Source organism: Aotus nancymaae, unplaced genomic scaffold, assembly GCF_030222135.1.
Source record: "Aotus nancymaae isolate 86718 unplaced genomic scaffold, 86718_ANA_hifiasm-v0.15.2.pri h1tg000040l, whole genome shotgun sequence".
Lineage (NCBI taxonomy): Eukaryota > Metazoa > Chordata > Mammalia > Primates > Aotidae > Aotus > Aotus nancymaae.
In genome coordinates, this window is record NW_026988454.1 from 34,728,195 (window position 1) to 34,853,890 (window position 125,696).

The window sequence follows — 125,696 nt, forward strand, 5'->3', positions numbered from 1 at the left end:
AGAATATAAACCATTCCTCATACCAATATGGGATCAGCTCCTTGACCTCTGAGGGGCAGGAGTGCTTCCTGCTGTGTTTCCAAATCCCTCCCCACCTTGTTTTGTGGCAGTGAAATGCCTCTTGGTCCTGTCCAAGTGTCTCACTGATTTCTGAATCACGTTCTAGTTGCTTGGCTCTGCCACATGGGTCCAGTGTTCCCTTGAGCATAATTGTACTAAATCCTTTTTCCAGATCAGTGTAATAAAGGAGTGATGTGCAATTAAAAAAAAAAAAAAAAAAAAAAAAAAGAATATAGTTTGGAAATCACTGTGTTTTATGGTTACAAGATCTAATGTAATCTCAGTAAACACAGTAGAGCATAGCATAGCATGTTTTTGTGGAAGGCTACTATTCTGGGCCTGAAGCTTCTTGTCCACAGAAACTGTTTTTTACTGTTAGGCACTTAGCGCAGTGCAAGGCACTTAGCCATCTCTCAGTAAATGTTTGTTACATTTTTAAATATCAAAATAGAACTTATTTTTTCCATGAGAAAAGGCTTCTCTACACCAACAGGACAAACAAAGTCCTTAAAGGGGTTTTGTGTAGTGAATATATATATATATATTCACTATATAATTATATATAATAGATATACACATTCTTTTTTTGTGTAGTGAATATATATATATATAAATATTCTTTATTTTTTGATACAAGGTCTCACTCTGTCACCCCAGGCTGGCTGCACTGCAATGGTGCAATCTCAGCTCTCTACAGCCTTGGCCTCCCCAGGCTCAAGTGATCCTCCTACCTCAGGCTCTCAAATAGCTGGGACTACAGGCACATGTCACCACATCTGGCTAATTTTTTTGTATTTTTGTAAATATGATGTCTCATCACATTGCCCAGGCTGATCTTGAACTTCTGGAGTCAAGCAATCCTCCCACCTCAGCCTTCCAAAATGGATCTATATATTCAAAAAACTTATTTGAGCTGAGTATTTGCTACCATAAGTAATAAATAGGGAAAGGCAACCCTAAAAAAAATTATGCATAAGAATACTGTCAACTTAGTCTTCTCCTGTATCACAGTTCCTAAACATTTGGAAAATATCATGTTTCAGTATTTCTAAAGAACCAGAAATTACTTTTTTTTAAAGGGAAAAGCCAGTGTTGTTCTCTATAAAACAGTGTAGAAGTTGAATTGTGAACAGAACAGTCTATAGGGAATTGGATTCAGTATTCAAAGTTTATAGTCCTTAGTTATCAAACTGCTGGCAAAGTAGAAAAATACTCAATTGTTCTAAATCATGGCTGTTTGGCACCATGTCCCTGGCCTCTACACTGTGTCCTGAGAGGCATTTCGAATCTGTAAAGCTACCAGAAAACAGGAAGCGGGGGTGAATGGGGAGGAGAAATGCACCTTCTAAACTAAAAACGGAAACACGGATGCTGACGTTAACAAAGTTTCTTCAAGGAGAGAGCCCTAGGTAAGCAAGCGTAACTTTGAAGTGACCCACAGACATCACCCTTTAAAGAATGTTCTCCATCTCACCCAGATTGTATTTCCCATAATGGGAAATAAAAGCCCTTTGGGTTCTGCTCAAGTGAGTGATCTGCCATAGTCACAAGACCAAGTGTCTAAATATTCCTAGCAAGCTCATGTATTTATTGAATACTGCTTTTCAAGCTTTTTTAAAACCTTGGTCTTGGAAGAATGAAAGAAATATAAACTGGAAGTAAAAGTCCAGGTTTTCTTGGGCTCAGGAAGGGATTTAACATAAATTGCTCTATTAACAAAATGCTGTTTGTTACAGCCCCAAGGAAAAACGAAGTCGCCAGGGACAAAGAGTTTTCTAAAATACTGTCCCAAGAATCCCATTGGTGTCTCACTAAATCTCAAGGACTGCTATTCCATTTTTACCCCTCCCCCTCCCATTTGTTTAACTTTTTACTATGTTATTTTCAAACGCTCCCATGATGCTACTAATAAATGTACAATATTATCTTAAGTCTCCAGTTCCAATTTAGTATATTCTTATTGTCTTTACATACGACATCAGACTTTATACACTGTATTTAGGAAAGCATTTATATAGAGATATTACACACACAAACATACACATTTACATAAAATCTTTCAACAATGGCAATTAACACTAGCTTTGGATTTATAGATATTGTTATTATCACTGTATTATTCATTTAGGACAAGTACCAACTAATGAGGCAAAAATCCAAAAGAGCCTCCATAACACAGGCAAAGAGCATTCAGATCTGGGAAAGATAGTTAATCACTTGAAACTTTTGTTTCCTCAGCCACAAAGTGGAGATAATACTAGAACCTATAGCACAGAGAGGTGTAAGAATTACAAGAGGATGTATTTAAAATACTTGGCCTGCTGGGCAGGGTGGCTCACACCTGTAATCCCAGCACTTTGGGAAGTCGAGGTGGGTGGATCACTTGAGGTCAGGAGTTCGAAACCAGCCTGACCAACATGTTGAACCCCTGCCTCTACTAAAAATACAAAAAATTAGCCAGGCATGGTGGTGTGTGCCTATAATTCCAGCTACTCAGGAGGCTGAGGTGGGAGGATTGCTTGAGCCCAGGAGACAGAGGTTACAGTGAGCTGAGATCATGTGTCACTGTACTCCAGCCTGGGTGACAGAGTGAGACTCCATCTCTAAAACTAAATATAATAAATAAAATAAAAACTTGGCCTATAAATGCTAACTACTATTATCTATGTCACTGTTGTTTTTATACCTTTATTATTATTAAAGCCCTTAAAATTGAAATGATTTTTAGTGTATCCCTGAAGATTGCTATTCAATAGACATTTTACCAATGCTAAATATGGTGAAACAATGGAACACAGCTAATGTCACAGCCTAAATTAGAAGTAGGAACAAGGTTTTCTGAGTTCTCAGCCTATTCCTTTCTAATCTCTTCTTAGAACTTTGCCAGCACTGAAAAATCAGCACTTCCAAATGAAGAAGATAAAGGAATCTACCAACAAATAGGTTACACAAGTTTCCTAGGAACCAAAATTATATGAGTCGTTCATATATGAATTGGATTCATCCAATCCATTCAGTTTAAATTTGAGTATTTATATTAAAATTCATGAAAAATACAAAAGCATTATATATATTGCAAAGTTACATTCACCATACATTGTTGTTAACTCTCAAGCAGGAACAAAAGAAAAAGAAAAAAAAGTGTAAAGGAAAAATGTGTATATTTTCCCCATAAGTAATTTTTGCTTCATTCTGCTTTGTGCTTGAAAAATCATATAAAAATATCAACAACATTCCTATTTTTAAAGTCTCTCATTTTGTTTCGTTGTTATGCAGTATTTATAGATTCTGGAATATGGGGAAAGTTTACACAATTATTTTGGTAAAATAAACACACATAACTTTCTAAGAGGCTCTCACTTTCATATTTTATATTTGATGGATGTTCCCCAAGATTTTAGGCCAAATATCAAATCTTCCATATAGTACACAAACCTGGCACATAATAGGTTTTCAAGATACATATATTTGTCAAATTAAAGAATAGCAATTTATTGTGAAAGTGCCTATTCCTACACACAATAGGCCCTTAATAATAAATGATTTTTGAATCTGAATGTTATTCCTTGTCTACCAAAATGACAACAGAATTGTAACGAAAGGATTGTAACATGGTTGACCATCGGTCAAGTGGAAAACCTTCTAGACTCCATCTAATTCTCTGTTGTAATGGTAAGGTTCCTAAGTACTCTAGGCTCTTGAAGGGCAAATCAGATGAAGTGGCTAACAGTGCTTCCTTAGTGTGGGATGGTGCATAAAGACTTCTTTGAAACTTCACTTTGAAATATGCTGCCCCACCATCCTCATGATAACTTTGTATTGATCAGTCCTTGAGCCATAGGCTGAAGTACAGTATAAAGAGCAGATACTTCTTACCCCCTATTACATATGACTTAATATCTTTTGGCTAGAGATAAAAGTTGTATCAGTTATATTTAAAGAAAATGTATGTAATGAGAGTGATAATGTATCACGACTTATAAATATCATGCCTAATATATTTATTAGCTATCTTTACATGTTTTTGAAAGTTCTAATGTTGGATGAACAATAAACTGACCAAAAGTTAAACACTAATGTGAAAACTGAGCAGTGCTGGATATAGCCAGAGGGCAGGGAGTTGTGAAAGACTAAAGAAAAGATGGACGAGGCCGGGTACGGTGGCTCACACTTGTAATCCCAGAACTTTGGGAGGCTGAGGCAGGCAGATCATAAGGTCAGGAGTTCAAGACTGGCCTGGCCAACATGGGGAAACCCTGTCTCTACTTAAAAAATACAAAAATTAGCCAGGCATAATGGTGTGCACCTGTAATCTCAGCTATCCAGGAGACTGAGGCAGGAGAACTGCTTGAACTCAAGAAACAGAGGTTGTAGTGAACCGAACTCGGAGACAGAGGTTGCAGTGAACCAAGATTGTGCCATTGCCCTCCAGCCTGGGCAACAGAGCAGGACAAGAAAAGAAAGGAAGAGAGAGAGAGAAATAGAGAGAGAGAGAGAGAGAGAAAGAGAGAGAGAAAGAAAGAGAAAGAAAGAGAGAGAAAGAGAGGAAGGAAGGAAGGAAGGGAGGGAGGGAGGGAGGGAGGAAATATTAATACAAATAAGTTATTAGATAACATGGATAGAAATGCCAGATATAGGTGATGGGGAGGAAGGCAGCAAACCACATTGCCATGTATGTATCTATGCAACAATCCTGCATGTTCTTCACATGTACCCCAAAACCTAAAACGCAATAAAATATATTTAAAAAAAAAGAGAGAGAGAGCGAGAAATGGATCATACCCAGAAGAGAGGATGGTAAAAGTCAGAGGAATTCCTAACTAAGAAATCAGAGTATCAGAAAGCTTCAGTTACGCTGAACTTGAGACTTAACATACAAACTATGCCTGTCTATACAGGCCTGAAACTATCCCAAATCAGTAGGCATAGTGGGCCTTGATTATAGCAAAACTCTTGATGAAGTCTTTAAAGATAAATTTGTAGATGAAATAAATATCACAGAGCGTAATCTTTTTCTAAGACTTATCCTATTGCCTTACATATATATAGCAGGCACTTATATGGAAAGAATGAGAACTGTGATCTGGGGAATACCACATTAAATGAATTCATAGCTGGCTGATAACATATTTATTAATCAATGCTTTACTGTCATCTCTATCGAGAGTTATTGGAAGACAGAGATCATGTAATATTATCTTTGCAATTCTAGCCTAAGCAAAGGGCCTAAATACCCAATAAATATCTGCAGATCAACTATACCTGGAGAGAGATATCCAGCAGCTTATCCCAGAACATAGATGTTCAACTTTTTAATCTGTGATTTGAATGAATACCTAAGAGGTTTAAGCAAATTAAATGTGTGGATAACACAAAAGTTAAAGGATAAGATGATTTAAATACTTGATTGATCAGGAGAGCACTACCACTCATCTTAAATAAAGCAGTTAATGGGAACTACAGCAGCAATAGTAATCGAGCATTTATATGAAGTCAGCACCATTAGAAACAAATAGATGCAAAGGTAAGCTGAGGGAAAACCATGTTGTCTGCCCTCAAATGAGATAATTTCATTTTTTTCCACTGAATGTCATTTAAATACGTAATAAAAATGTAAAATGTAGTCTAAGTCCTTGGAAATACATAATATATGTAATTAACTCTGATTTAAATTTCAGGTGAATTTTATCCAATGTTGAGAAAAGGTTTGAAACTTTAGTTTAAAAAGCAGGAGCACTTCTCAGAAGAAGACATTTATGCGGCCATCAAACATATGGAAAAAAAACTCATCATCACTAGTCATCAGAGAAATGCAAATCAAAAACATATTGAGAAACCATCTCATGCCAGTTAGAATGGCAATCATTAAAAAGTCAAGAAACAATAGATACTGGAGAAGATGTGGAGAAATAGGAACACTTTTACACTATTGGTGGGAGTGTAAATTAGTTCAACCAGTGTGGCAATTCCTCAAGGATCTAGAACTAGCAATACCATTTGACCTAGCAATCCCATTACTGGGTATATGCCCAAAGGATTATAAATCATTCTACTATACTATAAAGACACATACACACATATGTTTATTGCCGCACTGTTAACAATAGCAAAGACTTGGAATCAACCCAAATGCCCATCAAAGATAGACTGGATAAAGAAACTGTGGCACATATACACCACAGAATACTATGCAGCCATAAAAAAAGGATGAGTTCATGTCCTTTGCAGGGACATGGATGAAGCTGGAAACCATCGTTCTCAGTAAAGTAACACAAGAACAGAAAACCAAACACCGCCTGTTCTCACTCACAAGTGGGAGTTGAACAATGAGAACACATGGACACAGGGAGGGGAATATCACACACTGGGGCCTGTCGAGGGGGTGGGGAGGTTTGGGAGGGACAGCTTTAGGAGAAATATCTAATGCATATGATGAATTAATGGGGTGCAGCAAACCACCATGGCACATACATACTTACATAACAAACAGGCACGTTCTGCACATGTACCCTGGAACTTTAATAATATTTTTTTAAAAAGCAGGAGCATGAAAATTTAATTTAAAAAGGAGCAGTTTCATGGCAGTGCCCAAAAAATAGTATTTTTTGAGTGGCCACCAGACAAAAGTGTGGAGTGACCATCTAATTTGAAAAACGGATTGTTCCCCAGTGTTGTTAGAAAAAAATTATAGCATTAATAGGTTTTGAAATAGGCCCTTGCCTGGACAAAAATTTGGCCCAAATAGGATACAGGGTCTTTCTGGCACACTTTGAGCTTGGGATAGAGCCATGGAAACTGAGAGACACTACCTAACATTTGGAAGCAGTTCTACTTTCTTAGCAAGAGGATCACGGGAAACTTCTGTACCTGGAGGGCAATGGAGATCAAGATGTGGGAGGATGGGTTTCTGACTGGCCTTTCAGCAAAGGGTACCCATTTCACAATGGTAAAGATGACGACCTCAGCTTCCCCTTCCTTTGATTTCAAAGGTTTATTTCCTGCCATCTCCCACAAAATGAAAAGACCAATTCAGAGGTAAATTTCTATATTAGAAATGGAAATTTCTGACATAAACAGAAATGTGCAGAGAGTCATATTTCTATGTCATTTTATCCTCTGTTTTCAGTAAGAAATTTAGAATTTTATTCTCCAAATAATAATTTTCCTAGGATACTGTCATCTCAATGTGACAGCAACCTGAAGGAATAAAAAATTTGAGGGAAGGAAAATTAAAACATCACTTTCAAAGAGTACAGATTGCCATGGAGTAGTTCTGAGGAGTTCAGAAAAGTGGTCCAATGACTAGCGTGTTGCCAGATCATTTGCCAAAATGTTGACATGAGAGTTCCCTGAAAACTCTGTCTTATATTTCCAAAAATTTCAGTGAGGAAATTGCTAAAAGAATAAACAATCAGTTCAATTGCGTACAGTGAAGAATAAGGTCTATGTCCAATGTGCATGTTCTCTGTTTATGGCTGGAAATAATTTAAATCACTTTCCTAGCATTCCTTTTCTCTTTTCAAGTATAAACTAACTCAAAAATTAAGTAAAAATTGATGATCTAGCAATGTTTCTCTGGCTGCCATACAGTATGGGCAATGAGTTCTAGACTCCAATTTATTGGTTTGTCAGAAAGTTTGGTTATTTTCATCAATTTAGCTTTACATTTAACATTCCTCTGCTTAATTGAAACCATGCGGTCACATTTGGTTAGCATTGACATTCCTACAAAAGTAAAAAGGGCACTTTGTTTCAAATTCTAGCAGTTTACCAGTAAGTTATATTTTTCTTGCAGTAACAATTAAACACACAGTTCGCACTTTATAGCAAGTCCTTCATAATTCCTATTATCAATGGGTACAACTCAGTTTTGACAAATATCCAGTCAGCCTGGTGGGGGAAAGAGCATTATCCATAACTTAGTTTTAATAATTGAATAAATGGTTTTCCGAGGACTAATCCCAGGGTTTTAAAACATGGCCTTTGGAAAATTATGACCATTTTAGGAGTTCATTTAATCCCCTTTCTCTATTTCTTGTCCTCCTGTGATCCTGCTTCTAAGTGCTGGCACAAGGTTGAGATCTGAGGGGTAAACTAGTAAGTGCTACAATTGATTACTGCCTGTTCTTCTTCTTTCTTTTTCAATCCTATTGTGGAAAATGACTCTGGATGGGTTTATGAAGTGAGTTTAGTGAGAAACAGGTTTCTAGAATTTGTACTTTCTCTGCTTTGGCAGAGATAGCTTGTATAGCTAAAATACAATATTTTGAGATTGACTAACACTTAAAAAAATGTTCAGTGCCCTTTTCCTGTTAAAAAAATGCAAAGAATAAAGTAGAAACACGAGAGGAAGTATGATCAAAAGGATGGATAAAAAGAACCTCTCATCAACAATAAGTGAGTCATTACAGTCACTCTGTACTATCTGCAGAAGTTGGAATTGCCCTCTGATATCTACCGTAGGCCCTCTGCTGGAGATAGAGCCCTCATTCTTTAGCAGATATGTACTGAGCGCTTACTCCACACTACTGTACCCCTAGACACTTGTGCTACACCTTTGTAGCCACAGGGAGATGAAGAAGCCAGATAGGGTGTTGCTTTCCTCTGCTTACATTCTAGTCCTCCACCTGCTTCCTCTGCATTGTTGGTTGCCAGTGTGACCATGTACTGAAACCAGAGCACAGTCACTATGACCATCATGTCAGAAGCTGGAGCAGGGGGGCCACACCAGCCATGAAGGAAGACAGTTGTCCAGAGTGGCTGACCAGGTCCAGAGAGGGCCAGACGTCAGTAAGGAGGGAAAGAGTCAGGAAAAGTACCAAGGGCAATAGTAAGGATTGGTGGCAGGCCACCAAGTCAGCTGTTCTCACCAGGGAGCTTCATAGGCTGCCTGCTGCTCCTGGCTTGTTTGCCCTCATCCTTTTGCACAAAACCAGAGATCTTCCAGTGCGTAAACATGATCCTGCACCCTATTCGTAAAACACATTAAATGAGTTCCCATTCATTACATTGAAAGTAAAATTAAAATCCACTGTTTACAATATCTTTATAATGGGTTTTTTTTATCTTTCGCTGCCATCCACCCTGGACTTAATACTCCAGCCATTCTGAATGTTTCTCCTGTAACTTCTGTGCCTTTGCCCATGCTATTCTCTTTGAGAAGAATAATTCCCTACTCCATCCTGCTCTCTCCACCTCCCTGCCTAAAGCTGTTAGAATTCCAGGTCTTGGTTAAATGTTACTTCTTCCAGATAACCTCCCCTGTCCCTCTAAATCAGAGCTTTTAGGAGGCCAGGCTTGCAATCAATGCATGTTAAAAATACTTCTGGGCCCACTCCACATTAACTGAATCATAATCTCTGGGGCTGGGGCCCAAGAAATTGCACTTTTAGCAAGGATTCCATTTATTCTGAGGCACGTGTAGTGTTTCAGGACCACTGACTTAAACTCTGAGATGATATAAAAAATATTAAACAGGCCAGGCATGGTGGCTCACGCCTGTAATCCAAGCACTTTAGAGGCCAAGGCGGGTGGATCACCTCAGGTTGGGAGTTCAAGACCAGCCTGACCAACATGGTGAAACCCCGTCTTAAAAAATAAACAAATTAATTAATTAATTAATTAAATATTAAACAAACCCATACAGTACAGTCATCAACCAATCAAAATGGACCCAGTGACCAATCAGGACAGATGCCATAACCAATCAAAATACACTCTGGCTGCTGATCTCCAATACGTGCTAGTATGTACTAACAGCAGCCAGCTGCTCCTATGCCATGTTTCATTCCACCCTGCCCTTTCTCTGGGCTGGAATATACTGACTGACTTTTACTTAGCACTTCTTTTCTGCATCACCTCAATTAACTTTCAAGATAATCCTGCTATTATTATTTTCGCTTTATAGAGGGCAAAACTGGCACAAACATGTTAAGTAAGTTGCCCAAGGTGACACAGCCAGTGTGTGCAGTACAGTTCAAATGCAGCCTGACTCCAAAAGCCTATCCTACACTTCATCTAGCATGGTATGTCTGAGACTGCATTTTAATTGCCAGTCCACATGTTTGACTTCTCTAGTTCACTGTCACCTTCCTGAGGGTAAAACCTAGTACTTAATAGGTGGTTAGTAAATATTTGGAGAGTGAATGAGATCATACTAATTCCGTTTAGGATCAAGAGGAGCAGAGGAGTAGGAGGCTGACTGACTTCTTGGACTACCTCCTAGGGTTCTGAAGCTATCTGTTAAAGGATTTCAAGGATAAGGAGTTTTGGAGGTTGCAGGAATTAAGATACAGCAACTATCTGAGGCCGCTGAAATCCCTGCACCTAAAAAGCACAAGCTGTAGAATAAGCTTTTCTGCCCCAAACATTTTTACCCAGAGTGATAAAAAAAATGAAACTGACATACATACCACTGGCCTGTAAAACCATGCCAGAAAGGTTAGAATCAAGAGAGAGGCACTATGGCCTCAACGGCCCATGAAATTAATTCTTGGAAAAATGTCTCCAGAACGCCTGTTAGGGGAGCCAGATAGAGCTCACAGCCTCAGTTTCAACACCAGCTGCATCATGTAGATCCACCACACACAAACACTGGACATCTTCCTCCAAAATATAAAGTCAGTTCCTTGCCTCGGGTTGGAGCACTGTGATTGTCACTTACACAGCCATATCCTTTTGAAATGTGGCCCCATCACAAAGTTTCCATAACTGCTGCAACACAGCGCTCCCTCCTTCTGGCCTTCATACCTTCACCAGGTCTTTGTCAGTCTCCCCTGCATTTCTCCCCAAAGTCTCCCCAACTCCAGTTTTGCTACTTTCCAGGCCAAATGGCATGTCTGCTAGACAAACAATCTTCCTAAAACCCTCTAGAAGGGAGGCAACACTTTACCTCTACCCTCCTAGGGCTTCTGGTGGGCCCTGAGAAGTAAGTCAACGTAAGACAGATTCACAGGAGAAAAGCATACAGATTTTTGACATGTACCTGGAGCCCCCCCTAGGAAAATGAAGACCCGCAGAGGTGGCAGAACCTAAGTGCTTGCATACTAGCATGGTGCTTGGACACAGAGAAGTAGTTGTAGAAAAGCCACTAAAATATGTGGGGTGTCTTTGTCCATTTGTGATGCTACAAAGGAATACCTGAGGCTGGGTAATTTATAAAGAAAAGATGTGTATTTGGCTCACCGCTGTACAAGAAGCACAGCATCAGTATCTGTTTCTGGTGAGGGCTTCGGGCTGCTTGCTCTCATGGTGGAAGGTGAAGGGGAGCCCACGTGAGCAGATGAAAGAGCAGAAACAAGAGTGAGAGACAGAGAGAGAGGAGGAGAAGGTGCTAGGCTTTTTTCAACAAGCAGTTCTCCCCGAAACTAATAGAGTAAAAACTGACCCTCCCACCATACCCCCACCCAGGGACAGCATTGATCTATTCATGAGGGATCTGCCTCCATCCATGACTTCAAACACCTCCCTTTAGGCCCCACTTCCAACACTGGGAATCTTCAAGTTTCTATATGAAATTTGGAGGACTGTATATCCAAACTAGATCATGGGAGGACCAAAGAAAGATAAGAATTGCTCTAACAAGATCTGTATGTGCAGAATTCTCTTAGTCTTGACTCCCTGTCTCTGGTGATAAGAACGTTTCTTACTTCCAATTATAGAATGAGCACCTTTCACATGAGAGATTTATCTCCTGCTTTTAGGAAGAAAAGGGGAAGTTGCTGCACCCTTCTTGCACCTTCTGTTCTTCAAATTCCTTTAGTTCAAAATCATCTTTATGCTAAGTTGTGTATTTGGGAATGGCATATTCTGCTACCCTTCACCTCCTTTCATCAAAATGCTATACTTTATACATCAATCCTAAAATCAATAGTTCACCATTACCCTCAAATAAAAGCTTATACTCATCACACTGACTTTCAAAGTTCTTACATTATTTCTACCTCCCACCAAACACATCTGTTCAAAGCTACCCCTGAGACTTCCCAACATAAGCCAAAGTCTCTGACCCTCTCCCTTAATGTAACTTTTCTGACATCAGGGAACACAAAATCATCTCTCTGAACATCTATTTCTTCTTCCTGAAGAAGATCCAGTTAGTGATGCCTCTTCCACAGAAGCCCCTTGACCACTCAAATCCATGTAATTTTCTCCCTGATCTGAAATCATGTAATACTCATCTTTTGAACTTGACACTGATTATATATTGCATTGATTTGTAACTGAGCTGCCCACACTCAGCACAGCACAGTCCAGTGCTGCTCAGGAGCCATGATACTTGGTGAGTGCACTTTAACTTATAATGGGGCCAAGTCCTTTGTCTTAGTGACTCCTTGCTACTTTAAAAAGTATTCAGATATTTGGCCAGGCATGGTGGCTCACGCCTGTAATCCCAGAACTTTGGGAGGCCAAGGCAGGCAGATCACAAGATCGGGAGTTCAAGACCAGCCTGGCCAACATGATGAAACCCTGTCTCTACTAAAGATACAAAAAATTAGCTGGGTGTGGTGGCACATGCCTATAGTCCCAGCTACTTGGAAGGCTGAGGCAGGAGAATTGCTTGAACCTAGGAGGCGGAGGTTGCAGTGAGCTGAGATCACACCATTGCACTCCAGCCTGGGCAACAGGGCAAGACTCCTTCTAAAAAAAGAAAGAAAGAAAGAAAGAAAAGGTATTCAGATATTTGGAGAAATCTGACAATATTTACATACTAAAATTCTTGGCATCCCACTCAAGAAAGAAGTCCAGAAATCAGTGCACAGAATGATGCTCTGGTAGATCTCCAGGAATGCAGTGGGACATGGAAAGAGAGGCACTACTAATGGACCAAAACCAGGAGTATTGATAATATTTAAAAGTCATTGTACATTCTTCCAACTACCCTCAGAAAGTCACATTCTTTCCTTTTACATCCAAACATCCAGTGGTTCCCACATTGTTAGCAAAGCTGCAAATCTTTCGGAATAGTCCCTCCTCTCTTCATTTACCTCATTTTCCTAAAGAAATGCTTGAAGGATCCAGCATTAATCCTGGACAGCTCCCATCTTAGTCTCAAGAGATTTTCCATTGTTTTCCATGCCTACACTGGACATGAACTATATCTTATCTCTGTTTAGACTTGGTGTCTTATAGTTGGCCCTCTCCTAGGGCGAGCGAACAACTAGGAAAAGGCAAGGTTGGGGAAAATAAAAGTTAGGATTCCTAGGATTCCCTAACTGCACTTTAACCTGACGGCATATCAACTTCTGGCTATCCCATTTCTGAGCCTCCCTCACACACTATCGGGTGCAAGCCCCACCATTTGCTCCCACCAATCTTTGGTCTAATTCCGTGATAGAAGGGAGCACAGCTGATCTAACTATCTAACTATAGAAACTAATAATTGAAATTAGTGCATGAAACTGATATAAGCCAATATCAAAATTATAGAACTTTTGTTTTTAAGAATAGGTTATGATGCTTTCAGAACTAGGAAGAGCAAAAGTGTAGAGTTCCAAGTGAATAATCTAATTGGATGAAAAGAGTGAAGTCTTGTAAGTAGTCCTGTACACTGACTATCTGAAAAGGCTCACTTAGCTGCAAGTTTTTTGGTCTGATTCTAAAGTACACATTTCCATTACAGTCCTGGTCACTATTTTTAATCAGTTATTTTTCCATAGGTAGAGCAAAAGTCAACAAATTTGGCCTGTGCTTGAATTGCCATAATTCTTCTATCCCTGACCTAAATAAAAAACTATATTACCCAGTGAATCAGAAAAACAAACAAACAAAAAATAGCTTGAGGGACAGTGAACAAGAATCCCAAATGACACTTTAGCTCTCGGTGACTGCCCTTCCCTGTAATGTCTTCTGCCATCCAGGGCCTATATATCAAGATCTTCCCTGGTCCACACTTTACTATTTGGTTATCTCTTTCCAGAAGACAGTTCTATTTCCCGTATACATTTAATATAGATATGCCATTTTAAAAGCAAATAATTACAATAAAAAATATATACATTCAGGGAGTGCTTATACAACTCAAATTTCACTCAGCTAGGGGGGTTGCTGACAATGATAAACCACTAGACTTTTGCTTTTTTAGTTTACCAGGTCATTAGGCAAGCTGAGAGGAACTACAGTCCACATGTGCAGTGGGGCACATTTGAAGACCCTTATAATTTGTCAAGAATTAGACTCTTCCAAAGAAATATTTTACATTTATTAAGGATTTGATTCCCCCAAAGTCTCTCTGATTATATTACTCACTATAAGACTAAAATCCGAACAGTTTATCATTGTCAGTAGGTTTTCCCAAGAGAATAATTTCTTTTTTTTCTTTTGAGACAGGGTCTTACTCTATCGCCCAGGCTAGAGTGCAGAGTACAGTGGTGTGATACCCACTCACTGCTGCCTCAACCTCCCCCCGTCAGGTGATCCTCTCACCTCAGCCACCTGAGTAGCTGGGACTACAGGCACACCACCACATCCAGCTTAATTTTTGTGTGTTTGTAGAGACAGAGTTTTATCCTGTTGGCCAGGCTGATCTCAAACTCCTGGGCTCAGGCCATCCACCTGCCTCCTCCCCCCAGAGTGCTAGGATTACAGGCCTGAGCCACTGTGCCAGGCCCCAAGAGAACAATGTTTTTCGTTTGTTTGTTTGTTTGTTTGTTTTGAGATGGAGTCTCACTCTGTCTCGTGGGCTGGAGTGTAGTGGCATGATCTCGACTCACTGCAACCTCCACCTCCCAGGCTTAAGTGATTCTCCTGCTTCAGCCTCCCCAGTAGCTGGGATTACAGGTGCCCACCACCATGCCCGGCTAATTTTTGTACTTTTTTTTAGTAGAGGCGAGGTTTCACCATGTTGGCCAGGCTAGTCTTGAGCTCCTGACCTCAGATGATCTGCCTGAATCGGCCTGCCAAAGTGCTGGGATTACAGGGGTGCACCACATCATCCGGCCCCAAGAGAATATCATGCATTCATGTTGTAACTTGGTTCTATTATCAAGATATCAGATGGACTGGAATTTTTAATTTCTAGGTTACCTATATTAGACAAAAGTGCAATTAAGTTTTAATGAGTTTGAAAATCCTAGATGGAGGAAAGAGGTTGGATTAAAAGATAAAAAGTAAGACTGTTTAAAGTAGAAAATAAATACCTAATTAATTTATGAAAAATATGCCATTTCTGGGTGTGGTGGCTTACGCCTGTAATCCCAGCACTTTGGGAGGCCGAGGTAAGTGTATTACATGAATTTAGGAGTTTGAAACCAGCTTGGCTAACGTGGTGAATCTCCTTCTCTACTAGAAATGCAAAAATTAGCTGGACCTGGTGGCGCACACCTGTAATCCCAGCTACTTGGGAGAATAATGCCACTGCACTCCGGCCTGGGTGACAGAGCAAGACTCCATCTCGAAAAAGGAAAAAGAAAACTATGCCATATACATCATTGCCACATCCAGTGTGGATTGATACTTAGGTGAAAATTTTGCAAAAAAAAAAAAAAAAGCTACATTTTTATTTGTGTTTTCACTCCCTCTAGTCAACTATCAGTTATAACATTTAAAAGGCTCATGCATAATACATTTAAAAGTTTACTATCTTGAAAATGTAACTCCCTTTGGGGAATCTGACATGGTGTTCTTGGATTCTTGACTTCATTGGTATTTCATTAGGGTTATATCCATGAGTGAGGTCTTGGAAATCTGGTAACCAATTATTCATGACATAATGTAACTAACTCCCTTAGCAATATGGTGCTAAGACCAAGAAAGTGAAATTTCCTCCATTGTCTTTGGCTATAGCTAAGAATTTCCTTTCAAAAAGACCACAAAGCAGGACCCAATCCGTTTAATAATCCCGATGAAAACAGAGTGAGTAAAAGTAATGAGCATAGACAGAGAGACTGGGATAACCAGAATAGTAAAGGAAGGAAGCAGACACACAGAGGCAAAGACAATCAGTCACCAGCATCGACTTCACGCGGGGTTATGAACCAGGATATTGGGGAAAGGGAGTGGGGGTTGAAAATAGGAGCTGGGAGGAGGGTTTGTTTTTAATATAGTGTTTTTCCTTTTGGTTTTTTCTTTTAATCCTGTGGTGTTGAAAGCACAGCTTTCTCAAAGATGATCTGACCTATAGTCAACTTTATAAATCACTCTCCTAACCTCATAAGCTGAAGGTCTGCAAGGGAGATCTGTAATCAGCATGTAACCCATTCTCTAAACCACATACTTTGAAAAAATAACATAACACAAACTAAAGTAAAAATGTCTAATATCCTTACGGTCAACTCTAGAAAACAAGTTCCAAGATGTGGTCTCTCCAAGACAAGCTCTTGCCTGAAAAAAAACAAAAAAACAAAATGTGGTGCTTTGTCTTTTTCTCAGAAAACTTCATATACATCAACACTACTTGAAGCTATTTACTTGTTAATTCAGGGATCAATATCGTGAACACGAATCTCCACTGACATTTTCTAAAATCAATAGATGTAGGGTGCAAACAAGGAGAATATTGTTAATAGTAGGGTTAACAATTCAGTTACCTCCTCAAAATTTAAAACCATGAAAATTCTGCTTTTAAAATTTTAGTCAATGTAATCAGAGGTTTTCCCGTTATTTTGAACCATTCCTGTGTGTAACTGTCACATCAACCTACCAATTGACTAGTAAACAGGCTGGCTTCTGCATATCACTTATACAACCAAACATGAATCTGTAGGACAAGATGTAAAAAGCTAAACTCCAGAGTAGGTCATGTGAGGTCCCACAAAAGTGCCAAAGGCTGGTAACAGCATAAAATAGTAAACAAGGAAATACATAACAGGATTGCAAAAATAACAGCATGGTTCCAGATTCAGGAAACTTTTAGTGTCACTATGCTCTATGTTGGTCATAACTCTCCTAGATTGCTGTGGCTGCATCTGGGTATTATATTTTCAAATGGACAAAACAAAATAAGACAATGTCCAATGGAGGGAAATTGGTTTAGAAGCCATGAACTATGAAGAAAAGTGCCGAAAGATTTGTCACAAAAGCATTTCTGTGACAACTTGGGAAAGAAAAAGCAAGGGTAGAATATAACAGTATATGTTAAAGGTTGAAGGAGTAGTCTCTACAGCTTCAGAAAACACAAGCACATAGTTTTGCTAATACAATATTTTACTCAATAGGGAGCAAAAATGGAATGGTAAAAATAAATAGATACAGCCAATTATTATCTTGAGCATCGAGCAGGGACTGTGTGATCATGTGCTAAGGGGGATGATAAAAAGATTCATGGCCAAGTGCAGTGGCTCATGCTTGTAATCCCAGCACTTTGGGAGGTCATGGTCAGGAGTTCAAGACCACCCTGGTCAACATGGTGAAACCCCACCTATACTAAAAACAGAAAAATTAGCTGGCCGTAGTGGTAGGCACCTGTAATCCCAGCTACTCAGGAAGCGGAAGCAAGAGAATCGCTTGAACCCGGGAAGCAAAGGTTGCAGTGAGCCAAGATCGTGCCACTACACTCCAGCCTGGGCAACAGAGTGAGACTCCATCCCAAAAAAATAAAAAAAAAGATTATTTTCACCCAAAACCATGATTTCATAAATATCAATGCATAACTCTTTGCCAAACAACTTTTCATTTAAAACTTTTAGAGATCAAATAGGCAGAAATCACTTAAAAGTTTTAATTTAGCTTTTGACAAAGATGCATAATCATCCTTTAATATTCACTAAATTTATCTTGGGCTTATGACAGTTTAGTGCACATTAAATATTGTTATAAATTACATATTCAAGATGAAATAATAAGAAAAGGCAGAAGAGTCAGACACTACTTATATTACTAAACATGTTAATAATAGTTTAGTAATAATATTCTCTAGCAAGTGAAGACCATTACATGCAGTATAACATGAGAAAAATGTTAAACATAAACAGTGGCACCAGAATTTGAAGTTGGCAGCCTGATGATATCACTAACATTTCATAGATTTCCATATGTCATTTTTGCATATTAAAAAGACCATAAGTGTGCCTAGGTTGGGCCACACACACACACACACACACACAGAGACATGCACGTGCACACACACTGGGATAACTCAGATTCCCCTGCCCCTCGGACTCTCTTCTCCATGTAACTGATTACTCCATTTAGTCATCAATTATCTAAATATATATTTATATCTCCATGATAGAAGGGTATAACTCCTTCCTTTTAAATCAATTTCCTTGAATTCTACATACTTTACAAGCGTTCACATCTTACTATATCAGGCTATAATTTTAATACATTTTTCTATTATATTTAAGGAATTGACCCTCACCCTCATCCTAACCCTCACTCTCACCCTAGCCTGTTAAAAAAAAAAGGAATTACTTGGTAGGAACTGATTAGAAGACTTTACCTTAAGTTCCTCTTGAAAGATTTTTTTGTTTTGCCAAATTCCTTCTGTCTTCTATAAATGATTGAATTTCTTCATGCCCACAAGTTAGTGATTGCTCCTAGAGTTGGATGCATGCTGAGTAGACCCATAACAATCATTCATGTTTAGGATCTATATAGCATTTTCCATTTTTATCCATCCCCTTACCTTGATTAATTTTTCTTCATAGCACTTAGCACTCCCTGACATTTTATAACAGGTCCACATCTCATATCGAAAACCCTAAGGACCAGTTGTGTTTCAGAATCCAATTTTTTAAAAAAAAATTTATAAAGGCTTTATGGCATACTCTCATCAGGCTCTGTCACAGTTCTCCATAATCAAACATTAGTATTTCTTCAATGCAGTGCATGGATATTCCTACTAAGAGAGATAAATAAAGACTACAAATAGCTTCACCTTTTTTCAGGTCAAGTTTTGCCGCTAGATGAGTTCAAGTCAGGTCAGATTTTGCTGCCAAATGAGTTAGGAAATACCGTTTAGTTTGAAGAGCTTTTTGAATTTCAGAATCACAGATAAGAGATTGTGGGTCTGTAAATATTTATTCTATTTTCTGTTCATCCCTCCAACTAGGATTTAAGAGCAATGGAAACCTGAATATTTTGTTTAACTTCTTCTTCACTGTGTCTCCAAGGTCTAGAATAATGAAAGACACAGTCTCAATAAATCGCTGTTGAATGAATGAATACAAAGATCTGATATCAGAGTTCTGCCTAATAAGGGAGCTCCCTTACTTTGGCATATTTTATGCCAGATCTTCTCTCTTAGGGAACTTGAATAGTGGGATACAGACTATGGTCTGATGCTAAAACTGAAAAGCAAGACAAAACAAAATAACCCACGGACAGAAAAAGCATTAAGCAAAAGCAGTGAGGCAGTAAAAGATGTAAGTAAGCAGAAACCATGTGGTATAAGCAGAGAAGAGGTAATTAGTCAAGAGGCAGGGTTCTCAAACATTAATATACAGAATTACCAAGAGGGATTGTTAAAACTGATTGCTGAACCCCACTCCCTAAGTTTTTAATTCAAGACTGAGGGTGCTTGAGAATTTACCTTTCTAAGGTGAAGCTGATTGTATTCGTATGTTAGAGATCTCCAGAGAAACAGAACCAAGATGTGTGTGCGCGCGTGCGTGCTTGCGTGCGTGCTTGCGAGCGTGCTTGCGAGCGTGCTTGCGAGCGTGCTTGCGTGCATGCGCGTGCGCGCACATACAGAGCAAAAGAGAAAATCCCAAGGCTTGAAGTCTGCAGGCCTGAGGACCAGGAGAGCCAATGGTAAGTTCCAGTCTGAGTCCAAAAGCAAAAGACTGATGTCCCAGATTTTTTGTTTGTTTTTTGTTTTTATGATGTTGTTTTGAGATGGAGTCTCACTCTGTCGCCCAGGCTGGAGTGCAGTGGTGCAATCTCGGCTCACTGCAACCTCTGCCTCCCAGGTTGAAGCAATTCTCCTGCCTCAGCCTCCCGAGTAGCTGGGACTACAGGTACGTACCACCATGCCCAGCTAATTTTTGTATTTTGAGTAGAGACAGGGATTCACCATGTTGGCTAGGCTGGCCTTGAACTCCTGACCTTAGGTGATCCACTGGCCTTGGCCTCCCAAAGTGCTGGGATTACAGGTATAAGCCACCGCCCCCAGCCTGACTTCAAAGTCCCAGATTTGAAGACTGTCAGGCAGAGACTGTGAATTCTCCCTTACCTCTAACAGAGGTTCATGCCTCTAACAGACTAGATGAGGCCCACTCACACTGGGGTGGGCAATCTGCCTTAGTGAATCTACTGATTAAAATCTCATCTAGAAACACCCTCACAGTCATACCCATAATAATATTTAACCAAATATCTGGGCACCCCATGACTCATTCAGATTGACACATAAAATTACACTGATGCTTGCTGATGTGGAGACCACAGTTTGAGAACTGCTGGTACACTTCATAAGCAATATTTATTTTATAAAACACATGTGAGTAATTATTCAAATTCCAGTGCCCTTTAAAAATAATTTGAGTTTGCCCATCTGCAAAAGCAGGTCAATGTTCCTATCCACTCTTGATAATCAATTTGATTTCCAATCCTAAAATGCACTTTCTTCTAGAGAAAAATAGTAAGAGATCTCTTCTCACTACAAAGCTGATTTTAACCATGAAGCTAACTTTTTTGAAATTAAGTGAAACTCATGTTTATTATTGTCTCAGAGACATCCAGGGATGGGTCTCCACAGAAAAAAAAAAAATTCAGTATTCCCGTTTCCTCTGGATTTACTTGTGGCACCTGCTTATTTTCTGGTAGCCAAAAGTCTTGAATTTCAAATGGCACAGCATAGACAATCTAAGTCCATCTGAGCTCAAGGATCTAGCAAAGTTGCTCACTGTCCTGGCAGTAAATCTTTATGCACCAAAAACTTCATAGAATAATTTTGATTGCTCTCACCAGTGCAAAAAGGGAGCTATAGAGCTTGATTTTTTTAACACTCAGATCAAAATTATCATTATAAAAAATATTTCAAATGTGGAAGGTTTAAATGTAAAGTTTCAGAAATCCATATCCACCAAATTAATAGAATTCCTTATTTGGGCATAATTATACTTCAAAGAAAGTAAATGCCATTGTTCACTTCCAAAGACAAGAAAATAAGTGTAAATCACTGTAAGTGCTTGTAGCTCTCTGGGAAACTTCTAGAAAAAAAGTATTTTATTAGCATATGACACCTAGGCAAAGCTACCTGCACAGCTTTCCTGTGGGAGGAAAATCATGGTGGAAGCAGAGGTAGCCTAGGGCATTATTTTAGGTGATTGATCCATGGGTGATTAATTATCATATACAAATATGGGTGTGACAAAGTATATAAAAGGCATTCAAAGTACATATCTGGGTCACCTGATGCTCTTGTAGAAATGAGTGATGGATCCCTAAAGACTGAAGTATGTGTAATACCATAGTCAGAAAAAAGAAGATGGAAAAGGAAGGATTAAAAGGTTGATGGCAGGATTTTTTTTTTTTTCTGAAGTCAATTTATTTTTCTTTGAGCTAAAAGGACTCTGCCTGGAGGCTGGTGTAAAACAGTCTTGCCAGGAAGCCACATTTATCACACCAATGAAAAGCACCACAAAGGAGACAGCATGATAAATACCTGGTTTGGGGATCCCAGGATAGAGTGTCCAGAAATGAGGATAAAAATGTAATCTCTTTGAAGCCTGGGCTCAAGCACAAATAATATTCTCAGCAAAGTTTGTTTCAAAATACTCAATCAATTCATTAGTTTAAGACATTAAATATATTAATTACATGTTGCTTCATCATATTCTAAAAAGGCTGATAGAGTTGCTCACTGATGTAGGACACACATGCAAGCTATTTGTTATGGTGATTGCTTACTTTGCAGAGTCTGTGCCCTTGACCCAGCCCCATAGATCAATGTCAGGCCAAGTAAGATCTCCAGCAAGGACAACATGAACCCTCTCCTCAAGGTTAGATTTTCGAAGTTAAAAGCTTATAGTGAATTCTAGGATCAGACTGATCTAGGTTTCAATTTTATCTTCAAACTTAAAGTTGTGTGACCTTAAGTGACTTAACCTTTGGAAACATTAATTTCCTTATATATCAAATTAAGCTAATTATAAACCAGGCCTCAAAGGATGTTTGCAAGTCGAATGTGAGTTATTACATATGAAGTGACTGTTTCTGCAACATATTAAATGTTCAATAAATAATAATTAGTATTGTTACATTATTGTTTTTTATTGTAGAGCTTCAATTAATGACCTTCCATGAATTGATTCATCAGATTAATTTATCATGTTGTCCATTCCTTCCATTAAACATGTTAGACTGATGCCTGTGACATTCTAAGTGCTCGCAATAACAGACTACTATACATCTTACAAGGCAGTACAATATTGCTCCTGACAGTTTCGTGCTCTACAAAAGTCAAGTTTATTCCCAAACCTTCTTATGATGATTGTGTTATTGAGCTTTTGCAATTTAATAAATAAGATGTAAACTTATGAAACAGAAAAGCAAAACCAAAAAGTATCTCTGTGAAAACTAAGTTAAATCCTTTGGAAAAATAAGAAGAAAAGTGAATTTCTGTCAAATTAAATGATGGAATTATAAAAAGTTAGAAAAAGTCACAATAATCTAGAAAGTGGCTGGATACAGTGGCTCACACCTGTAATACCAGCACTTTGGGAGGCCAAGGCAGGTGGATCACGAGGTCAAGGGATCAAGACCATCCTGGCCAACATGGTGAAACCCTGTCTGTACTAAAAATACAAAAATTAGCTATGCATAGTGTTGAGCACCTGTAGTCTCAGCTACTTGGGAGGCTGAGGCAGGAGAGTTACTTGAACCCAGGAGGTGGAGTTTGCAGTGAGCCAAGATTGTGCCACTGCACTCCAGCCTGGCTACAGAGCGAGACTCCATCTCAAAAAAAAAAGAAAAAGGTAAATGACCATTGCTCCTCCAAACTGAATCAAAAGAGAGAATTTCTACAGCATTATGCAAATACCTTTAGTCATTAAGCTAATTCTTAAAGAGTTCTACATTTTATTAAGGGAGATGTTGGTCAAAGGACACAATATTTCTGTTAGATGTGAGGGATAAGTTCAAGGGACCTATTGTACATTATGGTGACTACAGTGGATATATTGTATACTTGAAAATTGCTAACAGAGTAGATTTTAAGTGTTTTTTCCATTAAAAAAAGTATGCAAGGTAATACATAGCTGAATTAGCTTGATCTAGCCATTCCACAGTGTACAAATATATCAAAACACCAGATTGTACAGCATAAATATAGACAATGTTTACCTGTTCATTAAAAATTAACATGTATAAAAATAAATTTAAATAGGTTAAGGGAATACAACTACTTCAGGAAGCAGGTAATCCCTTGGGGTTTTTCTGTGATTTACCCACAACCGTATTCAGTCACATGAAAGAGTACTTCCTGCAGCATATGGGATCCCAAAATAAAAAGTGCTGTCATGAGGTGGGAAAACAGGGCAGATAGAGCAGAAGTTCTCAAACGTTGTTCTCCTGAGTGCCTCAAAACCACCTGGAGAGCCTTCCAAAAATACAGATTCCTACGACTCATTCCAGCATCCTGATTTAGTGGGTCTGTGGTAGGGACCAGGAAACTGGGTTTTTTGCTTTGTTTTGTTTTCTTTTTCTTTCTTTCTTTCTTTTTTTTTTTTTTTTTTTTTGAGATGGAGTCTCTCACTCTGTCGCCCAGGCTGAAGTATAGTGGCGTGATCTCAGCTTACTGCAACCTCTGTCTCCAGGCTTCAAGCAATTCTCCTGCCTCAGCCTGCTGAGTAGCTGGGACTACTGGTGTGCACCACACCTGCTAATTTTTGTATTTTTAGTATAGACAGGGTTTCACCATGTTGGCCAGGCTGGTCTCGAACTCCTGAGCTCAGGTGATCTGTCCACTGCCTCAGCCTCCCAAAGTGCAGGGACTATAGGCGTGAGCCACCATACTCAGCCATGTTTTGTTTTCTTTCTTAGACGCTTCTGATGGATAACTAGATTTGAGAAAGACCAATAGTGAGCTGTACTCTTGAATTGAAACATAATGTGAGCCACATTTTCTAGTAGCCTCATGTTTAAAAGATAAAAGAAAGAAAACTTTTTAGTAAAACATTTTAATTTCTTTCTTTTTTTCTTTTTTTTCTTGAGACAAGAGTTTCACTCTTGTCACCTAGGCTGGAATGCAATGACATGGTGTCCTCTCACTGCAACCTCTGCCTCCTGGATTGAAGCAATTCTCCTGCCTCAGCCTCCCCAGTAGCTAGGGTTACAGGCATGAGCCACCACGCCCGGCTAATTTTGTATTTTTAGTAGAGACAGGGTTTCACCATGTTGGCCAGACTGGTCCCAAACTCCTCACCTCAGGTAATACACCTGCCTTCGCTCCCCAAAGTGCTGGGATTACAGGTGTGAGCCACCATCCCCAGCCTCATTTTAATTTCTTAATAATATATTTTATTTATACTAACAAGTGCCAAATATTATTATTTCAACACAATATTCAATATAAAATTATGAATAAGCTATTTTAGATCCTTTTCACTTGTAGTAAGTCTTGGAAATCCAGCACGTATTTTATACTTAACAGTGCATCTCAATCTGGACTAGCCCCACTGCAAGTATTCAACAGTTGCATGTGGCTACTGACTACTTTATTGGGAAAGGTATATATAGAGTATAAAGGGCAGACTGTCTCAGTGATGTAGGCTGTCTTGATAATGGTTCTGTAGTTTGAAGGGTCACAACCACTAAGTTCATTCAGGTCAGTCTCCCCACAAAGTTGAAGAATGGATTTAGAGACAACCACTAAGTGCTTAAGAAAAGGGGATGATTAGAAAGGTCAAAAAGGGAAATTAAAGAACGTGAAGAATCCAAGAGGAATATCTCACCTAACTGGAAGGGTTATGTGCTGTGAGTTTAGGAAGTGTGCATAACTATAAGGGGAAACAAGTGAAACTGATGTCCACACTCAAGAAGGGAGAAGGTTTGAAAACTCTAACGAGGTAAGAGTAAAAACCTGAAACCAAGCGCAGTGGCTCACGCTTGTAATCCCAACGCTTTGGGAGTCCAAGGTGGGTGGATCACCTGAGGTTGGGAGTTTGAGACCAGCCTGACCAACATGAAGAAACCCAGTCTCTACTAAAAGTACAAAGAGCTGTGCAGTGGTGGTGCATGCCTATAATCCCAGCTACTTGGGAGGCTGAGGTAGGAGAATCACTTGAACCTGGGAGCCAGAGGTTGCGGTGAGCCAAGATCGCGCCATTGCACTCTAGCCTGGGCAACAAGAATGAAACTCCATCTAAAAAAAAAGAGAGAGAGAGAGAGAGAGTAAAAAACTGTATACCATGCAACTCCAGTTTTAAAATCCAAAAATAGAATTCCCACAAAGTTCATGCTCACCTTTCAGAAACTCATGGGACAGTAGAGTGTGGAATAGAAATACCTTTACAGAGAAAGTAAACTGCCAGCATAAAGTCACATAGTGGAAGCATTTCCAAATATTTTAAGCTGTGCACACACTTCTTGCATTTATCACACTATTAGATTAGTCAAAACACATTTTGGAAGCTGAAATAATAAGTTTGAACAAAGAGCTTAACATAGGACTGATGCACATTCTCCTGTGGGAATTCAACTAATGTTTTTCACTTAAAGACTTCAACAGAAAAATATTCTAACCAGGAATATCACAGCCCCTAATGCTGTAAATCAAATAAAACATTTGGGAAGGAAAGTTCCTGAATTCCTCGCCAAACACTTGTATCAATGAAAAACAATGAGAATAGAAAAAATTCAATGTTAGAAGTTAACGGAGATGTGCAAGGTATCAGATTGCAGACTTTTATTATATAGTATGTAAAAATTCTATAGGAGCCCAGTTTTATTTTTAAATCTAAAGCCTAAAGTTGCACCCAAATTTACATATCTATCATATGTCTTCAGTATATGTTTCCATTCTCTTCCTCTGCTCACAAATGGCATAAAATTGACTTTCAAGGCAACTATAGAGGCATTGATAAAATTCTAATAATTCTACCTAAAATGGAATTCTCTGATATGCAGATTTACAAATACAAAGATTATGGCAAAGATGCCCCATCTGGGGCTACATCTGGTACTTGTCCATCCAATAGAGGCACCGGATTTTCACTGTTCTGTTGTCTACACTTTTGTCCAGGTTACTGTGGCCAAGGAAACGCAGGACCAAATTAGAAACAAGCAATAACTTGAGAACATGAGCATCTAATTTGCATATTAACATACACATGTCCAATGGCTGCATATTAATGATTAACAAATTAATAGATTTGTCTGTAATTCCTATAGCGATAGATTCAAAAGGTGTTTGAATTCACACCAGTTAACTTTTAGCAATGTAAACAGATGCTAAACGTATATCTTTAATAGGCCCAATAAATACTATTATCAATTAATAAAGCCCAATTAAAACAACAATAAGTTAAATAAGCAAAACATTACACTGAGAACAAAAGTGCTGATGGTCAGTGCTCATTTTCCAGTAAATTATTATTTTTCATTCAACTAATGCTTGCATTTTCGATATGCAAAGCCCTTTGCTATGTACAGTACTGTTAACACATTATAGTAATTTCTTCTTTATGTTCGATCCATAAGCATTGCAAATACTTGCAAATACAACTGCAAGACTAATACACACTTATTTAAAAAACTTTGCTATGCTTTAAAGACTGTATTGATTTCCTGAGTAACCAGCCTGCTCTCTTCATCATAGATGAATGTCAACATTTCTCCCAAAAGTTCCTCTGCCATCGCAGAGTTGGTATATAAATTGCTTCCCAAATGCTGCGATATCTCAGGTTTATTTTTTTTTCCTTCTGTTTATTTTGGGTTGCTCTGGTCACCTAAGTGTCCTCTGATTTATCCTCCACAGATGTCTTCCTCTTTAGAGCTATTTCCTGATACAGGTGAACCAGTGGTGGCCCATTTGTTAATCCTACTTTACAAATAAATATTGTGCAATAATCGCAGCACTTGCTAAATAAATGTAACAGTGAAAGAGATTTTTGGGTCTGGAGAGTGTACATACCAAGGAGATAGAAAAAGTGACTCCTTATCATCACCTTTCTGTGAACCTTTGACTGGCTGGAACTTAATTTTGCAGAAAGGGTATCATCAGTGTGTAAACTTCCCCAAAAATGTATCCTAATTCATCTTTCCATCTTTATGATCAGCATAGATCAGCATGGATTTGGACCACTTGAAATCCATTGTGCTTTCTTCTCTACTTGCAGATGTCTAGTTTCAGTAAGTATACACACTTTGGGCATTTTGCATTAGAACCTCAGTCTCCTCTGATTGGTCCCTGCAGTTTGTTTTATAGAATTTGTACAAAATAACATTCTCTTTTATCTTCTTTAGTTTTCCCAAATTGTTCCTTTAGAGTATCCTGTATTTTTATATCAATCTGTATCCAAACAGGAAATGAATGGCATATTTAAACTAAATAATTAAGCACATTTAAACAAAAAAATTGTTTACAAAAAGAGTAAGCAGGGTTTGAAGATACAGTAGGATGGTATAGGATTCCGGGACTAGCAACAGCAAAAAAAAAAAACTGTTACTACCCTTGAAGAGTATAGGGGCTGCCCTACAGTCCCACAGGACTCGGTTGAACCAGCAGGAAGGCTGGAAACTAAATTCCCTGGCATCACCCACTTTCCACCCTGAGAGTGCCTCTAACTGGTAGAACACAAGAGATACTCATGAGCAGTTCATTCAGGTCAGTCTCCCCACAAAGTTGGAGAATGGATTTAGAGACGCAAGAAAAAAAACATACCAAGGACAAGCCTGAGATGATGTTGAGGTTTTTTTGTTTTTGGTTTTTTGGGTTTTTTTTTCAGACATGGTCTCAATCTGCCTCCCAGGTTAGAGTCCAGTGGTGCAATCATGGCTCACTACAGCCTCAACCTCACTTAATTGCTCAAGCAATCCTCCTACCTCAGTCTCCTGAGTAGGTGGGACTACAGGTCCACACCACTACATCCAGCTACTTTTTGCATTTTTTGTAGATGGGGTTTTACCATGTTGGCCAGGCTGGTCTCCAACTTTTGAGCTCCAGAGATCCACGGGCCTCAGTCTCCCAAAGTGCTGGGATTACAGGAATGAGCCACTGCATCTGGCCTGATGTTGAGATTTTTGAAGGAAAACGTGGTGCTAACATTTTCACATTTTCCTGATGACTGCCTATCACCTTTCCCCAACTCTGAAAAATTCTGACTCCCACTTCAATTTGCAATCACTGTACATTTTTTAACAACTGCTCCTGTAAGATTTCTTTCAAACCCCCTCTCATCCCATTTTGCGAATTCCATCAGGTCATATTAACATTTATTTTTTTTTAAGAGACATTATCTTGCTCCTTTGCCCAGGCTGGAGTGCAGTGGTGTGATCATAGCTAAGTGCAGCCTAGAACTCCTGGCCTCAAGCAGTCCCCCTGCCCTGGCCTCCCAAAGCGCTGGAATTATAGGTGTGAGCCATCAGGCCTGGTCTAATACAGCTTTTGATGCGAAAACTTTCCCTGAAATTTGTACAGGGTATTTACTACCCTCAGCAGAAATCAAATTCAAACTGAAATATCATTGTTCTTAATTTCTTTGGAGGCCTTTTCTACACAAGCTTCAGCATGATATCACTTCCTTGCTTCCCTGAAGAATATGTCTCCAACCTCCTGATTCTTACATCCCAGTTTTTTTGGAGGGAAATGTATCTTTCCACCAGTTAACATGAAGCTTGAGGGGTAGCTGCCATCTTTTTGTAGCCTCCACCTTCCTGGCCACAGGGATCTGTCTAAGAAGTGAAGAAGTGGCACAAGCTGGACCAGACTTACTGCTCCACTCCTCCAATTAGTCTCTTAACTCAAGAGGGCTCATCAAAATCCTTCTCTGGAGTTTTTGAACATAGGACTGGAGAGACTAACGCTGAGTTACTTTCTGGTCATGAGTGTGATGAGCTGAGCCTGAGAGCTCCTGGTGGTCATAACTTTAGCCATCATGGAGGAGTCCAGTGTGAGGGAGTGAGGCCTTATCTAGTTTTTTCTCTTCACCCTGCTTCCTCCCACAAAAGGAAGCCTACACATATGTATTTCTCTTTGCCTGGAAGAATCTTCTCTGGGCCTATTTAATTTCTCCTCTTTGATATTTCAATTCAAGAGTCACTTCTTCAGGAAGCCCTTATTTACCTCTCTATCTATAAAAATAAAAATTATGTTTTAACAGAGGAAGATATATAATACACAAGTAAGTAATTTAAATACAAAGTGTCAAATGGTGATGAATGGTACCGAGACAACTTAAGAAAAAGTGGAGGCTGGATGCAGTGGCTCATGCCTGTAATCCCAGCATTTTAGGAGGCCAAGGCGGATGGATCACCTGAGGTCAGGAGTTGAAGACCAGCCTGGTCAACATGGTGAAACCCCAACTCTACTAAAAGTACAAAAATTAGCCAGCCATAGTGGCATGTGCCTGTAATCCCAGCTACTCAGAATGCTGAGGCAGGAGAATCACTTGAACCTGGGAGGCAGAGGTTGCAGAGAGCCGTGATGACACCACTGCACTCCAGCCTGGGCAACAGAGCAAGACTCTGTCTCAAACACACACACACACACACACACACACACACACACACACATGCGCACGCGTGAAAGAAAGAAAGTGAGGAAGGAAGAAAGGAGCCTTAAGACTATTCTTTCAGGAATCATTTCTATAGTTAGTTACTAGAATAGAAAGGAGTCAGTGCAAAGAGGGGCTGCTATTTTCAACAAGATGATCGAGAGAATGCATTCATAAAGTGTCATCTGAGCAGAAATCTGAGGGGTATGGAGGAGTAAGGCATGCAGAAACTCAGGGGAAGACCACTCTGTGCAGAGGAGACAGCAAGTCCTGAGGTTCTGAGGTGGGACTATGGTTGGTACTATCAAAGATTAGCAAGGCGGCCAGCGTTGCTAAGTAAAGTGAGGGAGGGAGGGAGGAAAGGGGAAAAGTTATAGAGGCAACAGTCAGATTGTATAGGGCCTGGTAGGTGACTATAAAGACTGCCTTTTTCTCAGCATGAAATGGAGATCCACTAGAGGATTTGAGCAGAGGAGTAAAATAATCAAATTTAGATTTTCAAAAGACTCCTATGGCTGCTATTTGGGAGAACAGACTGTCAGGGTCAAAGATGGAGAGGGATTAAAAAGCTATTGCTGTTATCCAAGGGAGAGATGACAGGGATCTGGACTAGAATGGAAGCAGTAACGGTGGTAAGAAATCACCACATGTTGACTGAATGTTGAAGGCAAAGCCAACGAGATTTACTGACAGAGATGAATATGGAGTATAAGAGAAAGAAAGGATATAGGAGTGACTCTAAATTTTTTGGCCCGAGCAATTAAGAAGGTAGAGTTGGCCTGGCGCAGTGGCTCACATCTGTAATCTCAGCACTTTGGGACACTGACGCAGATGGATCACCTGAGGTCAGAAGTTTGAGACCAGCCTGGCCGACATGGCAAAACCCCGTCTCTACTAAAAATACAAAAAAAATAATAATAATAGCTGAGCATGGTGGTGTGTGCCTGTAATCCCAGCTACTCAGAAGGCTGAGGCAAGAGGATCTTTTGAACCCGGGAGGCGGAGGCTGCAGTGAGCCAAGATAGCACCACTGCACTCCAGTCTAGGTGACAGAGCAGGACTACGTCTCAAAAAATAAAGAAAGAAAAAGAAGGTAGAATTGTCCTTAGATTAATAAGGAAGAATTAGGAGTAGAGTAAGTTTTTTGAGGAAAGATCAGAAGTTTGATTAAAGAAGCCTGTTAGACATCCAAGTAGAAATGTCAAGTGAGCAGTTAAGTACATGCACCTGGAGATCGGGGGAAAGGTCTGGAATGGAGATGTAAATTGGAAGCCCTCCACATAAGAAGGATAAAATCACCATGAGAGTGAGTGTGGATAGAAAAAAGAGATCCAGGAAGGAAACCTGAGTTTGCAATATTTAGGACAGAGACAGGAGGAGGAATTGGTAATGTGACTGGGAAGGAGAAACAAATGAAGCAGGAAAAAAAACAGAAGGGTAGAAGATTCTAGAAGACAAGTAAAGTTTCTCAAGAGGAGGGAGTGATCAACTGTCAAATGCTGCCAAGATGTCAAGAAAGCTAAAAGACTGAGAATGAACCATTAAGTTTAGGAACATGGAAATAACCAGTGACCTTGAGAAGACAAGTTTCAGAGAAATGTTGACAGCAAATACCTTATTGAAGTGAGTTCAAGATCAACTGGAAGTGGAACTAACAACGGGGAGAACAGACAACTCTTTTGAGGAGTTTTGATATAAACAGGAATCAAGAAATGGGGACCACAGCTTAAGGGGATATAGGATGACATGCTTTGTCTATTTACTCTGTCATCCTCCTCTCACCTCGAATCTCCACCACCTCCTCCCCCCTCATCCTCTTTTTGGCTAATGAACTTACTTCCTTATTCCATTGAGAGAAAATAGAAACAATCAGAAAGTAACATTCCCTAAGTTGCTGCCACCACATCTATCCTTCTACCTGCATCCTTATATACTCAGAGGAAACAAGTTGGCTTGGTTGTGTGCTTTTCTGCAATAATGTTCAGGTGTGTGGTGCAGGAATAAATGAGAAGTATGGTATGAACCAAGATAGGGGTTTTATTAGGTAAGGATGACGAAGGGTGATGGAGACAAAGACAAAATAATTTTAGAATTAAAACTGCAATTCTATTCTCTATTACTCCTGAAAGCATAACAACAGCCCTATGGTCAAAGCCAGGGTCCTACCAGTCCAGTAGGATGGCTCAATCTTGGCAGAGATCCCAAGATGGCAGCGGCTGACATTGGCCTTAAAGTATAGAGATACATTCAAAATATGCAGCTTCCTTTGATTATTCATTCTACAACGTTCCTCTATACTTACTCAAATCTTTGTCTTTTCAGCACATATCATCTCTTGGAGTAATGTGTTGTCTATCCCATATGTAAATGAGCTTTTTGTTTTATTTAATTCTTTGATGGATTAACCTAAATAGTAATGGGAAAAAGACTGTTTTTTCAATTTATACTATTCATCATCTCTGTCACAGTATTCAATTATCATCTTTCCAGAATGAAGAGCCCCTGTTTGAGCTTAATCATATTTGGCAGTGCAAATAGTATTTGGCATCCTAACACAGCAAATATGATCATCGATCATATTAACGTCCTCATTTTTAGTACTTTTGAACAAAGTATCTTATTAGCCATTGAGGAAAGCACATAAGAAGTGTGTTCCCTACCTTGGAGAAATTCTGAACCAAAGATGCAATCTATAGGCTAATTTGGGCTGTACAAACAAAGGCCCGGAAGAGATAAGAAAGGGCATGGGAAGAAGAGCAAGGAACAAGATTATCTGACCTCATTGCTCAAAGACCTGAAGTGTAATTGAAAGACAACACGAAGCACTGAATGTCAAAGAACTTCCAAGGCAGAAGGCCGAGACTTTGGAAATATTTAAACGAAATATTTAAACTCGTTTTGTTTCTTAGGTGACAAAGAATTCTACATAAATAAAAAGTGAAACATTGTGTTAAACACTCAGTAAATAGTGTGCAAAAATGAATGTTCTGTTTGGGCAGTGCTCTTCAGAGCAGCAACAGCCCTAAATGGCTACAACCAATGCACTTAACAAGCATGCCATCTCCAGGGGCACAAAGCCACAGTTGAGAGCTGAAGCCAAGAGCAAGGGTCTGAACAGACATAAACACCCATTGGACCGAACGGTTTTCTATAATCTTTAGACAGGCTTCTATAGACCCCTTAGGACTGGGACCCTAATAAAGTCCATGGCCTATGAAAGCTATTTGTAAAACTTTTCGGAGAAGGTTACACAAATATATTGTCTCAAGCACTGTGTAACTAAAAGTTATAACCTATTCCATAGGGAATATCTGAGTTTTAACAGATCTTAAAACTATCTTTATATAGGTTAGGGTTTTGAGAAGAAAAAGTAATCAAACAGTATTCTTTAAAAATATTATATACATCTAAACTTGTTCTGATCATTCCGTATTATAATGACAACCACCATTACTTATGTTTGAGACACTAGACAAAAGCACTTCATACATATCATCTCATCCTCACAAAAACATTATATGACAGGTATTATCAAACCTATTTTAGAGAAAAAAACAGTTGAGGTTCATACAAATGAAATGACTTCTCTGTTGTCTCACAATCAGTAACTGATAAAGCAGTATTCACATCCAAGCTCCCCTGACTATAAAACCAGTGCATGTCGACCAACCACAAAATGAAAGAGAGAGAGAGAGAGAGATACAGAGATACAGACATCTTAAAATCCCTTATTCACCTCTCTGAGTCATCACTTTTCAAAGGCCTTAGTATGAACACCATAAGAATCTCCAATCTGATGCTACGTGGTTGGCCCTACAAATAGACCAAGACTCTGTCAAATATCACATTTTAAAGCCCTTAGCATGTAAAAGAGGATAAAAATTAGTACCAGTGTCTTTGTTCACAATTACTTAATGAAAAGACAGAATATATTGAAAGAGAAAAGTAGAATAGGTTTCAAGATCAGTTACGCCCTCCCCAGTATTTATGGAGCCCAGGATAAACCTCTGACTGCATCATGATTAAACATCTATGGTTTTCATTTATTCAAACTCACACTCAAGTCATTATTTCTGATATAGTAACCCTGCCAGTTACATAAGCTGCCAAGTGGTAGACTAAATTTCAGGTTCACGTTTGGATCTCTGGTGAACCCATAAATGCTATATTTATGTATGTGATAGCCTTGGATTTTAATGGAAAACGGTTAGCATATTAATAAAATGTTCTGCGTAGTACATACAAGTCAAATTTATGCCAATATGGAAAGGTTGCTTTCTCAAAAGAGGAAAAAAAGCAATCATAGCCTAAAGCAGATTATGTGCAGATATGAGGAAATTAAAACTCAGACATTAGTTAAAATGAGCAACAGAAATCCATATTTTAAAAATAGGGCTTGGGGAAATATCTCCTAAACAAGGCTTCTAAGAATATAGAATTTAAAATGAAGATAAAAACTGGAATGCAAGTCTCCCAATTTAAAACAATTCTTTCGTTCTTTTCTTCCTTAACCAGGGTAAAGATCTAACATCTTCATCAAGAAAACTTCTATTTAGGACTTCATTTTCTCTTCTTTTACTTAAAGTTAATAAACTTTTTGGCTGGGCTCAGTGGCTCACGCCTGTAATCCCAAGACTTTGGGAGGCCAAGGTGGGCAGATCACAAGGTCAGGAGACTGAGACCATCCTGGCCAACATGGTGAAACCCCGTCACTACGCAAAATACAAAAATTATCTGGGCGTGTTGGCACGTGCCTGTAGTCTCAGCTACTCGGGAGGCTGGGGCCAGAGAATCACTTGAACCTAGAGGGCGGAGGTTGCAATGAGCCAAGATTGTGCCACCTCACTCCAGACTGGCGAAAGAGCAAGACTCCGTCTCAAAAAATAAAAAAATAAACTTTTTGATTTCCAAGTACTCTTCCAATAGCTGGTTAGATTTCCTGAAGGAAGCTAAGAACAAAACAAAAGTAAATTTATTTACAGATATATTTTAAAGTCAGAAATGTATCCAGTTTGCACATTACAGATCTGTATTCCTTAGAAGTTGCTTCCTCAAAGAGAGGTATCAAATTAGATATGAAAAAGGAGCTGAGGCCTTGAGGCCTGTGGATTTCCCAATCTAATATTTTATCTCCTGCATTAATAGTTGTAACAGATATTAATAGTTTGGATCATGTATGTATTTTTTGACCTGAGACCCAAGTTCCATACTAATATCTGCTTAGAAATTTAAGAAGAAATAAAGAAGAGTATCTAGTGTTCTTAGAAAATTACTACTTCATTAAAAAAATAGAGATTAAAAATCCTACAGCTGTAGAGCCAAGCTCTTTGTTATGTATGCACAGCTTTGTAAATGCCATAAAAATCTCAACATCTGACCTATTTCACTTTTACAAGGGAAGGGCCTATTACACTGGAAAATATGCGTAAAAATCTGCAGCATTCAGAGGCATTAAACAGTTTTATTTCACATTTGTTTCCTATGTATTCTACATAGGAAACATACATTCCTCTGTTCTGTGTACATTGTAGCACCTGCTGCTAAATCTCTACTCTCCGTCAGCTCCCAAACTTTTTTTAGAAGGGATTGTCTTTTTGAACGGCTGAAGTAATGCTGCCATCTCCTGTTAGCTGAATAGAATGTAATGAAATTACCCTTAAAAAAAATGAAAAGTAAAATTGGATAAAACCACAAACTAGAGACTGTTGGCCCTTTTTTATAATATTTTTCTAGCATAGATTAAAAACCAATCTTATTCAAATTGACAATGTCATAATAATGTTTTAAATTTGATGTCTTTAATTAAAAGTTATTCTAAAGAAATTTTAGTCTTTATCCAAACATGAAATTGGTACTTTACCTCATTTTTCAGACTATTACTCTCCTCATATTACCTAAGTTTTAGTCATTTATTTTTTACAATGTAAACATAAAAAAAATTTAAACCTAAAACAAAACCATATATATTAAGTTTTAATACTAGCTAAAGTGTTCTCAGGAAATTGACTTATCACCAACAATCCCAAATTTAGAATACTCACAGAAAGTAGGAGGAAGGCAAAAGTTCCCAACAACCAAAACAATAGAAATTACTGTCTTATTTTGGAATTTTACCAGATACAAATAATAAAATAATTTTTTAAAAAAACCTTAAAAAACTATTTTTACCTCTAACTCTTAGAATCTGAAAACATATCCACTAGAAAAGTCCATGTCTTCAAAAATACATAGATTTCCTTTTGCTCTTATTCTTGCTATAAATCTATTGGGCATTAATGTGATCATGTTCCCCAGGTTTTGTGAATAGGAATTCCATTCCAGTTGAGGATGAGAATCTGTGTCTTAGGCTGACTTGTTAAAGAGATCCTTAAGAGGCATTCTCTCTTCCAATTACAAACAGCAGCATTCCGCCAACAGGTCTCAGAAGAATGTGTGCTTAACCCAGTATTATATTTAAATGTCCAAAAACAAAAAACAAAAAAAGAAGTCCAATTCCGCTTACGATCAACTCTAGGTAGCAACACTCCTCATTTAAAGATATTATAACCGCTTCTAAAAGTTAATTCTTATTTGTTTCTTTCATGGCAAGGCAAAGCAGCTAGCTGTAATCTTTTATAAAATATACCCTCATCATACCCCTCCAGACTGCTTTTCTTCAAATCACTATGTTCTGGACAAATAGCTACCTTCTCTTCCCTTGTCTTTAAAGATGTTTCCTTGGCCCTATTAATTCACCTGTGTTGCTCCCCTGCTGAAGACTCAAGTGTTGTAGCTCTTCTTTCTAGAGACTTCACCATGCTGAACCACTGTTGTTGGTCTGGATAATATGGACTAAGTAGAGATCAGGAAAATATTGCAGTTTTTGCACAGCAAAACTCAAAGTGCAAAGCACTGCAAATGAATGGCTTATGGAAGACTGTACATTTGAGTTTTAGCTTTGTATAAACAGTTTTCTTCCAAATCTCTACATGCCTCTTGTGGAAGCTACCTACCAATTCGTAAAATATAATCCTTCTACATATATTAAATAAAGAAAGGGAATATTCTAATATTCAACAAAAAGTCAAATCCTATGATCAGTTTACCCAAATGTTCAAAGGCTTCTTGGGTCATGTCCTGGAACTTGGGGTTCTATCTTCTCATTTAGAAAATGAAGGAATCAAACTAGACCATTTCTCATGTCTCTTCCATCTTAAAAACTCAGACTTGGCCAGGCACAGTGGTTCACACCTGCAATCCCAGCACTTTGGAAGGCCAAGGCAGGCGGATCACCTGAGGTCAGGAGTTCGAGACCAACCTGGTCAAACCCCGTCTTTATTAAAAATACAAACAAAATTAGCTGAGCATGGTGGTGCGTGCCTGTAGTCCCAGCTATTTGGGAGGCTGAGGCAGGAGAATCACTTGAACCTAGGAGGTGGAGGTTGCACTGAGCCAAGATCGCACCGCTGCACTCCAGCCTGGGTGGCAGAATGAAACTCCGTCTCAAGAAAAATATAAAAAACAAAAAAACTCAGGCTCCAATTTCAGTAGAGTCTGCAGTGGAAAAATGTCACATCAGGCTTAAATTCTCTAGAGGCAAGAGAAAGCATCTTCTTCAGAAATACAGGAAAGAAAGTAGGAAGGTCACATTTTGGTCAGGCCATATAATTACTTCTAGAAAATAACAAAACCAATAATGATAATAGAGATAAGGCGGCTGCTGACACTCAGGAAAATAACTTACCACAAGCCCATTAATATTTATTTACCTTTGGTGACAGTACTAAAGAAGATCACTTATGTCATTAGGAAGAGTACTATAATAGTTTGCTTTAATTCCCTAAATTTTGCATCATTTAACAATAAGCTAACTTTGAGATATGATCATCATGATAAATATGATATATACCTTTTTGTTTTACACCAAATGGTTAGTCTTAAATAGACCCCTTGTATCATGTAAGAGTCCCTCCACCATGGTAGACACTCTTCAAGACTAAAATGAAAAATGAAGCAATTTGGGAATCACAGAAGATAACAAGATGTTATTATAAAATAAATTCCCATTATTTATTTGTACAATGATTTAACTCTTGTTATCAAGTCATTGAAGTAGAAATCAAAGAATCTATAGAATTCCGGAATCACAGAACAAGGTTAAAAGGAGACAGTTTACATGCTCTCCCACTCAATTCTATTGAGTTTTATTATTGTTTACATATTATTTATATGTTGGGGATGGGTGCAGTGGCTCACGCCTGTAATTTCAGCACTTTGGGAGGCCAAGATGGGTGGATCGCCGGAGGTCAGGAGTTTGAGACCAGCCTGACCAACATGGTGAAACCGTGTCTCTACTAAAAATACAAAAATTAGCTGGACGTGGTGGCTCATGCCTGTAATCCAGCCACTCAGGAGGCTGAGGCCTGAAAATTGCTTGAATCCAGGAGGCAGAGGCTGCAGTGAGCTGAGACCATGCCACTGCACTCCAGCCTGGGTGACAGAGAGAGACACCATCTCAAAATAAATAAATAAAATTATATATACATATATATTTTTTGGTTGTTTGCCAATTTAGATAAGGCAATATAAATATTATTAAACATACTGTTTTTCTTAAATAGAAGTTTGCATCTCTCACCCAAACTAGCTGTTAATTTTCAAATTTGAATGTCTTAGTAGAATAGACTTAAAGCGCACAGGTAGGGAAACATTTTATTTGCTGCCTTAAGAAAGATTTTCAGCACAAGTACAAATCTGTGAACTGACAGTTATTATAAGTTCTTTTCACTTCAATAAAATGCTATTTCACTTGAGTCTTGAGTCTTTTTGTGATCTCCAGAGAAAACAACTACCAAGTTCTATCCAATGCAATGAAAGTGGAATCGGTCAGATAATATTCAGTTTATTTACATTTATTTTCAACTAATGATTGCATCAAGCTTAATTTCCAAAATCAAAAGTGAATGCTGGCATTTTGTTTTCATTTTTTAACTTGAGAAAATAACCAGCGTGGGAGAAAAAAAGAAAAAAAAAAAAACAAGAATCCTCTATACTAGTTTATAGTGACCTGATCATTTTTCTCTCCTTCCGTCTCCCTATCTCTCCATCCCTCCCTTGCTTTCTTTGTCTCTTTTTCCCATCACCTCCTCCCCACCACCAAGAAATATTGCTTGCTTTTTTTTTTTTTAAGATGGAGTCTCACTCTGTTGCTCAGGCTGCAGTGCAGTGGCTGATCTCTTCTCACTGCAACCTCCGCCTGCCTCGGCCCCCCAAAGTGCTGGGATTGCAGGCGTGAGCCACCGCGCCTGGCCACAAGCTGCATTTTGAAATAAAATTATCCTTTTTAAAATACTGTATTCCAAATTTCTATCATGTGAAGACTCTAGAAAGTTTACTCTAATGAAAATGATAACATAATGTGAACAACGCTAAAGTGCAAAAGCAGAATTGAGAGTTGTATGTGAAGAGGAAATGATATACAATAAATGTTAGATATTTGTATCTAACCAGCCTGACCAAAATGAAGAAACCCCATCTCTACTAAAAATACAAAATTAGCTGGGCAAGGTGGTACATACCTGGAATCCTAGCTACTTGGGAGGCTGAGGGAGGAGAATCACTTGAACCCAGGAGGCGGAGGTTGTGAGCTAAGATCGTGCCATTGCACTCCAGCCTGGGCAAAAAGAGCAAAACTCCATCTCAAAGAAAAAAAAAATGCAGCTTGTGGGGAAATGTAGAAAAGGTTTTAATTTCTTCTTAAATTATATGTGTATTCCCTCCTGAAAGAGTGGTATAGCTGCATCACGTTATGACCCTCGTGTGGCTAAGTACCTCCCTGCAAGACACAACATGTACCCATTTAGCAAAACATCTGCTGACCCCTAGAATTCATCATGTTTATCCAGCATCAAATCTACGAGAGAAGGCAGGATTTTTAATTTGTAGCATTTTGTATGCTAATATTTTATTTTCCCCTTATGGATCTCACATTTATTTATTTTTTATGTGCATTTTGCTTCTTTTAACCTGGGGCAGCACTGTGAAATATCACAGACCTTTGACTCAGTATTTCTCTAACGAGCCAACCAGGTACAAACAGGATTTTTATATCCGTTTGTAAATTTTAGTGGGGGGTAGTTGAGAGAAGGAAAAATAAAAAGACAAATACTACATTTGTATAAGGTTTAATTCACGTCACTCGTATAATTCTGTGCTGTTGGCATATGTCTCAATAAATAAGCTTCAAAAAGAAATTATTGCAATGTAAAAATAGTTTCCCTGAATTCACATGCTTTTTACTGTTCCCAGGTCTCACAATGGCTTTTAAATTTATTTTTTCAGCTCTTCGAGCCATGTACTCCATATTGTGATAGGATATGTTTCTCTGCCCTGCTCCCTAGAGTAGAGCTGTAGAGAAAGGAAGTTGAGACAGCTTGGCACCACACTCATCTCAAAGAAGCCCAACCTGAAAGACCTACTTTCGTTAAGAGAGGAAAAGAAACCTTAAAAAATAGAGTGAAAAAAAGGCTGAAGAGTTTAAGCCTGAAAAGAAAGCCCACAAACAAGTGAAATAGCTGAGTGCCTATCACACCACGCACCGTCCTAGGCACGGGAGATAATGGCTCAGAACACAGGTAACGCTTCTATGGAGCTACGGTGTGGAGAATTTAATCTCCAAAATATACCCCTTGCCTGGATAATCTCCAAATTATGCCCATTTTCCAGAATAGGCCTTCTCTGGAAATTTGTTCTTCAGGTGGTTCTAGGCATACCCTCAATGTGGTGGAAAAAACATTGCAAATCAACGGTTTAAATTTTTATAATTTGATTTTTATTCCATAAATATATATTGCAATTGAGCAAAATTAGTAATCTTGGAAGAAAAATAAAAAACAGCCAGTGTGCACTGGTGGTTACAGAATTTAATTGATATTGCAATCATTAATAAGATAATCATTTTATTTATAAAACTTCATTAAACTACTTAAAATTACAACTAACTGAAATAATGTTATGTGAGTTAGAAACTGACAATGTCCTTTAGTATTTAGTTTAAATGTAAATGGTCTAAGAGCAAAGCTAATTAGGTATTATTATTATTATTGGAGGCTTTTATTAAACTCAATCCAAATGATGGGTAACAAAAAGCAAATAAATGCAACCAGAAGTAGTAAACTAAGCTCAATAATATCCTGTAATTTCTATTCCTACAAATAGAATTCTCAAAATCTTGAGAGAATGGGATAAGAATCTATTCCTAGGGTGAACCTGCTGCTATAGTCCCTGCTTCTTACCTTGTCTTCCTGTTTTCACTGACCTGTCCCTCAGCTGGCATCAGTTTCTTACTGCCCTCTGCTGGCTCGGCATGAATTCATTCATTTTAAGCAGTTTTGTTTTTAACAAGTGCCAAGTGTAGACAAGTATAAATTCACTTGATTCTCAAAACATAAATTTTTAAAAAGATATTAATGGCACTCAAAATTAACCCCAAGAATATACTGTATCATTATTTCATCTCTTTAATTTAAAATGTTTTCTTGACTTGCTCAGGGCCCACTTGGGTTTGTTCCAAGTAAACTTTCCTTTAAAAATTAAAAATTAGAATATTTTACTTCAAAAGCAATACATGTTGATTAGAGAAAAAAAAAAGCAAATGGGAAACCTTTCTAGAAACATTAACACCTTGATCTATATCCTTCCAACCTGTCTTCTCTGGAGCATGTACCTCTATATTCTTTTTTTTTTTTTTTAAACTGAGCCACTCTGCCACCCAGGCTGGAGTGCAGTGGCACGATCTCGGCTTATTGCAACCTCTGTCTCGCGGGTTCAAATGATTCTCCTGCCTCAGTCTCCTGAGTAGCTGGGACTACAGGCGCCTGCCACCACACCCGGCTAATTTTTGTATTTTTGGTAGAGATGGGGTTTCACCATGTTGGCCAGGCTGATCTCGAACTCCTGACCTCAAGTGACCCACCCACCTCAGCCTACCAAAGTGCTGGGATTACTGTCATGAGCCACTGTGCCCAGCCCCTTTATATTCTTTTACTATTTCCTTTTTTTTTACAAAATGCTATCCTATTGTACGTTTTGAATACTTCTTTTCAAAACATGTATATTAACAAATGCCCTTCCATACTGTCCATTTCAGAGGCATCCTAATATCCCATTATGTAAATGTACATTTTATTCAATTCTCCTGCATCAACACAGAGAAGTGCTGTAGCTCTGTGATGAATACTTATAGCTATGCCTATTCTTTTATTTGAAATTGGCCTAATAAATGTTTCCTAAAGCATTCTGAATTGATGCTTTACAATTTTCTCTCTCTTTATCATCAAAAAATGAAAGGCAAATAGAACCTCATTGATTGACAGGGCCTCAGGAGGATCACCAGGGTCTCTATCTTCACAACCTTTGTCACTCAGTTTGGTTAATTCATATTTAAAAAACAAACTCAAAAGAAATGGAAAAATACAACAAAAAGACAATTCTGTCTCTTCTCTGGCACATTTCCTTCCAAAAACTAAAATACTGTGGAAACCAAATTAACAGTGTGGTGATGAAGACAGTCACTGAACATTTAGAAAAAAAGAAAAAAGAAAAAAGGAAAAAGAATGGAAAAAAAAGGAAGAAAACGGAGGAGGAAAAGGGGAGAAAAAATACTCTCTAGGAATATTTTACATAAAGTAGGGAAGAGCTTAGAAAATTGCCCGTCTTCATCCTCCTCCCTGGTTTGTAAGCCTTTCCAAGCAAAAGCTAGATTTGAATACAACTTACCAACAGACTAAGATTACAATCTTTAAACTCTGGGGAAAAAAAGCTGGGCGAAACATCTCCCTTACAATAAAGCAATTTGAATTGAGATGTACTGTTATATTTGAAGTGTCAAACCATGTTTTCAAAAAAGAACTCACGATTTTAGCCTGGGGTCAGCTTGGTCCCAGTCCTTCTGAACATTCTGCTGTCAGTATTTCTGTATCTCAAGTCACCAGCAGTGAGTCAGACTGGGGGCCTCTCCCCAGGTCACCTCCTTAACTAGGTCATCTCTTTCACTCTTGCTGGGACTTACTGTTGACGTCGTTCTAGCACGTGGATTGGCCTTTCTGAAAATGCCTGCTGGGAAGACAATACTGTACCCTTCTCAGCCATCAGCCTGTCCCATCCTTGTCCTGGAGTGGTGATGGCTGGGACCTTATTCCCTGACTGCATATTCTCTTCCTTCTCAGTGGGTCTCATAAGTACTTGTGCTTAACAGTCCTTGAACACAACTCTTAAAAAATAACTCATTTAAAAAAAGAAATTCAAACTCCATTAAGGGCTAGATTAGTCCTCAGTAAGACTAGTAGATATTTCCACACTTTTCTAGGGTTTATAAGCCCTGTCTATGTAATGCTTGTGTTGCTTCGACAACACAGTTAAAGACCAACGTTACTTGTTTATGATAGCAGTCTAATACATAAAACAGCCTTTTAACAATTTCTCTGTAGATGTTCTCATTTTTAAAAGCTTTTAAAGTAGTTTATCAGAAATACAGAAAACACTTTAATAAAATCAGAATGAGGCAAAAAATAAAAAAAAAAAAAAGGACAAAAAGAAAATGGAGTATTTCACTTGGCGGCGCTTACAAAGTACACAGGGATTCAGGTCTCACTGTCTGTGGATGCAAAAAAACATCAAGTGCTTGGCTCAAACAGCTCTCCTTTCGAGTCCATGAGGGATGGCCTCAACAAGATTCTGAGCACACACAGCAACTGGTTTCATAAAACCATTTTCCCCCATAAAAAAAATGACACCTGCTTCTGCCCTGGCACTTTTGCTTCAGTGGGCTCCCCAGTGAATCCCACGTAAGCTACACAGGCAAATCACACTCTAAAGCTGATGTTACATTTGCACTGAGTTTTGAAGAATGAGTAGGACATATCCAGGTGGAGAAAAGTAAACGTACTTCAAACAGAACAAACCAAATTATCAAGAGATGAACATGATCACTTTTCAATGGCTATAACTCAGAAGTCTGAATAAGTGAAGTGACTCATGTCTTGAATGAGTCATCTGGATGAGACTGACAATAGTTAAGACCTTTAAAGCACAGGTAGTTGAGGATACCAAGGCCTTTGGCTTGGGAAGGTGGTAGGCAGTAACAGGCGATAATGGTGCAGTCTGGTACATACCACATAGCTAGCTTTCTATTCCTCTAACAAAAACATGTTAGTGATGATAATGTTCACTTCAAGGCTTGCAAAATTTGAGGTGCAAGTCGGTGTTCCTGGGGAAATTGTCTGGTACAGCTTAGAGTGATCAAAAGGCTGTGATTGAGCCATTTGCATTTGACCAGAGGCTGCTGGCAAGCACACCGGTGAGGACAACAGCTAGAAAACAGATTAAGTCTGAGAATGGAGACATTTTAATGACTTGGAGGAGCCAACACAGAGCAACAGTAAAGGAAAACGTGGAGTTCAAGGTTAGATTTGGGGGCAGGTACGGTAATTCACACCTGTAATCCCAGAACTTTGGGAGGTCAATCCAGCACTTAAGGTCAGAAGTCCCAGACCAGCCTGGCCTACATGGTGAAACCCCGTCTCTACTAAAAATACAAAAACTAGCTGAGCATGGTGGCACGTGCCTGTAATCCCACCTACTCTAGAGACTGAATCAGAATCACTTGAACCCAAATAGAGGTGGCAATCAGTCAAGATTGCATCATTGCACTCCAGCCTGGATGACAAGAACGAAATTCTGCCTCAAGGAAAAAAAAACTTACTTGGGAGGTGACATTCTGTTTCACAGCTGAGCTGACAGTGGACACAAACACCAAAACAAAACAAAAAGTATCAGCCTGGGCAATACAGTGAAACCCCATCTCTACCAAAGGCCACTTCATTTGCCTTCCATCCTAATTAAACATATTTAACAGCCCTAACAGTGCCATATATGCAACAGGCACTCAAAAATGTCTAAACAGATTAGTGACACAAGGAAACTACAATTCAAAGTGAACTTTCCTCAGAAGTCAGAGTACATGAGGTTGACAATTTCAATGTTAGCAGAGAGTCAAAGACTGTACCATCATGAGTTTATCCATACACTTCAGAAAATTTAGCTCTAGAAATCCTTGCTTTCCATGAGGCCACCCAATATACCATCACCACCATTCTGAGGTCAACCAGCGTTAGCCATGTTACAGATTACTACCATACCAACCAGTACAGGAGACCCTACTCTGGCAGATTGCTAAAGCCTTAAGCCTGTGATATACAATGCAAAGAAAAACATATAAGTATATGGCCTCACATTAACTGTACACTCGTCCAAATTTGCAATATACCACATTAACAGTCATGGCTTCCCTTGGGGCAGAGGTTCCTAGGGACTGGGGTGCATTTAAGCACCTCCTGTGCTGCACTATGTGGCCAGGTGGCTCACAACTGCAATCCCAGCACTTTGGGAGGCCAAAGTAGGTGGATCACCTGAGTTCAGGAGTTTGATCCCAGCCTGGCAAATACAGCAAAACCACTCTACTAAAAATACAAAAAAATTGCCAAACATCTGTAATCCCAGCTGCTTGGGAGGTTGAGGCATGAGAATAACTTGAACCCAGGAGGCAAAGGTTGCAATGAATCAAGATTGCACCATTGCACTCCAGCCTGGGCAACAAAAGTGGAACTCTCTCAAAAAAATTTTCAAAGGGATGTCCACAAACATTCCTGGTTATCAGACTTGTCCCATAGCCAAAACTTGATCCTGCCCAACTTTGTACTTTCTGCTAACCTGCCCAGCATGTCACTCATTGCCTGCCATAGATTGCAATCTACAGCACACACCCTCTCTCCAGATTCTAGGCTGGTCTAGTGGGGGATAAATGCCCATCCCTGGCCACCACCAATACCTCATGGCAGACCTGTTTTTGCTAGGGCTGTCCAGGTTTGACACAGTCACTGTTTGAGGAGACTTTCAACTAGAACCCAGGAAAGGTTAAATATGGATTTGATATCACATTTCCAGTTAATCTATAGTAATTAGATTTTATGTTGCTAACAGGGGACCTTGTTTTACTGCCCCAAATAAAAAGTCAGACATGAGGAATGTGAGCCAAATAATTTATTTCTTCATTTCTTGCATTTGAAGTACTCTTCAATGACATCCTTGGCCTGAGACTCCTTGCCATAGTCCTAAAACAAAAATTTGTTAACACTTAGGAATTTCAGTAAGTTTTCAGTATCAATTCTTACAGAAATGTTTCCCATCATTGTAATTTGTTATAGCCATTTTCAGGGACCTTAACGACTTCAATGTCCTTAAGGCTCGTAACATGGCTTTACTATTGCCAGTTTTTAAAGTATGCCTGCACAAACACAATCAGGTAGGCAGATTCATTGGCTGGCTTTATCACAGCTTCTATTTCTTCATGAAATGCAGAAAATGCTTTAAAACTAATCAGTCCATTTTTTTCCTTTGTAAGATCCTCAACTTATTTCAATACAAAGTTATACATGGTTAACCAGCATAACTTTCATCCTTCAAATAGTGACTTACCTTAACTACTACACAACTGCAACCAACCACTTTACGGGGCTTCCCCTCTCTGTCAATTTTACAGAGGCCTACCCATTCCCCTAGTTTCTTGTTGTCATCAACCTATTGGGAGAAAGTTAAACAAAACAAAACATCACATTAACAGACATTTACACTACCAAAAATAAATTAAACCCAAAAGGTGGCTGTAGTCAGAAGGGTGACATGGCAGTTTCCTCACCGCAGTTCAGTAGAGGGAGCCAGTTGTCATCATGTACAGCAAGCACAAAGATCACCTATAAGCCTGCTACTAATCTTTGTTGTATTCCAAGGTCAAAATTAGCATTCAATTCTGCAGATATAAAATGCTTCTACCTACAATGACCTTTAAAATGGCCAATATCAGGTCCATGTAATGTTTACACCTGCACAAACAGCTTGAGACTTCACAAAATTTACCTTGGTATACAAGCATCACTGTGGATCACATTAGTCCCAACACAATCCTTAGCAGCCTTACCTTAATTAGGTTGATCTGGTGTTCAGCACAAAGGGCCTCCACCAACTTGACATACATAGGCTCATCACAGTTGGATGCAAGCACACAAAGATGGGCTTGGCGCCTGAAATTCAAATTACAATGAAAATGAAACTAAAATTCAAATTACAATTAAAATGAAACTCAGATCTAAATCCATCACTCTTGCATTTTTAGGAGGGTTATCTTTACTAACACTGGCAAAGCATAAGCAGCAAATCACGTGTACAAAACTGTTTAGGTCTGATGAATCTGCTACAAAGCATATACACATTCATTTAACCTACAGTGACACTGGTTTTCAGTAAAACTTCTTTCCCTGACACAGTGTATTTGTATGTTATTTTTAAATCGTGTGGCCAAAACCCAACCGTGATAACTTTCTTGTAAGCCAGCTTCATATATCTACAGAAATATGTGAAAGGCTGGGCACGATGGCTCACACCCCTAATTCTAGCACTTTGGGAGGCTGGGGCAGACAGATCACCTGAGGTTAAGAGACCAGCCCAACATTCTGAAACCAAGTCTCTACTAAAAATATAAATATTAGCCGGCCGTAGTGGCAGGGGCCTGTAATACCAGCTATTCAGAAGGCTGAGGCAAAAGAACTGCTTGAACCTGGGAGGCAGAGGTTGCAGTGAGCTAAGATGGTACCATTGCACGCCAGCCTGGGGGAGAGACTCCGTCTCCAAAAAATAAGTGAAATAAACTTCCAGATGGTAAGAGTTGTGACATTAAGCCAGGTGCGATGGCTCATGCCTGCACCCCAGCACTTTGGGAGGCCAAAGGAGCAGATCATCTGAGACCAGGAGTTAAGAGACCCACGAGACCAGCCTGGCCAACCAACATAGTGAAACCTCATTTCTACTCAAAGTAGAAAAACTAGCCAGCCTGGTGGCATGTGCCTCTAATTCCAGCTACTTGGGAGGCTGAGGCAGGAGAATCGCTTGGACCTGATAGACAGAGGTTGCAATGAAACAGCGCTCCTACAATCCAGCCTGGGCGACAGAGCTGACCATCTCAAAAAAAAAAAAAAAAAAAAAAAAAAAAGAGCTGTGACATTAACTATTCATTAAATGCCATTTAACATTGCCAAGGTACAAATATTGCAAAGGATTCATACTAGGACCTACTGAATATATCAAACAAGAATGCAGTTTCCCTCGGATTGAACTAGCCAGATTACAACAAAACTAACTTAACTTGTCCCGTAAACCCCTAAAACTGCATTTAAACTTAGCTCAAGAGTAGGCTGCTTTGTCAATGCAATCACCCTAAAAAACACAACTCGATCCATCCAAATACATTAACATCCCAGATTCAAATACATCTCCAATTACACTACTAAATTCATCTAAGACCGAATGCTTCTGAAACCTGAGCTTGACGTTTCATTAACTTAATGCTTGTTTTACAAACTGCCGAATGTAACGTGTCTCTCCATCTAATCTATCAGGCAGGTAAGCATAAAACTGATTAGCTCCACAACCTACAGGTTTGTCAGACTCGGATTTTCACTCATAAAAGGAGTGAAGGGGTATCCGACAACTTAAGTCATCATTCAAACACTGTAGTTTTGAGTGCTTATTCCCATTCCAAACAGCAACCCACACATCTGAAGTGGGCTTTATAGATCTGAGTTCTGATACCTTTTCCTAGGTTTCCTGTAGGTCGGATGCCATTCAGAACTTTTGCGCTAACACCATGAACTCCATGCCTTCTTCCCTTGGGTGGCAGTTTTGTTCCGGTTGCAAGAACCCACAGTATGAGATTGATACACGTACTTGTCTAAGGCTTTGGCAGCTTCGCGAATTCCACGTGCTAGGCCATCGTGGATGAGGGCGGTCTTCAGCACCTCTTGTAAAGCAGTATTAACGTCCATTACACCTCCAGCAGCAATGCTGAAACGCGACACCACATCAGAACCATCAGCTAAAAGGCTCACACCGCGTAAGGCCTTGGGCTCAGCAAAGGCTTAAGTGTACAACACACGCGTTTACGGCGACCCGCCTGACCCAGCCCTGCTCCGCCAGCTCTCGGCCCACGCCTCAGCCGCACCCCGACCCCATCTCCAACGCCAGACCCTGGGCTCACCCTTCCTCGGCCATGGCGGTGGGTTACGGGTGAAGCGGAATCTTGAACGCACTGAAATACAAAAGCATTGACTTACTAGAGAACCAGATATTCGTCAACAATCCCAGTAGGAACACACCAGGCCACGAATCACAATCAACACAACCTCTGCTGCCACTTTCAACTTACCCCAAGCCTCCGCCTCCGCACGACTCGGCGGCGGCAGGGAAAAAGGCCGCCCGCGCCCGCATGACGGTATTTAAGGGCCTTTTCCAGGCCCCCTGTGCGCATGTGCACTCCCACCCTCGAAAGAGGTGGCTCCGGCGGTGCCGGGCCTGGGGAGTTTCTGTTTCCGGATTGAGGCGGTTCTGAGGCAAGAGTACTGCGAGTTTTCTCTCTCTGTCGGGCCTGTCCTTGGCGAGCGCAACAGGCACTACGCGGGCAGCTTCGCGTTGTCTTCCTCTACGGGGGCGTAACCCATCGAGGCCCAGGGAACTCATTCTACGGAGCGCGAAAGGAGCCAAATAAGTGTGTCCGCGTGCTTTTTTTTTAGGCACCTAGAGCTTTATATCCCGCCTAGCGCTAGTTTTAACCCTTTCCACACCACGTTTTACTTTTCCTGTTGTTTCTACAAGACTTAGCCTTCCCGAGCAGCGCACTTTGTTCCTTCGCTTCTAAGTCACTTTGTGTCGTTGTGGGGGTGATCCTCATCTTGGTCTTCATGAAACGAGAGCCAACGAACACGCTTTCACTGTTTCTAGCAGGCGCGGTCTCGGCTCACGGCAACCTCCGGCTCCAGGTTTCAAGCGATTCTCCTGCCTCAGCCTCCCGAGTAGCTGGGATTATAGGCGGCCGCCCACCACGCCCGGCTAATTTTTTGTATTTTTAGTAGAGACGGGGGTTTCACCATGTTGGTCAGGTTGGTCTCGAACTCCTGACTTCAAGTAATCTGCCCGCCTCGGCCACTTAAAGTGCTGGGATTACAAGTGTGAGCCACCACCCCCGGCCGCTTTCACTATTTCTAGGCACTTTCCTTGAGGTGTGTTAGTAAAGAGGACCCTACAGCCAGGGGATCAATTCTAGTTTCTAAATAGAGTCGGAGTCGCTTGTGAACGAAGTTTGTTCATCTGTCTTTGGTTTTTAACGCTGGATTGTGCTCGGAATACACAGTCCCGCGCAAATCAGGATTCCTCAGGTGCATCTTCAACACCTACAATGTGCCTGAGCAGGGCCAGGGCCTGGGGCTATACACATGAAATACTCAGTCTATAAGGAATCCAGCATTATTCCATCCAAGACTTGGCGGAGTTAGGAATGTAATCCTAAGAACCGCCAAACTCCAATTTTCTTCCAGGAAGCAACATTTTAAATTTGGAAGTGATTGGCCATCCCCCAGTCCCCACTTCCAAAGCAAACGAACGAAACATTGCTGAATATGATCAATACTGCCTTTTGTTTTAATTTCCTCTCCTAAGTAGTCAGCTGCCAATCCAGTGAGCAATGATTAGGCGCTTGACACGTGCCAACAATGTGAATCCAGTGAGCAGCTATTTATTGCTAAGACGCTTGAGTGCAAAAAACAAAGATGGGTAACGCTGTAAGAACGCCAGGGGATTCACCAGAACGGAGACCTGCTGGAATGTTAATAAACTGATAGAGTTCAGTTTTACATTTTCCTCTGCTTTCAGTTTCATTTTTAAAGCGTTGAAGCTGCTTCTCTTTCAGTAACCCGTGCAAATGTTATTGAGCTTTTGATTAAAAAACAACAACAACAAACTGCGGGTGTATAAAGATGAGGAATCATTTCTGCTGCCCTGCTTTTTTGTGGTGGGATTAAGATTTGAGACCAAAATCAGAATACCTCAGGGCCACAGGGAAGATGCAAAATGGCAGGGGGTTAGGGAGTGGGAATGGCGTGGAAAAGTAAGAGGACCTCAGGCTTCTGGCAGCATTTGAAACAGGCTCAAAACAAAAACTAGGCCTGTCCTAGCACTTTGGGATATCGAGGTGGGCGAGGCACCTGAGGTCAGCAGTTCGAGACCAGCCTGGACAACGTGGTGAAATCCTGTCTCTACTAAAAATACAAATACTAGCCAGGCGTGATGGCAGGCATCTGTAATCCCAGCTACTAGGGAGGCTGAGGCAGAGAATTGCTTGAACCCGGGAGGCGGAGGTTACAGTGAGCCGAGTTTGCACCACTGCACTCCAGCCAGGGTGTCAGAGCCAGACTCCATCTCAAAAAAAAAGAAAAAGCAAAAATTATTCAGACGTAGTGGTGTGTACCTGTAATCCCAGCTACTCCGGAAGCTGAGGCAGGAGAATGGCTTGAACCCAGGAGATGGAGGTTTCAGTGAACCAATACCTACCAGTGCGCTCCAGCCTGGGAGACAGAGCAAGACCCTGTCCCCCAAAAAACAAAACGAAACAACCCACTAAAGGATTCCAAATCAGTGAGCATGGAAGGAGAGGACAGGGTATTCTAAATGGATGAAAGTGTAAGGGCAAAAGCATGAAGGCCTTCTTGCCTTCTTTGGAGGTTATAATTAACACACTTGTATTTTTGAAAGAGAATGTGGCAAATAGTGTTTCAGCACATTTCTCATTATCTAAAGATAGTAAAGTTAATATGCTAAGCATATTAGATTTCTTCCCCCCAAAAAAAGTTTTTAAGGAAGAAGCAGGGAATTTGGGAAACCTAAGTGAAAATAATCACTGCCAAACAGCATATTTATGTGCGGGGGAAATGATCAAGTGCCTTGGTAGCTAAGGCAGTTGTTCCCAGTACCAACCAATTCAGACTTGATTTCTGTCTTTGAGCAGCTGCTAATCTGTTCAATTGACTCAGACATCGTGGATCTCGCTTTAATATTTCACCGCACTAAATGTCTTTTCTATCAGTCACAAACCTCCCTCCTTAGAGCTGGAGCTACATTTTTTTAAAAGTCCTAGTTATATAATCAGTTCTAACCCCAGAATGAAGTCAAAGGGCACACAGGTGATACAGGAGTTTTTGTTTTGTTTTTTAAAGGAGTTCTTTAATATAGATTCTCCTAGTTCACTTTTTTTTTTTTTTTTTTTTTTTCTGAGACAGAGTTTTGCTGTTGTTGCCCAGGCTACAGTGCAATGGCATGATCTCTGCTCACTGCAACCTCTGCCTCCTGGGTTCAAGTGGTTCTCCTGCCTCAGCCTCCCAAGTAGTTGGGATTACAGGCTTGTGCCACTATGCCCGGCTAATTTTGTATTTTTAGTAGAGATGGGTTTCTCCATGTTGGTCAGGCTGGTCTCGAACTTCCAACCTCAGGTAAGCCGCCCGCCTTTTGCTCCCAAAGTGCTGGGATTAAAGGCGTGAGCCACCAAGGCTGGCCCTCCTCGTTTAGTTTTTAAGGTTGTTACCTCCTCTCAATTTCAGAAACTGGTAAAGGTAGGAGACAAGACTACATAGAGGTTAGTGGCTAGTCACTCTTATACCAGCAGAGTATAACACATCATATGCACAAATATGAGTTTGACATACATACGAAAAATAAATGTATTTAAAGTTTGTTTTAGGAACAATACTGATAATAACAGGTAATTTGTTTCACATTTTCTATATGCCAGGTAAGGTGCTAAATTCTTTTCAGGTATTTTTTCCCTTTATAGAGACCCTATCTGGTTGTGACACTATCAGCCCTCTTTAATAGGTCAGGAAACCAAGGCTGAGGTAGTTGCCCAAGATCACACAGCTAATAAATGTGGAAGCTGATATTTAAGCTCAGTGGACTTCAAAGCCTGTGCTCCTAAACCTTTAGTCATTTGAATGATTGTCAGAATGTGGAAAGGAGGTGACTGAGAATTCAAGAACAACTCTACATCTCTGGTTTGGCAAAAATACAACTGGTTCTATCCCACTGTGCTAAAAGCTATACAGATGGAAAAAGGGAATATTGGTGTTAGATTGTTGCATTTGGATTTGGATTTCTGAATTATCTAAGTGTAGATGTATAGTTTGCAAGGGCTGCCATAACGAAGTACTACACACTGGGTGATTTAACCAACAGAAATCTGTTATCTCATAGTGCTGAAGGCTGAAAGTCTGAAGTCAAGGTGTTGGCAGGGTTGTTGTTTCCTTCTGAGGGTGCGAGGAGAATCTGTTTCATGCCTCTTTCCTAGCTTCTGGAAGTTTGTTGGCAATCTTGGTATTTTGTGACTTGTGTTCGCATAACTCCAATCTTTGCATGATATTCTCCCTGTGTGCATGTCTGATTTTGTGTTTAAATTTTTCCTTTTGATAAGGATATCAGCCATATTGGCTTAGGGACCCACCTGCTCCAGCATGACCTCATCTTAACTAATTATATCTACAACAAACCTATTCCAAATAAGGTCTTGTTCTGAGGCGGAAGGGGTTAGGATTTTAACGTATGAATTTTGAGGGAACCCACAGTTCAACTTATAACAGATGACAAAGAAGGAGGAGATATAGAGTGATCAAGTGAAAGAAAGCATCTATGAGATGAATTGAAAAAAACACTTGGAAGAACAGAGCTGGAGAGAAAAACGGGCTGAGGCATAATAATGATTTTCTATCTTGGAGTGGTCAGGAGGACCCAGTGGTGCAGGGTTAAATTCCAGCTTACTTTGCGAACTTTTGATCTATGGGGTCAAAAAATACCAGTAAAAATTCCACCATGTTGTTTGGAGAAAATGATATTTCTGTAGAAATTCAAAGTAACTAAAATATTCAAGCCGTTCTTGAAAAAGAAGAATAAAGTTGGGGAATTTTTTACTGCCGACTTCAAACACATCAGGTCTTGATATGCAGTGGAAGCAAGTGAGTGGAAGAAGCTAGCACCATCTAAAGTCTCTTCTGGTGAGAGTGGCAGCATTCTTGAGGAGTGGGGCTGATGTTCTAACTACAGTGTCTTACACCTGGCTCCAATGGTATCAGCAGCACATGCTGCAAAGGTACGTCCGGCCGGGTTCAGTGCCATGCATACAGGACCATTTAGGCGCTTAGTCTCTAAGTGGTATGCATGATCCTCCTGATGATACTGTGTGTTACCTAATAATCAATGATCAATTCATTTTCTGCTTAAATTAGCCAATGTTTCTTTCTTTTTAATTAGCAACAGGGACCCCTGATTGATAGAAATGCTAGGAAGAAAAATAGAAAGGTGAAAGGGCAAAAGATGACTGGGGCTGTATTTGGATAAGGGGATAAGAATGAATTTCTTGGCCTGGTGTGGTGGCTCACGGCAGTAATCTCTGCACTTTGGGGAACCAGGGCAAGTGGATCACTTGAGTACAGGAGTTTGAGAGCAGCCCAGGCAACATGGTGATACCTGTTTTATTTATTTATTTAACCTATTATTAAATAAATAAATAAATAATAATAAAGAATGAGTTTCTCTGAGGAGGTGGCATTTATACAAAGACCGTATTACTCCATTTTAGTTTGTAAAGAAAAAAAATTCCATATGTGTATATATGTCTAAATGAACATATAAAACTATGAATAGATAATTCTGGTAGGCTGCTAATGGCTTCCAAAGATCTGTCCACATCCTAATCCCTGAAGCCTGTAAATATTACTGTATATGAAAAAAAGGGTCTGTGCAAATATGACTAAATTGGAGAACTCGAGATGAGATCATTCTGGATTATTCAGGCTGACCCTAAAGTCATTCAAAATATCCTTACGAGAGTAGTGCACAAAGATTACACATAGAAGAGAAAAGGCACAGTGACCCCAGAGGCAGAGATCAGAGTGATGTGGCACAAAATGCCAGTAGTCACTAGAAGCTTCAAGAGGCAAGACACAGACTCTTCCCTAGAGCCTCTAAGGGGACATGATCCAGCTGACACCTTGATTTTGGCTCAGTGACACTGATGCTGAACTTCTGACTTCCAGGACCTTGTTTTAAGCTACAAGTTTGTGGTGATTTGTACAGCAGCCCCAGAAAACGAACACAATAATATATTTGATTATAAAACTGATCATCTGAAGGGAGAAAGAGACACAGAGATTAGAAGAAGAGAGGAGGATAGGGATATGAATAGCGTTTATGTAAATTAAAAATAGATGGACACACAAGAACACGGATTTTTTTGAGAACATAAAGAAAATGATTTGCATTAAACATGCAAGAATCATTGCAAATGGGGAAAGGAATGAGAATGGAGATACAGGGAAATAGATGGCAACAGAAATGAAAAATTCAAGATTCAGTTGGCAAAAATTCAGATGGCAAGATACAGGTAGGGATACCTCCTGTAAGATGGAGGAAAAAAAAGAAAAAATAATAACTAGGCAGGAGTGGCAGCACATGCCTGTAGTCCCACCTACTCAGGAGGCTGAGGTGGGAGGCTCACTTGAGCCCAGGAGGTTGAGGCGGCAGTGAGCCATGATAGTGCCATGGTAGCTTGAGCAACAGAGTGAGATCAAAAAGAAAAAAAAGAGAGAGAAGAAAAAGAGAAATAAGTAAAAAGGGCCAGTTTGAGTGACCCAACATCTACAGTCCAGAAATAAGGCAAAAGAGGAAATGAATCATCAAAGAAATCATTCAAGAAAATTTCCCTCTACAGATTGATATTAGATTTAAGAGAAAGCATAGAATTAAATGAGACTGGAGAAGCTGTCAGGGGTTAGATCATAAATGTTTCATAAGGCTACTTTAGGGAACTTTTGCTAGAGTGGAACTTTCTGTTTAGTTCTAAAGGTTCTCCTTACAACTCGCTCACTAGGGAATTTTTGCATAAATTTCCAGAACCAAGGTAACATCACTTCCTTGGGAAGTCATTCAGGACCCATTTGCCAAAGTAAGTGGTTCTTCCAATATGTTTGTATACAACCGATTGCATTATAGATTATTAATTAGTGTGAATTTTACCTGCTAGAAAGAGTGCTACTTGAGGGCAGAGTCTGGATGGGGCTCGTTCATCTCTAATTTCATAATGCCTGGCACAAAGTGGTAACTCATTCTTTTGTTTTGCTTTGGCTTCAGATCAAGAATTTCCCAGTCCTTAAACTTTATCTATTTATTTGAGATGGAATTTCCGCTCTTTTGCCAGGCTGGAGTGAAGTGGCACAATGACAAACTTACTATCAGCCATCCCATATGTTGGAACGGACCTTATACAGTGGATCTGAGGCAGATTCTCAGTCGATAAAGCCACACTCACACGATTCTTCAGGATCTTGGCTCACTGCAACCTCTGCCTCCCAGGTTCAAGCAATTCTCCTCCCTCAGCCTCCCACATAGCTGGGATTACAGGCGTGTGTCACCACGCCCGGCTAATTTTTTTGTATTTTTAAGAGAGACAGGGTTTTACCATGTTGGCTAGGCTGATCTCGACCTCCTAATTTCAGGTGATCTGCCCACCTTGGCCTCTCAAAGTGCTGAAATTACAGATGTGAGCCACCGTGCCCAGGCAGTCTTCAAGCTTTAACACTTCCCAAATAGTAAATAAGGTGAAAATAAGTGAAACCTATTTCTTTTGTGCAAGAAAACTGTCACTGTGAGGGTAAGGTAGCAGCCATCATGTTCATGTCCTAGGTACTAACACCTTATCACCAATGCTCACAGCTGCCCAACAAAATAAACATTATAATCCCAGTTGTACAGATGGAGAAACTGACCTTGTCATCTGAAGTTACAAAAAGCCAGTAAAGTGCCCTGGCGTGGAACCCTGGCATCTGCCTCCAGAGGTTGCACTCCTAGCCACTTCACCATGCTTCCTCAATATTCACTAGTATTCTTGCAAATATTTTTCAACCCCAGCTGCTTCACATCGGTTAATTCATTTTCAGTTCACTAGTGTCTGGTTTCAATAATTACGAACTCTACCGCATTTACCCACTGTGAAAAATAATTCACTCTTCCAAACGTCCTATATAAACCTAATTTTCGGCCGGGTGACTTGGCTCACGCCTGTAATCCCAGCACTTTGGGAGACCGAGGCAGGTGGATCACAAGGTCAGGAGTTCAAGACCCAGCCTGGCAAATATGGTGAAACCCCGTCTCTAATAAAAATACAAAAATTAGTCAGTCGTGGTGGCGGGCGCCTGCAGTACCAGCTACTTGAGATGCTGAGGCAGGAGAATCGCTTGAACCCAGGAGGCGGAGGTTGCAGTGAACCGACTGGGCCACTGCACTCCAACCTGGCGGACAACAGCAAGACTCCGTCTCAAATTAATAAATAAAAATAAACCTAATTTTCTAATTCACTTTTGTGTCTTTCAGTTGAGGTACTCCCTACCTTTTCTATGTCTAAAGAGCTTCCTTTCTTTCTTTTAATAGGAACAAATCGAACTAATTTTCAGATAGAGGGGAGTCCAACTCTATGGAATATAGACTTATCTTTTTTCACCCTCTCACATACAGAATGAAAAAGGACAGCATGTTATAGCAGCTGAGGTGGTGAATTAAGATAATGGGGCGGGGGGGAGCCTTGCTCCACCCCCGCCCCGCCCCCGGCCTGCCTCCCGAGGACTCAGAGTCCTGGAAGGTTTTGCTGAGCTCCGGGCAGAGCTCCTGGCAGGGCGAATCGCTCGCTGCCCGCAGGGAGTCGGGAATGCCAGGGCCGAGCTGAGCAGCGGCCGCCCACCGGAGTGCCAGTGGATCGTTGGAGATCGAATCCAAGGACCTGACTTGAACCCGGGAGCTGGGGGCACCGGAGTCCACCTACCGGGCATGGACGCGCCGGCTGACCTCGAGGGCCCACGCGCACCAGGAGGTGACAATAAATTGCGTGGCCGGGAACTGGGATCGCAGCGGCGGCTTCGGGCCTGTCTCTTTAGGAACGATTGAATTGCTTTTAGCTTGATTCGTTTCCGAGAGATTGGAAAAGTCTGGGGCCTGAGCATGGGGTTCGGGCCAGCGTTGACTTTTCTCTCTGAATGGGGTAAAGTTCCAGGACCGGATATGTGTCGTGATTTCTAATGATTTTCTAACCTATACCTCTGCTTTTAAGTACTGTGTGTTTAATGCATTCAAATAAGTATGCCGTTAGGCAAATGTAAAACGTTACCTTTCAAGTACCCACTGTTGTTGCCCTTCTTTTTTAACTTTCTCTCATTTCCCTTTCTCATCTAGTACAAACATTTTACAAAGAATCTTAAGACTTCCTCATGTTGCACAGATTTTTTTTTTCTTTTCTGGGCTGCAATGGCAACCTCTGAAAAATAGAGCAAACCGAATATATTTTTCTTAAGTTTTTCCTTAAAACAATTTAATTTATAAATGGCTGATGGATTTGCTTGGATATTTGAAACTCTGAGTAATTGACTTCATGTCTTTAAATGGCAATTTAGCCCTGGATATAAGTGTAAAATTAACTGATGCCAAAGACCAGTAATTAATGTAAAAAAATATTGATTTATGAATTTGTGGGACTTGTTTATCCAAAAGCATACCATTGTAAGTATTAATTTACCAGCTGAATGATTTAGCTTGTTTTCTCCTACTTACACTTCATTTGACTTCAATACTGCCTTAGAAATCTTATTAAGTTAACATTACATGCTTGAAACATTGAGTTTCACATAGCGTATGAAACTAGTAAGTTGAGGAAATAGGACATTATGCTTCAGAGAGCATCACCCTTTGGAGATCATCCTGCCACCTCATCCTTTTGGTAGGGTTATTAAAGACCAGAGAAACAGACTTAAAGGTGAAGGCAAAAGATCAGATGGTTTGATGATTTCTGCATTGAAATTCTAACAGAGAATGGTATGTAAATGAAAGCAGTATGTTTTCAAAACTGCAGTAACGTACAAGGATTATGTTCCATTTGATCAAATGTGCTATATTCATTATAGCCCTAAGTTCAGTAAATGATATCTTCAGAGTGCAACATATGTGCACAGAAATCACATTTGTGTACTTTGATCAGTACTGTCAATTACATGGCTAACTGCAGCATGTTTGCATTCCAGGTAATGACCCTGCAGGAAGTGCAGGAGAGACTCCCAGGTGGCTTTCCAGAGAACAGGTTTTTGTACTGATATCAGCAGCTTCGGTGAACTTAGGTTCCATGATGTGCTATTCAATACTTGGACCCTTTTTCCCCAAGGAGGTAAGACATTTTTAAATCTTTAGGAGCTCTATTTTTTTAAAGCCTTTTAAATTATCTCATTTTATAGTATGTAAAATGTAAAAATCTGCATATAGCACAAATGATGTATAGAACTCCAGCCACTAGAATACTTTTTATAGAATGCTTGATACCCGGAAAAAAAATCTAGTCAGAAAGAACATCTTCTTGGGAGGTAATTCACCTAAAAGTAGTCGATCTTCTGAGAACTTCATGCTTACTGTGCAGTCTGATTAATCTCTATTTGGCTTCTGCAACTGAAAAAAAAGGAGTGCACTGAATAACTGAGATTCAAATGTTACTGCAATAGGTCTGTGTAAAGACACAAACTATTTCTGGAAAGTTTTATCCACATTTAGAATTAGGAGGTTTTGATTCCCCAGATCTTCCACCATGCCTTTTTTTTTTGTTTTGAGACAGGGTTTCACTCTTGTTGCCCAGGCTGGAGTGCAATGGTGTGGTCTTGGCTCCATCATTGCAATGGAGTGCAATGGTGTGGTCTGCCTCCCTGGTTCAAGTGAATCTCCTGCCTTAGCCTCCTGAGTAGCTGGCATTACAGGCACACGCCACCACGCCAGGGTAATTTTTGTATTTTTAGTAGAGCCGGAGTTTTGTCATGTTGGCCAGGCTGGCCTCGAACTTCTGACCTCAGGTGATCTGCCTACCTCAGTCTCCCAAAGTGCTGGGATTACAGGCATGAGCCACCATGCCTAACCCCACAATATCCCCTCTTTTGACTTGAATTTCTTAAGGACTGTAGCAGCAATGTTTATGCAAGGGAGGAATTCTGATTAATATGGCCTGTTCCTTCTAGTCCTAGCCTTTGTATGGTGTTAGGGTTTATAGGTAATGACACACATTCAAAGAGAATAATCCCTAGTGAGTCCAACTGGATTCCAGATGTCAATAGGATATAGTATGAAATGAATGTGACTGGTTTGGAGTGCAGACAACATGTCCATGTGTTTTATTTTGTGCTTTTTGCCAAATCCTTGGCTCACAGTGCAGTGGCGGCTTCTTAGTCCTCAAACTGGAGTTAAAACATGTAAGTCCCTCATTCCGTGTGCTACAAAAGAAGATAAAGTGGCTTCTCTGCTAAAGGAACAATATTGCCATGTACCCATACAGTGCTCTCTGGCTTTTAGTACATGTTCCCCCCATTTATCCATTTGATTCCTGCGACAACCTCATACAGTAGGTAGAATTGTGAGAATCTCAGCATGTTGCAAATGAGGAAACAGTCTCATAGCTGTGACTTGCCCAATTCAGTTCTGTTAACTAGAGGTTTAATGAGTTCCTACTCTAGAGCAGGCTAAGAGTGGGATATATTAAGGTAGAATTCAAAAATCAGGGAACTCACTCTCTCTTGTTTGCTCATTGGGAGTGAAAAAATATGGGGAAAAAAGTTTCCAATGATTTGGATATCCTTTAAGAAAAGGATGTCCAGAACGTTACATGACTGTTTTTTTTTTCTTTTTTTTTCTTTTTTTTTTAATTATCATTTTCTTCTGGCTTCCTTCTATCCACACTAATGTTATGAGACCCTAAAAGGAAGAATGGTTAATTCTGCAGATAGGAGAAGAAAGAGTGGTACTTTCAGGATAAATCCAAGGTGGGACTTTTTATTTTTTATTTTTATTTTTTTGAGACAGGGTTTCACAGTCACTGAGGCTGGAAGTACAGTGGCATGATCAGGGTTCACTGCTGCCTCAACCCCTCAGGCTCAAGAGATCCTTTCACCTCAGCCCCCTGAGGAGCTGGGGCACAGGCACATGCCACCAAACCTAGCTATTTTTTTCTATCTTTAGTAGTGATGGGGTTTCACCATGTTGCCCAGGCTGACCTTGAACTACTGAGCTCAAGTGATCTGCCTACCTCGGCCTCTCAAAGTGCTGAGATTACAGGCATGAGCCACTGGACCTGGCCTATGGTGGGTCCTAAGAGATGGTAATTCTTATGGTGAACAATAGAGGTGGAGGTGTTCTAGGTACAGTCACAGGAAGAGCAGAGTGAATGACATATTTCTGGGGAACAGCAGACAGCCTCTTGATGTGGCTTGGGCCTGGGGTGAAATGAGGTCTAATAGGAGACTGTGGATTGTAGGGGACAGGGCTGCGATAGGAAGGAAGGGCACTTGCATACATACCAAGGACTTAGTGGGCAGTCATCAGAGGTGTTTGAGCAAGACAGACCAGTCTGGCCAGACTTGGGTTTTGTAAATAATAATAATAATAGGAGCCTGTGGAATTGAGATGGAGAAGAACGGGAGTGGATCAACCAGCGAGAAGGGCATTTCCTAGCTCAGCTGGAACTCAGTGAGCGCAACCAATGTTAGTTTCCCCTAAATGAATAGCACAAAGGAAAACCAGGCTGTGGGTGTGTGCTTTTTAAGTTTTTGACTAAGTTTTTTGCTTATAGGAAATGTTCACTAAAGAAAAAAGTCAAGCTTTTAAAGAATTAAAGTTCATTTTATTCAAAAGTCTTACTGAGGACTACAGGCTGAGTATTTAAATTCACAGTTTGTCTTCAGATAGTGGAGATTCAGTATGTGCAAGGTCACATCAAAATTTGGGTATAAGAGTACATCTGGTTAGGCCGGGCGCGGTGGCTCAAGCCTGTAATCCCAGCACTTTGGGAGGCCGAGGCGGGTGGATCACGAGGTCAAGAGATCGAGACCACCCTGGTCAACATTGTGAAACCCCGTCTCTACTAATACAAAAAAATTAGCTGGGCATGGTGGCGCGTGCCTGTAATCCCAGCTACTCAGGAGGCTGAGGCAGGAGAATTGCCTGAACCCAGGAGGCGGAGGTTGCGGTGAGCCAAGATCGTGCCATTGCACTCCAGCCTGGGTAACGAGAGCGAAACTCCGTCTCAAAAAAAAAAAAAAAAAAAAAAAAAAAAAAAAAAAAAAAAAAAAGAGTACATCTGGTTATAGATTTCTAATGTACCTTTGGTTATAGTTTGTAAAAGCATAATCACAACCTGTTAGATGCTATCTTATGTGTAGGAAGAGACAAGGCTGGGGCATTTATCATTTAATGTAATAGCTTAGGCAAGAGATGTGGGGGTCATGTGCTTTATCCTGTTCTGTCTTCAACACATCCGTCCCAAGAGCTGCATGTTGTCAAAGTCAGGGACTTTGGGACATTATGCTGGCAAGCGGAAATGAGCAAAATGTGGCTTCTGACATTTGCTACTTTGTCTCTTCTTGCAGAGGGAAGGCCTTTCTTAAATTCTGGTGTGGGATTCCTACTTCTATTCATCATTTTTCTTCCAAGGCTCATCCTTTATCAGACGACTAGAAATGGCTTTATTTATTTATTTATTGAGACAGAGTCTCGCTCTGACCCAGGCTGGAGTGCAGTGGCATCATCTCAGCTCACTGCAATCTCCGCCTCCAGGGTTCAAGCGATTCTCTCGCCTCAGTCTCTCAAATAGCTGGGATTACAGGCACACGTCACCACACCTGGCTAATTTTTTTGTATTTTTAGTAGAGATGGGGTTTCACCATACTGGCCAGGCTGGTCTTGAATTCCTGACCTCAGGTGATCCGCCTGCCTTGGCCTCCCAAATTGCTGGGATTACAAGTGTGAGCCACTGCGCCTGGCCCAGAAATTGCTTTTAATAGCTGTTTTTGCTTTCCTAATGTGAAGCAGGATCCATGTTTCAAAAATGGCATTCAGCTATGTGGTTCTAGCATATCCTGTGTCAGCGTTTCATTTCCACAGCAAATATGGCAACATGCACACGATGGAAACTGTAGTGGTGCATGACCCTGTAACCTTTGCAAGTCCCTGTCCTCATCTAGAAATGGGACCCGCTAAAAATACATCCCTTATTTAATTGTTGTTAGATGCCATGTAAAACAGCACTTAATAGAGATTCTGGCTTATAATGAGGGTCCAATAAGGATTCATATCTATGGCTATCATAGGTTTTCTGCTGGATTCTAAATTCAGAACTACTAAGCAAAAAACATTGATAATATAACTTGACTAATGAATGCTCTTCTTATGCCTTAATTGACTCTTTTCACAGTCCTTTATCTTTGAGGAACCTGACCTGTGTGTAGTAGAAATGTAGACCTCGTGTTCCAGTCAACATACGGCATAATGATTTGTTACAGTGCCATTAAAGATATTTTAATGAGATCGCTCTTGTACCCACACCATTATTTCCTGTGGTTATTAGTACATGGAAGGGGAATGGCTAGTTATGAAGCCCAAGAATTATGGACTTAAATCTTGCAATTACTGTGGAGCTGTGGGCCCATCGTCCCTGCCCTCACCCACCATCAAGTGCTTAGGGACATTTCTGAGGACTTTCCTAGAGTAAAAGAGAAGCCCTTCCTAAAATTTAGCTTAGAACAATAGAGTTCACTTATTTAGCTTCCTGTGGTATGACGCGATGAGGAATGTAGAGTTTGTTTAAAGAGGCCTAGTCTGACATGGAAAAAACGTCCTTGAAAAAGACAAAGATTGAATGATGATAGTATCTTTAGGTGAGAAGGAATGGAGAAAATTTTTATCTTAAACTGTAGTTAGAGAGAAAAGGTAAAGAAAGGCAATCATGGCCGGGCACGGTGGCTCAAGCCTGTAATCCCAGCACTTTGGGAGGCTGAGGCGGGTGGATCATGAGGTCAAGAGATCGAGACCATCCTGGTCAACATGGTGAAACCCCGTCTCTACTAATACAAAAAATTAGCTGGGCATGGTGGCGCGTGCCTGTAATCCCAGCTACTCAGGAGGCTGAGGCAGGAGAATTGCCTGAACCCAGGAGGCGGAGGTTGCGGTGAGCCGAGATCGCGCCATTGCACTCCAGCCTGGGTAACAAGAGCGAAACTCCGTCTCAAAAAAAAAAAAAAAAAAAGAGAAAGGCAATCATGGTTGTAGAGAAGGGATGTTGAAGAGTGCAGAAGTGTGTGTGCAGGTGTCCATTTCTGTATTGATTATGAAATTGTTGCAAAAATATGAAGCTCTGCCAAAAGAATGGATCTAAAGTGGACTTTTCTGACCACAAGTATTCACTGCTGGTACAATGCCTCATATGTACAAGATGGTCAGTGTATGACTGATGACAGTTCAGGCTTGCACTTTGTAGTATGCTAAGTTGCCAGTCCTATCTTAAAGAAATTAAACTCATATTTTGATTCCTTAAATTCCTAGAGCTGGAACCTGATATAAGGATCTGCCATAGTTCCAGGACTTGACAAAGTTTCTTAAACTTTCTATTTTTATACATGAATGTGGTTGTGTATCACAGTGGGTAGCATTTGAAATTCAAAAGAAGTAGATTTAGGATAAATAATATTTGTAGCAAATTTTAGGAGCTCACTGATAGAATAGGCTATACACATTAGTAACTATAACTGATGGATGATAAACTACCTTGGCTGTTTCAGGAGAACGTAGCATGTCAGGGGAGCATCTTTCACCTGTGTTGTTGATGACAGGAAGGAAAACTGTCTTCTCCAAACTGTCAGGTAATTGGTATTACTGTCAGAAACAGAGACCTAGACTGATTGAGCCTTGATCTGACCCATGTGCCAACTCATAGAACTTCCTATCCTTGAGTTTGTAGACTGGCAAATGTTTTTTGTTTGTTTCCTATAACTAAATGTGATACCCCAAAGGAAGTATGTCTAAATCAGCTGTTTCCTCAGTCCTGTTATTATGCAATAGAGCCCAGATTTCCTTATCCAAGACTTTTTTGTGTTTGTTTATATTCTCTGATTCTGACTTTTGCAGCTAAAGCTAACAATTCTCTATAGGGTAGGTGAGTGAATTATTTTTGTGTCAGAGACTATGGTTTACTATCTAAACTATTAATAGTTTCCCTTCCTTCCCCACCCCATTTATTTGCAAAGAATAATCTTTTTGAAATTGATATACAGATAAAGTTCACAAGAAGATGAAGCTCTGATCTCATATTGCCATTTTTTCATATTAATGCTCATTTTTCTTTCAAACTTTGTTTCCATTTCTATTCTGTAAAGGCTGAGAAGAAGGGAGCCAGCAATACGATTATCGGGATGATCTTTGGATGTTTTGCTTTGTTCGAGTTGCTGGCATCCTTGGTATTTGGAAACTATGTAAGCATAAAGTTCATATGTACATCTTAATTTTAAAAAATTGCATGGTGAATTATTTTCATTTACTAGTCTAGAATTTGCATTGATACAGAATAGCCATCTTTGTAGTTTTATAAATTGTGCCACTGTTAACAGTTCCTTCCTCAGAATTGATTGATTTTTATCTCTTTCCATGTTTGGAAGCAATGTGTACTGTCACTCCGTTAAAGAATTATTATAATGTACTAACTGTACATGTCTTCCCCCATCCTGTATTTTCCAATACAGTGGATTTGTTTATATCAATAGAGACTTGCAGAAGTCACAAATTGACCACTCTGCTTTGACATTTATTATAGCTTGTACAAATTGGAGCAAAATTTATGTTTGTAGCCGGAATGTTTGTCTCAGGAGGAGTTACAATTCTCTTTGGGTGAGTCATTTTCTGATTATATTTGGAAGCCTGAACAGATTTTGTAATCTAGCTTCAGTTTAAAATGTTAAAGGCTCTTTAATCAATGGTTCCATTATTGTTTGTCGAATGCATAGCATGTGATAACTACAGGAGTTGAGAGAGTAGAGAACGGGGATAAATGGCATTGATTTTAAGGAAACAGGCCTCTGGGGGATCTCCATGTTGCTTGTTACTGAACCTCTTCATTAGGACTCCTGCGATTGTGAGTAACAGAAACTTAACTCACTTTTCTGAGTCACGGAAACTTATTAGCTTCAGTAAAAAACTGAATTTCTTCAACAAAGTCAACTCAAAAAATATCAGAATACAGATTTGAAACAATGTCACGAGAAACGTTTCTTCTTGTGATTTGAACAAGCCCTCCCCTTTAGGTGGCAAGATGACCCCTAGCAGCTTCAGTAGAAAGTGCCAGTTTCCTAACAGTTCCTATTAGAGTCACAGAAGGAACCCTCACTGGCCTGATCTTTGCTGATGGTGGTAGCCAGGGAGGAAGAATGTTCTGCTTGGCCAGGCTGGGTCACATGCTCAGTTCAGAGCAAAGCATACAACAGAATGGTTTGCCCCATTGCTACTTCCAGAAAAAGGAAAAGTGAATGCCAGAGGCAAAACAGATGTGAAAATTCTTAAGCTTAGAATTCTTAAACCAGCAGCGCGGTGCCAAATAATATGGAAGAGCTTATATAAGTACATGGGGAGTGTAGAGGAATAACAGTATAATAAGATTATAATGAAGTAAACTCAAGAAAACTTAAATGAAATGGGGTTAAAAAATTTTTGGAGGAGTCTTTTATTTTCTTTCTTTATTCCTTTTTTTTGAAGATTTGAGTCCTACCCCTGGAGAGACCTGAAACTGAGTTCTTTTTTCTGTTTAGGTCTTGTCAGAGTGATTCTACATGTTTTTTTTTTTTGAGATGGAGTCTTGCTCTATAGCCTAGGCTGGAGTGCAATGGCACAATCTCGGCTCACTGCAATCTCTGCCTCCCAGGTTCAAGTGCCTCTCCTGCCTCAGCCTCCCAAGTAACTGGGATTACAGGTGCTTGCCACCATGACCAACTAGTTTTTGTATATTTCAGTAGAGATGGGATTTTGCCATGTTGGTCAGGCTAGTCTTGAACTCCTGACCTCAGGGGATCCTGGCCTGCCTCGACCTCCCAAAGTGCTGGAATTACAGGTGTGAGCCACCACATCCAAATGATTCTACATATTCTAAAAAGGTCTATTTAGTACTATCATCTGGGGGACCAGTGTATCAGCAGAAAAGGGCAACTAAGCTATCATTACGACTCAAATTGTTACCAAAAAAAGAAAAAGGGGAATTTCCTCCTACTGAAAAGATAACAAAGCAACTCTTTTAAAAAAATCATATTGTAAAGTGATTTATTCTCATAACTATGGGTGATATACTCCTCTTTTTGGTGAGTACAGTTAAAAAAGAAAAAAAGGAAAACCAGCTTGACATTTGAGAATTGTCTTATTCCTTTTTAGTGTATTGGACCGAGTTCCAGATGGACCAGTATTTATTACTATGTGTTTTCTAGTGAGAATAATAGATGCAGTTAGCTTTGCTGCAGCAGTAACTGCATCTTCCTCTATCCTGGCAAAGGCTTTTCCAAATAATGTGGCTACAGTATTGGTATGTATTTAATAAGTATTTCCTACTTCCCTTTGAGTGTAAGACAAAATATTTGCTTGCCTTTCCAAGTTAAAGCTGAGGTTCATTCTTCTATACTTGTATTTCTCTACTCCGTGTATTATTGTTGCCTTTCACCCTGAGTTCAACTAGCAGCAAGCCTGTCAATAAATGTACCATTGATGTTACTTAGGTGCTCTTCCTGGTTTTAGAAGTCCTGAATGGACAGTTTGACTGGTAAGTGTGGTCCAAATCAGTCGTTCTTTTTACCACTTAAAAAAAAAAAAAAAAAACCTCAGGCTGGGTGGGTGGCTCAGGCCTCTAATCCCAGCATTTTGGGAGGCCGACATGGCTGGATCACCTGAGGTCGGGAGTTCGAGACCAGCCTGACTGACATGGAGAAACCCCATCTCCACCAAAAAGACAAAATGATCTGGGCATGGTGACGCATGCCTGTAATCCCAGCTACTTAGGAGGCTGAGGCAGGAGAATTGCTTGAGCCCAAGAGGCAGAGGTTGCGGTGAGCCAAGGTTGCACCATTGCACTCCAGCCTGGGCATCAAGAGCGAAACTCCATCTCAAAAGCAGAAACCAAAAATCTCCTTGGTAGTGTTTTGCTATCTCCCTGTAGCCTAGATTGTGGCCGAGCTGCCTGAAGTATTCCTCTGCTTTAGGAAAGAGTTACCCCTAGTGGTAAAATAATCAGTTCATACTAGAGTCCTACCTTGACTTGCTCCAGATTAATGCAGGGGATCTTAGAAATCATCTTGAAGTGCTTAAGTGCTTCTGTGCTGTCTATCTGAGGAGTGCTTTTGCATTTTGACATAAACATCCAGATCCTGGTGGCATCATATTGACATACGTTTTTGTGTACTGCCTAGGTGCTTATAGACCTAGTATTAATGACATATCAGATTCCCATCCCATCTCTAGGCAGCTGTCTGTCTGACCCCCGAGAAGGCTTTCCCATCATAGCATTGTCTGTCTGGGCCCATACACTTCTGAAAGACTCATATTACAGTCTGCACAGCACCCTTATAGCAAATAATTGTTCTCTAGAGTTCAGAGTCTAATCAACTTAGTACCAAGGACTCCCTCATTTTCTCATTTAATACTGCAGTTTGAAAATTTGCACTGTCAGATAAACCCTTTGCCGTGTAAATAGTTCTTCCTACTTTTTATTAAGCATTTGTGTATATAGCTGGATAGGTTTAAGTTTTATTGCCATTTGGCAGGTATACCACTTATATTTCCAGGCAATATATTTCTCAGAAAGGGCTCAGAACATTAGTCTGTTGATATACTCTGCAAGATAAGGGTTTATGGCTAAGCAGGTTTGGAGAGTGTTATATGCTGTCCTCTAACTTAGAGATGTCCAGTTCACATTAGTATCTTAAGGCCTTGAAAATCCTGGAGTAAGGATACTTTATTTAATGTTCCACAACTCACTTTAACTTCTTTAACTCTGGAACCACATTTTTTTTTTCTTTTCTTTTTCTGTAGAGACAGGGTCTTGCAGACCTGTCTGTTGCCCAGGCTGGTCTTCAACTCCTGGCCTCAAGCAGTCCTCCCACTTTGGCCTCCCAAGGTGGCTGGGATTATAAGTGTGAGCCACAATGCCTGGCTGGAGCTATTTTTTTCAAACAAGACTTTTGATCTTTTAAAGAGCTGGTTTTCTGTGGAACACTCTGGAAAATACTGCCTAATAAGTTCCTGTGATAATCATAACAGTCCATTGGATTTTCTAATCAGCAAGAGACATCCATGTTGCTAGGCCAAGTTTCTGTATGAAATTGCAGCCAACAGCTAACAAACTAACATGGTAATTGATCCGGATGACCTTATTGTGATTAAAGAATTTCACTGTTCTTTATGAAGTGTTGAAAGTTGAAACACTTTTGTACTCTATGAGGTCTGAGGATATAAGGTTACAAGCCACAGATCTCTGTTTAAGGTCCCTAAAAACTAGATTGATTTAAAATGTTGGCAGTTTCTACAGTGGTAAACTTTACCATAGCATTGTTTTGTTTAACTTTAAACAAAATAATTTTATATGGTACAAAATTTGAAAGTTACGGTAGGCAGCGTAGAGTATAGTAAATATATTCTACATATAACTGTTGCTTAGCCTTTGTATAACACCAGTTGTGCGGGTGCCCAGCCCTCCATCCCCTTAGGGAAGGCAACAGATAATACAGGTTTCTTCCAGAGAAATTCCACATATATGTATGTACACACACACACACACACACAGACACACACACACACACACACAGAGCATGATTTCCCTCCCCCTTTTTTCTTCTTTTCTTGAACAGGAATATTGAAGTATCTCTCTTTTCTCTTTCTTCTTCTTCTTATTTTTTTTTGAGATGGAGTCTCGCTCTGTCACCCAGGCTGGAGTGCAGTGGCGCAATCTTGGCTCACTGGCACTACCGCCTTCTGGATTCAAGCAATTCTCCTGCCTCAGCTTCCTGAGTAGCTGAGACTACAGGCACGTGCCACCACACCTGGCTAATCTTTTGTATTTTTAGTAGAGACGGGGTTTCACCGTATTAGCCAGGATGCTCTCAATCTCCTGACCTTGTGATCTGCCTGCCTCAGCCTCCCAAAGTGCTGGGATTACAGGCGTGAACCACTGTGCCCAGCCTCCCTCTTTTTTTTTTTTTCCTTTACACAAATGGTAGCACCTCACTGGTTGCACCAACAATGAAATCATCTTGGAGATCTTCCTGTACCTACACATAAGGAGCTTTCTTACTCTTTACTTTTCTTACTGGCTGTATGGCATTACACTGCGTGGATATAACCAGTTTACTTACATCATTGATGAATATTTAGATTATTTTCATCTTTTGCTGTTGCAAAACTGCACTATAGTGCATAAGCTTGTATACACACCATGTCACATCTGCATGTCTATACTTGTATGTTAAATTCTTAGAAGTGGAATTCTGGATCATAAGGTATATGCATATTGATAGATTTGCCAAATTGCCTACTGATGTTCACTCAGCAGCATAGTGTGTTAAATAGGAGATAGGTGAAAACTGGTATCTTGTGGTTTAAATTTGTTCATTTCTTTTAAGAAGTGAGGATGAACTTCTAAAAGATCTTTGTGTTTCACTTTATGTGTCAACCGTTAATTTATAGCATTTGCTCATTTTTCTATGGGTTGTTTATCTTTTCCTCATTGTAGCACTTGTGATGTATTTGGCGAATTAGTTCTTTGTCATTTTTTTCTCTGTTCTTCATTTATCTTTTGATTTTTTTGTGCATCATTTTTCATATTTTCACGTAATCAGATTTATCAGTCTTTTCTATCTTCCGTGTTTTATGTCATAATTAGAATACCTTCCCTACCATAAGGATTTTTTTTAATTCCTTATTTTATTTTTCTAATATTTTTATGATTTCAGTATGTGCATTTAAATTTTGGATCCACCTTGGAAATGTGTGTATGTAAATTATGAAGAAGATAGAAATTTTTTTTAGATAGCACCTTGTTAATTCTTCAAATGAAATATATGAACTGATTTTTTTTGTTTTTCTCATTTTAAGGGAAGTCTTGAGACTTTTTCTGGACTGGGACTAATACTAGGTCCTCCTGTAGGTGGCTTTTTGTATCAATCCTTTGGCTATGAAGTGCCCTTTATTGTTCTGGGATGCATAGTTTTGCTGATGGTACCACTCAATATGTATATTTTGCCCAATTATGGTAAGTCCACACTTATCATTCATTTTAAGAACCTTAAATATATGTTTATACCTTTGTAAGGCACCAGCTTACCAGATAACGTTTTATTTTATATAATCAAAAATAGCTTTTAAAAATAAATGATTCTTTTTTCAATAATATAGACAATTAGTTTATATGAATTTCTGTAAATTGCAAATTCTTTCCAAACTTTAAAGCTAGCAAATATTTAATTTCTGACCATAAACCGTTACCATATGCCATGTCTACCAGAGTTCTTGGACTGAACTAAATAGCAAAACAGGAAGTTTCTGTGGGCCACACATGGCCCAGTCTTCCTAGAATGCTATGAGCTAGAAGAACAATGCCCATCCGCCTTTCCCAGTGGTCCTTGCAGCTGTCCTCACAGTGTAGCTCAGATGCAAGCATGTAGATTCAAGTGTTTTCATTTAGCAGTGCTTTTAAAAATTATAAACTGGGCCAGGCACAGTGGCTCATGCCTGTAATCACAGCACTTTGGGATGCCAAGGCTGACAGATCACTTGAAGCCAGGAGCTCGAGACCAGCCTGGCCAACATGGTAAAACCCTGTGGTCTACTCAAAATACAAAAATTAGCTGGATGTGGTGGTGCACACCTGTAGTCCAAGCTAGTCAGGAGACTGAGGCATGAGAATCGCTTGAACCCAGGAGGCAGAGGTTGCAGTGAGCCGACATCATACCACTGCGCTCCAGCCTGGGTGACAGAGGGAGACTCTGTCTTTTTTTTTTTTTTTTTTGAGATGGAGTTTCACTCTTGTTATCCAGGCTGGAGTGCAATGGCGTGATCTCGGCTCACCGCAACCTCTGCCTCCTGGGTTCAGGCAATTCTCCTGCCTCAGCCTCCTGAGTAGCTGGGATTACAGGCACGCGCCACCATGCCCAGCTAATTTTTTGTATTTTTAGTAGAGACGGGGTTTTACCATGTTGACCAGGATGGTCTCGATCTCTTGACCTTGTGATCCACCCGCCTCGGCCTCCCAAAGTGCTGGGATTACAGGCGTGAGAGACTCTGTCTTAAAAAAAAAAAAAAAAAAAAAAGAAAGAAAGAAAGAAACTAACACCTAGGTTTAACTTTATCTCTTACATCCTGAAAAAATCTAAGTATAACAGTTAAAATAGTTGAACCACACTTCATGATGTTTTTCTGCTTGGCCCCATATTTGGTCATGATTCAACAAGTATTTATAGAATACTGAACTGTGCAGGATGTTGTGGGAGAAATGGGGATAAATGAGGGCTTCTCACAGCCATCAAAGAGCTTCCACATCCATAATTGGGAGGCTGAGATGGGAGGATCACTTGAAGTCAAACATTTGAGACTAGCCTAGGCAACATAGGGAGACCACATCTCTAAAAATGTTTTAAATGAGCTGGGTGAGGTGGTGCACAACTGTACTCCCAGCTACTTGGGAAGCTGAGGCAGGAGGATCACTTAAGCCCAGGATTTGGAGGCTGCGGTGAACTATAATAACACCGCTGCACTCCAGCCTGGGTAACAGAGCAAGACACTCCATCTATTAAAAAAAAAAAAAAAAAAAAGCTTTCATGTCTGATATGATTTGGCTATATCCCCACCCAAATTTCACCTTGAATTATAATAATCCTCACATCTCAAAGGTGGGGCCAGTTGGAGGTAATTGAATCATGGGAGTGGTTCCCCCATACTGTTTTCATGGTATTAAATAAGTCCCACAAGAGCTGATGTTTTTCATAAATGGGAGTCCTCCCTGCACAAGCTCTCTTGCCTGCTCCCATGTAAGATGTCCCTTTACTCTTCTTTCATCTTCCACCATGATTGTGAGGCTTCCCGAGCCATGTAGAAATTTGAGTTTATTAAACTTCTTTCCTTTATAAATTACCCAGTCTTAGGCATGTCTTTATTAGCTGTATAAGAACAGATTAATACAAGGTCCAAACCTGATATCATCTCTGGCTAGGATAAATATAATAGTTACAACCTGTAACCTAAGACCCTTCTTCCCCTGACGCTCTGATTCTTTTTAAATGTGGGAAATTATTTTTGATGAATTCAATGTGGCCTCTAGCTTTGAATAATTTATATTCAAGTGTAGATGATACACAATTTTAGGCAAACTCAGAGGTTGAGTTATTTTGATTACCAGATAAAGATGGCCTTACCAGTTTTCAAAATAAGTTAAAATTAAGAGATTTTAATTCCTTTGATTTTCTTTTTCTTTTTTTCTTTTTCCCCAAAGAGTCTGATCCAGGTGAACACTCATTCTGGAAACTGATTGCCTTACCCAAAATTGGCCTTATAGCCTTCGTCATCAACTCACTCAGCTCGTGTTTTGGCTTCCTTGATCCTACTCTGTCTCTCTTTGTTTTGGAGAAGGTAGGTTGCCTGATTGCTGAAAAGTGCTGCATGGTAGCAGGTGGATGTAACTGCTTGTTCTTGGGCCCTGCTTTGTGGAAAGACCCTTGCATGGCTGTGAGAAGGAGGCAGAATGGGCACTACACACCGACGTAGCCTGTCCCTCTCTGCCATCCCTGTGAACTGGGGACCTGATTTAGTAAAAATGAAAGAAGTCTTTCACTAAGTGGCCAAAACATTGGTTTCCTTCTTTCCAAGACCTTGCTTATGCCATTGCAGGTCTAGCTTGGGCATCATCCATGCTGCTTAACAAGGACACATTTCCTCTATTTGTTTGAATTGCAGTAAGACATTAGGGGTGCATAGTAGTTCATTTGATGTGAGATGTGCTTCTTCTGTAATAGATCTTCCCTAGGCCCACTTACTTTTTAGGCTACTTCATATACTCAAATGACTATGAAATACATTATTCTCGCAATGGAGAAAGGAACCAAGAATCTCTAGCATTAAAAAATAATATGTTGAAGCCGGGCGCAGTGGCTGATGTCTGTAATCCCAGCATTTTGGAAGGCCTAGGCGGGTGGATCACCTGAGGTCGGGAGTTCGAGACCGGTCTGACCAACATGGAGGAACTCTGTCTCTACTAAAAATATAAAATTAGCCATGTGTGGTGGCACATGCCTGTAATCCCAGCTACTCGGGAGGCTGAGGCAGGAGAATCGCTTGAACCCGGGAGGCAGAGGTAACAGTGAGCTGAGATCATGCCACTGCACTCCAGCCTGGGCAACAGGAGTGAAACTCTGTCTCCAAAAAAAAAAAAAAAATTGTTGAATTCTAAAAGTTTGATGTCATCGAAATTTGTTCTTAGCTATTTTTGGAAAAATATTTTTCCTGATACAGTAAAGTCCATTACCAGGTATGGTAGTTAATTACACTGGAGAGTTAATATGTTTTGATAAAGGGCAAAAATGACTAACTTTAGCCAATAATGACTTTATTGGAGGCACTAGATTAAAAATAGCACAAAAACTTAAGTTTCAATATAGTTTCTTTCTTTTTTTTTTTGAGACAGAAATTTCGCTCCTGTTACCCAGGCTGGAGTGCAATGGCGTGATCTCAGCTTACCACAACCTCCACCTCCTGGGTTCAGGCAATTCTCCTGCCTCAGCCTCCTGAGTAGCTGGGATTACAGGCACGCGCCAGCATGCCCAGCTAATTTTTTGTATTTTTAGTAGAGACGGGGTTTCACCATGTTGACCAGGATGGTCTCAATCTTTTGACCTCGTGATCCACCCACCCGCCTTGGCCTCCCAAAGTGCTGGGATTACAGGCATGAACCACCGCGCCCGGCGTTTCAATATAGTTTCTAATATGGTCAATTAAGTTTCTAATATGATCATTTCAAATACTTTCTGAACATTTACCTATCATAGAATGTAAAGATTAAAATTAATTTTTGTTATAATTTTATACCACCCCTTGAAATCACTAAAGACAGTTTGGGGTACTTTACAGGTAAACTTGGGGACTGTTATTTTAGTGCCTGGTCCAAGATTTAGAGAGTAATATAATATTGCCTTTAGCCAGTGAGTATCCATAAGGTACCCATAAGAAAAATATTTTGTGATTATGGTGACACAGTCCATTTAGATCATCAACAACCTGTATTTTTGAGCCATTTTTCTGTGCTTTTAAGAAGCTGTGTCTAAACAATGAAGATCTATAATCTCTGGGAAATCCAAGTTGTTTGTGTACATCTTATAAGAAATCTTTTTTTGTTGTTGTTTCTCAAGTAAATCTAATTTATTTTAAAAAGACGAGGAAGACAGGAGGTTTCCTCAAAGATTACTATAGTCGACCCATCTGTGACATGGGAGGTAGTGTAGGCCCTGCTTGCTTCTGGCTGATGATGGACTGTACCAGACCTTTTTTTTCCTTTTGAGACAGAGTCTCGCTGTGTCACCCAGGCTGGAGTACAGTGGCAAAATTTCGGCTCATCACAGCCTCTGCCTCCTGGGTTCAAGCTATTGTCCTGCCTCGGCCTCCTGAATAGCTGGGATTATACGAATGTGCCACCACACCAGGCTAATTTTTGTATTATTTAATAAAGACGGGGTTTCATCATGTTGGCCAGGCTTGTCTCAGACTCCTGACCTGAAGTGATCCACCTGCCTTGGCCTCCGGAAGTGCTGGGATTAAAGACGTGAGCCACCCCACCAGGCCTTACATCAGACTTTGCTCCCTTAGGGCTGTTGGTGGAGCCTTACCACTGCCACTCCATTTTCAGGTTGAAGTGCTGCAGCCCATCCATTAGCCAACTCCAACCTAAGAAATTTTTTTTTTTTTTTTGAGATGGAGTCTCGCTCTGTCGCCCAGGCTGGAGTGTAGTGGTAAAATCTCAGCTCACTGCAACCTCTGCCTCCTGGGTTCAAGCAATTCTCCTGCCCCAGCCTCCTGAGTAGCTGGGTTTACAGGCATGTGCCACCACACTAGGCTAATTTTTGTATTTTTAGTAGAGATGGGAGTTTCACCATGTTGTTCAGGCTGGACTTGAATGCCTGACCTCATGATCCTCCTGCCTCGGTCTCTCAAAGTGCTGGGATTACAGGTGTGAGCCACCGCGCCTGGCCCAACCTAAGAAATATTTGGAAATTTATTTTCCTCTTTTTTCTGAATCAGAAATCCTATGGTTGGAATCCAAGAACCTCTCTTAGCAAGTTCTCCAAGTAATTTTTACGCACATTAAAGTCTGCAAAACATTAATTTACATATCAAAATGCTCTGAGTTATGGAAGCAAAATATGTTTAATGCCAAAGGCTACAAAGCAAAAAACCTACTCTTCTGAGATCCGCTTAGGTTGTTCCCCCATAGAGAAAAAGTTATGCATTTTCAAAGGTAAGACAAAAATTAGGAAAAATGCAGAATATTATTAGTAGACTCATGGTAATAACAAGAGCTAAAGAAATGGTAGAATGAAAAGAGAGATGTTTATTTAAAAATTACTTAATTATGTAACTTTAATACAGGATTTCTTTTACAGTTTAATTTACCAGCTGGATACGTGGGACTAGTATTCCTGGGTCTGGCATTGTCCTATGCCATCTCTTCACCACTGTTTGGTCTCCTCAGTGATAAAATGCCAGTACGTACACTTAATTTATATTTGAGTCACATTTGTATGTTTAGAGTAGTGGTTTTCCAGCTGTTCCTTTGGAACTCTAGGGGGTCCACTGGTTAGAACTGATGTATTCAATTGCACTGATAGAGAGGTTTCAGTGTCTTCTATCGCCCTAAGGGTCAGCTATCACTCTAAGCCAATTCACTTTAAATTGCTTCACCTGCAAAAAGAGGAAGAGTCTTATGCTTAAGAAAGAAAGAAAGAAAGAACAAAAGAAAGAAAGAAGGAAGGAAAGAAAGAAAGAAAACTATTGGATTAGACTTCTTCTAATTTCTTACCTCCACTTTGTCATCCAGGCTGGAGTATAGTGACGTGATCATGGCTAACTGCAGCCTTGAACTCTTGGGCTCAAGTGATACCTCCAGCATCAGCCTCCTAAGTAGCTGGGACTATAGGCATGTGCCACCACATCCGGCTCCTGGATTAGACTCTCTAAAGGAAAAAACTCTCTTAATGCAAAAACAAGGATTGATCTTAATAAAAAGGGCAGGGTCCTAGAGGCTACTATGGACTTGATCAAATTGAGAGATTCTTCTTTAGGAGGAGATAATTTAGATTTTCTGAGTGAAAGAACTGACCACATAAATACACTGGTTATCCCCTAGCCTTTCTGATGAAAAACTTCTGCTGTTTTCTTTCAACTAGGTTTAAACCATTCAGTCCAGATGACAAAAGTACAGAATTAGTACTGTTAGTCAAATCTTAAACTTCTGTGACTTTAGGGCTTATATTTTACATTTCCCCTCTTTATTTGATTTGCTTATATATTTATCAAGAACAAAATTACTTGTGGATTAGTTTGTAACCCAGATGACAAAAAGCAGGTATCTTAAACAGTGTTTGGAGCTTGATTTTCAGACATAATCTTACATAACTGAGCAGATATGGTACCCCTGTAATTTTTGTCCTGATTCAAGTAGTTTATAAGGGATGAATTTATTGGGTACAATCTTAGTCCGTTCAGGATACTACAGCAAAATACCATAAACTGAGAGGCTTTATAAACAGTGGGAATGTATTTCTCATAGTTGTGGAGCCCAAGTTGTCCAGGATTAAGGCACTGGCAGATTTGACGTCTGATTTTGCCTGGCGCACAGATTGTCGTCTTTCACTGTACCCTCATCATGATGGAATGGGCACGGGAGCTCTCTGGGGCCTTTTGTATACGGGTACTAATCCTATTCATGAAGGCTGCACCTTCATTACCTGATCCCCTCCCAAAGGCGCACCCCTGGATACCGTCACATTGGGTGTTAAGATTTAACATATAAATTTTGGGAGGACATCAGCATTCAGTCTCTAGCAGGTAATTTTTTAATAATGTGATTTTTTTTTTTTTTTAGGTATTGTAACTATTAATACTTGATGGGGATTTTTTGGTGGTCACTGCTGTTTTTCTTTCTTTCTTTTTTTTTGAGACAGAGTCTTGCTCTGTCACAAGGATGGAATGCAGTGGTGTCATCTCGGCTCACTGCAACCTCTGCTTTCCGGGTTCAAGCAATTCTCCTGCCTCAGCCTCCCAAGTAGCTGGGATTACAGATGTGCACCACCATGCCCAGCTAATTTTTGTAGTTTTTTAGTAGAGAACAGGGTTTCACCATGTTGGCCAGGCTGGTCTCAAACTTCTGAGCTCAAGTGATCTTCCCGCCTCGACCTCCCAAAGTGTTGGGATTACAGGTGTGAGCCACCGTGCCTGGCCCATCACTGCTTTTTATAGTTAGTTTTTTCATTGTTATATTTGGAATAGTTCATCATGTACAAAATCTGATCTGCAATACACTCCCCTGCTAAGAAATCTCTGTCCTTTGTTCACTTTGTGTCTTGTTATCTATTACCCTTGCTTTTAAGTTTATCATCTACTTATTTTATTTATTAAGTTTATCATCTACTTATTTTATAATAATAAACTTATTTATTAAGTTTATCATCTGCTTATTTTCTCTTAAATGTAAAGTTTTGTTTTCTTCATTACATTTGGGTTTTTGAATATTACAACTTGTGTTCTTTACTAATGTTTTACATTGTTTGATTACCGAGGGTCTTCACCTCTAAGAATCACTTTGACTCTCTTTCTCCTTACCAGCATCTAAGGAAATGGCTTCTAGTGTTTGGAAACTTAATCACCGCTGGGTGCTACATGCTCTTAGGGCCTGTCCCGATCTTGCATATTAAAAGGTAATGTTTTTCTTCTTCTGTATGTTTGGACAAATAATATTAGGAATTATTTATAAAACTTTTGTTGTAACACTGGCGTAGTTCAGTATTTTGAGCCTTAATATTTAAATAATTAACTTTAGGACTCTATTGAGTTGTTAGGCTGACAATATGTTACCCTACTAGAAGCTAGCAGTGGGACAAGCAGGAAAAAATGCATAAAATCGGTCTCAGATGACAAAAATGTGTATTCTTCTTCTGTGTTTCAATTGTACATACTTGTTTATACTTTATTTTAAAAATAGCATTTGTTGCTTCCTACCTTTTAGTTGATAGTTCTTAGAATATATTTTTGTTTTTTTCTGTTCGTATTCCTTATTCCTTGAGGCAGGGACCAAATCTGTTTTTGTTTCTGTATCAGCCTTACCATGTATTAGCTGCTTATTAAAGCTTGCTTAATATAATTTAGTTGCTAAAATAAGCTGAATTTCTTAGACCTTTTGAGGTACTCCTGGGATAAAACATGGTAAAATGGAGAGAAAGGGATTTCAGAGTCCTTCAGACTTGAGTTTATATTTTGGCTTTGCCATGTACTAGTAGTGTGAACTTAGGCAAATCACTTAACTTCTAAGAGCCTCGGTTTTCTCATCTACCAAAAGGAGCTGATAATAATACTTACGTCACAAGGATTAAATCTGATAACATATATTAAGTAACTGGCATAGTCTCCTCCCATGGAACAAGTGTGTCTCCTGACTCTTTTACTTCTTTCCTTCTATGCCATTTTTAAATTAATTGAAGTTCAAAGCCAGGTGATTGAAAGAACCATGTTAGTATTGACATTTTTACCAATTTTGAAGGGATTTTGTCTGGTGAGAAGCCAGGTTGGTTCCAGACGTGATACATGTGACCAAAGACCAAAGAGATGGAGATAATCAGGATGAATTCCCACCCCCAAACTGTAAGGAGCCAAAGGGCACTCTAACTGAATGAAATGAGTTAGATGGGAAGAGAATGAGACTAGGCACATAATCAGTCAAATTAACTTCTCTGGGATCCTAACTTCCTTAGCATTTAAGCTTTGTGTTTCTTAAAATGATAATATTTTTCTTTTTGTTTTTGTTTTCTCCAAAACCCTTTCGCAGTCAGCTCTGGCTGCTGGTGCTGATGTTAGTTATAAATGGCATCTCTGCTGGAATGAGTATAATTCCAACTTTCCCGGAAATTCTCAGTTGTGCATAGTAAGTTACTTCCAATGCTTGAAGAGCTGTATTGTGAATAAGTAGTAAGTATCACAGGCTTTCTTGAATTTCTCAATTTTGCAGCATGTTGGATATTTTTGCCCCAATGTTAAATCTTCATGATTTTGTAGCCTATGATAATATGATGTACATAGTAATAATACACTAATAGAAATGATAATAGTACTCCTAATACAGTAATAGCTAAAATGGGCTGTGGACAGATGTCTGGCTTGGTTTATGCCTCAGTATATACGTAATAGATAAGTCTCAGCATTGTTCCTCATTCATGGAGGAGGTCCATTCCAGAGCCTAGAGTGACCAGGCATCTGTCACCTGGTCATTATTCTTTTGTTTAATAGGCGTGATGATGAAGGACACTAAGTACTGTGGCTGTGCTGGGTCAGTTCAACAGTTCTCATAGGAATAAGGAGCTATCTCTGTTTTTTAAAAGTTGCCTTCGTTCTCTTTCCATCTTCATCTCATTTTAAGAATGTTTTAGTTGTATATTTTCATAAGTATTTAATGCAAATGAGCCATGCTTCTCTTTTTTTTTTGAGATGAAATCTTGCTCTGTCACCTGGGTTGGAGTGCAGTGGCGTGATCTAGGCTCACTGCAACCTCTGCCTCCTGGGTTCAAGCAATTCTCCTGACTCAGCCTCCCAAGTAGCTGGGATTACAGGCACATGCCACCACGCCCAGCTAATTTTTTAAATTTGTATTTTAGTAGAGATAAGGTTTCACCGTGTTGCTCAGGCTGGTCTCGAACTCCTGAGGCAATCTGTCCACCTCGGCCTCCCAAAGTTCTAGGATTACAGGCGTGAGCCATTGTGACCAACCTCTTCTTAATATCAATATACGTAGAAAAATTGTTTCTAGAAACCCATGGAATAAATGTAACTATGAAAATTTTTTTTAATTAGATTTGCTTTTTTTTTTTTTTTTTTTTTTTTTTTTTGAGACGGAGTCTCTCTCTTGTTACCCAGGCTGGAGTGCAATGGCGCGATCTCGGCTCACCGCAACCTCCGCCTCCTGGGTTCAGGCAATTCTCCTGCCTCAGCCTCCTGAGTAGCTGGGATTACAGGCACGCGCCACCGTGCCCAGCTAATTTTTTTGTATTAATAGAGACGGGGTTTCACAATATTGACCAGGATGGTCTCGATCTCTCGACCTCGTGATCCACCCGCCTCGGCCTCCCAAAGTATTAGATTTGCTTTTATGTTAGGAGTGTTCTTGCTGTTGGTCCAGATGATCCCTGGTTTATCTTAATTGATCTATCATGCAATTTTTTCTTTCACACAGGTTTTCCTTTTAATAATGGACACACTCATGTCTCTTTTTGCAGTGAAAATGGGTTTGAAGAGGGATTAAGTACATTGGGACTCGTATCAGGTCTTTTTAGTGCAATGTGGTCAATTGGGTGAGTAGTCATTTGATTTCTTTCTTTCTTTTTTGAGACAGAGTTTCACTTTCATCACCCAGACTGGAGTGCGAGGGTGCAGTCGTGGCTCACTGCAGCCTCCACCTCCAGGTTCAAGAGATTCTTCTGTTTCAGCCAGCTAAGTGGCTGAGATTACAGATGGCCACCGCCACACCTGGCAAATTTTTGTGTTTTTAGCAGAGACGGGGTTTCACCATGTTGGTCAGGCTGGTCCTGAACTCCTGACCTCAGGTGATCTGCCCTCTTTGGCCTCCCAAATGCTGGGATTACAAGCGTGAGCCACTGCGCCCAGCCTCGTTTAATTTCATTCACACCTGCAAGATGGAAGATATTAATACTATCCCACTTTAATTGATGAAGAAATTGAAACACTGAGTAGTCAGATGGGTTTCTCAAAGACAGTTCATCTGGGGCAGAGCCAGAATTCTAATCCATACCCTCTCACTCCACAATCAATGCTTATACCAGCAGTTTTAATACTTAGTCAAAATGGTTTTTCATGTACTTTATCTTATTTAAGTGATATTTATAAGTTCCTTTAATAGAAACATGTCTCCAATTATTACAACTTTTTTCATTTATTAATTCATTTGTTTATTTGTTTACCTTCTACCAGAAGGGTAACTATGCTAACAATGCAATATATTATTTTGAATTGAGTTATATTGATTGCAAATACTGAGAAGAGAATAATATAAAGAATTTTTTAAATTTGTTACATCTTTTTTATCTTTATATAAGCCATCGACTTTTCAGAAGCAGTAATAATTTCACAATTGTTTAAAAATGTTGAATATCATCATCAGGTAGACTTATTTTCTTTTACTCAACGCTGTGCCCAGGAATTAACTTTTTCTTTAGTACTTAAATTCCAATTTAAGGAAGACTTAACAATTGAAGGATCACGTAGCTTTTCTGAAGTAATTATTATTTTTTGCACTGTTGAATACTTTTTCTTCTTTCTATTGTTAGTGGTTTTATAGGACCAACGCTGGGTGGATTTCTGTACGAGAAAATTGGTTTTGAATGGGCAGCAGCTATACAAGGTCTATGGGCTCTGATAAGTGTGAGTAACCAGTCTTTTATTTTCATTTTCCTTATATTTGTAGAAAAACTTGACTTGGAAAATTTACATTAATCAGTACCTTTGATTATGTTTAAGGGATTAGCCATGGGCTTGTTTTATCTACTGGAGTATTCAAGGAGAAGAAGAAGGTATGGTCAATTTTGGGGCTTTTTTCTTTCTTTAAAAGTTAGCCAGTGCAAGTGGAAAATAAATAACATTTTACAACCATAACAAATCCAGTCAGTGGATTTCTAGGCACTCTGAGGCTTATCAGTTGGTAGATGCTTTTTTAAATTTTTATTTGTTGAGATGGTGTCTTGCTCTGTCACCAGACTGGCATGTGGTGGCATGATCTCAGGTCACTGCAACCTCTGCCTCCCAGGTTCAAGCGATTCTCCTGCCTCAGCCTCCCATGTAGCTGGGATTACAGGCATGAGCCACTATGCCCTGCTAATTTTTGTATTTTTGGTAGAGACAGGATTTCACTGTCTTGGCCAGGCTGGTTTTGAATTCCTGACCCCAAGTGATCCGCCTACCTCGGCCTCCCCAAATGCTGGGATTACAGGCCTGAGCCACTGCACCTGGCCAGTAGATGCTTTTTAAAACATATAGTTGAGGCCGGGCGCGGTGGCTCACACCTATAATCCCAGCACTTTGGGAGGCCGAGGTGGGTTGATCACGAGGTCAAGAGATCGAGACCATCCTGGTCAACAAGGTGAAACCCCGTCTCTACTAAAAAATACAAAAATTAGCTGGGCATGGTGGCGCGTGCCTGTAGTCCCAGCTATTCGGGAGGCTGAGGCAGGAGAATTGCTTGAACCCAGGAGACGGAGGTTGTGGTGAGCCGAGATCGCGCCATTGCACTCCAGCCTGGATAACAAGAGTGAAACTCCATCTCAAAAAAAAAAAAAATAGTTGAATGAAGATACAGGTACTGGGTTTTTTGTTTTGTTTTGTTTTTGTTTTTTAAGATGAGAAATACTGAGATTCATCTCTTCTTTCCCTCAATGTAGGACTAAATCTCAAAATATCCTCAGCACAGAGGAGGAACAAACTACTCTCTTGCCTAATGACACCTAGCCCTACGGATCCTGGATTGATACAAGGTTGAGAGATGAATGCTCCTGGCCTTAAACATCACCGTAGGAAGGTTTTTTAAAATTTTACGCACAAAACTCCATAGACCCCATGCCAGTATCTTGGAAGTGTCAATGTGTTTTTGGATGATCTTGTATTGCACTGTATTTGCTGTGATACTGACAAGCAGTCCTGCTGAGCCAGCTATACTTGAAATATTAATTATGAAAGAGGTAGTTGAAAACAGGCAAAAAAAAAAAAAAAAAAAAAAACACTTGTGTTTTTAAGTGACCAAACTTGTCCTTGAAGATGTTGTTACTGAGTTACTTGTCTTGTTTCCTCTGTTTATTTTTTATTCTAAGCACTGCTGATTCTGTGAATGTATGTTTTTTATTAACAGGGAAAGAAATGAATTAATTTGATATGCTCTAAATACTTAAAGATGCTTCAAAATATATAGAAACATTACTATGAAATCAGTTTTTAAAGATATACTTTCTCATTGTCCTGAGGTTTTTGGTCTTGTTCGAAAGGAAGAATTCTTGCCTGCCATACAGAAACTCTCTAGCACTCCCTGGCCTCAAGCTTTTCTAAAAATTCTGCTTGTGTGAACAGTACAAGAATAACAATACTTACAACTTCCATTTTTGTAACCTACTTTCAATTATGATCTGGATTTATAAACATTACTTGGTATAACGTTGTTCATTTCCTTTAATGTCTCTGTTTTTTGGTTCTACCATCTGTTTTGTTTTTGTTTTTATCCATATTCCTGGTGAATGTATTTCATCCCTAGAGCAGGTCAGCCTTTTTCCCCTAATGCGAATGCTTGTTCTGTTAGGGAAGGGCTTCTGCCAAATTCGTGTGAAATCCATTCTGTTGCTTGAAGTGAAAAAACGTCTATTGTGTAACTCTCATACTTCTTGATCTATTTGCATGGTATAGTAGCCACATCTATAGTGATTTTTTTAAAGAAGAAATGGTTTTATCTATTCATTCAAAAATATCTTTTGAATGCCTTCTCTGCGCTGACACTGTGCCAGATGCTGGGGATTTGGCTGTAATCAAGATAAACACAATCTCTGCTTTTTAAATTTTTGAGATGGAGTCTCCCTCTGTCACCACACTGGAGTGCAGTGGCACAATCTTGGCTCACTGCAACCTCTGCCTCTCGGGTTCAAGCGATTCTCCTGCCTCAGCCTCCTGAGTAGCTGGGACTACAGGCACCCACCACCACACCCGGCTAGTTTTTGTATTTTTAGTAGAGATGGGGTTTTACTATGTTGGCCAGGATGGTCTCAATCTTCTGACCTTGTGATCCGCCCGCGTCGGCCTCCCAAAGTGCTGGGATTACAGGTGTGAGCCACCTCACCTGGCGTAATTTCTGCTTTTATGTGACTTATGCTAGTGGAAGAGAAAAACAACAAGTAAATATCAGACTCTCCAATTAGCTTACAGAAATGCTAAGAAGGAAAAAAAGAAACCATGGTGATGTGATAGAGCAGTTGGCTGGGGTTGTTTAGATGTAAGTGCCTAATTTGAAAAAGTCCATGGAAGTGGGACCTTTGAGTTAAGATCTGAAGGAAGAGAATGTAACCACCATTCATTCTGACAGAGGACAGTTTGTAGTATGTGCACAATGGCTTGACATGGTCAAAGGAGGTTCTATGATCTTGTCCTGACTCCCTGCCTGGCTGCCACCCCGATAGGAAAAGGAGTGGGGCTGTGATTCACTTTTCAGGAAAATGCCAAGCTGTTTTCTAGAGTGGCTGTACCATCTTACATTCCCAACAGCAACGTGTGACTAATACGGTTACACAGCAGGTTGTTTAGCTTTTTTTTTTTTTTTAAAAAAAAAAATAGAATGGTGCATGAAATAGGTGGAATGAAAGCTTTTGATCAGAAAGAGAATCTATGGTACAATTGGAGGGAATGCCATCAAGATTAGCAAGTAGAAACAGAATTTAGATTCATATTTTAGGAGAAACCATTCAGATCAGGTTGACCTGGAAGAGAAGAAATTTGAAAGACTTCGTGGTGACAGACAGAATAATGCAAAAATAAAGAATTAGACACATTGACATTCTTTTAACAAGACAGTAATCAAGGACAGGTGGGTATCTCACCAGGGAGAGTTAATGACCTGTGTCAAAGCTGTCTTGGGCATGGCCCTTGTAATAGGGCCTCCATCTTGTAGGAATGAAGCAATAGTAGTAACAGCAAAAATTATTCAGTATATATCACCATTTTGCAGATAAGGAAAACTGAGGCACAGAGAGGGCACATAACTTGCTCAGTCACATAGCTAGGAAGTGGTTCAGTCCCAGGCATTCTGGCCTCAGAGTCCATGTCCGTGTTAATTATTACCAGATACCACCATGACTCTTATAACTTACAGTGAGAAAAAAGCTCACCATAACTAGAAACAGGACCATACACAATTTAGTTCTAATTTGAAGGACAGTCTAGAGTGGGATCTGTGTTACAGTAAAAGAATAATGTGCTAAAGAGAAGAAATTTGACATGAATATGAGAGTCAACTTCAGCTTTGTAGGCTAGAGAATCTCCAGCTTCTATTGCTGTGGTTTTTCTCCTGAACTTGGTTCAGTAGAAATCATGTCAATGCACCTGGCCTGTGTCATCTGGCCCATACAGCGCCTTGAAAGAAAAGCTCAGGAATCAGAATTGCCAGGCTAGCATAAAATAGACACTCCTTCTGGTGTCTGACTGAAGATGCAGCATCCTTGAACCAGCTGCTGCTGGGATGCCTCTCTGTCATCCCAGAGGTTACGGCCTGCCCGGAAAGTGAAACCAAAACAGGAAGTCACCAGGGGTAACTGGAGGAGCAGAGGCCTTGGAAAGGAAAGCAGCGGAGATCCAGAGGAGTGGAAGGCTCCCCCTTAATGGAGGCTGTAAGTAGTTATCTTGGGCTGCAAACATATTTTTTCTTTGCCTCCTTGCTCACTGGAAATGAGCAAGTGGCATTATTGGTGAATTACTGTGACATTCTCACATTGCTCAATAAAACATAAACTTTTCTATTTTTAATCTGTCTTTTTTTTTCACGTCTGAGATTTCCCTTTTATTTTTGTACCATACCCTTTCAAATGCACGTCTCTCCAACTGCCTACATAAATCAATGAGTGACTTGGCTCCAGTTCCTGTGGGTTTATTTCTGTGGTGGCAGTCATCCTGACTTTACCAAAAGCTTTTAATGCAATCAAGAGAACTTCCTAAAAGGACCTGCTGGTGAATGCAAGAAACTTTCGGCAGTTAATAGATTGGCATAGTGGGTGGAACTATGAGATTAATATTGTTAATATTTTCTTTTAAGGAAGTAGGAGATGTCAGAAAGTAGGAGGACATGCTACTAACTCAAAGGGACTTCTGCAACTTCAGTCCTAAGCTTCTGAGAGAGGAAAGCAGACGTGTTGATTGAACCATGCGAAATTACTTTTGCTAGGTCAAAAGCAGTGATTATTGGCAATTTCATGTGGCACAAGCATTTCCATCCAGTAGCGCTTTCAGAGAATCCAAGGCTGTGATATATCATTATCTTCTCAGATTTTCTCTTGATTTCAGCTGTGTTTGTTAGCTACCTGAAGAGTTGAACACGCATCCAAGTCAAGTCTAAAGCTGGAGGATTATTTTACCTGAATGAGACCTGGCTCCAAAAGATGGTTAAAGTTTAAGTTGGTTTGCTTCAAGCAGACCTTTCCTTTTACAGGGGCTGACTCAGTCTCTCTAAAGCCATATGCAATACTCCAACCGTGTAGAGACAGACTCTTTTTCAAACCATTTCCATACAGAAAAACACTTTCAGGGGATTTATTTCCTGGGATGGGTTCAACTTTACAGAACTTTTTGAAAATGAAGGAAATCTTACAGTCTGTCAAAAGGAGCTTTGCTGTCATTTAAGCTACAAAATGTTACAAAAAGAAAAGAATGAAGTGTACATTCTAGGAGCTTTTACAGGATTACATGGCCGAAGGAGAAGAGAACACTGGTAGGTAATCTCAGCTCAAATGAAAGGGAGTTCAAGTGAAAGGTAAAAGGTTAACTTTTCATATTTGCACCAGAAAACCAGGTGCTGTTGCTTGGCTCTGTCGCCCAGGCTGGAGTGCAGTAGTGCGATCTCGGCTCACTGCAATTTCTGCCTCCCAGGTTTAAACGATTCTCATGGCTCAGCCTCCTGAGTAGCTGGGACTACAGGCACGAGCCACCACACCTGGCTTTTTTTTTTTTTTTTTTTTTGCATTTTTAGTAAAAATGGGATTTCACCATACTGGCCAGGCTGGTCTCTAACACCTGACTTCCAGTGATCTGCCCACCTCGGCCTCCCAAGTGCTGGGATTACATGTGTGAGCCTGGGCTTGTATAGCTTTCAAATGATAAATTTTAAAGATGAAAACTTTTTATAGAATGTCTGCTCTGATTTTGTCTTTTTTTTTTTTAAATTATGCTCTATGTTCTACTGCCTTCTTCTAAAGGAAAGGATTGGAAAGAGAGGTGAGGTTCAGGGGTGGTAAAAATTTTAATATCCTTTCAGCTTCAGTGCTATTGTTGCCCAAAGATCTCCACTTCCTTGAGCTCAATGTCATCATCTAACATACCAAACTCATCATTTAACTCTAATTCTAGACTGACTTCTTTCTCTTAATCCACTTGTTATCTAGGAAGTGGGTTGATTCTCAAATCACTTGCCATTTTTAATAAAGCAGGTAATTATAACAAACATGATCCAGATCCCATTTCAGAGGAAGAAAATTTTTTCTTCACTGTGGTTAAAAACTAAGGCAACATTTCTGGTACAAGTAACTTAGATGTAAGGCATTGTATTTTATCTGTGTTTGTTCCACATAGGTCTGCATAATGCTGAAGTGCAAAACTACTGATTTGGCAACTTGTGGATGGCCAGTAGAAACTGCTTCTACAAGACTTGAAACGTTCTCCCTCAGTGGCACATTTGGAACAGAGTATGTTTTTCCTGAAGTGCTACTTACCAAAATTCATTTGTCACCTATAAAATTTGAGATAAGAGGACTTTTATAAGAGTATTTTCATTTTATATGTTCTCCAAAGCCAAGTAAAACAAACTATAGCCACTCTGCCGGTCAACTTTAGCTGTGTAACAAATTTCCTCAAAACCATTTCTTTGGCTCTGATTCTGTGGGTTGGCAATTTGAACTTGGTGCAGCTAGGCTGTTTTTCTGCTCTGAGATAGGCTTGGTTGATATTGGCTGCTCTCATTATGTCTGCCCTTAGCTAGTGGGTTGACTAGCACTGACCAGTTTGTGGTTGCCTTGTCCTAGACAGCTGGGATTATTAAGGCCATCTCTCCCTGTGGTCTCTCATCTTTCAGCAAACCTGAACTTCTTCATATGTTAGCTGAATGAGTCCAGAAGCATCAAGAGAAAAAATATCACAATGGGCAAGTTCTTTGCAAGTCTCTGCTTGCACTGTGTTTGCAAATGTTTCTTTAACACAGGAAGTTACATGAGCAATGTTGATTCAAGCAGTAGAGAAATAAAGAACTCAGACCTCAAGGGGAAGAGCTATAAAATCACATGGCAAAAGGACATGCATCAAGGAGGGGAAAATTTTGTGATTATTTTTTCAATTTATAACAACTAATTCTAAAATGATGGCACTTCATTGGATGAACATAATAATGAACACACCCAGAACTATGAGTTTCAGATACCACCATTCACTGAAGAATGTTTGTTTATAGATTTTTAATTTACTTTTGTCACATGTGAAGACAAACAGAAAATCAGATATTTATTTTACATTTTTTTTGAAACAGGGTCTTGCTCTGTCACCCAGGTTGGGGTGCAGTGGCATGATCATAGCTCACTGAAGCCTCAAACTCCTGGACTGAAGCTATCCTCCTGCCTCAGCCTCCTCCGTAGCTGAGGCTTACTACTCAGGAGGCTTAAAGGCATGTACCACTGCACCCAGCCTTTGTTCACAAATTATAGTGGCTGTAACTAATTAATTCACAATTAAGCTGTCTTCAAATTAGAATTATGACTCTGCAGGCTTATATCTGCTAATATACAACACTTGCACACATGCATGTATACGCATACATACACATATTCCAGTGGTTTGGATAATAATGTCTTCTCTGAATTTTGGCAAACAGTGGCAGGGTTTCAGTAACTAGGGTGAAATCATTGCATGTCCTATAAAATGGGGTCCAAGTTTATTCAATCAGGGCATCAAGTAAGGAAGTCTTTAAAATTGCAGATTGCTGATGGTCATGTATCTATATCTGCTGTGTTATCAGAGTGGAATATATCATACTTATAAAAATACCTAATTTTGTGAAGCCAACAATTTAACATACAGTGTAGCCTTAAAGCTATCAAATCCAAAGATCAGGAATCCTTGACAGCCATAGAACCTGGTTAGGCAGAATCTCATGGGCAAATTGAGGCTGGAATAAAGGCTGAAGTGTCAGCTACAGAAAATCATGATTAGATCTACAGTGAGGAATCTCGGGCTAAAATCCAGTAGTTAGAAGGTGGCTGGACTGACATAAATATTTGAGAGAGGGCAAATCAGGGTCACTGAGGTAAACTCAGGAGGGCATAGGGTCTCGCCATATTGATGCATTATCAATAATGTAAGCCGAGACATTTAAACTGAGCACGTAATCTAATTTTCTGGTACTACTTTGACACTTTTTCCATGTCTTGTACTCATAGAAATCTATCTCTTTGAGGAATTATCCCAAAGTAGGACTGAGCATTTACCTGATGAAATGACTTCATCCATGGGAGAAGGACAAAAATGCTAGAGTTTTCCAGACCTGGTTAAAGATCCAGAGCCAGAAATACCATTTCACTCTTACTCTGAACTACATAAGTGTTTGAAGGTGGATGGTGATAGTGCATGAGGAGTTGGAGAACGTAAATAAATGATTCCATAGCTACTTCCTTTCTTTGTTTTAGAAATTTCATCCCAAATGGCTTTAGGCAGTTAAGAAGAGTTAGAGAATGATACGAGAGAACACACGTTTAAGTGCTTAGCTCCGTAGTATTTGTACATCTCAACTCCTACAAAATGTTTTTTTATTTTTAATTATTATTATTATTATTTGAGATGACGTCTTGCTGCGTCGCCCAGGCTGGAGTGCAGTGGCGTGGTCTCGGCTCACTGCAACCTCCACCTTCTGGATTCAAGTGATTCTCCTGCCTCAGTCTCCTGAGTAGCTGAGACTATAGCTACTCAGCTAATTTTTGTATTTTTAGTAGAGATGGGGTTTCACCACATTAGCCAGGTTGGTTTTGAACTCCTGACCTCTAGTGATCTGCTGCCTCAGCCTCCGAAAATTCTGGGATTACAGACGTGAGCCACCATACTCGGCCTTGTTTTTAATTTTTGTGGGTACATAGTAGGTATATATGTTTATCAGTTACAGTAGATATTTTGATACAGACATGCAATGTGTAATAATTACATCAGGGTAAATAGGGTATCAGTAGGTCTCAACTTTTAACAATTCTGTGAACTTGTCATGCTCTCTCCCATCTCTGGCTCCTTCTTCTTGGATGGAAAGAAGGAGGGAAGGGGGGCATAGCACCTATCCTTTAAGTTAGGCACCTATAATCATCATTTGGATCCTGTCTCACTTGCTGCAGTTCATTTGCAGAAGAAGGAAATGAGATATAGATTGTATTATACCAAAAAAAATATGAAAGAGGCATGCGGCAGCTGGCAGGGAGGCTCTTTGGAATCGCAGTCCCTTGGAAGGAGCATCATGGTGAGGGTGCTTCAGGTCTTTATTTTACAAGTGTAGATTCTCTGTGGCCTGACTTTCACTGAAGTTCATCAGGTTCTAAGGAACAGACCAAACTTGTAAGATAATCAGACTTGTAGGACAGATAATCAAACTAATCAAACTCGTAAGATAGAGAATGCCAACTTGTTATTTTAAAAAATAGGTTCCTGGACAGGCGTGGTGGCTCATGCCTGTAATCCTTGCACTTTGGGAGGCCAAGGCGGGTGGATCATGAGGTCAAGAGATCGAGACCAGCCTGACCAACATGGTGAAACTCTGCTCTACTAAAAATACAAAAGTTAGCTGAGCATGGTGGTACGTGCCTACAGTCCCAGCTACTCAGGAGGCTGAGGAAGGAGAATCACTTGAACCTGGGAGTTGGAGGTTGCAGTGAGCTGAGATTGCACTATTGCACTCCACGCTGGGCAACAGGGCAAGATCCCATCTCAAAAAAAAAAAAATTCTCTTAGCTGGGAACAATGAATTGTATGTCAAGGAGACTCTTTATAGGCAAATCCTCTCAAAAGTACAAATGATAGGTCAGTTTGTTCTGTGAGCACAGAATTCAAACAAAAGGAGTTGGGCATTCTTGGAGAAGATTTCCAAGAAGCGATGGAAGCCTGAGGCAGTGTGTCTCAGACCACGTGGGATCTAGGTGCCTACTTTCCTCAAAAAGAGCCAAAAAAGTCCAATAACCCGTTCCTGTTTTTTTAGTGCTTCTTTTCTCTAGCGACCTTGCAGGCATGACCCTTCCATTAATATGTTATTTCTAGAGAGAGCAGTCATAATATTGAAGATGACAAGTGTTTCACATCAGTCATACTCACTATGCCTTCTTAAGTAGTTTTTCAGTTCTGTGGAGGGATGCACACTCTTTCCGTAAACATTTACAAATTATCTTAGAGGATCACTATTGCAGAGACTTTAACACACTTATTATGTATCTTCAACCCCCCACCCCCCGCCCCCCCAACTTTAGTTTTATGCTAAAAGGGTGGTGTTATTGACCATTCCCACAAATGTCGAAACATCCTACTTTAGCACCTTAGGCAACTCTGGTGTATTGTCAGAAGCACCGACAGAGTCTGTTTTCAGTAACTAACTTGTTAGATAACCTTGGGAAAGTCACTTAACCTATGAATTTCCTACTCATAGAAGATAATATCTTCCTCACTGATTTGGTGAGGATCAAATACGATAATGCATATGAAGGCACTTTGTGAACAGTGAAGCACAATCAGTATCTCTAGGATATTTAGTCATTTTCTTCTTTCAGTTATAAAGCATCTATTTTCACAATTTTCAATTTCTTCTCCATTCTGACTATAGTTTCCACAACTAATGGGTTCATTTTCTTTTATTCTTGTTCTATTTATTGACTATCTATTCATTTTCCTTCTATTCTTGTTCAATTACTTTGTACACATTCCTCTTTTACGAAGACTCCACTGTGGCTTCTGGATAGATCTAGTCATTCATGCCTTTCACAATCTGATCTCCACCTTCCTCTGACCGTATTCATTCTTCTCTTCTTCACTAATCTTCAGCTTTAGCCAGCGGTGTGATGTAACTTTTAACAATTCCTTCTCTGAGGTAGAAAACAAAAAGCCCTGATTTCTGGCATTTGCCAGTTTTCATGGTGTCAATATTCCCACCATGATCAGCTTCAAGACTAGATCTGTTGGCAGAGCTTGGTAGTTCATGCCTGTAATCCCAGCACTTTGGGAGGCTGAGGTGGGCAGACCACTTGAGGCCAGGAGTTTGAGACCAGCCTGGGCAACGTGGTGAAGCTCTGTCTTCACTAAAAATACAAAAATTAGCTGGGCGTGGTGGTATGTCCCTGTAATCCCAGCTACCGGGGAGGCTGAGGCAGGAAAATCACTTGAACCTGGCAAGTGGAGGTTATAGTGAGCTGAGATAGTGCCACTGCACTCCAGCCTGGGTGACAGAGTGAGACTCTGTCTCAATAAAGGCAAAAAAAAGAAAGAAAGAAAGGAAAGAGGCCGGGCGCGGTGGCTCACGCCTGTAATCCCAGCACTTTGACACGCCGAGGCGGGTGGATCACGAGGTCAAGAGATCGAGACCATCCTGGTCAACATGGTGAAACCCTGTCTCTACTAAAGATACAAAAAATTAGCTGGGCGTGGTGGCGCGTGCCTGTAATCCCAGCTACTCAGGAGGCTGAGGCAGGAGAATTGCCTGAACCCAGGAGGCGGAGGTTGCGGTGAGCCGAGATCGCGCCATTGCACTCCAGCCTGGGTAACAAGAGCGAAACTCCGTCTCAAAAAAAAAAAAAAAAAAAAAAAAAGAACGCATATTGCCTTGACCTGTCACACACACTGTGTCTTAGAATGAGCCTTTGTTGATTCAATTTCCATTTCCCACAATGTCTTCTGTCATACAGCCCTTGGAAGAAATTCCTAACAGCTCGTTTTTTTTCTGGCAGCTTGTGTCCCCCTCCAGGAAACAGACCAGTTCAGTTTTTTCTTCTCAGACCTCCTGAACACTTACCTGTTTTCTCTCTTTATGTTTAGAATCTGCTCCGTTTCACCATTAGCTCTTAAGCTTCTTGAGGGAAGGGTGTGATGTAAACCTCTCTGGTTCCTGATTGTCTTGCACATAATCGAACTCAGTGAAGCACTGCTGCTGATCTTGACTTTCCATTAGAGGTCACATTCGATTGCTGAGACTAAAATCTTGGGCTCTCTTGAATTGCTCTAGTCTTCATTACATAGTAAATAACTGTCCCCTGCCTGGCCTACTTGCTGCTTCCTCCTCAATCAGGAATGATTTGACTATGCATTATATCTAGGATGGTTTCAAAATCATTAATTTGCTTTTAATGTGTATGTTAAGAAAGCTGACTGTATTTTTCCCACTTTTTCTTTAGATGCTGAAAGATGGGCGTTTGGTAAATAAGAATGGATCATCTGAGCCTATACTAACAGTGTCTCTCCTTGGGAGGTGGTACACAAAGGACTCACTTTATAGGTCATGTGGGACCAGCAATTCAGCAATAACTTACCTGCTAATATTCATATTGTTCATGATCATAGCTTTGCAAAATATTGTAATGGTATGGGCATCTCTTTATCACTCTGTTTCTGCTTCATATACTTGGCTAAAGGTGTTTATCAGCTTCCCAAGTTTACTAAGAAACTTTGAAGGGCTATTTTGGTAGTACAGACCAGTGAGTCCTAAATATTTTTTCTCATCAAGAATTATTTTATAAGCATTATATAATGTTGTTCCTTCTTTGGGCTACTCTGAAATGTTGCAGCGTGGAACGATGGAAAGAGTCTGGCCATTTGGGTCAGATAAATGAAGATCAAACCCCAGCTCCAGGCTCATTTGCTTGAGACTTTGTGTGGGTTTGTATGTGTGCGAGGGTGCAGAGTGAGGAGTTTCAGGGCCATTGCAAACACAGCTGTGCCCTTGAAGAGAACAGTAATGATGGGAATTTAGAGGTTTATAACTGAATTCTCTTTGACATTAAAGACAATTTGAAGTCACCTAGTTTTCTGTGCTGATGATTATCAGGAGATTTACTTTCCAGTCAAAAGGCAATGTTGATATTTATTTCTACAGTGAACATAGTTTGAGTGCTAGAAGAATTGACTGCTATGCCAAGTTCACATCAAAGGAGAGCTGATCCAGGGCACTCATAGCCCCAACTGTCCCACCTTAAGGCTATGGTATAATTTAATAGGCAGAAATCATATAACACAAAGTCCATGCCAGTTAAAAGTAACATTATTTTCAGCATGTGGTCGACTTTTTACAAAATACGTGTATTCCATGCTACTTGAAGTATAATAGTATATTTGTTATTGGTCGTTTAATTCAGATACTCTTAAAATTAAATGATTTTGAATTTTCAGATTTATTTTCTGATTTTTATCTCCCTAAGCAATTTTAAATTCAATACTTTTACGTTAAAAAAAAATCACAATCAGCCGGGCGCGGTGGCTCACGCCTATAATCCCAGCACTTTGGGAGGCTGAGGCGGGTGGATCATGAGGTCAAGAGATCGAGACCATCCCGGTCAACATGGTGAAACCCCGTCTCTACTAAATAATACAAAAAATTAGCTGGGCACGGTGGCGCGTGCCTGTAATCCCAGCTACTCAGGAGGCTGAGGCAGGAGAATTGCCTGAACCCAGGAGGCGGAGGTTGCGGTGAGCCGAGATCGCGCCATTGCACTCCAGCCTGGGCAACAAGAGCGAAACTCCGTCTCAATTAAAAAAAAAAAAAAATCACAATCAAAACATTTATCTTTTATTTTTACATATTGTCATAAACCTACTTATGGATTCGATTTTAATATTCTACTACATTACACTAGAAAATTAAGACTCCTTTTATAATCTAGTGGTTACTATTAAGAGAAGAGATACGGAAGTTAAACCACACTTTTCATTTAATTTTGAGAAGGGCATACATATTCCCTATGCTCACCATTAGGACATCAAAGATGGTAATTTTAAAGCTGTAGTGAATGTGTGTTTGTGTATGTAGTCCAAATCATATAATAATCAAAATTTTGTGTTCTCTTTTTTTTTCTGATGGAGTCTCACTCTGTCACCCAGACTGGAGTGCAATGGCAGGAGCTCGGCTCATTACAACCTCCGCTTCTTGGGTTCAAGTGATTCTCCTGCCTCAGCCTCCCGAGTAGCTGGAATTACAGGCGCCCACCACCACAGCTCGCTAATTTTTGTATTTTTAGTAGAGACAGGGTTTCATCATGTTGGCCAAGCCAGTCTCACACTTCTGACCGCAGGTGATCTGCCCACCTCGACCTCCCAAAGTGCTGGGATTACAGGGATAAGCCACTGCGCCTGGCTTCTTTTTTCTTTTCATAAAGTATGGGACATTTAAGATTTGCCAAATTTTACTTGAGGAAGTTAGATATTGTGCAATGTTTTGCAGCATGTATTTTGCCTCTTGGGCAATGACGTTTCATTTGCAGAAGTTTAGATGTTGATTGAAAGTGAACAGCTGACCTTAAACCAATTGGTTTGAGTAAGATACAAGCAAGGAGCTCCTTTCACAGAAAGCGACAGTTCTGATTCAAGCTTGGAGCTGTCAGCTGTACCTCAATTTGCTAAAAAACAAAAACAAGAGTGCCAAGAAAATTAAATTACTGTAAAACTACCTGCACCACATCTTAACCCAACTCCACAATGGTTTCACACATACATTTTATTTTATCAAACCCAAGCATAGTTTCATTTGGCCTTAATATTTCTTTGATAACTATCTTTCATCCCACTTTAAAATTTCATGTTAGTTTTTGAGTCCCTTGTGGTTCTGGAGATAGTAAAAGTTCTTATTTTCTCCTGTGTGGCTTTCATTAGGCTTTTTTCCTGAAATGCTCTTTTACAACTTCCTGGTTACAGCCCCCTGTGTTACAAAGTCACATGCTCAGCAGCAGCTTTCTCTCAGGGCTCACTATCTAGCCTTCCTTTATTCCTTCAGGAAGCATTAATGACCTACCATATCCCAAGCACTAAGCACTGGGACAGTGGTCTATGCATTCTCTTTGCTCCTTTTACCACTCTGTGACATTGCCCCCTTTGCTATGTTCTATTTCCATAATTTCTGGGATATGCTCACAACCTGCTTTGCAATTACATGGCCCCTTTCTACTTTCTTTGCATTTTGACCTGTTCTTATAGTGTCAGCTCATTGCTCTGTACAGGGGATTCCCGGCAGCATTCTTTCTGTGTTGGCCTCTTTTGTAATTTCATTTTGCATGTCTAACTCCATTCTGACCATTATTCTAAGATATTCCATAGGTGATCAGGTTTTAAAAGGTATCTGAGGTTGGATGTCTGCTTACGTCAATATGGTTATTACATCCACACCCACATTCACACACTTACACTGAGTCACACACAGCTACTTCCAATGAAGGTATTCCTGAGAAGACATTTGGATAAAGAAACAGGGACAACCGTGAAGAGGATTTCTTGAATATGCAAATGAGAGACAGTACTTGGAATGGGAAAGGAAACGTGCCTGTAATCCTGGTACTTTGGGAGGCTGAGGCAGGAGAATCGCTTGAGCTCAGGAGTTCGAGACCAGCCTGGGCAACATGGTAAAACCCTGTCTATACCAAAAATACAAAAAATCAGGCGGTGTGGTGGTGTGTGCTTGTGTTCTCAGCTACTCAGGAAGCTGAGGTGGGAGGATCACTTGAACCTCTGAGGTCAAGAAAGCAGTGCACTGTGATTGCACCACTGCACTCCAGACTGGGCGAAAGAGCAAGACCTCATCTCAAAAAAAAAAAAAAAAAAAAAAATCAACGATTTCTTTGAGAATTTCTGGATCACATGAAGCTAAGTAAAAGGAGAAAAATAACAAGAGTGAACTGACTAATTTCAATTTATCTGTCTTAGAGAATTCTGTGACATCTTACTTTGTTTAAATACAGTTTGAACAACCCTGCTGACAGCTTTGATCAGTTATGTTATAAACCTTTGCTTCCCTGTTGCTTTTCATTTTGCATTTCAGAAGTTAATTTAAAAAAATACTGCACATCTACAACCATCTGATCTTCAACAAACTGGACAAAAACAAGCAATGGGGAAAGGCTTCCCTATTTAATAAATAGTGCCAGGAAAACTGACTAGCCATATGCAGAAAATGGAAACTGGACCCCTTCCTTACACCTTATACAAAAATTAACTGAAGATGGATTAAAGACTTCAGATGTAAAACCCAAAACTATAAAGGCCCTAAAAGAGAATCTAGACAATACCATTCAAGACATAGGCACGGATGAAGATTTCATGACAAAAACACCAAAGCAATTGCAACAAAAGCAATAATTGACAAATGGAATCTAATTAAAGAGTTTCTGCACAGCCCAAAGATCTTCAGAAATACAAGTTGTTCTGCCTTCATTGCACTGATTTCTCCCAGAAAGGGAAGGCCAAATTGATCAAGGGGATCAGAAGTTATATTTAGAAACTTCTGGACGCCGGCGGATCTCTAAAGAGCTGGGTCGCGAGCCTCTCCCGCGCACGCGGCCTGTCCTCCAGCACCTACTTGGTCCCGCGCGCTCCCTCGTAACGCCCCTGGAGCGGCAGCCGCTGCCGCTGCCGCCACCCGGAAAGAAGTCAGAGACGCCGCGAGGTCGCCGCCACGCCCAAGAATAAAGGTAAAGGAGGTAAAAATAGACGCAGGGGTAAGAATGAGAATGCATCTGAAAAAAGAGAATTGGGGCCGGGCGCGGTGGCTCAAGCCTGTAATCCCAGCACTTTGGGAGGCCGAGGAGGGTGGATCACGAGGTCAAGAGATCGAGACCATCCTGGTCAACATTGTGAAACCCCGTCTCTACTAATACAAAAAAATTAGCTGGGCACGGTGGCGCGTGCCTGTAATCTCAGCTACTCAGGAGGCTGAGGCAGGAGAATTGCCTGAACCCAGGAGGCGGAGGTTGCGGTGAGCCGAGATCGCGCCATTGCACTCCAGCCTGGGTAACAAGAGCGAGACTCCGTCTCAAAAAAAAAAAAAAAAAAAGAGAATTGGTATTCAAAGAGGATGGTCAGGAGTCTGCTCAGGTAATCAAAATGTTGGGAAATGGACGGCTAAAAGCAATGTGTTTCGTTGATGTAAAGAGGTTATGTCACATCGGAGGAAAACTGAGAAAAAGGGTTTGGATAGATACCTCGGTCGTTATATTGGTCGATCTCGGAGACTACCAGGATAACAAAGCTGATGTAATTTTAAAATATAATGCAGACGAACTGGAAGTCTGAAAGCATATGGTGAGCTTCCAGGACATGCTAAAAGCTCGTTAATGAAACGGATACATTGGGTCCTGGAGATGATGATGAAATTCAGTTCGATTATAATGGAGATGATAATGAAGATATTGATGACATCTAAATTGAACTCAACATTTCACATGCCATCTTTTCTGAAGATTGTCCTGCAATTTGGATTTTGGCCATGACAAAGAGGACTAAAATTTCATTAGCATGAATGCAATTTGTTAAAGCAGACTGATTTCTTTCTAAAGTATTTTGTTTCTTTTAAAAGAGTTAATGCTGAATTATCTTAAGTGAGATGTTAAACCCACTTTGTTATTTTAATGTAACGGAGCTTATGGGTAGAAGACCACATCTACTATTTAAAAAAAAAATGCATTGCTGCTTTTCCTACCACTTCCGATAAGGAAATGGATGTTTTGAAGAATCATTTGTCTTGTCCTCATTATGGAATATGACTAAGCCCTGGCCTTTTGATTGTATAGAGTCGTTGTGCATATTCCAATTACCTAGATATTTCCTTGAGATTTTGATACAATTTGAGGGAGGCAGAAATCTGCATTTGAAGTAAAAAATAAGTCTGTTTGTCATATTTAAGTAGCCAGTGGCTATTTTTATACTGATTTTGATATGGTGTGTTCTTTTCATAATAGTATTTTGCCACCACAAACATTTTTTAAAAAAAGGCATTTCCAAAATGGGTTTTTCAGAACCTGGGTTTTAATAGCAATTTTGAATTTGTAAGCTTAGTAGTTGCAGAAATTGAACACTAGGTGGCACTCCGTTATCTTAACATTGGAAGTACTGACAATATTGTTGACTTTTACTATGTGTAAGAAATATCCCAGACACGAAAAAATTGTTTTGATCATATGCATGTATGTAGAATATTTTTACAGAGCAGAAAGATTGTTAAAAGTGTGATTTTAGGCCGGGCGCGGTGGCTCACGCCTGTAATCCCAGCACTTTGGGAGGCCGAGGAGGGTGGATCACGAGGTCAAGAGATCGAGACCATCCTGGTCAACATGGTGAAACCCCGTCTCTACTAAAAATACAAAAAATTAGCTGGGCATGGTGGCGCGTGCCTGTAATCCCAGCTACTCGGGAGGCTGAGGCAGGAGAATTGCTTGAACCTAGGAGGCGGAGGTTGAGGTGAGCCGAGATCGCGCCATTGCACTCCAGCCTGGGTAACAAGCGCGAAACTCCGTCTCAAAAAAAAAAAAAAAGTGTGATTTTTTTATTTTCAGAAATCATATACACATGTAAGTTACAATTTTGAGTGCTTTATAAACACAAGATATATGTAAATGAAGTTTTAATTTCATAACAACTTGTAAAAAAAACGTTGAAAAGCCTTTTTCAGCATATACCTAAGTTAAGGGAAGGGGAGGGAATAACAACTCAATGGAAAGATGGTCTCCAATTTCTGAATGGAAAAGCTACAGCTGAGAAATAAAACATCATACTGCAGAATATGTTATACGCTTATTTTGTGTTAAGGATATATTTTGTTATGTGAACAGTTTTGGTGTTTTATTTTTGTTTGTTTTTGGTTTTTTGCTTGTATTGGGAACTAGGTTTACTGGTAACTTCTTTGTTTAGTTTTTAGTTGTCAACTCTAATAAAATGAAACTAGGGCTGAGCTAGTTAGCCTTCACTAGCCAAACTGAAATCATCTGCAACATTAAAAGAAGAGATCCATCACGTAGCTTGTGACACTTTTATTCTTTTTTGGGGCGGGGTGGAGTCTCGCTCTGTCACCAGGCTGGAGTGCAGTCGTGCGATCTCGGCTCACTGCAACCTCCACCTTCCCGATTCAAGCGATTCTCCTGCCTCAGCCTCCCGAGTAGCTGGGATTACAGGCACACATCACCACGCCCAACTAATTTTTGTAATTTAGTAGAGACAGGGTTTCACCATTTTGGCCAGGATAGTCTCGATCTTTTGACCTCGTGATCTGCCCGCCTTAGCCTCCCAAAGTGCGGGGATTACAGGCGTGAACCACCCAGGCCGGCCATGACAATTTTATTCTATTAGTCCCCAGGGAACTTTTTAGTGATGAAAAGTAATACACAGGGGAATAAACCTTCTCATGGCTTCAAAAGAAAAACAATCTTCTCTAATCTACTCTTACTATAATTTCCTAAGTGTACAAACTCTGAATTCAAAAATCTGAGGTACTATAAAACATTAAGTTGAAGAATAGAAATTAAGAGTACATATTCATGGTTTATATTTCTTATTCTATGGAGTTCCTGAACAGTCTCTCTCTGTCACCCAGGCAGGCTGTGGCACGATCTCTGCTCACTACAACCTCTGCCTCCCCTCTGGGGAGGTTCAAGCAATTCTCCTGCCTCAGCCCCCTGGGTAGCTGAGATTACAGGTGAATGCCACCGCACCTGGTTAATTTTTGTAATTTTTGTATTTTTAGTAGAGACAGGGTTTTACCATGTTAGCCAGGCTGGTCTTGAACTTCTGACCTCAAGTGATCCTCCCACCTTGGCCTCCCAAAGTGCTAGGATTACAGGAGTGAGCCACCATGCCTGGCCTCTCCCTTCTTTCTTAAAGGGAACTCATTACATATAGTTTGGCTGGGAGTCATCCCTCTTGACTCCAGGGTGTGCATACATTGCCTAGGCCTAGCCAACCACAGACCGGACCCACTGGGCACAGAGATTTACAAGGGGCTGAGCACATGTCTGAAGCCAGGCCAGGGAGCGTCCTCCCTAGGACTTTTGATTTAACAATTGGGAAAAAAAACACTCTCTTCTGTGAATAGAGGCACAGGAAACATGTAAATCTGGAGCTTTCAGGAGCCATCTTTACTGCAAATTGAAAAGCACCATGACCAGGAATAAGGAGAAAGGAGAGCTGAGCCAGTGAGCTCTGAAGCGATCATTTCAGCACCTGGATCCAGCCAGGTGAAGCCAGTACTCCACTAGACTTTCCAGTTCGGTGAGCCAAAGAGTGTCATCTTTTTCTTCTAAAATTATTTTGAGTTGGATTGCTATCACTTGGACAAATGCACTTCCTCATTTTTGTTACCCTTACCTAGTTTTGCATAGTGAGTTACATAAAACCTCCTAATGCAAAGGCCTGTGTGCTTTTCTTCAGGGTAGGAGTGGTGCTTTGAAGGCTTGGTATCACTCTTCTGTCAGTCTTGGGCGTAATAACCTCAAAAAAACGAAGTGGGAGCAATAGCTCCATAGAGGACAATGTATGGCTTTTGTCTCTTGGGGAGAAAAAGAGGAGGAAGGCTACACTAGACCTGAGGAAAGAGCTTGCTTAGGGGACTTGGAAATATCAAAGCCTAGGGGAGTTTCCTTATGAAACACTCACTTAAAAAACAAATGCGACCAGTGGCTCACCTGTAATCTCAGCCCTTTGGGAGGCTGAGGCGGGAGGATCACTCAAGGTCAGGAGTTTGAGACCAGCCTGGCCAACATGGTGAAACCCTGTCTCTACTAAAAGTACAAAAATTAGCCAGATGTGGTGGCAGGCACCTGTAGTCCCAGCTACTTGGGAGGCTGAGGTGGGCAAATCTCTTGAGCCCAGGAGGTGGAGTTTGCAGTGAGCTGAGATCCTGCCACTGCACTCTAGCCTGGGAGGCGGAGTGAGACTCTGTCTAAAAGAAAAAAAAGCATATTTCAAGTTATTTAAAAATTTTATTTCGCAGATGTTTCTGACACACAGATTGTTTTGCATAACAATCACTCCTGGGCCCACAGCCCAGCTTATGCAGTAAGACAATAAGAACAGAGCAGAAGCCTCTGTGTCTCAGACCCATCAGATTTTCTCTTTTCTCCATCTCTTTCCCTCCTAAGATTGTGATAGATTATTCCCATGACTGACTTCTTGGTAGTTTTCTACGTATGTACACAACCCTACTTAGTACAATTTTGCATCTTTTTCCAGGAGGTTGAGAAAGGAGAATGGCTTGAACCTGGGAGGTGGAGGTTTCAGCCAAGATTGTGCCACTGCACTCCAGGCTGGGTGATGGAGCCAGACTCTATCTCAAAAAAAAAAAAAAAAAAAGGGCGGAGCATGGTGGCTCATGCCTGTAATCCAAGCACTTTGGAAGCCTGAGGTGGGCAGATCACTTGAGGTCAAGAGCTCGAGACCAGCCTGGCCAAATAGGAAAACCTCTAAAAATACAAAAATTAGCTAGGTTTGGGGACAGGTGCCTGTAATCCCAGTTACTTAGGAGGCTGAGGCAGGAGAATCTTTTGAACGTGGGAGTTGGAGTTTGCAGTGAGCCAAGATTGACCTACTGCACTCCAGCCTGTGTGACAGTGAGACTCTGTCTCACAAAACAAACAAACAAACAAACAAACAAACACACAAACAGAGGGAAGAACTTTTGGAGCAATGTCCTTGGGCTCCAGTGTTCAAGGATAGGGGCTGGACTTACATAGGGTCAAGAGCAGTCATTTATAGTAAGGAGGGGAGAGGCAGCGTTTATAGGTACAGATGGTTGGCAGGTGGGTTGGTACCTGGTGGGAGCTTGTGGAAGGTCTCTTTTGAGTTAGATAAATAGGCCTGAAGTTCACATGGAAGTTTGAGCTAAAGATAGAGACACAGTAGTTATCATTTTGTAGGAGACAGTTGAGGGAATGAAATAGAAGAAAATCTAGGGGCAGAGGAGAGGTAGAGGAAGGGATTGAAAGACAATGAACTACTGTCTGTAAGTGGCTACTGTCTGTAAGTACATGAAGAGTTTAGAGAAGGGCCAGGCGTGGTGCCTCACGCCTGTAATCCTAGCACTTTGGGAGGCCGAGGTGGGTGGATCACCTGAGGTCAGGAGTTCAATACCAGCCTGGCCATCATGGTGAAACCCCATCTTTAAAAAAAAAAAAAAAAAAAGTTTAGAGAAGGGAATAGCAACAAGACTGGAGAGGCAATGGATTTGACTTCAAAAGGTAGGATTTGGTCAGAATCATTCCAGGATCAGAGCAACAGTGATTGTGTTATAATAAGAAGAGTGGTTTTAGCTGAGAACACAAAATATAAAATGGGACCAAGAGAAAGAAGGCTCTGACTGTCTGGTTTGATTTGATACATGCATGGGAAATATCTTAATTAATGAAAGCAATGGTCAAGGGAACTCTAATGGGTTACAGTATTGAGGGTTGGGGTGGGAGGAGTGGGATCAGAGAGGCTGACGAAGAGCCTGAAAGAGGAATTCTTGCTCATGGGGTCAGGATATTGATAAGGAGAATGGAGAAGAGGTTTTATAATGAGTATTAGAAATAAAGATTTGGGGAAAGTCAATAAACTCTTAGAGATTTTATTCTAGCACCTCTTCTCTCCTTTAAAATGTGACCCTTACATATTTAAAAGAAGAATTCTATTTACGTAATACAAAACTTCTGACTCTAAACTTCTTCTTAATCCTACATTAATAGCAAACTGTCATAAGGATAATGTACCAAGACAGTGTTTTAAATAACTTGTACTGGCAAGCCTGATTCTTTATACACCTATGAAGCAAAGGCATTACTAACAGCATTTGGTAATAAACTATTTAATTCAAGTTTCTATTGATTTCAATATAATAAAAAGCTGGTACATTTCCTGGAACTAGGGGCTGGGGGAATGAAGGGGAATTCTCATATGCTTCCTTTTGATTCTATTCCAAAAGTCAGATGAACCAAGAAAAGAGTTAGAATTTCAAATTGAAATAGGAAAATCATTTTCTTCTCATCTCAGATCAGTCCATCTGTCTTACCCAGTTTCCCTCTTCTCCTCAGATATTTTTTCTGAAAAGAATTTATTTATTTATTTTTTGAGATGGAGTTTCGCTCTTGTTACCCAGGCTGGAGTGCAATGGCGTGATCTCGGCTCACCGCAACCTCGGCCTCCTGGGTTCAGGCAATTCTCCTGCCTCAGCCTCCTGAGTAGCTGGGATTACAGGCACGCGCCACCATGCCCAGCTAATTTTTTGTATTTTTAGTAGAGACGGGGTTTCACCATGTTGACCAGGATGGTCTCGATCTCTTGACCTCGTGATCCACCCGCCTCGGCCTCCCAAAGTGCTGGGATTATAGGCATGAGCCACCGCACCCGGCTGAAAAGAATTTATGTTTGATGTCTGATGAAAACAATTTATGTCAGACATAAATTCAGAATTTAGGGCTGAATTTATGTTCATATGTCCTTAGGTCCTAAAATGATATCAGGGCATAAGGACACATGGAAACACCCTGGGGTACCTGGGAGAAGAAATATTTCGAGAATGGAAAATTTTACTGAAGCCAAGGGACTTTGAATTACTGAGCCAAATCAAACCCAAAATAGACACAAATCTCCATAACTTACACATTTCCTTATATCAAATGAGGATTAGAAAGACTGTCAAGAGGGAGAAGTAGTGTTAATGGCTCTAGAATCAGAGATTTAAACCTTAAAAAAAATCTACATTTTAAATTAACTCATATTTAAACAAGGAGATTCAATCCAAAATTAGACGAGGGAATTGAGTTTAATCAAAAAATATTTACAAAGCTTAGCACAGTATAAATTTCTATAGGAGCAGCACCCTGCCCGTAAGGGACTTATTAGGATGGTATGTTTAAAAAATAAAAGAATTAAGAGAGAACTTAACGCTTTTTGAATTATTGATTAGTGTTCATATGGAAGCAGGTTTAAACTGCAGAAGACAAGTGAAGCAAATTGCATCTCAATTACAAGAAAGAGCGTTCTCAAAACTGGCAATGTTCAAACGTGGAATAGACTGGCCCATCAGGTAGTGGATTCCTCATTCAACATTCATTCATATATTGTTCATATATTGAGCTTTCACCATCTGTCACACATGTGCTAGGGTGATGAGGTTCAACAGTGAGCAGGACACTTCCCTCACCCTCCAGGGGCCACACCCCGGGATACATCATCTCTAGATGTTTATTGGACATGGATATTCTGAAAGAAAACATCAAGTTTCTTTTTAATCTCTATAAGAATACAAAATATGCATTTACAACATTAAGTATTGGTATTATGTTTAAATTAAAGGCCAAGACAACAGCAAGGAGTGAGAGACATTCCACGGCACAGGAAAAAAAAGTGCTATAGGAGTTCAGAAATATCACTTAGGACTGGTGTGGATTTGGGAGGACTCTAGGGGGAACTGGAGCTTACACAGATGGCGAATAAGGACTTTTCAAATAGAAATGGTCATACAAATGTGTAAGTAGAGTGCTCAACAAATTGTTGCTAAGATGACTACCTTCTGGAACAGTCCAACATAGGCCCTATGAATAGGAATATAGGTTTACCAGGAAAATGTTTTTTATTCAAAGAAAAGACTTCAACTGCCAGTGTGTTTTGGACTGGGGTGAATTCATCTGGTTGGCTCAATCTTTTAGTGTTGGGTTGACCTCTGAACAATGTCAACAACTGCACTATACGCTTGAGTCAATCCAATCATGTCCTGACTGTCAGTTTTCTTGCACAACAGCTTTTCAGTGCTGTGTTGTGGTGTTGTGTAATGTCTTTGTGAGAAAATATAAAGAGCTGATTGCCGGAAGGGATTTAACGCAAAGTTTTTCCAGTGAAACAAGACGTAAGAATCTGAGTTTGTTTTTCAAAGATCACTAAAATCTGGTTATGAGTGGATCATATTTTCCAAAATGTGTAGCACTTTCTGCCCTCCTTGTCCTGAGTGTTGGTGCGCTGGACACTTTCATTGCTGCAGTATATGAGCATGCGGTGATATTACCAAACAGAACAGAAACACCTGTTTCAAAAGAAGAAGCTTTGCTCCTGATGAACAAGAACATAGATGTTTTGGAGAAAGCAGTTAAGCTGGCAGCCAAGCAGGTATTACCTTTTTATGCTTATAAAGGAGACTTGCAGTTTGGTAAGAGAGAATTTGGAATTCATGAGAAACTTTTTTGTCCCACTTGTTTTGAGCAGGGTGCACATATCATTGTTACCCCAGAAGACGGAATATATGGTTGGGTCTTCACCAGGGAGAGCATTTACCCCTATCTGGAGGATATACCAGACCCTGAAGTGAACTGGATTCCATGTAGAGACCCTGGGAGGTAATGTCATGTCATTACTCTGATTTCTAAACAAAAAGTTGTAATTTTGTAAAACACCAACAGTAAACTCACTAAATGTGACTGGTACTTGTGTTGACAAATAGTCAATCTGTGACATAGGATATAAATACTTTTTTCCCTATTATTTCAACTTTTATTATAGATTGAGGGGGTACACATGCAGGTTTGTTACGTGGGCAAATTGCATGATGCCGAGGTGTGGGGTACAATGATCGTGCCATCCTGGTAGTGAGCATAGTATCCAATAGGTAGTATTTCAGCCCTTGCCTTCCTCCCTCTCTCTATTAGTTCCCAGTGTTATTGGCCCCATCTTTATGGCCATGAGTTCTCAATGCTTAGCTCCCACTTATAAGTGAGAACATGCAGTATTTGGTTTTCTATTCCTGTGTTAACTGGCTGAGGATAATGTCCTTTATTGCTGCAAAAGACATGCTTTTGTTCTTTCTTATGGTTGCACAGCATTACATAGTGTATATATACCACATTTTCTTTATCCAATCCACCACTGATGGGCACCTAGGTTAATTCCATATCTTTGCTGTTGTGGAAAGTGCTGCAATGAACATACAAGTGCATGAGTCTTTTTGGTAGAATGATTATTTTTTTCTTTGGGTATATATCCAGTAATAGGATTGTGAGTCAAATTGTTGCTGTGTTTTAAGTTCTCTGAGAAATCTTCAAACTGCTTTCCACAAAGGTAAACTAATTTACATTTACGCCAACAGTGTATAAGCGTTCCCTTTTCTCTGTAGCATCTTTTATTTTTTGACTTTTTGTAAATAGCCATTCTGACTGGTGTGAGATATCATCTCATTGTGGTTTTGCTTAGCATTTCTCTGATGAGAGGTGATGTTGTTTGTTCATGTGTTTGTTGGCCACTTGTGTGTTCTCTTTTGAGAAGTGTCTGTTCATGTCTTTTGCCCACTTTTCAATGGGGTTATTTGTTTCGCTATTGCTTATTGATTAAAGTTCCTTATGGATTCCGGATATTAGACCTTTGTTAGGTGCCTAGATTGCAATTATTTTTTCCCATTCTGTAGGTTGCTTATTTACTCTGTTGATTGTTGATTTTGCCGTACAGAGCCTTTAGTTAAACTAGGTCCTACATGTCAATTTTTCTTTTTGTTGCCATTGCTTTTGAGGACTTAGTCATAAATTGTTTTCCTAAGTTGATGTCCAGAACAGTATTTCTTAGATTTTCTTCTAGGATTCTTATAGTTTGAGGTCTTACATTTAAATCTCGAATCCATCTTGAGTTAATTTTTGTGTATGGTGAAAGATAGTGGTCCAGCTTCAATCTTCTGCATATGGCTAGCCAGAGATCCCAGCACCTTTGAATAGGGAGTCCTTTCCCCATGCTTATTTTTGTGAACTTTGTTTGAGCTACAGATGGCTGTAGGTGTGCAGTTTTATTTCTAGGTTCTCTACTCTGTTCTATTGGTCTATGTGTCTGTTTTCATATCAGTTCCATGTTGTTTTGGTTACAGTTGCCTTGGGTAATGTGATGCCTCAGGATTTTTTCTTTTTGCTTAGGATTGCTTTAGCGATTAGGCTCTTTTTTGGTTCCATATGAATTTTAGAATTTTTTTTTCTAATTCCGTGGAAAGATGATGTTGGTAGTTTGATAGAAATAGTGTGAGCAGTGGCTCACGCCTATAATCCCAGCACTTTGGGAGACCAAGACAGGCAGATCACTTGAGACCAGGAGTTCAAGACCAGCCCAGCCAATGTGGTGAAACCCCATCTCTACTAAAATACAAAAATTAGCTGGGCGTGGTGGTGTGCGCCTGTAATCTCAGCTACTAGGGAGGCTGAGGCAAGAGAATCTTTTGAACGACAGAGCAAGACTCTATCTCAAAAACAAAAAAAAAGAAATAGTGTTGAATCTGTGGATAGTGTTTATGTTTCGTAATGTATGTCATCTGGCATATCTCCTGTTTGGTAAATGACTTGAGTTATTGATGATTGGTTGGTTATTTGTTGCAATTGTCTTTCCAGAATAGTAGGCGTGACCAGGCATGGTGGCTCAAACCCGTAATTCCAATACTTTGGGAAGCCAAAGCAGGAGGAGTGCTTGAAGTCAGAAGTTTGAGACCAGCCTGGGCAGCAAAGCCAGACCCGGTTTCTGCAAATAAAAACAAAAATAAAAAAATAGCCAGGTGTGGTGGTGCACACCTGTAACTTCAGATACTTGAGAGGCTGAGGCAGGAGGATTCCTAGAGCCCAGGAGTTTGAGGCTGTAGTGAGCTATGATTGCACCACTGCACTCCAGCCTGGGTGACAGTAGGCCTTGTCTTAAAAAGAAAATAGTAGATGTATACCCAATTTTTATAGTAAACGTGTTTAATTGGGTTTGGACAAAGTGAAAAAGTTGTAATATCTAGAACCTGTGTTTCAAATACAAGTAAGCTGGTTTATCCAGGACACCTGCCTCCTTCACAGGAAGAGTAAAAAGATGAATGAGTCTATGTTTCCACAGAGCTTTGCTATCATTGTCATTTACAATGTAATCAATATGGTGAATGGAAATTGTATAGGACTTGAAAAAGGAAGCACTGCTTCTGAGACCACATTTTACGGCCACTTGACTGAGTGATGGAACAGTCTAACCTAAATGCTTAACATTTCTGTTTCTGCATCTGTAAAACAGGGATAATAAAGTCCTTGTCTTAATTCTCTTACAGAGTAGACAAGAGTGTCAAGTGAAGTAATACACGTGGAATTTGTACGTTGCAATGCAGTCTCCAATGCTAGTTGTCACTATTACTTTTTTTAACAGAAGGGACTGAGTCTGAACTTCTTTGAATTCTTATCGTTTGAGAAATTTTAGTAATTATTAGTAGATGTAATTTAGGCATAAATTTCTTAAAGAAAATATGCATAATAAATAATCTATGAAATAGATATTTTAGTTGTATTAACTTTTAAAAATAGTTCAAGATTATTTATTTAAAGGGCAAAATTGATGGGTTAAAAAGCCATTTAACTTACTAATTTTAAATTTACATACACCTGTTTAGAACTACATCTATTGTGCAAAAAGAGAAACTTCTCTGATAATTTTGACTATGTAAAATTAAGTGGAAAGTCAAGCTCAGTGGTACAACATTCAGGCTCAGCTATATGAGTCAAGCCTCACTCCAGGATTTTTACCTTTGGAACAATATTTTCTAAATATTGCATGGTCTGTGTTTACAGAAACCGTGTCACCATGACTCAGCATCTACTTGCTTATGAGGCATTTCCCAGAATAGGAAGGAATCATTATTCACTGCAATTCATGAGGCTTATACTAAAATGTACTCTATTTAACTGGGCTAATAAAACTGACTTTTCCAGAGAAAAGATATCCATAAATCTGATAATTAGCAATAGATAAATAATTTTAAGTTGGGAAGGTAAGTTGCTGATGAAATTTCAACATTATGAATTCTTACACCTACTTATTCAAATTACAACCTTTCAGTTCTGTGTTATGAAAAGGAGCAATCCAGTATTTAATATAATTATAATATTGGAAAAGAGAGTCAATCTTCTCCCTAGCAATATTTATCCCTGAAGGGAATAATAGAGAGCCATTCAATTATCCTTGTGTGTTTAAATATTACTATTTAAAGATCGGGTGCAGTGGCTCAAGCCTGTAATCTTTGGGAGACCGAGGAGGGCAGATCACGAGGTCAGGAGTTCGAGACCAGCCTGACCAACATGATGATGAAACCCTGTCTCTACTAAAAATACGAAAATTAGCTGGGCATGGTGCCTTGTGCCTGTAGTCCCAGCTACTCAGGAGACTGAGGTAGGAGAATTGCTTGAACCTGGGAGGCAGAGGTCGCAGTGAGCAAGAGCACGCCATTGCACTCCAGCCTGGGTGACAGAGTGAGACTCCATCTCAAAAAAAAAAAAAGATTACTATTTAGAATGCTCACATGTCAAACAGTTCCATGAGCTTTTTTTTTTTTTCATGAGGAACTAGTAGGAAATATTCAATAACTCAAATTATTTAGTTAAGAAAAGAAAAATTAAACAAAGGACATGATAAACTTATTAAAGGTCTTAATGAATGTGAATATTAACAGCATTTCTATTTTTTTTTAAGAAAATAAAAAGAAAGATCTAAACCAGTAGGCCATTAATCTGTCCTTTTTATTCAAAGATTAGCTTAACATCAATTGCAGAGAGGCTGTAAGATCATAGGGAGACATGGAATGGCCTCTAAAAGCAATAAAGCCATCAGGACTGGGGCTGCCTTCTTGTAATCACGCAATCCATAATAGCAATTCTCATTTATGGAGCACTTACTTGATCCCAAGAACTGTACCTAGTATACTATACACATTTTCTCATTCAATTTATGTAGTTGGCATTACCATTTGCATTATAAATATGTGAAAAAAGGAAGGCTTATGGTCTCATAATTGGTCACTAGATTGGCTGGAATTAAAACAGCCATGTCCTTTAAGCTGTGCTAAATGAATGGACTCTGAGGGACTAGATGTACCATATTATAATAAAATTTTTAGTGACTAGGAAATACACTTATTTGACAGAGTGAGCTCGTTACTAAACTTTTTTTTGTCTTATTTTCTGCTGAAATCTGCCTCTCTTTGACTTCCTTTCATCGTTTTCCTGTACTCTATGTTATGTTCACACGTGACCCATCTCCAATAAATTAAGCCTTTCAAATATTTGAAGCCAGCTATCACCTTGCCACATTCCCTTCTTATATTAAGGATAAATATCTCTTTTTTTTTTTTGGAGACGGAGTTTCACTCTTGTTGCCCAGGCTGGAGTGCAATGGCGAGATCTCGGCTCACTGCAACCTCCACCTCCTGGGTTCAAACGATTCTCCTGCCTCAGCCTCCTGGGTAGCTAGAATTACAGGCATGTGCCCCCATGCCCAGCTAATTTTGTATTTTTAGTGGAGCCAGGGTTTCTCCATGTTGGTCAGGCTGGTCTTGAACTCCTGACCTCAGGTGATCCACCTGCCTTGGCCTCCCAAAGTGCTGGGATTACAGGCATGAGCCACTGCGCTCAGCCAGGGATAAATATCTTTAATATGGATGGACTTGGTATTACTTGGTAAAGCGATTTCATGTCTATACTTATCTCAGGATTTCTCATGTGGATCCACTAAGTCAGAAAGGAAGCTATTACATTGCATTTGACAGATGAGGAAACTGAGCCAGCACGGTGAAGTGTTTTTTATTTTTTATTTTAATCTTTAACATTTCCACTACTTAATGCTATATTTACTTTCTATAGAAGACAATCTGCAGGGGACAAACTCTTTACTGTCACCTGGCATTTCTGTTTCCAGCCACAACTCATATTAGCAAGCTTGTACAAGCTATGGCTTGGATTATAAACAAGGCCCTCTCCATTAGCAGAGTCTGCTAAATTTCAAGTGCTTCATTTACCTTCCTGGGAGCACCCCATAAGAAAATGTGCTGCTTCTTTTCATCCTCCTCTTCTTCTTCCATCTTTCCTTTCCTTCAGTCTTGTACTGTAATCTGGAGTTTGGCATAGAAATATAGGCTAGCTTTCAGGAAGATAAATACCATATCTCACATGAGAGTTTTAAAATATTTTCTGCTGAAAATTTTTTGTTGATTCTAGGGCTGTTGTGTTATGGGTAATGGGCAAATAAAGTATCACTTTGGTATTTCAAAAATTACTAAAATATAGTAAGTTTGAGAAATGTCTGTTGAATTAGATTTGGCAACACACCAGTGCAAGAAAGACTCAGCTGCCTGGCCAAGGACAACTCTATTTATGTCGTGGCTAATATTGGGGACAAGAAGCCATGCAATGCCAGTGACCCTCAGTGTCCCCCCGATGGTCGTTACCAATACAACACTGATGTGGTGTTTGATTCTCAGGGAAAATTGGTGGCACGCTACCATAAGGTGAGAATCACTTGTGCCTTAGCTCAACTTGTTACTTCTTCTGTGTGCTTGTGGTGTGTATGTGTGTTTGTTTGTTGAATGCTGGGGAGGGAACTGTTATAGAAGCATCTTATAATTATTACATCATAGTTGAAAAGGGGACTTAATTCAGTTCCATATAAGGGTTCTGGGCTTGAATTAATCATAAAACAGAATATGGTAGAATATCTAAATGGATGTGACAATAATGACACAAAGATTTTAATGTTCTCTGAAAAAGAAGTAAAAATTCTATTTCATTCATGATTTAATATCAGGTTCATGTTTTAGCCCAATTTGTTAGCACTTCATACTAAGTGACCATATATTCTATTAGAACTGTTTTGATTGCAATGGAAACACAACCTCAACTGAAGGTGGCTTTAAAAAGATGGGAATTTCCTTGCTTACACACATGTAAAAATGTGTATCATAGAAAGGGTATATGTCTCATTTCAGTGCAGTGTGACGCTCAGAGGCTCCAAAGTTATCATCCATCCCTCTAGCTCTCCTAGCCCTTTGTTACAGCTTTTTTCTCAGGGGAACTCTCCTTTTAGAGGCCACATAGCTGGAGCAACACGAAGTTCACATCTTTATCAACAAAATCTACAGGAGGAGTGTATTTCTCCCTCCTAGAACTCTGCAAAGGCCTTATCACGCCTTAATTCAATTAGGTGACATGCCTTTCCTGAGCCATTCACCAAAGGATGAAGGATGGGCTGCCACATGAGAGGAGAATGGAGTGTCAAGACCTCCAGGGACCACAGGGGTGGGGAGTAGCTTTTGCCAGAGCACACGCAGGCACACAACAGGCCAAACAAAAACCCAAGCAAAACATATGCTGTACTCCTGAGCCTAGGTCAAGCGGTGTTTTAAAAAAAGAATCAAGCTGAAAAAAATAAAATTGCAAATGGGTTACTAATTAATAATATGTAGCAACTGCATTGTCTAAATTAATTTTCAATGGACTTCACTTCTATAAACCTGGCAGTATCACTGGGAGACATGACAAAGTTTATTTTATTAACATGGTAGTACTGTTGAAATTTAAAGAATACAGTGGAAAACAATCTGAGAAGTGTAGGATTCAAGATTTCAACCTGTGATTTTAAGATAGAAATATTCACACTTTAAATATCATTTGTGGATGTGGTTTCATTCATTGGTTGTAAAAAAAAATGATGTTTTTTGGTTAATGTCACCATAAGAAAATTGATAGACAGTGGTACAGTGGGCATGATTTTTGCAAATTTATGTGTAACAGTTTATTTTGTTGTTGTTATTTTTGTTGTTGTTGTTGGAGATGGAATCTCACTCTGTCGCCCAGGCTGGAGTGCAGTGGTGTGATCTTGGCTAATTGCAACCTCCGCCTCTGGGGTTCAGGGAATCCTCCTGCCTCAGCCTCCAAGTAGCTGGGATTACAGGCACGTACCACCATGCCTGCTAATTTTTTTTTTTTTGGTATTTGTAGTAGAGACAGGGTTTCACCACATTGGCCAGTCTGGTCTCAAACTCCTGACCTCAAGTGATCCACTTGCCTCAGCCTCCTAAAATACTGGGATTACAGGTGTAAGCCACTGCACCTGGCCTATGTGTAACAGTTTTAAACATGCATGTCAACATACATGGGAGGAAAGATTTAATGGGGACTTAATTGATCACATCTATCTGGCAGTTTTCTATTAATTTTCTTCTTCTTTGCTTTTTGTTAACAGTACAATCTTTTTGCACCTGAAATTCAATTTGATTTCCCCAAGGATTCAGAATTTGTGACTTTTCACACTCCCTTTGGGAAGTTTGGCATTTTTACTTGCTTTGACATTTTTTCTTACGACCCAGCTGTGGTGGTGGTGGATGAGTTTCAAGTCGACAGCATTGTCTACCCCACAGCATGGTACAACACGCTGCCCCTCCTCTCGGCTGTTCCCTTTCATTCAGCATGGGCCAAGGCCATGGGAGTCAATCTACTTGCTGCAAATACCCACAACACCAGCATGCACATGACAGGTAACTCACGATGGCGTGCACCAAGTGGGAGTGACTGTCTCAGGAAGGTGTCTTGATTTTCAAACCACATTTTTGTTTAATAACTTTATTACCAATTTTGACATCACAAAGTTAATAATAGTATTTGTTTCTACTTAAGGAATATCATCCTTGTGAATAAAGGAGGCAAACATTATTATCTCAATTTTACTTGAAAGAAAATTGGAGTTGGAGAGAAGTCATGTAAAAACATCAAAGTCAGTTCTAATGGACTAGCCCCAATATGCATCAGTAATGTCAAAATAAATCTTGTGGTTCAGAGTAAACAGATAACCTACAGAGCAGAAGAAAATATTTGCAAACTATGCATCTCATAAAGGTCTAATATCCAGAATCCATAAGGAACTTAAATCAGCAAACAAAAACAAAGTATCCCATTAAAAAATGAACAAAGGACATGAACAGACACTTCTCAAAAGATGACATACATGTGGCCAACAAGCATGTAAAAATGCTCAACATCACTGATCATTAGAGAAATGCAAATCAAAACCACAACGAGATACCACCTCACACCAGTCAGAATGGCTATGATTAAAAAATTAAAAAAAACATACAAACACATGCTGGTGAGGTTATGAAGAAAAGGGAATGCTTATACAGTGCTGGTGAAAATGTAAATTAGTTCAGCCACAGTGGAAAACAGTTTGGAGATTTCTCAGAGAACTTAAAACAGAACTGCCATTTGACCCAGCAATCCCATTAATAGATATATACTTGAGGGAATATAAATCATTCTACCATAAAGACACATTCACTTGTATGTTAATTGCAGCACTTTTCACAATAGCAAAGACATGGAATCAACCCAGGTGCTCACCAACAGTGAAATGGATAAAGAAAATGTGATACATACACACCATGGAATACTACTATGGAATATAGCCATAAGAAAGAATGAAAATAATGTCCTTTGCAACAACATGAATGCAACTGGAGGTCATTATCCTCAGTGAGTTATCACAGGAACAGAAAATGAAATACCACATGTTCCCACTTACAAAGTTAAACATTGAGTACACATGGACACAAAGAGGGGAACAGCAGACACCAGGGCTTACTTGAGAGTGGAGGGTGGGAGGAGGGTGATGACTGAAAAACTACCTGTTGGATACTATGCTCACTGCCTGGGTGACAAAATCATTTGCACATCAAACCCCAGCAACATGCAATTTACTCATGTAACAAACCTTCATATGTTCCCCTTCTAAACCTACAATAAAAGTTGGAAGAAAAAAATACAAATAAATAAAAATATTTCAAGCATAAAAAAAGTTGAAGTGATAAAAATCACTTTTGACTTAATCAGGTTTTTAGAGTTTATCCTTTGTAATATCCATGTTCAAAGTAATGCAAGCTTCCTTCTTTCTTAACTGCTCTGTTATCTGTTGAATAACAAATCCCAAACACAAAGAAATTAAATTGTCAGTGGAGAGCTAAAATTATTCTTCATGTTGGGGAATTTTCTAGTTTGTTGCTAAGTTAGCTTAAAACTATGCGCCTCCATGTCAAATGATAATTTCAGTGCAAGTAGTACCTTATGGAGGACGCAGAGTCAAATTGGAACTTATGCCAATATAACAGCTATCTCCTTAACTATCTTGAAACTATGCTTTAATAACTTTGTATTTAACTTCACACGGGAATATTCTATTAGTCGGTCACCATAACAAATATGAAACCAATGTTCGTGTTTCTTTATGTTGCCTGTAGGGAGTGGACTTTACGCCCCAGAAGCAGTCAAGGGGTACCACTACGACATGGAAACAGAGAGTGGTCAGCTGATGCTATCAGAATTGAAGTCTCGGCCTCGCCGTGAGCCCACCTACCCTGCAGCTGTTGACTGGAGTGCTTATGCCAGCAGTGTCGAGCCTTTCTCCTCTGAGCAGTCAGATTTTCCAGGGATGATTTATTTTGATGAGTTTACCTTCACTGAGCTTAAGAGAAATACAGAAAATTACACGGTTTGCCAGAAAGACCTGTGCTGTCACTTAACTTACAAGATGTCTGAGAAGCGAACAGATGAGGTCTATGCCCTGGGTGCTTTTGATGGACTGCACACGGTAGAAGGCCAATATTACTTACAGGTAGAAATGCCTAAATACGTTAGAGTGGCCTTATTATTAGTTTTTCTTCTAGGTCATCATTGCTTTTCTTTGAAAGTTGGGCTGGATTTAGCTAATTGGTGTAATGTTGTCTCTACCACCGAATTTTGTCCGCAGAGCACTTTTATTTGTTCAGTCTCAGCAAGAACAGAATTAGTTCTTTCAGTTGCAAGGCAAAAACATAAAGCAAATTGATTAGTTCTCAGCAGGCCAGGTTCAGGTTTCAAAAGATGCAACTTCTGTGCATTCTCTTTTTCCATCAGGTTACGTTAGAGCAGTGCTTTTTTCAAATTGACCTCAACTAAATCCAGAGGAAGAGGGATACTTTACACCATAACCCAGTGTAGCCAAGTGGATATGTGACTGAATTAAAAAAAAATTAATTGAAACAGTTTATGAAATAATTTAAAATAGAATTAGAAATAGCTATTATTATGTGCCATGCACTCTGATTTTTTAAAATTCTAGTCTATTCTATTTGACTTCATTTAAAAAAGTGTTAATCCTGATCCACTAAATTGATTTTAGGATTCACTAATAAGTTGTTACCTATGGTTTGAAAAATACTTCTTATGAGGCAATTTAAATATTCCTTTACTCTTTGAAGTTGCATTATTTAGCTGAGAAAATATTTGCAAGTTTTCTGACTCCTTCTCTTTTCTGTTCTTCCATAGATATGCACATTACTGAAGTGTCAAACCACCGACCTCAAAACGTGTGGAGAGCCTGTGGGTTCAGCTTTTACCAAGTTTGAAGAATTCTCCCTCAGTGGCACATTCAGAACGCGTTATGTTTTCCCACAGATCACTCTAAGTGGAAGTCAGCTCGCCCCTGAAAGACATTATGAGGTAGGAGGCGTGCAGGAATGATAAATTCCTTTGACCAGAGCAGATGGGTAGAGCAGCGTAATGAAAATCTTTGAAATAATGAGAGCATAGCAATATCATTGTTCACATTCTACAAGAAACACTTTAAAGATGTGGAAACTATGATATGGAACACAAGTTGTGGTTTTATTTTATTTTATTTTTACTTTTTTGAGGTGGAGTTTTGCTCTTGTTTCCCAGGCTGGATTGCAATGGCATGATCTCAGCTCTCTGCAATCTCCACCTCCCAGGTTCAAGTGATTCTCTTGCCTCAGCCTCCCAAGTAGCTGGGATTTCAGGCATGCTCCACCATGCGTAACCAATTTTGTATTTTTAGTAAAGATAGGTTTCACCATGTGGGTCAGGCTGGTCTCGAACTCCTGACCTCAGGTGATCCGCCCCCTCAGCCTCCAAGGTGTTGGGATTACAGGCATGAGCCACTGTGCCCAGCCCAAGTTTTGGTTTTAGATTGCCATTAGGCTGGATGAAGAATTTGGGGTTCATTTTTTTAACATAAATGTGATGCTAATATTCAAGGCAACAGTGAATTCACAGAGAAACTAAAATAAAAATACTGATTGCTGATAATGGCAATAATGTTGTCATTTGCATGGTGTAGAAGGTGCAAATTAAATACATTAAATAATGCATCTACAGTTTATTTCCTGGGTATGCTATTTTGAGAAGTTGTTATAATTATAGTAATAACTAATACTTTGTATAGTGTTTCATGGGTTTGAAGAACACTTTTTTATACATGGTCTTACTTGACCACATGTGCAAGAAATTTGCTACATTTTCATGCAGAGTCTCTCTACTTTCAGACTTGAAACATGAACCTGGGTCTTCCAACACCAAATCCTGCGTGATTTTTTCCATTCTACACTGCTTTAGGAGTGATCTTGCCAGAGAAGGGCTCTAGGTTGTAACTTGAACTCTGCATTGAAGTTAATCCTTTGCTTTCTTTGACCAGATTTCAAGAGATGGACGCCTGAGGAGCCGAAGTGGAGCCCCTTTGCCTGTCTTAGTCATGGCTCTGTATGGAAGAGTCTTTGAGAAGGACCCTCCACGCTTAGGGCAGGGACCTGTGAAGTTACAATGATCTCCTTTAGCAGGGCCCTTTCAGGATTAGCCTGGCTAAAAAAGGAAGAAAATAAAGAGACCTGTTAGTGTCTGTTTAGAAGAGATATCATAAACTTATGGAAACAAATATAATAAACTTAAGCAGATTTAAAAAGCAACGAGTGTGTGTGCAAATTTTACATTTTACATATTTTGTATAGCACAGGTTCATTTGTGGGAGCTGCATTCATCCTCCCTGTATGTAAGTTTAACTATATGTATGTATGTATATGTATAGTGGAACATATATTTAAATAGGAGGAGTGCCTAGAAAAATCCTTTTGCAGTAACTATGCTAATGTAGGCAAGTGTTGTTAACATCATATGATGGTTAATTTTATGTGTTGATTTGACTGGGTCATGAGATGCCCAGATAGCTGGTTAACCATTGTTTCTGGGTGTGTCTGTGAGGGTGCTTCAAGGAAGAGAATAGCATTTGATTTGGGGGACTGAGTAAAGCAGATGGTCCTCCCCAATGTGGATGGACTTTGTCCAGTCCCTTGATGGCCTGCAGCGAAAAACAAGGAGGAGGAGGTTTGAATTCATTTTCTGCCAGACTACTTGAGCTGGACAGAGATCTTCTCCTGCCTTCATGGGCTCCTGGTTCTCAGGCCTTCAAGCCTGCACTGGAAGCAACACCATAAACTCTTCCCCTCTCAGGCCTTCCAATGACACTCTTGGCATTCCTGCATCTCCAGCTTGCAAATGGCAGACCAGCTTTCATAACTGTCTGAGCCAATACCTTATCATAAATCTCTTTCTCTCTCTCTCTCTCCTATTGGTTCTGTTTCTCTGGAGAACACTGACTAATACATTTTATTTGTAAATACATAGGATGAACTTTGAGTATGCAGAGGATATTAGATTCTAGTCAATTAAGATATAGGAAGTTAAAGAATAAGGACATGTTTGCCTGAGTCCCAACTCCTTGAGGGAGAAATCTAAGAGTAGACAGTCAGATATGAGCAGGCATGAGGGGGAGTTATTCATGTTGGAAAGAACCCCCCAGAACACCTCTTAGGATGCCCAGTACTCACTCCATGGTTGAACTGTCAGAATGCTGTTAACTAGATCCTGATAAGGAAGGAAAGAGGCAAAAGGTGAATTCCTGAGAGCTGAGCAGGCACAATTAGTACAAAATTGACTTCTATACCTTCCCCAGGTGGTGGTAAGAAGCAGTGCCGCCGTTAGACAGGATTCGTATTGATCCCTGGTTCCCGTGCATATGCATTAAGCACAGTAAGGGAGGATCCTCCAAAGTTTGGTGAGAACTGGGTAAAGAAAGAACTGAGGCAATAGAAGATCACAAGGTACAATGTCTTCAGCATGTTTCCAGCAGGGTCAGCCCACTCCTCTCTCTTGGAATGTACTTGTACTTCCCCAATAAAACTTTTGCTTGCTTTAAAAAAAAAAAAAAAAGAATGAGGACATCTTTTGAAGTATCTAGGAACAACTTTTCAGCTAAGTAAAATGGTTGTATTGTCTCTTTAGTCATAACTTATTTGACTCTTACGTTCTATTTGTATGGAAATCCGATACTTAAAATAGATTTTTTTTTTTAAAGATGGACTCTCACTCTGTTGCCCAAGCTGGAATGCAGTGGCATGATCTTGGCTCACTGCAACCTCTGCCTCCTGGGTTCAAGTGATTCTCCTGTCTCAGCCTCCCCAGTAGCTGGGGCTACAGGCCTGCACCACCACACTGGATAATTTTTTATAATTTTGGTAGGGATGGGGTTTCACCATGTTGTCTAGGCTGGTCTCGAACTCCTGACCTCAAGTGATCTACTCACCTTGGCATCCCAAAGTGCTGGGATTAGAGGCGTGAGCAAACTCACCTGGCCAAAACAGAAATTTACAAAAATAATAAATTATGTTGGTCGAGTGCTGTGACTCACGCCTCTAATCTCAGCACTTTGGGAGGCTGAGGCAGGTGGATCACCTGAGGTCAGGAGATCGGGACCAGCCTGGCCAACATGGTGCAACCCTGTCTCTACTAAAAATACACAAATTAGCTGGGTGTGGTGACGGGCACCTGTAATCCCAGCTACTTGGGAGACTGGGACAGGAGAATCGCCTGAACCCAGGAGGCAGAGGTTGCAGCGAGCTGAGACCACACCATTGCATTCCAGCCTAGGCAAGAAGAGCGAAACTCCTTCTCAAAAAAATAAGTAAAATGAAATAAATTATGTCGTTCAGATCACTTCTCATTTCCTTCTGAAATTATTCTGTTCTAAAATCTAGCCAGTCTTGGTTGAGCCCCTCTCAGTTGTCAGGGGTTTATTGCAGGCTGTGCCAGGCTGAGAGCTTCCTAGACAGGGCCACTGTGTCACCTTTTCCCCATTTACCTTTGGCTCACTGTCCTGGCTCTCTGAGTCAATTTTCTGTTTGGTCACTGATTAACTCTGGAAAGAGACACGCTGAAGAGCAGGTAGGTTTCTCTGGGTTACATAGGAGATACCTCTTATGCACACAGAATGTATGACAGCTGCATTTCTGGACTTTTCCTAGGTGTTTATTTCCACCTACTATAATTCAGTCCAGTACCAGAAAGTCAGGGATATTCTGGGCAACAGAATATGCACTTGCTTTCCCCCTTCCATCTGTCCTGGATTCTTTCTTCAGAGGCTATCATACTCAGATCTTAGTGTAAGGTCTGTTAAGTTCTTGCTGAGTTTAAAAGGAAGAAACTGAGGCCAGCACAAGAAGATCAGACTCCTGGGCGAGATTCTGCAGTCCGACAGGAGGGGTCGGAGAAGTCACACGGACTCCTCTCAGACGTGGGGTTTTATAGGGAGTGGAGGCATTCGATTGGTTGTGGGAGAGCAGGGTGTGGGAAAGGCAGGACTGCTATTGGGTAGGGTTACAAGACTTTGTTTGCATACAGGACTCGACTGCTATTGGCTAGAGTTACAAGACTTCGTTTGCATTCAAGACTTGACTGCTATTGGCTAGAGTTACAAGACTTCATTTGCATCTTGGCGGGGTTTTTTAAGGGAGGGCTAGGCTGTGTGAGGGGGTGGATGTGTCCGAGCTCCCTGCGAGGCGACCGGCCTTACACTTAGGTTTGTGCCCCCAATTCCTCTGTGTGCAGGAGGTGGGCATCGTCCCTCTCTATCACGTCACATTGGTTCCTTCTGGACTTCTTTCTTCTCTTTCCTAGCCAGTCGTCTGGAGCCTGTGCTATGCACGCTGATTGCCTCAGCTTCCTCAGCACCTCTCACCTCACGCATTTTTATGTAAGCTGATTCCTGCCTCCTATTTTTATTAAAAGGAACTTTAAACTCAAATCTCAGGCCAGGCCACAATGACTCACATCTGTAATCTCAGCACTTTGGAAGGCCAACGTGGGCAGATGGCTTGAGCCCAGGAGTTTGAGACCAGCCTGGACAATATGGTGAAACCTTGACTCTACAAACGACAACAACAACAAATTAGCCGAGTATGGTGGTATGCGCCTGTGATCCCAGCTACTCAGGAGGCTGGGGTGGAAGGATCACTTGAGCCCAGGAGGTAGAGGCTGCAGTGAGCCAAGATTGTACCACTGCACTCCAGCCTGGGCAACAGAGCTGAGACCTTGTATAAAAGAAAAAAGAAAGGAGGAAAAAAGTGAAATCTCGTGGTCATTTCTCAGCTCTTACTAAGCCTGTGCTTCTTGGAGTTATTTTACCCCCTCACATTTTAATACCGTTCGCTTTTTATTATTATTATTTTTACCTTTTGTCTCTTCTCCCTTCCCCAACCAAACTTATTTTGTTTATCATTGACATAAATGATGCACTCTGCTAGTCTCAGCTCTCACAGCTGTATCTTCCTCTTTTAAAATCTTTCTACAGAGAGTGAAGTTACTCTTATGGGTTTAATTAATATTTCTGATACAGCAGAGTATAACTCGCTGGTAAGCAATACAGTTTTTTTTTTTTTTTTTCATGAGAGCAAGTTCAAGCCATATCATAATGTTTACAGGCGGGAGAGATCCAAGATGGCCAATTACACACAACTCCAGGGCACAACACCCAGCAAGAGAGACGCAGAAATCCAGAGATCTCCTAGCTCCAAACGAGGTATCAGGTGCATTTCAACGGGTCTGGTCCAATGGTGAGCAAAGCCCATTTAGGGCAGACCAAGGCAGGGAGGGGTGCTGCTTCACCCAGAAACTGCATCTGACCAGCGTGTCAGAGGCTCCCCTCTGGCACTCCGGTCCAGATACATCGCTTCCCCCAAAGCCTCAGCAATACACAGAACAGGGGATCTTTGCCAGCCAAGTCCCGGGAATAACAAGCGCGGAGTTGAATAAGAGCCTGCGGACTGAGCTATCGCCCCCTCCCTCCGCCTGTAGAGAGAGGGAGCTGTAAGCGGGAGCAGCTGGGCGGGCCCATAATGTTTACAGGCTACATTCACAATGAAAAAATAGTTTGATTAAGCCCTATGCAAAATTGTGTATTCTTATAACATTAACAACTTGTGATATTATAGTTCCTGGTTTTTAACTCCCAATCCTTTGTTATATTCTTTTTTTTTTTTTTGAGACGGAGTTTCGCTCTTTTTACCCAAGCTGGAGTGCAATGGCGCGGTCTCGGCTCACCGCAACCTCCGCCTCCTGGGTTCAGGCAATTCTCCTGCCTCAGCCTCCTGAGTAACTGGGATTACAGGCACGCGCCACCATGCCCAGCTAATTTTTTGTATTTTTAGTAGAGACGGGGTTTCACCATGTTGACCAGGATGGTCTCGATCTCTTGACCTCGTGATCCACCCGCCTCGGCCTCCCAAAGTGCTGGGATTACAGGCGTGAGCCATCGCTCCCGGCTATATATATATATATTTTTAATAACACGGGGGTGGTGGTGGTGGGGGTTTAGGCCTCAGGATCAGGCCTCATGAAACAGAATCTCCCTCTCTGACCTTCCCCTGCCCTCCCTTCACCTGCCTAAGGCAGGACTCTAATCTGATTGTGGCTCAAAAGACCCTCATTCCAGAGAGGGTCCCACCCCATACCCTAGAGGAAGGAATGCTACAGAAAGATGTCAAGACAAACCTGAACAGACAAGCTTTACCGGGTTTCCCCTCTCAGGCTGATAGTATGGGATCATACCCTTTTTGTCCAGTCACATTTCTACATGGTTGTCAATTGTGATTATGTAATGAAGCTTCCATAAAAACCCAAAAGGATTGGGTTCGGAGAGTTTCCTTCCAGTTGAACACGCGGAGGCTCCTGGAGGGTGGCGCATCTAGAGGGTGCATGCAAGGCTCCCCAGTCCTTCCCCCATACCTCGCTCTATGCACCTCTTCATTTGTGTCCTTTGCAATATCCTTTATTATAAGCCACTAAACGTGTTTCCCTGAGTTCTGTGAGCCATTCTAGCAAATTAATTGAGCCCAAAGAAGGGGTCATGGGAACCCCAACCCAGAGCCATTTGGTCGGAAGATCTGGAGGCCCAGACTTATTCCTGGTGGGAAGAAGGGGGCGGTTTTGTGGGACTCAGCCCTTAATCTGTGGGCTCTGATGCTATTATTTGGATAAATAGTGTTTGGATTGAACTGGAAGATAGCCAGCTGTGTCTGCTGCAGAGTTGATTGCTTGCTTTCTAGTGGGAAGAAATCCCCACCAATTTGGGAGGAAACCTGTCTTTTGTGTTAATTGCTGTGGTATGAGAGCAGAAGAAAAACGGGTAGTTTTTCCCGAAACCAGATTAATGTCAACAACGGAATTGACACGGTGTTGTAGCCACTATATATTAGTATGTGGGTGTGTACGTTGAGTAGCGATGCAGAGGCCGACTGCCAATCTTTTTTCACACACACGTTTGTGGACACACTTTCACACGCTGTGCACACGGCTTTTCAGAGTTCACCAGGTGAAGTGCAAGAGGCAGTGCCCACTCCACTCAGTCCTTCCTCTCCCCTCCTTTTCCCTTGTTTCTTGTTCTCTCTGCGTGAGCTGGGCAGGACTTGCTTCTGAGTTCCTTTGGGGGCCTGCTGCCTGGGTTGGGGTGATCACTGCTCTACTAGAAAAATCCAGAATACTTTGTGTCTTGCCCTATTCTGGACGGTGCACTGTCGTGTTTTCCTTGCAAGAGGCAATCTGCTCCATCCATAGAAGTTTGATTGGAGGAGTGTGGAGATATCAAAATAGGGCTTCTGTCTACACTCCAGGTTATTTCCTTGGAGACAGTTCTCCCAGTTTCTACTCTGCGTGAGCAGAAAGGCTGCATTTAGGGAGCTTGGCAGTCTGTACAGTAGGGTTAAGGATTCTGAGAACCAGCCTAGGAGTTGTAGTAGAGGCCGTTGGTGCCTCCCAGTTCCAGCTCTTGCTGATGACACTCTACTGCAAGAAAGAACTGTACTATTTCTATTTCTTTTTCTTTCTTTTTTTTGAGACAGAGTCTCGCTCTGTCACCAGGCTGGAATGCAGTGGCATGATCTCAACTCACGGCAACCTCTGCCTCCCAGGTTCAAGCGATGCCCCTGCCTCAGCCTCCCGAGTAGCTGGGATTACAGACACCCCCAGCCCACCATGCCTAGCTAATTTTTGTGTTTTAGTAGGCATGGGGTTTCACCATGTTGGCCAGGCTGGTCTGGAACTCCCATTCTCAGGTGTTCTGCCCTCCTCTGCCTCCCAAAGTGCTGGGATTATAGGTGTGAGCCACTGCACCTGAACTGCACTATTTCATCTAAAGATTTGCTCTCAGCTAGTGCATGCTAGGTAGGCAGAAAGGCTAGATTCATGTGGCAGTGACACGCTGGGGGAGGGACAGTTT

The 125,696-nt window shown here is 40.3% G+C and overlaps 4 protein-coding genes and 3 non-coding genes across 13 annotated transcripts; 3 read left to right on the forward strand and 4 right to left on the reverse strand.

Moving 5' to 3' along the window:
* Positions 1-45,716: 45,716 nt before the first annotated feature.
* Positions 45,717-48,949, reverse strand: RPS12 (ribosomal protein S12). Of its 2 annotated transcripts, none has more exons than XM_012474494.3 (5): positions 48,857-48,949; positions 48,471-48,587; positions 46,669-46,771; positions 46,170-46,271; positions 45,717-45,805 (listed from the first exon to the last, which is right to left on the reverse strand). In XM_012474494.3, the coding sequence occupies exons 2-5, from the start codon at positions 48,566-48,568 to the stop codon at positions 45,743-45,745; spliced, it is 366 nt and encodes a 121-aa protein (XP_012329917.1). In that variant the 5' UTR covers positions 48,569-48,587; positions 48,857-48,949; the 3' UTR covers positions 45,717-45,742. The 2 variants fall into 2 exon arrangements, with proteins under 2 accessions (XP_012329917.1, XP_012329916.1); XM_012474493.3 differs by having other exon boundaries at positions 48,781-48,871.
* On the reverse strand, positions 45,891-46,020 carry LOC135268584 (small nucleolar RNA SNORA33). Its single transcript, XR_010336888.1, has one exon. It is a non-coding gene; the product is annotated as a small nucleolar RNA SNORA33 (small nucleolar RNA).
* Positions 46,354-46,429, reverse strand: LOC135268586 (small nucleolar RNA SNORD100). Its single transcript, XR_010336890.1, has one exon. It is a non-coding gene; the product is annotated as a small nucleolar RNA SNORD100 (small nucleolar RNA).
* On the reverse strand, positions 48,182-48,253 carry LOC135268565 (small nucleolar RNA SNORD101). The gene has a single exon (XR_010336869.1). It is a non-coding gene; the product is annotated as a small nucleolar RNA SNORD101 (small nucleolar RNA).
* An 8,298-nt stretch (positions 48,950-57,247) lies between the features above and the next one.
* On the forward strand, positions 57,248-86,285 carry SLC18B1 (solute carrier family 18 member B1). Of its 6 annotated transcripts, none has more exons than XM_064360670.1 (14): positions 57,248-57,477; positions 58,679-58,818; positions 64,832-64,927; positions 65,266-65,339; positions 66,867-67,014; positions 70,572-70,728; positions 72,964-73,100; positions 76,121-76,222; positions 78,342-78,433; positions 79,558-79,653; positions 80,999-81,073; positions 82,067-82,160; positions 82,257-82,309; positions 83,174-86,285. In XM_064360670.1, exons 1-14 carry the CDS (start codon positions 57,435-57,437, stop codon positions 83,238-83,240), a joined length of 1,374 nt encoding a protein of 457 aa, XP_064216740.1. In that variant the 5' UTR covers positions 57,248-57,434; the 3' UTR covers positions 83,241-86,285. The 6 variants fall into 6 exon arrangements, with proteins under 6 accessions (XP_064216740.1, XP_064216741.1, XP_064216742.1 ...); XM_064360671.1 differs by having other exon boundaries at positions 82,257-82,304; positions 83,172-86,285; XM_064360672.1 differs by lacking the exon at positions 82,257-82,309 and having other exon boundaries at positions 83,174-83,256.
* On the forward strand, positions 86,141-94,973 carry LOC105732334 (pantetheine hydrolase VNN2-like). Its single transcript, XM_021670807.2, is given in 4 exon segments — positions 86,141-86,149; positions 87,047-87,247; positions 88,101-88,274; positions 93,923-94,973. Coding segments are annotated over 4 exon segments (672 nt in total). The 3' UTR covers positions 94,211-94,973.
* A 10,622-nt stretch (positions 94,974-105,595) lies between these two features.
* Positions 105,596-119,058, forward strand: LOC105732441 (vascular non-inflammatory molecule 3). Its single transcript, XM_012474535.3, has 7 exons — positions 105,596-106,628; positions 106,725-106,855; positions 112,590-112,782; positions 114,516-114,807; positions 116,560-116,933; positions 117,626-117,799; positions 118,791-119,058. The coding sequence occupies exons 1-7, from the start codon at positions 106,416-106,418 to the stop codon at positions 118,917-118,919; spliced, it is 1,506 nt and encodes a 501-aa protein (XP_012329958.2). The 5' UTR covers positions 105,596-106,415; the 3' UTR covers positions 118,920-119,058.
* Positions 119,059-125,696: the final 6,638 nt, after the last annotated feature.

Excerpts from the sequence above, each read along its gene's own strand:
- RPS12 (XM_012474493.3), bottom strand. Across the intron at positions 46,272-46,668 it reads ACCAGATCAACCTAATTAAG|GTTGATGACAACAAGAAACT; the intron begins GTAAGGCTGCTA and ends TTCTCCCAATAG. Across the intron at positions 45,806-46,169 it reads GCAGTTGTGTAGTAGTTAAG|GACTATGGCAAGGAGTCTCA; the intron begins GTAAGTCACTAT and ends TTTTTGTTTTAG.
- SLC18B1 (XM_064360670.1), top strand. The coding sequence starts at position 57,435 with ATGGACGCGCCGGCTGACCTCGAGGGCCCACGCGCACCAGGAG. Across the intron at positions 67,015-70,571 it reads ATAATGTGGCTACAGTATTG|GGAAGTCTTGAGACTTTTTC; the intron begins GTATGTATTTAA and ends TCTCATTTTAAG. Across the intron at positions 82,310-83,173 it reads TATTCAAGGAGAAGAAGAAG|GACTAAATCTCAAAATATCC; the intron begins GTATGGTCAATT and ends CCCTCAATGTAG.
- LOC105732441 (XM_012474535.3), top strand. The coding sequence starts at position 106,416 with ATGAGTGGATCATATTTTCCAAAATGTGTAGCACTTTCTGCCCTCCTT. Across the intron at positions 114,808-116,559 it reads CACCAGCATGCACATGACAG|GGAGTGGACTTTACGCCCCA; the intron begins GTAACTCACGAT and ends TGTTGCCTGTAG. Across the intron at positions 117,800-118,790 it reads CCCCTGAAAGACATTATGAG|ATTTCAAGAGATGGACGCCT; the intron begins GTAGGAGGCGTG and ends TTCTTTGACCAG.